Source organism: Acanthochromis polyacanthus, chromosome 3 (genome assembly GCF_021347895.1).
Source record: "Acanthochromis polyacanthus isolate Apoly-LR-REF ecotype Palm Island chromosome 3, KAUST_Apoly_ChrSc, whole genome shotgun sequence".
Lineage (NCBI taxonomy): Eukaryota > Metazoa > Chordata > Actinopteri > Pomacentridae > Acanthochromis > Acanthochromis polyacanthus.
The window spans coordinates 7,547,365-7,669,260 of NC_067115.1; the positions used below are offsets into that span (position 1 = coordinate 7,547,365).

General features: G+C 40.0%; 1 protein-coding gene across 2 annotated transcripts; it reads left to right on the top strand.

The window, feature by feature from the left end:
- Positions 1–24,181: 24,181 nt before the first annotated feature.
- On the top strand, positions 24,182–120,035 carry neurl1aa (neuralized E3 ubiquitin protein ligase 1Aa). Of its 2 annotated transcripts, none has more exons than XM_022211583.2 (6): positions 24,182–24,494; positions 74,870–75,120; positions 76,093–76,414; positions 98,629–99,357; positions 113,954–114,103; positions 117,055–120,035. In XM_022211583.2, the coding sequence occupies exons 1-6, from the start codon at positions 24,413–24,415 to the stop codon at positions 117,294–117,296; spliced, it is 1,776 nt and encodes a 591-aa protein (XP_022067275.1). In that variant the 5' UTR covers positions 24,182–24,412; the 3' UTR covers positions 117,297–120,035. The 2 variants fall into 2 exon arrangements, with proteins under 2 accessions (XP_022067275.1, XP_022067276.2); XM_022211584.2 differs by lacking the exon at positions 24,182–24,494 and adding an exon at positions 57,712–57,934.
- The last annotated feature ends 1,861 nt before the right edge of the window (positions 120,036–121,896 follow it).

Sequence of the window (121,896 nt, forward strand, 5' to 3'; positions counted from 1 at the left end):
TGACCATTTTCTGACATTTAATGAACCAATCGACTGATTAACGTAAAAAGTAACTCACAGATTAATCGACAATGAAAGTAATTGTTTATTTCAGCATTTTACATGCCATTTTGCTGTACCTCAGGATGTCCCACAGGGCCTGAGTGACACTTTGAGGTTCTATAACCAGGACTACAAATGCATGTCTCCCTTTTTACTTTTCATAAATCTGGAGGGAAACTACGACTTCAAATCAAACTTGACAGCTGCAGCTAAGGCTGGACTACAGGTGTGAGTTCAGCATGTTAACATCTGAGGCCAATTACAATTTGTATGAGCTCAATGCAGCTTTAACAAAGGCTATCCTGCTCTGTTTCTTATTTATTTATTTTTAAAAAAAATGCTTTCTCTCTTGTCTGGCACAAAGCGAGATAAGAAATATCAAATTACATCCCCCGATCTTTTCCAAATCAAATTAGATTTCTGGGTGCAGCTATTATACGGCTCCCTGTGCATGGTTCTGCTAATCCAATCACAGAGGTCCGAGATAACATGCACAGAATCCATTGATGTTACACGAGAGCAATTTATGAATGAAGCAATCGAAGAACGGTTCCCTGTTCTATTTAGCAGGAAACGTTTGTGGGGAACATTAACCCAGGAGGGGACTGACGGCGTGTTTTCACAAAGTGTGCAGTTAAACCCAAAGCTGCTGTTCTGGATACCAAGTGAGGTGAAAAATCAATTTTTAATATTTTCTGGGGTACAGCTCCAACACAACTGCTCGTCTGCAAACTGAATAAGGTTATCAGCCGCATATTTTTTCTTTTCATTCAAAGGAGATCAATCTTCCTTATGAAATATGTGTTATTGCTCAGCTGCTCTGGCAACAAAAAAGAAAAAAAGTTGTAGCCACCGTTTCCCTTTTTTTTTTCCACCTCACAGGTGACCGCTGCAGGCAATAAAGAAACAGGAATTAATGCTGCCGAAAGGTGATTGATTAAAGGAGGAAGGCCGGATTAAAATCAATAGCTGCACTGCAAAGTAGAATTTTATTGTTTTAAGTACGCCAACCGACCCGGCTACAGTTCCAGGATTGATTTATCGAGCAGCGTTTTGTGCACCGGAGGCGGATTTTTAAGCAAAAAAGGAAATATTCACAAATGTCGAAGTGTTCCAGTGACTCAGGGAGCCAGTCAGAGGTAAAGAAACTCAGAAAACCATTACTGGGAGGCTGTTTTATGACAGCATCCACTGTGGCAGCTTTGGGTTGTAGGAGATGTTATTCACCAGCCTCAGCAAGACGTCGCTTTAATGACTAGCATCGGAACATGCGGCCAGTTTAAAAGTTCAAACTAAAATGTAGGGTTGTAATCTTATTTCTTTTTTTATTATTGTTTAACTGGAGACTAAAGTGACAGCATAAAAAACAACCAGAACTTTTCACTGTAATGCAACGTGACATAAGCAGGAGGCAGAATGTGAATGAAGTTTGGAAGGAAACTGAAGAGAACATAGAATTTTTGATGCCACATCTGGAGAAACTGGTGCCAAAAAAAAAAAAAAAGCGCAACCTTTTTTTCCCAGCAATGGCTGAATTGAAATTCCTTACAAAGAAAATGGAAATGATAAACTCCCCGACTCCGTGTTAAAAATAGAGGAAGCTCTCTGAAAGCAGCCGTTAGAAAGAGTAACTGGTGTTTTTTTGTGCAACATGATGACACAAGAGGAACTAAAATGGATAGTAAGATGCAGTAAGACTAATATAATAATTAATCAGTGTACTTTGACGATGCTACAGTGCCCATTAGAGGCTGCAGTCATGAGAGATTAATGCACATGCTTTGGGTAGTAAAGCTGCCCGCTGCTGGTGCACTGAACTACAAAGCCTTTTCTGCAGGCTGTCGCTTTGATGAGCGCTGTTTCAAAACTGTTTTACCCCCGTTTCCAACACCGAGATCTCTTCCAGTGAAGGGGAGGATAATTATAAATGGATGCAGGGTCTCTGGATCATCTCTCCTCCCTAACTTTTTGCGGCTGACAGTAGAAACCATGAGACGAGCTGAGGATAACCAATAATCGAGACAAAGCAGAGGCGAATAGCCAGGAGTCGCTGGTGATAAATGGCTGCGTTTAAATCAAGTTGCTTCCTTGCTCATTTTTTTTCTGCCTCATCAACAACACGTGTAAATGTTTTATGTTCAACGCCCTGCACGTTGCAATTTATGGAGCACATCATGAGACCGTATGTTGGCGAGTGGATGGAATTTTAATAGTACGGTCTGCGTGTGTGTGCCGAATAATAAACTAAATTCATAAATCCTACAAACAGTTGCTGCACCTGATAAATGACAAGTCTAATATTTCTTTCCCTCAAAAATGAGGATGAATGTGCAAAACACACATTCAGACAAAGCTCAGGGACAATTCTGCTGTGTATTGCGGTTTTAAATGAAACCAAGTGACATTTTTAGGCGTGCTGTAACTCCAAAGCTTCCAGGACACAGAGCTTTGTTAAAGTCTGTTTTGTAGTATTTTGGAGCCAGATGGAGATTTTCAGCCATATGGATCAAAACTCACAAACCAGAAAGTTTAGCAAAGAACCAAAAAATGAAAAAAAGAATCTATTATGCATCTGCTTTTTGATTGACACAGTCTTCCTGTTCTGCTGCAGAACTGAATCTAGTTTCTTGAAACAAAGGCCTTATGGGTTTGCTGTGAAGTAACTTTAGCTGTGAAATAAAGTATCTTTAGCTATGAGAGTACATCATCGGTCACGTCTTTTTCTAGCTGTTGACAAGCGAACGATGTGGATCTATTTGTCCTGCCCCTGGAGCTTTACATGTCTGGCCTCGTTCATCAGAGGAAAATGCAACACTGCATCTGTTCTCATGTACCATGCTAATAGCCAAAATGTTTACTGTACGTGCATTGGTCTACACTGCAAAAAAAAAACAAAACTGTAAAAATCTGGCAGTAAAGGCGTCATAAAAATAGAGTGGAACATGTTCGAAAACTGAAAATAATGGCAGTAATAGTAAAAAGTAATAATTTCAGCTGATTTAATTGCAGTAAAACTTTGTAATTTTATTGTCACACATTATCACCATGCATAGTTTACAGTTTTTGCCTGCTTTTTTTTAAAAAATTATTTATATGTTTTTTTTCCTACTGTCAATATGTAAATGAGTAGCCTAGCTGACAGGGAGGGAGGCGGGCTAAAAGGTTGTCTATCAAATCACTGCAGCAATTGGGTAGGTATACAACCAATCAGCGTAACGAATAGGCTCCTAGAGCGCCGGAAATCAGAGGATGCAGTAGTTCGGTGAAGCCTTATTTATACAGTCAATGGGTGAAGCTCAAGTATATTACAGACATGTTAACAGAAAGATTATTCAGAGTCGGTGCTAATGGAGCTCAACGACTGTTGTCGTTTTTGTTGTCGACCCTGGCAGAGAATTAAATTCGTTGCCGTGGGTTGTCTAGCGCGGCTCGGCTAGTTGTTTCCAGTTGTTTCTGTCGGAATCGTCGCACCTCTGTCGTCACTTAGTTACGCCCGCCTTCTGACTCTACACTTCACGGTGACTCATCCGCCCAGTTTTAGGAGCATCCAACCTCGAGCCTTATGGAGGGTAACTAGACCCACCCTGGTGGAGAACTAAATTCTAGGCTAGTAAATGAGTACCTTTTCTGTGATTTTACTAGATATATTCTGTTATTAAACACAATAGGGAAAATTTGTCAGTTGCAAAGTAATTAAAAATTTCCTTTCAAATATCCTCATATCTGTAAAATAATTGTATCTTATTTGCTGATTTATATACAATAAAAAATTATGTAATTTTACAGCCAAATGTTGTAAAAGATCAATCTACCATTTGTTGAAATCGACTTTTAAACCAAAAACTATTGATAGATTTGGCTTCTTTTTTTTTTTCTTTTTAGCAACAAACAAGTTATTATTTTTTTCTGTGATTTTACTAGATATCATCCATAGATAAACACAATAGGGAAAATCTGTACGAAAACTGGTAAATAATATTGACTCTGCCAAGAAAGAGGAGCCCCGGCCCTAGGTTATGCGACGATCGATGTTGGTTTGTTTTTCTGTGCGCAACATTCCTCAAAAAAACGGATTTGGATGAAATTTTCAGGGAAGACCAGAAATGACAAGGACCCCCTGATTAGATCTTGGCAGTGATGCAGTTTATAGTCTGGATCCATGGATTTTCTCAAGATTTCAGCTGTCGGAAATCATACAATGACTGAGCTGCCTTGGCGGAGTACTGCACTCTGAGTGCTTTTCTAGTTTATATTTTTACCACCTTAATATACATTCCTTTTCTTTAAAATACTACCAAATATCTGCAAATAATAAAACATTTCTTGCATAAAATATGCTGTAATTTTACAGTCAAATGTTGTAAAAGAATGAACTATTTACAAATACGTGGTATTTAAGAAAATGGGGAAAATGTGTCAAATAACAGTAAGTTGTTTTTAAAAAGAAAATGTTAAAACTGTTCAACTGTTATAGTGTAACTTCAAATATATTAGCACAGCCTACTTTTGGTTGATGTTATCTTATAAAGCCACTATCAGCTTGTAAGTATGGGTGAAAAAATAAAAAATGTCAAGTGCAGTTTAGCAATATCCAAGCATCATTTGCTAATATATACTTTTAAAAGCACCATTTGTATTGCAAATACTCTGTGTATTCAGTTTTTGAGGCTGCCTTTGTGCTAAACTATGGTTACTGTTTGAGTGTTTCTCCATCTTAATCCTGTCCTCATTATTCTTTATTTCTTTTGAGTGCTTTCAGGTACTCACTGCACATGTTCTGCTGTGTTAAAGCAGAAATACAGTGGAATACAGACCAATATAGATCTGGACAGAGTAGTAGAATATTTAGCTGTTACAGTCCCCAGTTTATTGCACTAAAGTTATTTCCCATTAACCAACATCTGTTGCTGAGCTATGTAATAATAAACAAAGGCATTCATTAAGTTGTAGTGTCCACAAATCAAATTAATAGTGACGGAGCATTTGGTCCCGCTGCCCGACTACTTAGCTTTTTATCGGAAACATTATGTGATTTACAAATTAACTGAACTGTCCGCAAGCAAGTAAACTGGTAGCTTTACAGTGCAGGAAAACTACTTCCTAATCCTGCAGAAAACACCACAGAAACACCATCAGAACTGATGAAGTTATTTATTTATGTCCGACTTACAGCAGCTCACAGATCAGAAATTCTTAACCCTCACATATCAGTATTAGCCTCCAAACTCCTGCTATCAGCCAGCCTCTTTTACACTTCATCAGGGTGAATTTGTTTGATCAGACGAGTCAGTCGCTCATTAGATCTGTATTCTGTTACAGGATAGCGTTCTTCCTCTTGTCATGTCAAAAACCGCTCACACAATCCTGAACGTGGCGCAACGCTGCTGCCCGAGCCAATTAAATATGAATGGCCACTCATCTCCTTATACACAACACCGATACAATATTTAGCACACGATCTGTGTCAGGAGTGCTCTTCTTTCCCCTTGCATCTCACATCGAGAGCCTTGAAGAGCAATTAGGGTCCTTTTTTTTCCTCAGGAAGAGGAGCGACGGCTGGGACTTTAAAGAGCTGTGTTTTAGGAGTAGCGATACTCCAGATCAAAGCTCGACTGTCAGAGCCTCTTAGAAACCATTTTTTAGACTCTGGCTTGCGTCTCGTCAATAAAAAGTAGGCCATTGGTCTTTACTTCTACACCAGCTGTATGTCTCTATGTATGTTTCTATATTTGGTGGTTTCAAAGAGGAGCACAGTTTTCCACTCGACCTGCCCAGAAAAACATTCAGTTTTTAAGATGCTTACGACGATTAAACAGCACCCTCATCATTCTTTGTCTTCTACAGATCAGAACAGGGACTTTCTCCCTGATGCAAAGTAGAAATAATAAACTAGGCCAGTGGCTTTTCCAAAGTAGCCAGAGCCTGATGGTCTTCTGTAGATGTTCCTCTGTCGTTGCTTTTGTATTCAGTCTTCATTCGGGTTTATGTTAATCATTTTTCTTATTGAACTTTTGTCCAAATCTTTCCACAGCACACAAGTACTGTCCCATCAACTTTATTATTCCGCTTTTGTGAGTATTTTTTTTTAACTTCTGCGTCTACAAAAAATGAAAACTAATGTAAATTTGGCTGCCATCGCCTCCCAGTGCTCATGCAGCATTTATAGCCCTCCCTGGAAGTCTTTTTATGTAAACATGTTGAGTTACACACACAATGAACTCTTCAATTGTGTCCAACAGCAACTCTTCAAATGGAATTTTCATTTTGGGGTGGATAAAAAACAGTCAAAGCACTGGAGCATCCACATGCCATCACATCACAGCTCTGCACTAAATGTTCTCCCTCTGAGGTTTGAAAGTTTTTAGTGGCATTTAACCAGGTGAATTTTGAAGTAAACAAGCAGCTCCTGGTGCTCCTGACTGTCTGCACCTTTGCCAGAGTTGGAAACTGCAACTCTTCCACAGTTACTGTTTCTTCTCCTGATGGTAGCTGCAGAACCACCTCTTGTAAAGCTAATCCTAACCCAACCCATGAAAAATTGGGAGAAATTGTACCAATCACAGCTCACAGAAAGTCCTCATGCTGAAAGAACGCCTCCTGGTCAATGATAGTTACTACAGGTGATCCTAACGTGCACTACAAACAGCCTTGGTATTTAAATCACATAATAAAAGTCCTCAATGCAAACGTGAAGTATCCCATTGTTTTCATCCCTTTGGTGTGCTTTAAATGATCCCACCAGCTGAGTGGGTTCAACTCAATCAGTTCAACAGCAACCGACTTTTCAAACAAAAATAACCAATCCAAATTAAAAAAAACAAAAAGCTAACAGCGAAAAACAGCGATTCAGACAGATGGAGCCAAGTGTTTAATGTAAAGTATCATTCACTGAGCTGCAGCTTCTGTCCTCCTGTTCCATAAATTGAACTATTTGACTTGATGCACCGCTGTCAATTAGAAGGTCTTTTCATCCTGTAACATTATGAGTCTGTTAGTAACATTTTCTGACATTAGTGCCTCTTGGAAAAACATTTATGCACTAAACTCAACATGAACTAGACAAAAAGCAGCAACAAAACAGCAAAGAAACTGTGAACACGTAGGCAGCAGTCAACATTTATGAAAAGCAAATCAATGTGAAACTGTCAGGTGATGTGGAGTACCACTGTACAAATAATCCATTTAAAATTGTCAAGCAATGCAATTAGCAAATTGCAAAGGCTGCAATTTAGGATAAATTAAATAATGCAATGTGTCTAAACTGGATTTTTCTCTTCGTTCATCATTACTTTATTTGCTTTGCTACCTATTATTTATTTTGTTAGCTTAACACAGTGACAGCATTGTGATCATCATTCTGTTTGATTGTTCTACGCCAAATAAAAAAATAAATACATATTGGAAGCAATTTATGTCTAAGTTTGCATTAGAATATAAAGCACATATGTTGATCATGTCTTGTGGTACTGTATAAAATTACATAGTAAATATTGTACACTAAGTTGAATTTAAATATCGCAAATCAAATTACACTGACAAAAAAATGACAAATATAGCATTCAGTGTTTCAAGAATGAGTCATTTCCAGGATTAATGGCAGCCTTTCATCTGCAGAAATATCTGTTTTCATGCTCTCCATGGCAACGCAGACAAGGAAAAGAGTTTTGCTTTAATGCCAGGAGAACTACAGCCTCCTAAAATGTCGACAATATGCTCTTTTAGCCGTGGATTTCTATTGTTCTGTCTCCTCGTCCTAATGGATCATGGGTAAAGCTTGGTGGTTATTGAAGCATGATTCATGCATGAGAGTGATTCATCATTAATTCACTGTAATGAAGTTTCTGCCATGCACAGTGTTCGTGAAAAAGGAACTTGGTTTTGCTTCTTTGTAAAACTGAAAATAATAATGAACTTGTGTATGAACTGTAGCACTGAGGAATATATAGAAGCAGCTTCTCACAGCTCTCCACATGTCCTGAGAGCTGACATGTGCAGCAGCTACTTTTCATCTGTTTTCCAATATTAATATTAATAATGATAAATCGCAGCTAAATCAAGAACCGTATAAATGTGTCTACAGCAGGCCACTTTAATATTTAAAAGCTGAGATGTTCTTTTTCAGCAAACTAAAATTACAAATAAACAGTCAGACGGACCAATCCAAATTTTTATTCCAGATGTTCGTGACTTCATTCTGACCAGCCAAAGCTGAGGCTGGATACTTTTGAAGGAAAGCAGATGTGATGGATAAGATCACTAGAAAATGCTGTGGAATGGAAAGCAAGGAGTTTGAGGAGAACAAAAGCTTTGTTTAACAGATACTTGTTGTGAAAACTGACCTCAACTCTGGCCTTCATGCTGCTCTGAACACAGAGCTGCACATAATAGATAACACAACCTATTATGTGCACCTATGGTTGTAGCGCCGTTGTTTGTTTGAAAACCAGGGCGTCTCCAACTTTCTGCAGCTTCTGTCGCAACGGCTATCTGCTGCATCATTTTGCCCCTGGTTCAAGATACCTACAATTGCATTTTGACAAGTCATGACTCCGATTCAAGATGTGCACAACGTAATTCTGACGTGTTAAAACTTAATTTCACACTCTACAAAAGGACAACGTAGATATTTTGAATAAAAGGGAATTAAAGACGTCTTGAACTAGAGTTATGGCTAGTTTCGAACTGTAGGTATCTGAACCTGGAATTCCAACTAGTCATAATTCAGCTGCAAATACATGCAGTTCACATCGTGGATGCGTGCAGCTGAGTTTTAGATATCAGTAATGAGAAACCCCGTACTAGTAAATGGTAAAAGAGATGTAAATCCTGGAAAAAAATGGAAAAATGTGAGTATCGAAAATGTTCTTTATGACAGAGAAAAACTGAATTACAGAAATGTGCAGTAAATAGTCAGTCCCGGAAAGCCAGAGTGTAGTTAGCACAATGGAAGATGCTAATGGTAATGTTAGGCGAGCAGGACAAACAGGTACCGATATGAGTTTGTAACCATGGCAACCAAAGTTGAGGACTTTGACAGCTGTAGCCTTAAAATGATTAGGAGATTTTTAAAATATCAAAGCAGGAAAAGGATGAGGCTGAAAATTCAACAAGAAAATCCAAACTAAGAGTTTTACCCTCCTGACATTCAAAGGAGAACTCTGGTCTGAACCCATGTTTGGTCCAGATTTATTGTTTATGTGGAGAACTTTTAAATCCAACTGACTTGCTCACAGACTCACGGAGGCTGCCCTGATAATACAAAACATGTTTGATATTCACAAGTTAAAATCTGGATGATTAAAATTATCAGGCTGCTAGACATTCTAAATTATGAGGCCAACTTCAGCGACCAATAGCAAAACTGAGAGTCAAAATCTTAACACCAGTTCTCGCTAAAGAATAGTTAAACCACACCTCCAAACCAGTTTCTAATCCACATTTGTTAATCATCTGTTTTGTTTTTGTAATTGAAACATATTAGTTGCAGCGACATTTTGCATCAAAATTTCCATTTTATTTCAGCCTGCTTCCCCATTAGAGCCTGTAAGACCCAGTTATCTGAATAATATCTTGTGACGTTGGCATATCTGAGACTAGAGAGAAGAATATTTGTGAAGTTTCACCTTATACAAGTGATGCAACCACAAAGTGATCATAAAAGATGGACATAACTCCAAAACGTCCAGGTCTAAAAAGCAGAAGTGCCTTAGGCCTGCATTCTACCCAACAGCCAGCAGGGGGTGACTCTTCTGATTGCAAAAAGAAGTCAGATTGTATCACAGTCTGAGAAAATGGTCCAACTTCTCACTTGATGTATTATCTCCCGAAAGATTTTGCAAAGAACTTTATGATCTTAGTCACAAGTTTCTAGTCTCCGACAATATGGCATTATGTAGATTTAGTAAAGGATGGTCCCATTTAGAGAAAACCTGACGATAAAACAGGATATGTTTTGGGGCGTGGCTACCTTGTGATTGACAGGTTGCTCCTATATTACCAAGAACAAGATGGTGAAAGCCAAATGCCAAAAGATGCAACCCAAGTGAAAAGCAGAAGCCAAAATTAACACTAAACTCAACAAAAAAAACTGTAGTTTCTGCAAGTTTTATAGGGATTTGGTAGAAATGTGCAGTACAAATAAATGGAAACTGGCCATTTTCAGTGGCCACAAAAGGAGCAATAAGTGGTTTGTGAAGGCTGGTAACTTGTAGTGTCAACTGATCAAAGTCATTTCTGTAGATTCACTCATTTTTATAGTCGTTTTATCTAATCTATTGCCATTTTTGGTGCAATTTTTTTCACCATCTTGATACTTCTGCTACAGGAGTTAAAAAAAAAAAAAAAAAAAAAGTCTTGATCCTGTTACACAGCTCTTGCTAAATCAAAATTTCCAACCAGGGAAACAGCAATCACCGAACAGCACTACAAGAACGCGAGGGAGATGGAGGTTCAGATGTCAGGAACAATAACAAGAAACCTATTTATGGAAAAAGTGGCTGCCATTGAATTTTTTTTAATGGAATTTTTCAGCACTGTGCCATCAACGCTTCCGCCGACCCTGACTTTTTTGGTGGAGAGGCAGAAATCTCACAATCAAGGCAAATCAAACTAAACCGATTGTGTTATTTACCATCACTATAGTTCCATTTGTTTCGTTGGGTGAACTGACCCTTCAACAATAGAATCATCCATGGAGGTGATGCACAGATACAGAATGGGTGCATTTACAAAGGTAATTAAAGTGTACACTTGCGTTACTGAGAAACAGATTTCATTGTGAGCGGCAGGACAACATGAAATTTGACGCATGATGCTTTGCATGAAATAACATGCCAGGTATGTGCTGCTCTCATGCAACGGTTATATCACGGAGCTGCGGGACTTGTGACCTTTACGATGAAACAAGAACGGTCTTCATATGGGCTCAGACGGGAAGAGGTAAATGGAAGTGACAGGCTTATATACCTCACACCACTAACTTCAGCAGCCTGCCGAGCAGCTCATAGCTTATTCAACACGTCTCCTGGGCCGGCTTCTCTGGCAGCCTCGACTTCACTTTGGGGAGTTCTCCGGCTCCGCTCAGACAGGCCGACAGGGAGGGTGTATTGTAGTCAAAACAATTTGCTTTGTGACATTTTGATAACTACTATTTTTCGCGCATGACGAGGAGCGTGCCATTTAATTTAGTGGCAGGATGTGGGCTATGAAGTCTAAAAGTAAGGCTTACGGCGGTGAGAAAAAGCCTATTATTTTTATGTCTTAACAGAAAATGATGAGCAACGAAAACAATACAAAGAATGAGCCGGCCGAAAGAAAAACAGCCGAGAGCAGAAGTAAACCTGAATAAAAGCAAAGCGATCTAAAGCGTGACAGCTGGATTGATCAAAATTAGAGGACAGAGGGGAGACGTAGAATGTGAGAAACAGGAAAAACACCAGCAAGTCTTTGAAAGCAGCCAGAGAGCAACGAACATTCGCTAAGTGCATACAGTGTCAGAAAGCATGAGCATCGGGGTTGTCATCAGAAAATGGGCATTTCGTGTTCTCCCTTCGGTCGCAGTGCAGTGGATGGAGGCTGTTGACCTCCCTGTCAGATCTGGGGCTCCCATCCATCACAGAGAGACGTATTAATGTGGCAGCATGTTTTTAGCTCATCCATCACGACATCAGATAGCCCACACACTGCTCAGGTAAGGACACGGTCTAGTCAAGTCATTCAGACAACTGATTAATCAGACCTTGGCTGACTCTCCTAAAAGGAAATGTTGGTGCTTAGATGCTCATTTGGTCTCAGAGAAGCCGAACTTAAGTGTATTTACTGTATTAATTTTTTGTTAGTCACTACAATACAAGGTTGCTCCGTTTGTTTTAGGTCCTGTGGGTGTTTTAGCCTCTCCTGGAGTTTTTGTTTGCACAGCCTGACCCCACATGTAATGGGGTTATCCAGGACCCGAGGTCGCGATTAATGAGCCACAGTTTGTCTGCTTCTCGGAGGTTCCTGACAGGCAGTTGCCCCTGGAGTGGCCTTAGAGCTCCTCTGCATCCGTGACCTGGAAATCCTCAAAGTTCAGCTGGTGCATGACATTTTTAAGGCTTGTAGTCAGACAGGACATGAAGTTAACACTCCAGAAATGCCAACAAAGGGGTACAGTTAGCCGCAGAAAATCTGACCGGACTAAAAACGACTCTTCAACCGATCGACTGATTGCAAGGGGGAAAAAAATCTATAGATAAACTAAAAGAAGCCATAGTGCACTGACTGTAACTGCTAGCCTTATTAGCCTAAATGACTTACAAATAAATGGTTCCTTTTGGGGGTTTTTCGCATAAATTTGCAATAACTTAATAATCTCAGAAAATACTGAAGTTTGGAAGAATCTCTGAATATTACACCCATTCCATGACTAATTTATTCTTATTTATTTAGCACTTTGAGATTTTATATGTAAAGTGCATTATAAATTCAAGGTATTATATCCACACAACGACCATAGAACACTGCCATGGCATCCAAATATTTTTGCTTGTGAAATAGTTCAGCACCTTCATAAACGACTGGCTCCAGACTTACTATTGTCGTACTGTAATCGTACTTTTCAGCCAATCAATTGGCTGCAGGAAAAAAAATGTGTATGTTTTCTGACTGAGTGCTTTCTACCTGGTAGTGTAACACAAAGTCAACATAGCAAAAAGGTGAATATGGACTATTACTACAACAGGAATGCTTGGGTCCAAAAAAAGCACCATTAGACAAAATTATCTCAAAAAATGCACAAATAGCTAGTATTTGCAGCATGTTAAATCAATTGAAGCTGGTTATTTTCTACTGCCCTTGTAACAACAGAGCAGAGCAGCTGCATTTCTAAGAATATGTCAACTGGTGATCCAGCCCAAGAACTATTGAGAAAAAAACAAGTTTGCTGATATATTTGTTGTCGAGCTGTGATACAATGTCAGGTTTATACTCAGACAAAAGGCAGCCACACTGCTAAATCTCAGTAAACATTGAGTAATATTAAATAAGTTAGACTTTACAGTCTACATTCCTTTGAATAAGTTCAAATTTGTAAAAATTCTGTTGGTGTTCACAGCTAGTCTGTTTCTTCTGCCACCAAAAATAATGGATTAATTCCTGAGGGCTGTTGATGTTGCATCCCCCCCCATCTGTCACAAATCTACATACCTCTTTACTATGTTTTATGAGGATTTGAAAAAAATAAAAGTTGGAAATGGTTGTAAATTTCTTCACTGAGGGATGAAAAAAAAAATTATCATGAAAAGACATGTTTAAGTTGCATCATACTTGTAGCTGTCACCAGGACAAGGCACTTGATATCTGAATATTCTGACCTTCAGCTTTACCGCTCTTTTCCATTTTTTTTTTAAGTCAAGTCAATGGCACTTCCAAACCATCCCTGAATTCTCATTAGTCGCCATGTTCTGAATTTCCAATGTCCACATCCAAGCAGCATTAGATCACAAAACAGCTGTATAGAAGCAGCGAACCAGCTCATAAGCATGAGAAAGAGCACAAACAAGTGTTACCAGGAGGTAAAGTTCAGTTTGTTGCTTTCAGTTGTTTACAGGTGTTTTTCTTCGAGTCTTTAAAAAAACCTTTAGAATCAGGCAGCAGGATAGCTACACTGAAAGACACTATGAAGACATGCAAGATTTTCATTAACTTGCTGAAAAGTGTCACTTTAACTGAAAAATAAGGAACCAAACTATGCGATTTCGCTTGAACTCCCGTAAATTCAGCTATGGTTTTAAGTGTTGATGTGTCACCCCATTTGGCCACCAGTATAAACCATTTCTGAAGGTGCCCTGCTCCAAGTCACCCATGTTTATAGAAGTGCATGGGTGATAGAATAATAGTGGAGCTCGTTGCAGTGAAGAGGTTTTTCCCTTGTGGGTATTTGTTGCTACCTTTTCTGTCCAGCGATGTGACTCTTGTCTTTGTCAGCCCTGCTTTCACTTTTAACTGACACCTGCATAAGGAGGGACAAGGAGGTTTTAAAAGGAGCGAGATAAAGAGCAGTGGATAATAGATTTTACTCGTATTAGGGTTATCGCCCCATTTTCTTTCTCCGTTTTCAAGTGGATTTGCTGGAGGGAGGCGGGTGTCACGGTGGTTGGAGAAAATGTGATCACCTGTTTTTTCCCCCCCTTTTCTGTGTTTCACCGCCTCCCCTGTCTGTCTCCATCTTCTTTACATTTGTTCCTCTCTTATCTCCCCTCTTTCTCCCTTCAATAAATTACTAACTCTGCTTCACGGGATATGACAACAATCCTGCAGCGACATGAAGAGAGCTACTCAGTGGAATCAGGATGCACATCATGCGCGGCCACATCAAAAGCGCGCTACATTGGCATGCTCCTCCACCTCGCAGGAGGCATTAAGGATGCTCGCTTGTGTTGCTTTTCCAGCAGCTGATGCATCTAAATGAAATTAAGTTAAATGGAAGATTTTCCTTGCCCGAGATTAGAAATGATCTCCCGTCTCCCGGCGCTGGAAGAATACATGTGTTGGAGCAGATGTGGTTGTTTTGTGCAAGTCCGTTACATGATGAAGTGTGTCCACGCAGTGCCCCCTTGTGGCTGCATGTGACACCACCCTCATCTGACAAACCACCTATAGACTTGTTTCTATTCAAAGAGGGGGGAAACTGATTTTTTCTACTTAATGTGGGATTGCTCGGGCACGTTTATTACTCCTATTTAAAGGAAAAATGGTGTAAATTTGCCTCCAGTTAGGATGTTCAATTGACTGGATGAATGCAGCGTGGTGTACGTGTGAAATCAATGGAGGTGGGGGTGTTTGGATGAGGGGCTGAGGACACTTAAACTCCAGCAAAGCATGAATCATACCCAGCAGAGCAGTTATTTTAGAGCTCTTCATGAAACAAGAGCAGCCTGTGGACGCAGTCACTCCCAACCAAAAGCGTTTTTTCGCTGCACAATGCCATTGCCTCTGGCTCGAGGAGGAATAACACTAGAGGCCACCTCTCCGAAGAAAAGGTCAAATATCCTTCAGCTCCCGCCTGGCTGAGGGTTAAAGGCGAGGCGATGCCTAAAAAAGCAATAGTGGACTCCCAGGACTGTTTAGTTTCATTCTGCACGGCGAGCAACAGTCTGAAATGAGAGCGCTGTGTTGTCTTTCATGTGCTCAGTGTGAACTCTGTCAGATCTCTCGCTGCTCTCTCTCAGCTTCTCCTATTCATAAAAGTGCACACTCATACGTGCACGCCCGGGGGAAGATGCTCAGCCATGCAGGTGTGTGTTGGCGTTTGAGAGTTTTTACCTTCAGGTCATTCGCTGCTGACATTCCAGAGAGAGACACGCTCGCTAGCCGACAGGATCTGAACACTCCTGCTTGCTTTTTTTTGGGCAATTCAAGATCTGTGAGATGCGTGGGAGGGCTGCAGTACAACACAGGGTGAGACGTCTAAACGGGAGGTTTGTATAACTTGTGTGCAGCATTTCGGGAGAGCGAGGCAAGCAAACAAGATTTAAATGAGGTTTGTGTTACAGTTTTCCACTGTGAGCTCAAATGTCACCGAACACTTCAAGCTATGGCAAAACGCAAATGTCAACAACAACAAAAACTGCGATTGAGAGCAGCCAAATGATGGAGGCAACAGCTGAGCATTTATCACCATCCAAGCCGGCCACACATCCGATTGGGTAAACTTGGCGCGATGGCAGCAGCCAGGAGAAAGGAATCGATGGTGAGATGAAGAAAAAGAGTGAGAAGGATTGGAAGCATGTTTCATCTCGAGTTAGATTCTAATTTCCTCTGGTTACTTTTTATATTGGCCTGTTGCCAAGGGAGACGGTTATCAACTTGGATCTTACACACACACACGTTTTCCAGTTATGAATGAAACAGAAATCCACACATCTACTTGTTCAGACTTGATGGATCCACCTTTGGATGATGCTTTTTCCAGTCCCAAGTCTCGTCTTTGTTGCTGCAGTTCAAATATCTGCGATAACAGCGTTCGACTCTGCAGTGACAATCCATTTATTAAGGCTGATTTATTATGACCCATTTGTAGATCCAAGCGTTTCTTCAGATCCCAACAGCGATCAAGCAGTGAATCATCACTGAGGGTTAAAGAGGACGATTAGTGCAGCAGCTCTGTCAGGTGGGTGCAATCAGAGAAAGAGTCCGGACATCCATGAATAAAAACAGAGCTTCTGGAGACAACATACAGTCTAAGTATTTATAAAATCCAGGATTGTTGTAAGTAAACGAAGATAAACAGCTAAATATCTAGCAACCAGGTCTTGAAGGGTTCATGAAGTTTGGAAACTACAAAGGTTTAGCCAGTAGATGTGCATCAGCACACAAAAAAAAAAAAATCACAGTTCATTACGTGCCTTCAGTATAATTTTTATACAACAACAATCCCAAAATATGAAACTCTTTTTTTCCTACTGATCCCAGAGACAGGATTAGGAGCCCAGACATCTGGAGGAGCTTGAATTAAAGTTTCTGCTATTTTGTGTCTAAAAGAGTCCTCTGAGGTGGTTAAACATTTAATTAGGAAGCCAGCTGAGCAACTCCCTTTGGAGGTTTTCTGGGCTCATCCAACTCGGAGGAGACTCCAGAACTCACTGGAAGGATTATATACCATCTAATCTGAGAACATGTAGGGATCTCCCAGGAGGAGCTGGAAAACATTACTGAGCCTGCTGCCACCGCAACCCAATCCTGAGAGAGTCAAAGAAAGTCCATGACTTGTCTTGGCCTGTCCCAGTCAAAATATGGTCACAGTCAACTTCAGTAAATCCCACACTAGAACCTAAAACGTTTACATTTTTTGTCACACAGATGTCCACTGCAGTAACTGAGTTGAGACTAGAAGCTTCTCTGTGCACAGTCAGCTAGCTAGCTTGTGTCGATGAACGTGAGGTGTTCAGGGTATATCTGTAAATTGCAGCTTCAGAAAACAGACTGGATTAATCTCTCTGCCTCTAAACTGTCTCTACATGCCCATTGTTCATGCTGCACCACCACAAGCAAATTCTCAACAAGTGGGAAACACTATGATTTCACAAAACAACCAACATTATGCATTTATTTGAAGAAGCGCAGCCAAAGCATAGCTGGGAACAGAGCTTTTGTTGTCAGAGCACTGATGCTGCGAAGTGAAACATTATGAAGCAATTAGCTCTTCTGAAGCACTGAGGATTTGGGAAATTATAATAAAAACCAACACTGTTTATAATATAGCCAAAGAAACGCCCCAGATACAGACAATTAAAAAAGGACAAAACATTTATCTGCACCTTCAATCCTGTTTGCAGTCATTTTCATTATTTCCCCAATGATTAAATCCCCTATGTGAAAAGGAACTGACAAAAAAAAACACACTTTAAATATAATATTTAGTATCAAAAGCTGTGGTCAATTTTTGGTGCACTTAAATAAAAACACAGCAGTGCAACCAGTGCTATGAAGTTAGTCTGATGTGTGGGGTATATGCAGCTAAATAGTCCACGGTGTTTATAAGCAGCATGCTGTTCTTTTTCCGTATGCCATATGAAGAGTACAGACGGTTTATCGGACTTTTTATCAAACAGTGACGTGAAAAACAAAAAAAAAAAACCTCTGTAGACTTTAGAGAAGCGTCACAGTTGCAACTAGTACCTTTCGCATTATAAATGAGCAATTCTATTATTTCAAGCATCTTTGACAGATTCATTCAGTCCTCAGTACTCCATGAGTAGAAGTCGAAGCATTCACAAGAAGCCAGTTAGAGGTACCGTCGCTCTACTTCCTGCAGTGCAGAGCTGTGAGTTTTTGACCTTGGAGCCAAATATTAACACTGTGCATATTCACAGAGACCGTTCGTATCATGGATGAAGAAGAACGACTCATCCAGCATCTACCGCACCGTTCGCTCTGGCTCTATACATCCCTGTTGGATGGAAGTCATTACTGTTGCTCTCTGCTGAGTTTATATGCCGAATATGAATGCTGTGCATATTCCAAATTTACATCACAATCTGTTGCACACGAGTTGGCTGCTCAACTTTAAGTTGTCAGAACAGTTTGAGACAATTTATGTCCGACTGAAGTCGTTTGAAAAGCTGCAGGAGGTTTTTGTTTCCTGCTGAGATCTTCAGTACCTCCAACTTTCTACCATAGCAACGAAGAGTAACGTGTCATCACGGCTGAACGAAAGAATAGCGGACAGTCTAAGTTCTACAGACTGTAGTCCTTTAACGTGGAACTCCAAGCAGTTTCTGGGCGTTTCTTTTTTTTTTTGCTCATCACATTTTTTCCTCACTGTGGGCTCATTTTTCACTGCACTATAAAGTCCTGCACTTCTATAGAAACAGAATAACCATGAAGAAGTCAGAAATGCTCAATGTACAGTGTAACAGCCATAACAAAAGAAAAGAAAAAGCAAAAATCTATTTCTTTAATTATTTTTCAAAAAAGGAAAAAAAATGGAATCATCATGTGTAACATTTACCCAAGAGTCCACAAAAACTGGGAAAAATGTGACTTCAGAAGATGTAGACACTTACTGCTCTTACTTTTCTATTGTTTCCATACCTGTCTCCTCGAGTCTGTGTGCAAACACTGCCTGCAGTTCAGCTGAAAAATTCCAGAATTGTTGTCTCATGACTACTAGCTAAATCACCAAGAGCTTCACAGTTGCAGCAAGGAGTGCAAAATGTTTTGTTTAGAGAATCTGATTCAACCAACCACTTTATTTTGGGCTAACTGTTAACTAAGACATAAAATAAAGTCATTTTGATTAAATACTATGATTCTAGGCTTAAATTTGGTTAGCTCCTTCCACATTCAGAGGAATCTGTGCGATACCCGAGTTTCCACATGTGAAGGAATCAGAACAAGATCAGCCTGCAAATTCATACGACTTCTTTATTAATTTTCTTCTTCTTATGTTCCCTGCACACATTTTCATCATCTCCCTTTGCTGCTGCTTCTTTTCCTATTTCAACAGCAAATCACAGATGAGTAGAAAATCTAATAATTCATTTTGTTTTTACAGTTGCTGGCGAATAAATTGTTATTTTGGCAAGTTTTTAAAAAACTAACATGTCTTTCACATCTACACGCAGGTTTTGGGGTTGGGAGATTTGAGATAAAATTTCTGATTTTAGGTTTTACAAATCAAATGGATTCAGCTATGCCTTGATAGAAACAGAAATGTCCCATTAAGGCAGAGCCTGAAAGTTGCCTCCCTCCTGTTTAACCCTGTCAGTGTGTCCACAGTGTCTATCAGGGTGTTTGGCCTCTGGGTCTTACTTGTTCACCTTCATTGCTGGTTGCTCTGGTTTCTTCCTCCTGTCGGGCCTCTTCTTATCACCATCCAGACCTCCTCCTCTTTCGTTTCTCCAGAGATCTAGCACACCTGCAGGTCCGGCTCGAGCTGAATTTGGAAACACCAAAGAGCAAAAGGATAAAAAAGCTGTTATATATACTGGCGATGTCCAGCAGGACCGAACCCTGCTGGCAAGCTCTTCCTCATCAAAGCAGATCACGGTTTATCTGTGCCGGTGTTCAGCAGTTACTCATGTCCAAAGTAGCATTTCCCTTATTGATTTGCTTAGCAGAAAGCCCAGTGGCGCTTTTCTTTATCTGCTTACTTTAAAAAGACAATAAAAGCAAGGTAAGAGGTTCTGTAGGGCAGAAAATGTGGTTCTCTGCACGCCCGATTCAGAACATGCAGTCTTGATGCCTACGTTCTGAAAATATAAAAGGCTTTCAATCATTTTCTACCACGAACTTGCCGAATCTCAGACAACTTCCTGCATTCTCCATTCACCTTACTCTTTACTGACTCTCACTGGGAGGTGACGACCTTCAGAATAAAAGAGAAACTCTCACTTGAATTGATGTCAAGATGCAGAAATTTCAAAAAATTTGGAGTTTAGAATTAAAAATAACCAGACCTTATCTTTGATCTGAATTTTTTTCTGTTTTTGATTTTATCTTTATTTTATTTATGCAGAGTCATTTGATATTATTCATTTGACAGTTTTTCCTCCCTCTGTGCTGGTATACCTTAACATTATTCTCATACCTGTCCTGCCAAGTACACAACATGTTCTGACAACATGAAGACAAAAGTGTGGAATAAAGGAGACAATATATCTGATCCATTTAAACAACTAAAAACCTGTTACTTGTGAGTCCAAAAATGTTATGCAAGTGCAACATTACACCTGAGATGAACTCTTCAGTCTCTCCACAGGCATCAGTCGTCAACCGTGTATAACTATGGATGCATCAAGGTGAGATTTCACTGATTAGTTTGCAGTAGAGCTGGTTGGAAGGCAGGTTTAAGCAGGCTATATTATGGTGATCAGACTACTTTTGTCATTGCACAAAGAGCTCAGACATGATCCTGTAGTTCAGCATCTAATGAGAGGTGCAAATGCAGCAGTAAAGAGCATTATATACAGTATCTTAGAGTCAAAGCAGAATTAACATGGATAGAGTAGTATGAACACACTGAGGGGTCATTCCACAAATCAAGGACATTTGGGACTCAAAATTTTTGAAAAATAAACCTTCTTTTCACAATTTTCTGCTACATATTCACCAATAATAGGTAATGAACTATCAAAGGCTGGATTGGCTCAGCTTTCACATCAACGTGTAAGGCGAGCAAGCGAGAGGACAAACTTATGTAAAAAAGAAAAAAAAGAAAAGAAAAAGACAAAGAAATCGTCTTCTCCTGATAATATACATAACAGGGTTGCATGAGGTAGAGTGAGACATTCAATCAAGGCTGACAATGTTATGAAAATATGAACAGTATTTTTTTCATTTCATACAAGAGAACTGCATTTTATTCACAAGCTTTTACTTGCTCCGTTTTAAGAGATTATTCTCCAGTCGGAAATATCTTTCCATTACCTGAACAAAACATTTTTTTCCATTAATTTTTGATTGTATGGGGTTGCAGTCAGGTAACCATGACTTCTGTCTGCAGCAGGACTGTCTAAATCAGGAGTGCATGGCCTTGAATATCGCCCCCCAAAAACACACCGGAATACCTCACATGTAAGTGAACACTAACACACTGGAAACACAAACTGCTCCAACACATGGGTAACGTTAGCTACGTTAGCCATATTGTGCTAACAGGGCAGGTATCTTAATGAAAAAGTGGTTCCATTAAATTACACACAAACATCGTCTTGGTTGTTGAACGGGATCAGTGAATTGAGGACCGACACGCAGACAGAAAAAAACTAAAGCTAATACAAAAAAACAAAACAGTCTACAAAGATCAAATGCATGTGGAGCTGGCAAGAATTAACCCAAAAATCCAAAATATTAACAAAGCATGTCATACATTGAAGCAAGAAATCAAGGAAATGCTTAAAATGTACAAACCAGAGGCAGGAAGTCAAACAGGAGGGAGGCAAACAGGACAATCTTGCAAGGAGAGCATTTAAACACTGAGACTGATTGACACAGGTGAAACCAACCAGGCTGATTAAAGGGGAGACGTAAAAGCACAAGCGACATGTGAGGAAAGGCCATTTCAAAATAAAACAGGAAGTAACAGAGGAGAGACATGAAACCTACACAAAGACAAACAGAAAAAAGGAAAACAGACGGAATGAGTCATAAAACGAAAACCCAAATCCATGATCAGTTGCTTAAGTTTCATTTATTCCAAATTTTTCCACCAAACTCCTCAATCTCCATCACTTTAGTTGGTCCCTCTCTTCTGCTCTGGTAAATCAGTCATTACTGGTAGAAGTAAAACACATTGTGCCACAGGAACCAGATTTAAAACTCTAATATACTCTGAAACGAAAAGAGATTTAAGTGCAGTTGAGAGGTTTAGTTGGGATTATATGAGCTTGTATTTAACAGACATTAGTAAATGTACACACAGTAGCTTTAAATCTACAAAAACATTGCATCTGCATGTGAGGGTCTTGCTTTGGTCACGCTTCTTGACCACTAAAAAGAAAAAAAATCAGTTTCTTCTTCAAACAGAAACTCCAAAAACACAGTCCTATGGCACAGCTTCAGATTTTATTATTTTCACAGATTTCTTATTTTCCAAGTCACACTTATTAGGAAAACCTTGACTGAGAGAAAGATGATTCACCAAAGAAAGGGAAAAAACTGACTGATCTACAGAGAAATCATTGCTTTTTAAATGAGAATCAGCTGGAGCCAGAATAGCAGCAGCGGGTTGAACTTTATAAGGTTCTTTCACTCGAACTTCAGCCTCCAGTTGAGGTTCATCACCACAAAAAAGTTTGTCAGAATCAGTTTATATTTAAAAAAAAATACATTGCATTCCATAGTCTTATCTGTGTTTGTGTAAATCATAATCTGAAAATACCTCAGACTCTGCATAAGTATAATAATTCAGTGAATGTATCTGTGTTACTCCACCACAGATGAGTCGATACCTCAGTGGAAGCAGCCTGCGGCGAAGCGTCTTCATGTCTACGCTGCTGTGTGTTTTACAGCCCAAGAAAAGCATCAGAACGACATTCAAAAGCAATAAGAAGCAGATTAAACTCAACAGAGAGAGAGAAGAGATAGAAATGAATAACTCCATGACTGCAGGTGAACCTATTTCACTTCCTGAACCAAATCTTTACAAAGGAACTGACTCAGGAGCAGCTGAGGAAGCAGCAGCAGCTTTAAAGCTTCATGCTGATTGTGTTTCAGTAACAATTTTAATTACACCGATTTAAACGGAAGCTTCAGGGTTTCTGGCACGTTCAGACAAAAGCATGATTCCTCTGAGACGTCTTTTCATAATCTTTTTGCGCTGGAAGATAAAATACAGTCTTAAAGCTCTGAATTATAAACTGATAAGACGGAATAAGATTAAGATCAATTAGGACGTAAGAAAACTGGTGTTAACTTAGTTGTAGCTACATTTTAAGCTGTACATGCAGTTATGTGACAATTTTCACATCATTTAGATTTTACTGACTTTAAAAAATGAAGAAATATATATTTTAAAATATGTTCATTCAGTTTTTGTCTGAATAAGGATTTGATTTTGATTATTTCCGGTTTGTGTATTAAATAATTTTATGGGGAAATCTTTAAATAAAAACATATAAACAGAGATAAACTAGAAAATATGGAATTTAACTGATATACACGCTTTTGAATGTTTATAATAATAGCAAAAATAATTCATGAGTTTGATCAGTTGTGAGTTCTAAAACATGTAGGGATAAAATTACATGGTGGAAAGTAATTAAGTACATTTACTCAAATACTAAATTTAAGGACAATTTTCAGCTGCTTTTCTTGAGTATCTATCTTTTCTGCTACTTACTTATATTTCTCCTCCACTACATATATTTGCTAATCTTGCAGATTTAGCATAATATTACAAAATGCAACAAATAAATCAAATTTGATATTAGCATAAAACTTTAATAATTCCGGAGAATAAATTTTAAAGCAGCAGCTATAAATCAACACGAACACATTCAGGCATTCATAATTCCAAAGTCATAATATAGTTTACTCTCCAGAATAAGTACATTTACTTTTAGTACTTTAAGCCTATTTTGATGCTAACACTTTATTATTATTATTGTTTTACCTACAACTGAAGGCATGACCTCTATGTGTAATAGAGCACTTCTACACTGTGGTTTTGCTACTTTTTCTGGCAAATGTGAGTATTTTTTCTGACTCCACCTGCTTTAAATGTGAGATTGAAATTGTGACTTTAAATCCAACCATCTTTGACTTCTGTTTGTTTTGTGGTTTGTTGTTGATTTACACTAGATGGCAGCTTCACACAGTTCATGCGTCTTGATGAAGCGCTCATTTTTTACATGTGTGTTTTGCACTTGTTTGAACATGATGCTCGCTCGGTGGGCTGCAGGTGGTCCAGGATCAGCTCACACTTGCAGCTGCTGGAAGGTAGCTAGGCCCCAAAACACCTGCTTTTCCCTACTTTTGTACTCTGATTTCTGTTTATTTTCAATATTATGGCAGGAATTTCACATTTTAAACCCGAATTTTGAAAGAAAACTGCAGCAAAGAAGATATTTTTGAGAAAATACAAATGTAAAACTTTTTTTTTTTAATTGATTGATTGACTTATTTTTTACTTAGTTTATAATCAAACTGGGTGATGAAGTGATGCCGGCTGTTCTGCATCCCGCTGCAGAGGATTATTCATCCGTCAAATTTCGCTGATGAAAAGCCAAAAGCTCCAGTGAGGACCAGTAAGCGCGTCTCCAAACACTTGAGCGGCAGCAGGACGCAATCTGGAGCGAAGAACGCGTTAAAGGAGTTCATCCATCTGTGGCGAGTAGCCGTCAGTCATCGGCGCATCCCAGCGGCGGTGAGCTGCTGTCAGCGTCCCGTCATGGGCAACAATGTGTCGGGTATCTCGACGCTGCAGAAGGGGCAACAGCAAGGCTTCCGCCGGTTCCGAAACTCCCACAAAGGTCAGTAACCAAACACCAATCGCACCGTGCGGAAAATGCGTAATTTGACACCAAATGATGCCGCAGTTGACGCGTCTCGAAGTGGAAGTGGAGCAGAAGTGAGCGCAGAGTTTGGGTGCACTTTGTGGCGGTGGTGTTGCTGCTGCTGGTCCAGGATCAGCGGGCCGGTGGTGCTGAAGAACAGCTCCCGGCTCAGGCTGCAGGAGGCGGCCTGCTGCTGCTGCTGTCCCGGTCCAGGAGGGTCTAACAGTCGGTGCAGGGAGGATGTGTGGAGGCTGAGCTCTCATCAAAATACAAACAAATGCTCATAAAAGCAGAATTTACGACAGGATGGAAAGTTTGTTGAACTGCAATGAACTTGTCTCACAGGTTTGTGGGGATAATATGCATTGTCCTCTCTCAAGCAAAGAAACTGAACCTAAAATAACATTGTAGCTCAATTCAGGTATTAGAATACATCAGGATGATTTGACAATATTAATAATATAACACTGGCTGGGACCTTTTAGCTAAATTTGAATCTTTAAATAGTTTATTTTGTGCCAAATTTCTACACCTTTATATTTATTATGTGGCTTTACTGCCTTGTTGATCTTCACATTTAAAATCACATTCACACAAATTTGCCAAAAGGCTCATTTTCACTGGCAGTGGCTTCGCTTGATGCTGTTCAGAAACCAAAGTTAATAATTAGAGCAAAAATATGTACAAACGTTAAATGACAATCAATTAGGAGCATATACAGTACAGATTTAAGCAAGTGCAGTTCATAAAATAGGTTCAAATAAACATATATTTAAACATACTTACAAAAATAGTGTGTCTGTATAAAGTTCTCATATTTGAGGTTTCTCGCCTGAATGAAATGTTTAGATTTCAACTTTTTATAAGTCAACAGATCAGTCAACTGGTAATTAAGAATTTCAGTCTGTTTTCAAGCAAAAATAGAGAAACTGTGCAAAATGTTCACCTTGTCCAGGTGACCCAGCCCCTCTGCTTCTACCACTGCCACTGACTCAGTGTATCACGTTAATGCACAGCTGTGAAAACTGGATTATCATTATTATTATTTTGCACATTTCGAGTTGTTTACATTACATACTGTGCTATCCTGCACGTTCTAAGGTGAATGTTGGAACATTTATGAGCAATGAACACACCGAGACCCAAAGACGAAGAATCCGCTCAGATGGGGCGCCTGAAGTTCTGGTGTGTGTATTTGGACCCAGTGTCTGGAATAAAGCTGAACTGAATTTCTCCTCAACTCACTGTTGGTTTGACGTGTAACACTTGCTGTTTATTTCACCTTCTCTGATATGTTAGTGTTTCACTGTCATGCACCAAAACACCAAGTCAAATTCCTCATGTGAAAACCAGCTTGAAATGCTCGGAGTCTGATATTATGAATCACTCCCTCTGGGTTTGTGGTGACTTGTTGCCCTCGTATGTGTAGATGAGATCTAATTCTATCTATCTGACATCGATCTCTGTATCTCGGTCATGACTGATTGGAACACAGAGCATGAGATAGACAGATAGATTGTTGCAGTACCAGCAGTAATGTAGGCTTTGTACTGGACTGTCGTGGTGAAACGTGAGCTAAACTGGAAGACAAACTCTATATTTAACAGTTGGTCTACATTCCTATGATCATCTTTGGTCAGAAGCTGGAGAGACCAAAAATGTGAGATTTAAACTGCTGAACTGAGTTTTCGCTATAAAATATCAGGATTTTGTAACTTTTTTGGACTATGTGAAGAGCTTGAATGTTTAGAGAATTTTTACTTCTTCATGGTAAAATCCTCCAGCTGTGAGGTTCAACATCTGACTAGTATAAATCCTGGATGTCTTCTTCTGGAGGTTTTCCTGACAACTCTGTAGAGACCCTGTGGAGACCCTTCCGGACTTCCGGAAGGTTAAATCTGCTCAGATAATGTTCACTGTTCATTTATTTGTCATTTGGGACCCAAAACTAAGCTCTGTAAAATATTTTGGCTAAATTTAGACATTTTATATGCTCTCAGACCAGCAAATTTTTGTAACTTCACCCTCTTAGCTGGGAAAGCTTTTTAAAGTTTCATTAGCTCTAGAAATATACACAGACCTGAAATGCGAAGACAGTAAATTATTTCCAGCAGCCTTTGGTCAACGTTTCACCAACTTCTGAGGCCTCAAACAGCAGTAGAATTTAATGTGTGGTAAATCTGATAAGTCAGATTTCCAGTTCTTCGCTACGTTGACATGTTAAAACAATGACATGGACTAATGCATGGGACCAAATAATAAAGAAGTATCTTGTCTGGGAACACTTCAGGATCTCCCAGGAGGAACTGGAAAACATTTCCCTCTAGGAGGCGGTCTGGACGATTCAGCCTGTTGCTAAGAAATGGAGGAATGGATGGATGAAAAATATTAAAATTATAATGGACTATTTGTCAGACAAAACATTTGAAGACATCACTTTGGGGCCCTCAGAAGTTGTGACTGATCTGTTGAGTTTCTGGTGAGATGAGTCCGAGTCCATATTTCTTTCTTTTTAAAAACAAACAAACAAAAAAAACCTTGCATTGCCGGGGCTGGAATCACAACTTTTTCTGCAGGATTTTCCACCACTGAATCAGATTTTTGACCACTGCTGCTACTATAAAATCTGTATTTTTAGAGTAGCCGATAGGAACAACACCACATCTACAAAAACAACTGTGACAAGGTCTTCTATCTTCGAGAACAGATCCAGGAGGAGGTGTAGAGGTCTAGTTTCATCTCAAACTACTTGAATTGCAGGATGTTGACAGGTTTTAATGGATGTGTTGACACTAAAAAATGACTGCCTACCTCCGCTTTAACAGTTGAGCTGCACACTTCACTTTGGAAACAGCAACCGACAAACACACTCAAGTTTAAGGATGTACTTTAAGGAGATTATTTAAATTTCTTTTTGGATGTCAGCTACAAAACTGACCTTGCAGTGAAACTCTTTCCAGATTTTGAAAGTCAGCACTGAAGATGATGCTCACAGCCTCCGTTTGCGAGACAACACTCTTCCTGAGTTTTCTTTAAGAGTTGTGCAGGTCAGTTAGCTTCAACTTGACCATACTGAAAAAAGATGCTGAGAAATGGATTCTTGTCACAGCTTGCAGATGTTGTTTCCGGCACCGATGTTAATTAGGATTGCTTTGTTTCATGGTTTATACACAGACGAGGAAAAATAATGAAGTGAGACAGGTGTTTGTAAGCCCAAAGCTCAAGTAAAAGTAACAAAATCCGTCAGTTTCAACAACAAAGAGTGCTTTGTGCAGCCAAACTTATTATTCCTCTAAAGCTCCATCCATGACCCTCATGTGGAACACGATCACGTAAAGTGCACAACAGCAACATGTGGACCACAGAGGTGAGTTTAAATAATCAGCACAAGTGCACAGTTTGGCCTTTCACATCGTCCCCCTACGTCTCTCTCGGCGGCTATTTTCACACCGCTTGAACACAAGAACAAGTCAATCAGACGAGGGGAGGCGAGGCGGCGCATGAGAGACCATTATTCAACCCGGTTGCCTTGACGACCACCCATAACATGTGCAACAGTTCCCATGGTGATGGTTTCCAGAGTGCGTTATCAGTGGGAGATGGCGGCCGATTGGGACGAGGAGCAGGACGACGTCACTCTGAGATGAAAGGACGGAGGAGTGTTTGTTTATCTGCTCTGTATCCTGGTTTATTAGGGTTTGGACGCAGCGCCGTGATTGGCCGGATGCAGAACAGGGATATCTGCAGGCCAAAGCTCGACACTCAATCATAGAGGAAGCCAATAACCTTCTTCCCTCCACAACTCACTCCTCAAAGTTCAGACGTATGTTGGTTTGTTGTCAGCTGGATGAACATTCTCCTCACAGCGCTGCTGCTGACAGAACCATCTTCGTCTTACATAAACCTCACAAATATATGCAAATACTTTCTGTTAGGTTTTTCACTTCACTGCAGTGCTGGTACATATTTAGGTTTCTCTTTCAATAAATACAATCTTTAGAGCCTAAGAAGGAAATGAGCTGATTAGTGAGCTGGCAGGAAAAAAAAGTTTAACAATCAAATAATTACTCAGAAGAACATCTGTCGCTTTGCTTTGTCATATATTGTAGTAGATTTTGGGTTTGTGTGTCTCTGTGGTGGTTTTATGTTTGCTTGCAGGTGTTTTGTATCTTCTTGTGTTTTGTTGTGGTGGTTTGTTTCTCTTTCTAGTAATTTCTGTGTGTTTGTAGTCTTTTTTGTGTCTCCATGGACAAAGTTTGTGTCTCATTTCAAGGTCATTTTGCTTCTCTTTATAGTAATTCTGTGTCTGTTTGCGGATGTTTTGCGTGTCCTTAGTTTTTTTTTAATCTCTTGGTAGGTGTTTTATGTCTTTATGGTCATTTTGTGTCTTTGGTCGCTGACTTTTGGTTAAACAAAACAGAACATTTCAAGATGTCGTTTTAGGGCCCTGAAGATTTTTTTTCATTAATTTTCAGTATTGGAAGTAGTTATCACTTGTTGTTTTTTAATCAATATACTAAAGAAACCTTTTATATAAGGTTTGTGTCCTGTGCTGAAGCATCATTATTCTAATTAGTTTCATTTTATTTTGTTGTTTAAGTTTTGTTTTTGCTCATTGATCTGATTAATTTTAGGCACCAAAAGTACTTGGTGAAGTTTAGGAAAAGATCATGGTTTAGCAGCAAACATTTGGCTACAAATCCATTGTCTCTAATTCTGATTTTGTGTGTTTAAACGTGGTGGCAAGGAGTCCCGACAAAACTGCAACATGTGGCGACTTGTGAGTTAAACCGGGCTCACTAGACTGCACTGAGTTCAAAAACATCATATAGTTTAGATTTTCCTGTAATACTTTTTCTCCACATTGAAACAAATGTCTGAATTTCAAATAAAATGTAGGAACATTGTTCTAGTTAATTTCAGTTTGTCTTTTACACATGAGCACCAATCGGATGTCATTAAGTGTCACATAAGTCGTTGTCATAGTACCCATTGCTAGCTAAATCCCCACAATGTAATCTACTTCCCAGGAGGAACTACTCCTCTGGTCACTAGTTTTAAACAGTGAGAGGCTCCACTTGGTGGATCAGCAGATACTACAGCTAATCTACAATAGATTTTCCGACATGGTTGCAGAGAACACAGGATTTTTCCTGCCTTTTGACGTTTGTGGAGCCTCAGTACACCATACCATCTAACACTACATTTCAGACAGTGTCCTACCAGAGCTTTAGAACAAGGGTTCTGACCACCTACGTAAGATTAAGAAACAGCTTAGATGCAGAAACGCTATTTTTTCCCCTACTGCATTGCTGAGCTGCTTGGCTGTCAAGCATGTACACTGGATTCATTTTAGTAACTTTCACGTACTTGAAGTATCAGGTTGGGACTTGGGATTTACACAAATTAAATATTAAATAACTCAGATTAGACTGGGAGCAAAAGAAAAAGGACCGTGTGTGTCTGAGGATGTAAGAGCAGAGTGGTAGTGGGATAGCTTTTAGACAAAATTAATTCTTTGGGATGCTGTGTCACATGCATGGAAACATGATGTTGACATAATGCTGAGAAATATGATGTAGGCTGTATACTTACATGTAAACAGACAAGAAAAAAACAAATAGACGTGGAGAAAGGAGATGCAGTGTGATAATATGTGTGTGTGTGAATTTGTGTGCGTCTCCCTGGAAATACAGAGCGCTCAACAAAGAGATGAAGGGAATGCAAATGCACCACCGAACAAGATGTAGAGTAATTCCTCATGAGTAAATAACAGTTTAGTTCCAGGCCATTTCCCCTTCTCCGTCTTTTTTAGACACAAAATCACCTCGCTGAAAAAGTCACGCTGGAGCGAGGTCATAAATATCTCATATCTACAAATTTACTCATCCTTGTTCAGAGTGAATGGACAAGAGTTAATTTTTTGAACATCTATCCAACCTGTCTTCCTCAAGGACAGACACACTGAGCAAACCGGCCTCTTTTAAATCTTCGTAACACCAAGAGGTCAGAGTTGTGCAGTTGCTCTTCATCCTGATCAACTCGCGGCATCAATGACAGGACAGAAAATGCATTTGTGGAAAGTGTTTTACCGGCCTCTGTGGTTTGCTTCATTGAGTTGTGACACAGCTCATTTAGACGGCGAGCGAGGAGCTAAACAGCCAGTCGGAGCTGTACATCATCGCTTTTTCATTAGCGAGATTCCACTACATGATATTACTGCAAGGGCACCACAAGGGCACGCTGATAGCTACTACTCACTCTGATACACAGTCTTGTAGGTAAACAGAAGGCTGGTTCACATAGTGACAGCAGAAGCTACTATAATCTCAAACCAAAGATAAAGTTGCTTTTTTATTGTATATAATTTCCCTCAAAAGGCTTTTTATCACTGGACTGTCAGAGCTGGAGGATGTTTTTAGATACTTTACTTAAGCCTTAAAACTACACTGTAAAAAATGCAATATATCAAGGAAAATTGCCAGCACCTACCAGCAAAATGTACAACAGATATCAAAAGAAAAAGTTCTAATTTTTCCATAAAAAGGTCCATGTCAGTGTTATTCTTTTATAACTGAGCTGTGTTCAGGTTGTCCACTCACTACCTGATCCACTCTCCATGTGACTTCTTCCTCTTACCCAACATGATACCCAAAGCTGAAGAGTTTTAAACACAGTTTGGGAGATTCAGCTAATGGCAGATGATGCTTGATATGTTTACACAACAGGGCTTCCAGGGAGTGTCACAAGTGTTGCATGAGCACAGGGAGCAGAGTATGACTGCACAGGGAGACTACCTGGATGGGGCTGATGGCCAAATTTGAATGCTTGATAGTTTTTGCTTTTAATAGGCACAGTCTCTCAACTTTTTTAATCGCTTCTGCAAAAAGCATGACAGTTTGGGTGATTTTAAAGTTTTTTTTTTTTTTTTTATAATACTAAGGAAAGGTATTCTGGCCATGCCAACCTGGAGGATAGAGAGTGTCACAATGATGAGTGGAGAAAGGAGCACCGGGAGCAAGACGGATGGCTGAGTGAGGGAGGACATCAAGCCTGTTAAGGGCACACTTGTTGTTCATAGTGATGTCATAGTGCGTAGTCCAGAGGAGTGAACAATATGAACACAGGCTGTGATGTTTTTGCACTAATGTTGCTGTTGCATTAATATGCATGCTGTATTTTATTGCTAAAGAAATTCATGGTTGAGCTGATTTTACATTCTTTCAATACTGTTGGGTAGCATATTTGTCCCAAAAAAAGCATCGTATTCAAGAAGATCATCATGTCTGTAGCGCTGCTGCCCTGTGAGACTCACATATCTCTAAAAAAAAAAGTCAGCATTTCACAGGCTCAGAAAAACAACCCTGTTTTCAGCTTTGTGGCATTTTCAAGCTAATCCAAGAGGGCTTATAAATAGTGAATAGTAGAATCTTTTCAACCCGTAAAGAACCTTTTAATCCTTTAGTTTATCACAAACATTCAAAACACCACATTTGGGAAATGTGTTTTTCTCAGGGGGAGAAGGGTATGAAAAATTGTATTCTGTAAAGTAACTAAAGCCGTCGGACAAATGTAGTGGAGCAAAAAGTACACTATATGCTTCTGAGATGTAGTAAAGTAGGAGTATAAGGCCGTATCAAATGGAAAATACTCAAGTGAAATACCTCCAGTTTGTACTTTAGTACAGTCCTTGAGAAAATGTACTTAATAACATCCCTCAGTACTCAGACTTTCAAGATTCATCAGTCTGAAATGTAAGTCTGGAAATGTGGGTGACAAACTGTTGCACGTGTTCTGTCTCCAGCCTATTTTCCCTCATGACTCATTTCCACATATAGCTCAGTTACTATAGTGACAGGGCTCAGGTGGACAAGATTTTCTGTTTTCCCCAGCATTCTAGCAGAAATATAAATTGTAGCTTGTGACGTTAGTGCACACACAGAGAGAATGAATCAAATGGCTGCATGTGACTTGTACTAATGAAAGGAACTGAGGTGAAGCAGGTGAGGTGGAAATTAATATCACAGAGAACCTGTCATGTTCATCTGACCTCTGCAGCCTGGTGAAGAAAGCTCAGAAATCATTGCACTTTTAAAGGAAACATAAGTAAAGAACATTACAGACTGGTGACAGAAAGGCTCTGCATCATCTAGCAAACATCAGCGATATTGCCAACTTTCCCCAAATCAGCCCTCTCAGACTTTCTGCTTCTACCGCAGTGTAAGATTCATCAGCTTAGACTGCAACATTAACCAAATGTTGCACCAAAACAACAACAAATGGTAGCTACTGGATGAAACTGCAGTTCAGGGTAAAAAATTAAACAATGGAGGCTTGGCATGTTAGCCTACATGAAGAATTTTATGTTGTTGATGGCAATGTTAGGGACATGGCTGCTACTGGATGAGGGCAACAAAAAGTCAGAAAAACTGATGCTAATCCTTTCACGGTAAAATACACATTAAATACACTGAAGCCAAAAAAAGTTCACAGAAGGCATCAGAGGAAAGATTACAGTCTGAAAATATGTCATGAACATGCATCAGCAGTGTTTGTGTAATGACTCACACTGCAGATTTTAAGATTTGTTCTTTGTGATCATAATCTAGGCTGATTTTGTTACTTGTTTTTTGTATCTGATTTGATTATGCATGAAATTCATTACTACTTAGCCCTGATGCACTGTCATTTCTTGTGATTTTCTGGCTGTACTTGTGTTGTGTCTGATTGTGTGTTTGCCTGATTAGTGAGTGTGTCATGATCCGTGTTTGAAAAGAAATGAAAGTCAGTTAAAAAGCTTCATATTTTCCTCTTTTGGCCTCACTTTGTGAAGTGGGCTACATAAAAGTTTAGATGTTTGTGTTAAAGAGAAGCTAGAAAAGTAGATTATAACTCTTAGTTTCTTGAGGACATCAAAATGTTTGTGTGCAAAAGGAAACTCTTAGTCATGTGAACTTGGGGCCTAATCAGAACTACGTGCATTTACTCTTTGGGGAGGGGTCATTAAATGAAATTAGGCTGTGTTTGCTTTGAAATTAGGGCACTGTAGACCATATTTCAAGTTCTGAGCAGCTGAACAGAGTCATAAGACACTAATAATATACCCGAGGAAATATTCAGGAAACATTTTCTAGACTCTCGCTGTCGATGTGACCTCTCAGTTTTCTTTTTTTTCTGATGGTTGACCTCACTTATGTAACGTGGCACCAACGGTACAGCTGCCTGCCCGCAGTGTTTTTCAACATCCTTAACACCTGCCGAAATAGGAAACAGAAATACAGAGGTGATACAAGCACAGTGTCACTCCTGGGAGGACTGGAGCTCCTCAGGCACTATAATGCTGCATTCACACTTTGTAAACAGAAAAAAAAAAGCAGCCCAGACAGTTGCCTGCGCTAGATGAGCTCATCAGGATAGACGATGTGTCATACTTATATAAGACAACGTGAAGGCGAGGAGCTATCAGAAGATTGTTATTAATGCATTTTGAATAGCTTTGGAGCGCCTCGCTGATCATGATGCATTGTTGTGCTCTTGAAAACACACCACCCTGTTCTGTTACAGCGTCATGTATCGTCAGAAATACTCAATGAAATTGATAAAATGTTGCATTTTTTTATTCCTAAAATGGTAAAACTATGACAAATGTATTCATGTTACGGCTTTAGCTTCTTGCTCCGGTGACAATATTTGTCTTCCTTGCCTTCGCAGCAGGGCACATTGTTAATCACAAGTATTGTAACTGTCACACGAGCGCACAAATGCATCTACTTCCCGTTGTAAAGATGGGAATATTGCCTGCTTGTGTGCACAGTGACAGATGCATGTTTTAATGGTGGGAGCGAGCAGCCTGCGCTGTGTACTCAGCAGATTGGAAGCGGAATAATTAAGTCTGCTTGAATCATGATCATGTGTCTTTTATAAATGTACAGTGAGTTCTGTTAAACCTTGGTGAATCATGGGAGTGTTTTTCTGATGCAGGAAACCGTATGTTAAATTTAGGGCAGTGAGTCATTCTTTACAGTCTTTAATATTATGTGTGTGTATGTGTGTGTGGGTGTGCTTGAATGGCTGCTGGGCATTGTTCATGCAAAAATCTGGATGGAGGCAACTTCACAGGGGTCAGCGGTCGTGTTTTGGATTCAGATTTTCCAAGGACACATTTTCTGCATTCTGGGCTTCAGGTGCAGCGGTGAAGTTTTGTGGGAATGAAGCCATGAAAGTTTGACTCTAGGATTGTGCTCTGAACCAAATGGAGCGGGATCATTTATGACTTTTTTCCTGCATCTTGCCAGTGAAGCTGTTTTTCAAAGTTAATAATGAACCAGAGTTGGCACTAAAAGGTTTTGTCCAGGCAACCTTCGTAAGTGGGAAGCTGCCTTTAGGTTCAACATAAAGTGGAAGCATATCTAAAAAAGTGTCCAGTATGCACATTTATTACTTTTATTTTGACAATTCTGACACCGTGTGCTGATTTAGTTTTAATCTTTTGATGCAAATGCATGAGAGTTTTAGTCAAATTATTTAAGTTTACATCAATAAGTCCAGACATTAAAACCACCTGCAGAAGGCCTGGATTCACCTGTTCAAAGAATTCAAAGAATAGTCAACAAGACCAGGGTTTAATACCCAGGTTCAGGTCATTATAGCTGATCAGGAAAACAGAATCAACAACTGGCCACCCAGATATAATAAAAAGGTATCAGCAGTACAAAGACAAAATCAAAAGAACCGCTCACAATAAATCATCCTGATCCATTTTTAGGCTTTACGTTGTGATCAGTGATTGATAGTCATCAGCCACTTCTATCTCACTGGTAAAGTTGCACATTTCTTTGAGCTACAACATCAAAACCACCAAACTAATACTGTGTAGCTCCTCCTTGTGACACAAAAACAACTCTGATTGGTTGAGGCCTGGACTCTGCAGCTCTCAAGGTGTTCTGTGGTATCAAGCACCAAGCTGGTAGCAGCAGATCCTTCAATCCTGTAAGTTGAGAGGTAGGAGAGGTTTGTAGAACATCCCACAGATGCTTGATCGGATTGAGATCTGGAGATTATGGAGGCCGAGTCAACACCTTTTGCTCTTTGCCATGTTCCTCAAACCATCTCCTGAACAGTGTTTGCAGTGTAGCAGGGAGCATTATGGGGAAACAAGCTGCCATGAAGGGGTAGATGTGGTCAGCAGGAATGGTTAGGCATCAAAGTAACATCCATACTGAATGCAGGACTCAAGGTTTCCCATCAGAGCATCATCTAGAGAAATATGTTGTCCCCGCTGGGTTAACTAAACCAGGTAAGTTAACCACTTTGATTCATCAGAGCAGGCTGTCTTCTTCAATTTCTCCATGGTCCAATTCTCAGTTTGTAGGAGTTGTGAGTGGTAGAAAGGAGTCAGCATGGACACTCTGACACAACAAGCTGAGATGTTCTGTCTGTTCTGACATACACTACCAGTCAAAGGTTTGGACACACCTTCTCATTCAATGATTTTTATTACTAATATTGAAGACATCAAAACTATGAAAGAATACATATAGAATTATGTTGTAAACGAAAAAGTAATAATCTTCAGCATTAATCTACAATATAGAAAATAATACAAATAAACCAAAACCATTGAATGAAAAGGTGTGTCCAAACTTCTGACTGATGGTGCATTTCTATCGCAACAGCATTAAGGCTTGTGCTACAGTAGGTCATCTGTGGAACAGGGGCAGCCTTCACTCTATACAAGCATGGATCAACCTTGGGGGTCCACAATCCTGTCTCCGGTTCACTGGCTGTCCATCCTTGGACCACCTCTGGTAACCACTATATACAATGAACACCCCATAGAGATGCTGTTCTGGAGAAGACCTGATCATTATCGAGCAGCTAAAGTTTGTCAAAGTCTCTCCATTTTTTTCTGGTTCCAACATATCAGCTTCAAGGACTGACTGTTCACTTCCTACCTCATACATACACCTCTTTAACAGGTGCTGTTGCACCAAAAAAAAATCTGTATTACTCATTTCTCCTGTCTGTGGTTTTAGTGTTGTGCCTGACATCATGCATAGGAGAAGGAAACACTGATGATATGGCTTGTTTTTGTTCTATGGCCTGCTGGTAGGTTAATCAGTCTCTGTTGATTGTAGTGTATATTCTATTCTTATACTGGGATCTTTGAATATTTCTGTTCTTCTTGTCTGCCTTTTTAGTTTTTAGGAGTGAAATACTGCATTTACAAGCTAGAAAGACTGAAAGTTCTATCAAATCATATGCAGATGCAGAAAGGCTGAAAACAGCCATGTTGACAATCTGCTAGTATTCTTGTGTGGCACTGATAATGGCCGAATTCTTGTTAGATCAAATCTTGTAACTCAAACAAGATTGAATGAAATAGAACATAAAGGAATTTCGTGGTGAGCCACTCTGCAGAGTTGAAGCTGTTGTGGTTGGAAAATGAACTGACTTGAGGCCAATACCTTGTCCTAATGTGACCTAAAGTAAAATGACACACAAAAAAGAGACGCCTTGTTTTTCTTTCTAACCAGACCTCCGAGCAAACAGCTTTTCTCCATGGCACCGGATCAAAAGAAGCATATCAGTCACACAAATGGTTTTGATTGCACAATGAAAAAAAGAGAAGATGTTGGAATGGGAGTTCTAAATGTGGAAGTAAATGTTGGCAGAATCACAAGTCAATCAGCATGTAAAGTGATGCTTTGTGTTTTTGCTGCATGTTGGTATTGAGAACACTGAGGAGGTGATTATTTTCAAATTAAAAAAACTTCATTTAAAATTAATTTGGCATGTTGATGCATGCAGGAAAACAGTACAATGCAATACAGAAAACGCCAGTGTAATACAGTAAAAACAACAACTGACACAATGTTTGCAGCAGCTATTTACATTGTGTGCAAATGCAATTAAGTTAGACTTCCTCTGAGCTATTTGTTAACTCCATGAGAAGAGCAAAGGAATCTGGTATTGGATCACCACATATTCACCTCAGATGGCTTTGTGTTTTTGCATGGAAACAAACATTTGGCTTGATGGAAGGTTTTAGCTAAACTTACCTAATGATATGGAGAGACTTAGCTTAACTCTTAAATGGCTTCCGTCTGTAAAAACTACAAAATCTGGAAAAAGGGCTCAGTGATTTCTGAAAGTTTTGATCAATTCATAGTGCAGTTTGGAATTTATTGAAATTATCAAAACATGACTTTTATTTCAATTGTGGCCACAATTTCTACTAGAAGTAATAATTGACAATTTGTGGGCTGGTCACTAGTAATCATAGTCTAGCTACTAATAATACTAGGCTACAAACTAGTATTCCTTAGCTAGACGCTCGTATTCCTATGATAGTCACTAGCAAGGCTAGAAAATAGTCTTACTATGCTGGTATCACTTGACTTGAAACTTGCAATTCAAGGCTAGTTGCTAACATTCCTATTCTATGAACTAGTATTGCCTAGTCACCAGTATCCTTAGGCTAAATACTGGCATTGCTAGGTCAGTTACTGTCCTAGGCTAGTTACTAGTATCCGTAGGGTAGAAACTGGCATTCATTGGCTAGTAGTCACTAGCATCCCTAGGATAGCGGCTACCATTCTGAGACTGATCATCAGTATTTCAAGGGTAGTTGCTAGTATTCCTCACACAATCTCTATTATTGCTGGGCTAGCAGCTGCAACTTAGATAAGTTCTTTGTATCCCTTGGCTGGAACTTAGCATTTATGTTTGCCAGTTTGCCACTAGCATCCCTGGGGGTAGCCACTGGCACTTCCAAGGTTTGTTATTTGTCTCTCTAAGCTAGAAACTAGCATCAATAGATTAGCAAGTACCATTCCTATGATAGTCACTTGTATATCACGGCTAGATACCAGAATTCCTACGCTTGTGACTAGCATATCTAGGCTAGCTACAACCATTCCAAGGTCAGTGGCTTGTATCACAAAGCTAGATAAGCAACAACTATTCTAATAGTAGCTCCTAATATGCCTAGGCTTGTCCACAATATTCCTGAGCTGGAAGCTAGCATTACTTGGCTAGTGTCCCTAAGCTAGATACTAGATTTCAGATGCTAATCACTAAGCATTCCTAGGCTGTGCACTAATACCCCTAGATTAGAATCTGAGGTGAGGTGCATATTGTCTTTTTCAGATAAAAATCTAAAGTAAATGGGTAAATTGATATAATGTAAGAAAGGAACCACACATCACTTAATATCAAGACATAAAAAACACTACACAACAGTTTGCATGTTGTAAGCCTTTTCCTTGTCTGTCTTACATGTATTTTTTAAAATGTTTAGCCATATGCAGGTAGACTGCAATTTTATATATCAGGCTTCACAACTGGACTTTGAATAAATGAGACAGTACAACTCTCAGTAGTCTTATTTTTGGTGAACCGCTGCACCACATCCAGCAAGCTATAAAAATGTGGTGCTTTCATGGAAGCATTTTATGTTTCACTTCACAGGATTTAAAACTTCAGAGGCAAGGGGCTGTGTTGTTGTTGTTGTTGTTGTTTTCAAAGGTAGGCATGAAAGTAAGACCCAAGTTGTAATAAACTGCCGTTATCCTTTAATGTCGCTCTATTCATGTAATGATTACATATTTGGATGGCTGAGGTGGCTGTTCCCCAACTTTTTCTCTCCTTATGGAGTTACTGAGTACACACAGTGGGCTGTTTGGTCCTATATCACAGAAGGATGCCATTAAAACACATCTGTCATTGTGCATAAAAGCAGGTAATGTTCCCATCTTTATGGAGGGAAGTCAACACATTTTTGTGCTTGAACAACAGTTACAAGGCGTATGACTATAAAAGTAATTGTATCCTGGTTGGAGTGCAGGTGAGAAAATCCCCAGAATGGCACCAAAAGCTATAAATCAACTATAAATAACTCAAATGAATACATCTTTAGTGTTATTGGTGTGTGAATGGTGCGATGGAAGCACTCTAGTCCACTGATGGCAGCATTACAAATAAGTACTCATATGAGATGTGAATACATTCCAGTCGAATCTGAAGTCGACTAGACGTTGCCTCTCATCCCCTCTAAAAGCATGAGCTACCACTCAAACACACAGAGATAGTTTTATAGACGCTCACAAGAGGGATCTCCCTGCAGTTGGCTGCTCTGCAGAGCTGCTGTAGTGTATCTGATGGGATAATCTGCACGTTGTGCTACGGCCCATGTGAGGAAGGGATTACATATTTATTCAGGGAGTTTTCATCCAGCCTTTGCCATCTGTCACCAGCAGTGCGGCCATGGGACATTAACAAGAGCTTTATAGTGGATTGATAGGATGAGAGTGGGTGTGACAGAGATTGTGCATGAGCGAGAGAAATGGGGAAGTGAAGAATGGGACAGTAAGTCTGCTTGAGAAATATCCCAGAATCCAGCTGTAAACTGTTAAAGCATAAAACCACCTCCACTTTCACAAGCGCCAAAAATCCCCCCTGACATCTGCTGTGGAGTTAAAAATAGTTACATGAAAAAGTTAGGTGAGGTCCAGCAGCAGTGTTACGACTTTTCCCATGCTCTGTGATGGGAAAGGGAGGTCTCTTCCGAGATCCTCTTTTTAGTCCCAGGGTGATTAAGAGCCAACTCAGCACTGAAGTCATAATCCACGTCCCTGTCGTGGACATTACAGCTGCTGCTTGATGGGTACCCTGGTTCACTTGGATGCCCTGCCAACCTGCAGGAGAGGTCGGAAGTACAGAACAAGTGAAATCATATATGGCAGCAGAAGGAAGGCTTTCAGTCATTGGAAATATAACCCAAAATAAAATCAATCTATTTAAATTATTGCCTTCTTTTGTTACCTTTTGATAGGCTGGTTTTCACCGATACTTACATGGTCCACCATTCTGTGTCCCATTCAGATTTTAAAAGACAAGCCCCAATCCAATCCAAGTCCAAATCCAATGCCATTTTCCTGGATATTACACACTTTAAATACATTACAGTTCTAAAAATCTGTTCAGTAAACACACTGAAGTAGGACACAGTAGTGTTAGAGTATAGGGTGTACTGTGAATCCACATGTTCCAAACGACAGAGAAAACCTGTTTTCTCTACATGAATGTTAGAAAATATATTGTAGATTACCTGTAGCCTTTTACTGTTTAATACTATAGACCAGAGGAGGCGTCACTCAGACGGCAGACGGCAGTTCATAGAGCATTGTGTGAGTTTAGCTAGCAACAAGCACCATGACAAAGTCTTCTGTGACAGTTAATGACATCCAGCATGAGCTCACATATTAAAATAAAAGCTTATGGTGATGGTAAAGCTGTGCAGCTAATGTAACAAAGCCAATTTATCTGGTGAATTGGCAAGCAGAGAGCATTGTGGCACTGTTGCTTATCCAGCAACAGGCACCATGAGAAAGATGTCTGTGATACTTAATGACCCCTGGCCATATGTCTAAGACAAACTCGGATAGAGTAGGTCAGTATTTCTATATCCCAGCAGCACGTGTTTCAGATCTGTCTTTGACTCCTGCAAAGTCAGCACATAACAAAAGCTGACTGTGTAAAATTTGCTGTAATTGCCATTCAGTTATTGATTGGTAATGCTGCCAGTTGTTGATTTTACAAAAAAATCCTGTAAGAACTGCATTCCTAGCATCCTGCTGCAACCTGTGCTCTCCTTTTACAACACTTGTATAAGAGCAGATCTAAACAATCAGATGATCTGAGCTTGTTTGTGCCTATAACAATTAGTCAAAAGATGCCTTCATCATCCCCCACACATCTCTAAATTTTAACCATGCACATGGATTGGCAATGAGTAATATTCTTACAAAGGACTGAAAGCAGACAATGACTCAGTGGATTTTTTGCAGGTTTGGGACAGCACAACAAGCTCTAAGCACAGTCTTAAGGCCAAAACAGGCTGGTTCATTGACCTGTTGTAGCTGTCTGCTGCCACTTGGGGGCTTGTCAAAAATAAGTGGAACAACTGAAAAGCTGCTTTTGTTGTGCTGTCGGCAGTCCTTCTGATTTTGCTTCTGCCTTGGAACAGGCAGAAGTCGTAGTGCAGTGAAAGCGAGTCCTGTTGTCTCAGCAGCCACATACAGTGCTTATAAACACATTGTTTATCGTGCAGAACCAATGCTTTCAATCGCAAAGCATTCGCCTTTCCATAGTCTCTGCACTGGCTGAATTCTCAAGATCCTTCACTCTGCAGACAGACACCAATGTAGAACCATGAATCTCCCTTCATAAGTTTGGTATTGTAAACATATAAGTGACCATTTGTATATGTACTCATCCAGCAGACTCACATCTATTTGGCCTGTTGTTTCTAGCAACTTGGCAATTAAAACTCCAATTTTCTGTCTTTTTTTCTGTGTTGGTCTCCATCAGCTCCTCAGGGAAATATCTGGCTCTTCAGTTCTATGCTCCAATACGTTTGAAAGGCAGCTGCTTACTCGCTGTCTGTCTGCCACTTTATGTCATGTACAGGAGTTTGTGCACTGAAAACAACTGCATTTGAGAGCAAAACTTTGAAAATTAGTGAGTCTGAATGAAACACAAGTGGCAAGTATATTAAAACAATGAATGGAAATATGTTCAAATGCTCTGTTAGAAAGGTAGACGATGTGGAAAGTCAGGTAATATTTTTTGGACAGTAACGGACACCTTTGACATTACACCCTGTCATTTTATCCATTGTTTATACATGTGTCAGCCACAATAATAAAACCACTGATTGGCGATGTGGATATTGATTATCCTGTTAGTAGGTGGGATATATTTAAGGCAACAGATCAACAGTCAATTCTTGAAATTGATGCTGGAAGCAGGAAAAACGTACAGCGTAAAAATCTGAGCAACTTTGACAAACTATCAGAATTACTTCTGTGAAAATATCATGATAAAGGTCAAAGTATGACTCTTTCATGAGAAGTTTGAAGCTTCTCCTCCTTTTTAGAGTTGCAAGGGCTCTGTTAAAACATAACTGAAAACACAGTTTAATGGTAAAATCACGTCATTTTGTGGAAACTTGGTTGCCTGGAGTTGGATTGAGGAACATGACCAAGAGTTGAAGGGGTTGACTTAGCCTCTGAATCTGGAGTCTTGGATTTATCTGATTCTTGCTTGATTTGGTACAGCTAATTTGATTTTGGCTTGTAGTTTTGTGGTTGCTAATCATCTATGATGACCTGATTTATCAAACCTGATTCTCGTGTTTTTTTTTTGTTTTTTTTTGCTGTTTAGCTTCTGGAACGGAGGGTTCAATTCAGGGCCTGTGTCACAATATTACCAAGTATCATACATATATACCAAGGACAGATTTTAGTCTTTCAGCTGACTTTTGTGGTTAGTTTAATTGCAAATCGTGCAACACTCCGTTTATTGATTTCATTTCCTTCTTTTCAACACAGAACATTTTTACGTCCACACAAACAGTCAATATTTTTCACATGCTTCACACCCACAGACACATTTGTCTGAAGTGTTTCCTCTTTTTATACTCCTTAGCATATTCTCCTACCACTACAAAGCCTTCATCACAACAGCGAGAGTCCCACAAACATCCTTTCAGAGGCAGCAGGCTCATTTCCATCACTGGTTTTCTGTTATGATGACTCTAAATGTACAGTTACTGTCCAAAAAAACTTTTACTCTAATTGACTTTCAATAAATAACTTTTCCTAATCTCTTTAATTAGATTTTCAGTTGTGACTAAAATGTGTCTCTCTCTGCAAAACTCTCTGTTCTTCAGCACCTCCAGCTCCAGCACAGGATTATCTCATATTTTTACAAACTGTTTTAAATGCTGCCAGTCGCACCCTTACTCTATTTTGAAGGTGTAACAGCTTCAGCAGTCTAATGCATGACGTTGTGAAGGCTACAGGCGCACCAACTTCAACCAAATCTTTATTCAGGATTTCTCAAACAACCTACTTTGTGTAGCTCAACTGGGTCAAACTGTGACATCTGGATATGGACACGTAAAAAGCCCTCCAGGCTATGTACAATTCATCCATTTATACATTTTTCAGTTTTTTCTTAGTTTTATGCCTCTTTGTAGTTATTTAGTGTCTATTTATATAGGTTTTGCTTCACTTTGTAGCCATTTAGCATCTCTGTCTCTGCTGTCATTTTTGCATCTCTCTAGTTGTTTTGTCTCTTTGTACTTCGTCTTCATTTCTTTTTAGTTATTTTGCATATCTTTGTAAACTTTTATGTCTCCATTTCAACTTTGTCTTTTTTGTAGTTGCTTTACGTCTCTTGGTGATATTTTTGCACCTTTCTGCAGTAAATTTGTTACTTTGTAGTTCTTTTACATTTCTTTTAAGATGTTTCATTTCTCTGCATTTGTTACGCTTCCCTTTGCATTACTTTTTAGAAATGTTGCGTTTCCAAATAAGCTGTTAGCTGCATCTCCCTGTGGTCATTGTGTGTCCCTTTTTAGTCTTTCGCATCTCATATTCGCTGGGTTGCATCTCCCTGTGGGTATTTTTGATCTAACTGATTGCACTTCTTCTGTTTGTGGTTGTTTTGTGTTTTTGCGGTCCATTTGTCACATATTCAAGTAGCTGCTCTTAGTACCTAATACTACTGGCATTTGCTGCTGGTTGACCTAAAGCATGACTCGGGGGTGCGACTTGGTTTCTTCTACAGAAAAGCTGCAGAAGGGCAGTGAGGAAATGGAAAGCAGATAATCTAATGTGTCTTATGACTGTCCTAGAAAAAATCTGATTAAATACCACAAGGAACTGCAAAAACAGAGCAGCCCTCTGGCAATCTGTGCTGGTATATCTTTGCTTGATCTCAATGAAATTAAACAGCATCTCTTAAAAAGTTACTGTTATGCAAAGTGCAATATCAACCACTGAGGCAGAACAGCGTCTCTGATCAATTTTAGCCGAGGTTGAGTGGTGTTTGTGTTACATCATCTGTTCTTGTTGTCTTCCTGTTGATTCTGTAAATCCTGCTATTCTTGCTGCGGCACTGGTTGGATTTCAGGAAGCAGCCCTGGAGTTAAAGATATCCTGTTTGTGTTGCTGTACATCATGGACACAGTTTAGTATTCTGTATGTGCTTCCTTCAGGCTGCATCACTCAGAAACACAAGGTCCCCTTTCATTGCCGCACTGAAATGACATTATGTCTCTGAAGCCTAAGTGAAATTACATGCGGTATGCAAGCACATTTAGGTGATGACTCAGACCAAAACTATGCTAATTTTCTTACAGATTCCTGCAGTCCTAAGCTACACACTGAAAGTTAGAGTTGCAGCAGATTTATGGGGCAGTTGAGCCTCCTAGTTACTGTGATGCTTGTGCGTTATTCAGAAAAACCACTACACTTTTATGGAGGGAGATGTTGCAGAACATTTTTATGTGATTGTAATTTTTCTATAAATTTTTAGCATCATAAATGAGGCCTCATGGGCCCATATCAACTTTCTGAACCCCCAAACCGACAAGCAGGTTTGAAATGAAGCAAGTTAGGATGTAAGCCTGTTGTCTTGAAAATAAATAAATAAAACATCAAAATGAAACAATACTGTCAGGTTTTTAACTTTCTGTTTCTGAATATTTCAGCAAAATCACTTTAACAGGCATGTCTTGTTTAAAAAAATGTCAAAAATAAACTGCCTACTCTGACCAGATTCTGTTAAAAAACACTGCACTCCTTGGCCACTCTAGAACATTCACCTTGTTGTCTTTAACCCTTTGATGCACAACATGGACCAAGAGATACACATTTTCCATTGAATATGGGTCACTTTTGACCAATGTGCATCAAACGGTTAAACCATTTCTGTGTAGCTTTAGCCGTTTGCTTCAGCTCATTGTATGGGCAGAAAACAATTCTCCCAAGTGGCAATCTTCTTGCAGACCGCATCAGTTCATCCTGCAGGATTTCCTTACAGTTTGCCATTTTCATTTTGGCCTCTACCTTCACAAGCCTTCCAAGACCTGCTGCCGAGAAGTATCCACACATCATGATGCTGCCACTGCCGTGCTTCAAGGTGGGATGTGTGTTTGTGATGATGTTCAGTGTTTGGTGTACACCAAACGAAGCATCTAGTCTGATAGTTATAAAGCTCTACTTTGGTCTTTTCAGAATAAAGAATCTTCTTGAAGGACACTTGGGGTCTCCCACATGACTTCTGGTGAAGTCTGGTTGAGATACTTTATGAGTTTTCTCAGCAGTGGTTTTCTCAGCAGTGGTTTTCTCTTCACTTCTCTTTCTCTGTCACTCAGTCTCCCATACTTCTTGACTTGTGAAGAACAGGCAACAGCTGTATGCACAGTCTCTCTCATCTCAACTGCTGAAGGTTGTAACTCCTTCAGAGGAGTCATAAGTGTCTTGGTGGCCTCCCTCACTAGTCACTTTCTAAGACTGTCACTCAGTTTTAGAAGATCACCTGCTCTATGTAGATTTAAACATGTGCAAGATTACTTCCATTTCTAGATATATTCAGTGATTTGAAAATTGTCTTGTGTCATCCTCGGACTTATATTTTTCAACAATCTTTTTCAGAGTTTCTTGAGATGTTCTTTTTGTCAGTTGTAGTTATATCCAGGAGTACTGATTCACCACTGACTGGACCATCCAGATAGATGTATGTTTGTACTATAATCACTGAGACACATTTACTGCAATCTCGATTTTAATAACTGTTACTTCTAACACCATCTGGTCATACCTGTGTTGAGTTACATGAGTCACTTTCAAAGCAGTAAATTCTTTGGTAAACACTTATTTAAAATTTTAGATTTTAATTAACAGACATTACCTTCAGAAATTGTAGAAATCCTCATAGATGTCTTATTTTTTTTTGGTAAATTACTGTCAAAGGAGTTGTGTATTAATCCTTCACAGGCCATATTTTAAAACAGGCATGCTGAAACACATCAAACTCCCTCCTTCTCATGACTTCTTGATTCTTCTGTATCCCGAAGCTCCCAGATCTCATTTGAATCCTGTGACTCCTCTTTCCCTCCAGTTCTTTAGAGAAAAGCACAAGACATCTTCATGTGTTTTTCTGTCTTTGGCTTGAAAGAAAGTGATTCTCAGGTCTGAGCTGTGGGAACAAGAGGAATACATGCCCTAAAAAAAAGAGTACCTCAATCTACTTATCGCGTTTGTTCCCAAATGAGAGGAAGAACAGATTAGCCCCAGGTAATATCTCGGCGTCCTCTCCTGTGTCTAATTAAAAGGCTATCGTTTTAGTGAGTACATATAAAGCAGTGATTGAGGTGATTTTCATTCGGAGCTGTGCCAGCTCTATGGGACGGTCACAACACTTTCAAGAACCCCATTTTCTTTTGATCTCATTTCAGTTCAGCTGAGCTCCTCGAGGATCAAAACGCAGCATTAAAACCTGGAGAGAGGCGACGAATACAGGTTGTAAATGTGATAAATGAGAGGAATGATAAAGCTGGAGCCGCATAAATGGATAAAAGAAAGCTCTGGTAATCCGTCTCAGTGTCTGGAAGTATCCTTTTGCCAAACGTGACATGAGCCAGTGTGTCAAGACGGATATAGTGTGCTGATTCACAGAAGGTTCGGTTTGGAAACCACTAAACCAGCAGGGCCACTGATTGATGGCGCCGAAAATCCATGCAAACGCATTCATATGTTTCCTCATGCACCAGCTGTCCTGTATTAATCTAATGTAATGAACAATAAACACCCCATCATGATGGGAATTGCAATTTAAAAGTCTCAGTGATCTGTTCTCGGACGAATTACAACCACATGTACTCCTGCCTGTAAGGGAGCAGAGAGCTACAGGAAACAATGAGTTTCCTCATAAAATCTCAGCTTTTCTTCGTTTTCGGACACATGTTTTCAGCTCCAGAGGTGGCATGAATTGTTTTGCCAGTCTAAAATGTCCCAACTAGTATTGACATTAATTTAGCTCAGCATAGCAAAGAGACTGGAAACAGTCTGTTAAGCAGTAAGAAAATCCACTTACCAGCACCTCATCTAATTACCATTGTCATATCTCGTTTGTTTAATCCGTACAATGCAATAGTCTGGCACGTAAAGCCTACAGTAAAACCACAATGTGTTGCTTTTACTCTCTGGCTTTTGTTTGGATTAGACAGGATACAACATGTTTACCAGATTCGACGTCCCAAGATTGACATTAAGAAGTGGATTTTCAAAAACTTCTTATGACCGACTGACTCCACTTCAGAAGCAGTCATGACTTCCTTTCGGTCTCATCTCTAAATCAGGTCACGCCTGTCTTCTGCAGACATATAAAAGGTTGTCCATGTCTTAATCTCGACTGTTGCAGTGCACTTCGATCCAATACCAGCAGGTGAAGCACCCAGAGACTTCAGCTGATACAAAACACTGCTGACAAGTGGGAGAAGAAGTGACATTACATGAATCCTTTCATCTCGTCATTGGCTAATTGTGAAAGTAATTACCGCCTGGCAAAACTGCGTTTGCCGGAAGGTATTGTTTTCACCGGCATGGTCTTGCTTGCTTGCTTGCTTGCGTGTTTGTCTGTAACACTTTGATTTCCGCGCGATAACTTCATAAAATATTGATGTAGCCTCACCATATTTGGTACACAGGTGTACCATAATAAGACACAGGTCAAGTTCACATTTGGTGACCGTGACCTCATTTTCAAGGTCACAGGGGTCATCTTTGTCGCCGGGTGGTCCAAGTTTGGTAAAACTTCTAGTTTTACTGATTATTTTTAAAACTTTGAATGTTTGGTTCCTGTCACTACCTGTGATCTGCTAACTCCCTTTGAGCCTGATCATAGCTGGAGATCCTCTGCTCAGTTCCCTCGACTGTAGGACTCACTGCTGGAGATCTCAAACGGACAAAATCTTTATCATCTCACTTTTTTATTTTAACTTTCTCAGATCAGTTTTTGGTAATTATAAGTCAACATATTGTAATTGTCAGTGGTATAGTTTTTTTCCTGGAACTTTATAACAGGTGAACAGCTTTTGCATTTACTACATGACAATACTGGCTCAGTGGCTCGCTAAATTGTTAGACTTGGTGGCTTCTTGATGCCCGACACCATGTCCATTTGCTGCAGCCTAACAGTGATGTTCTTGCAACTTACACCCAGTGTTATCACTTGAATGGAAATAATTTGGTGTACACAACTTCCCATGTGGCGATCACAAGCTCATGTGTTCCAGTTGAGGACAACATATCTAAGACAAAGCCAGGATAAGAGAAGGCTGAATTCTCTAAATGCAAAACAACTGTGCTTCATCACTTTACTTTTTTTGTCCTTAAGCAATATACACTGGTTGATTCTTTGCTTTGACTTTCCTTGCACTGGCAACAAAATGATGCACCATCTGAAAAACCCACATCAACAACAGCCTAGATAACTTTTCTTTGTGAATTTGAAGCTGTCACATGATTATGTAGCCTAGTCCTCAGGCTTTGGATCATTATGTAAGAGAATTTCCATCTGTGGTCTTTGAGGTCAACCTTAGAGGTCAAGGAGACATAAAACCCATTTTTTTCCTTTTATTATTCAACTGTAATCTTGGCGTTTTCAACTACAGAGAAAATATAGTACTGTGTGTATGTCATGCAACATACTCTGTATTAAGTTACCAGCGGCATTGATAATTCAAATACTTTGATAGCCGCAGCGATGCCCCACTGAAAGCCATCACTCCTCACCAGCACATTTTGCAGCAGCGTATCAGACTGAGTATTTTCAGATCCTCGGCACCACAGACAATAAGGCGTTTCATTGCAACAACGCAGCCCAAGGCCGAGCTGCTCTGAGAGATATTAAAGCAGAGTGACAGATCTAATTATCACCTCCCCACTTCTTCTGCTCCAACTCTGATGAAAAGTACTACATTACACCAGACATCCTATGCCCTCAAACTAACTTTCACCTTTGCTAATAACTAAGAGTGTAGTTATCTGGAATACCTGCTGAGGGCATGTCTCAGAATAGACAGAAGGAGATTTGCAATAAGGCAGGATTTATGAAAGTAGGAGACCGTCATTATTCCAGTGCTCACTGCAGTGAATGCGCAAATGCCCTCTACCCACCATCTCTCACCTTTACCCCCTTTTCTTTATTCTCATTTTCACTTACATAGTGATCGAAAGTCACTTCTTACAAAAAGATTTACAGCTCAGTGATGTTTCCTGTCCTCTTTCTTCATCTCATTCTGTTCCTGGATTCATCTGAGGTTACACTTATATTGAATGTTCCTACTCTACTACATTTACCTGATAGATTTATGTTGCAAAGAATTTTTAAAAAATGATAATTAGGCTAGGTGGGCTGCACAGTGGTGTGGTGGTTAGCACTTTCACCTTTCATGTAAACAACAAGCAAACTTCTAAATATGAAACTTTGATATGAAGAGATGAACTTTCTATGGTTTAATCAGTGGTCTGAAATGGACTTTAAATATTGAGCCGTAGCCTCCTAAGACTTGACGGCCACATATGTGGACATCATTGTATTTTTTCAAAAAGAGCGCATTGTTAATAATAATAACAATAGTAGTATTAATAACAACAATTATCATCTTAATAATAAGAATAATAATAACAATATACATAAAATTTAAATAGAATATAAATAGAATAATAACCAGATATTAGATGTTATCCAGTTATTATAATTACTGGTTACTGCTCATCACAAAAAACTGGAAGAAATTTAAAATGCAAGCAAAACCACAGCTCAGGTCTTAGGAGGTTAGAGATGGTAACATTCTGATTTTGTTGCTGGTAGACAGAGCTTGGCTAGCTCTGACTCCTTTTTCTAGCCTTCATGCTGAGCAAACTACTTTTATTTTTGCAGATTCTTCAATGAGACATAATGAGATGTGTCGATTAATGTGGCTGTGGTTTATTTTTGGCACATTTTTTGATGAAATTTGGTGATTGTAAGCTTAAATTTGGTTAATTTTCCAAACAGAACTGCACATCACACGTGATTATTTCAAGGACTGTTTGAAAAAAAATGTTCCCTTCCACGTCCTTCATCTCGTCTCCTTTTGGGATCGGTCTGAGGTTGTACTCATATTGAACCTTGCTATGAGGCTCCAGAGAATAAACTGAATGGGAGTTTTTGTTTTCACACACGTGCCGAGACGCACTCTCAGACAATACCGACTGCAGTAGACCCACTCTGCTGACCTCCCCACCACTCGGCATCTGCTGCCAGATTTCCTTTCACTCCTGTATAAATCAGTGAGAAAGGCCCCACTCTGCTGCTGGGTCGGTTTAGTCGTCTTTGTCTTCGGTGAAGCTCATGTTCACCAACACTGTGCTTCAATGAACTAATGGGCCGTGCATGTGTGTGTGTTTGTGTGTGTGTTCTTACGTATGCATCGCTGTAAGACTCGCTGTAATTCCTATCGAGCAGTGGTTGTCGTGGAAACCTCGGTGAGGTCTGGTCTCCAGCTGCTGTCAGAAAGTGAAGCATGCTGGGACATGTGGTGATGGGAGGGGGAGGGAGGAGGGGAGGGGGAGGGAGGGGGAGGGAGGGGGGGGGGGGGGTTAATCATCAGCCACCATGTCGGATCTGCAGCCACATGATGGCTGACGGCTGCCAGTTCTGAAACCATGAACACTAATTTCTCTGCAGAGAGAAAACGTGTCAACGATGTGAAAGTCAAAAATTATTAGAAATTTACATGTATTTCATCTTTAGCCGTGGTTTTACTGTGTTTTAAGGGATGATGGGTATCTGTGGGTGTGAGAAAACCACACGCCAGCGATTAGAAACAGTCATTATCACAGTTTATTGTCAGTTTTTAAAAATCCTGATATGCAAAAGCAAGAAAGAATGGACATGAATATGAACTAACTGCCAACATTTTAGCCACTAAATATACATCCATTCAGAGTGCAGCAAACAGAGAAGCACATGAATCAAACTGAATACATTTTCGCTGTTTGGAAGAATTTCAAGTTTCCAACAGTCCTTGAAATAATCATGTGTGATGTGTGGCCCTGTTGAGAAAATTAACCAAATACAAGCTTACAATCGTGATATTTTATTAATATATTGTCTCTTTTTTTAAAAAATTGCCCAAAATAAACATTTGCTTCAACCAGATTCTGCGAAAAACAAAAAAATTCTGAACTGCCCTGTGTAATAATGAAGCCATTTGTGACTCAGCTACAACTAACAATGACATGACAAAAATTCTGCAACTTTTCATCTGAACTGCAGGTTTTGTCTAGACAGACTAGACAGGATGCAGGTATGCGAGAAGAAAGAAAAACGCAAATGGGAAATGTCTATAGTATGCAGAAACATGTTTTTTTCTCAGTGTTTGCAACACTTGTGTGAAAATGTTGTACAAGAGCAAAAAAACAGAGAATTAAAACAGTCCTACTTCTCCACACAGATTTTTAAGGTGCCCAACCAAACAGGTTCTTCAGCATCTTGTGGAACTTGCCACAGTTTTTCTGAGGATTAAGAGGATTCATATATTTCCAATCTGGTCTGCTTGGTTTTTTCTCCTCTGCATTGCTGTTATTTAGATTCTTTGATATATTTGGTTTGTCCTGCTTGGTTTAGTCCCACATTGTATTTTAATATCAGCTTTGTCCATCAAATAAATAAATAAAGGTATTATTATTATTATTATTACTATTATTATTCAGTGAGGGTCAGAGCATCTGTTGTATGACTCAAAGTGTTTTCAACAACCACATCCTGTGGACACTAAGCACAACAGAGATGGAGGAAATGGCAATAAAATGTCACTAGTCCTTCAAATGCAATAACAAAACAAGCTGAACATGAGAGTTTTCTGATCTGATCAACACTGAAACAGCTTAACTTCCTAAATTACAACAAACAGCAGAGCGATTTCTGACTAGCAACCTTTACCGTTAGGGTTTGGACTAAAACTAGCAGATAAAGTCAAGGAGAGACGGTGATTATGGTTAGAAGAAGATTAAAGGTGGAGGAAGGGTCATTGTTGACTGTAGTAAACTGTGCACTCATACTATATTAACAGACAGAAACAACACAAAACCACAGAAAATGAGGCAAAACAACAAAACTGAGACACAAAACACCAAAAGAGCGAGGCACAAAACCAAAGCAGTCTGACACAAACAAGACACAAAACGATATGATCTGCCAAAACTGAGACACAATGATAAAAACAAGACACAAAGCAGCACAAATTAGACAAAAAACAAAACATCATGAAATAAAAGAGACCCAAAGCGACAACAAATGACACACTACTATAAAAATGTAGACAAAATGACAATGAGACACAACACAGCAACAATTAAGACACAAAATTCCAAAAAAAAGACAAAAATAACATAACTGAGACACAAAACAACATCAACAAGACACGAAATGACAAAAAATAACTATGCACCAAACAAGCCAGTACAAAAAAAAAAACTACAGACCAACATAAACAAGACACAAAATGAACCAAACGAGATAAAATGACAAAACTGAGACACAAACGACAAAAACGAGACACAAAATGACAAAAACAAGGCACAAATTGAGATGAACTGCGACACATGAGACAAAATTACAACAAACAACACAACTGGCTCTCCTGTAACGCCATCTGAACCACATTATCTCACTAACTTATGTAATGCAGCTTCATGCAGAGACTCTTAGAGATGCAGCCGGTAACATGCAGACAGCTGCAGGCCAAAGGAGGCTTTTCTTGTTCAGAGGTTAAGGACCTGCGTTAATAAAACAGGAACCCAGAGCTACTGTACAAAGGAAGGATGTTCCAGCGATGCATTCAGCACCAGGAAGTGCACTTTTCTTCAGGCCTTTTCCTCTGCTGTGGATCTGCGACATTACTGATCTTTCTTCCTGAAACCCGCCTGGCCAGTTTCCAGTCGCCGCTGACAAAAAGCCGTAATACCTCCGAGCGATGAAGTCATTCTCCAGGGAGACGTTTAAGACTCGTCTGCTTTATTTTTATTGCTCAATTTGGTTGGATTTTAGTGAGTCAACGGCAAGACATCATCTCCAACTTCTCTAAATGAAATGCAGCAGGTTTCTGTCCCACTAATCTGAATTATAAGTGCTGACAAATGCAATCAGGAGGCTCGTTCAGTGCAGGGAACTGTTTCGAAAGTCCTTTGGCTTCTTTAAATTTCAGATTTTTACGATTGTCTGCGGAGGTGATACACGAAACCAAATGTGGTCTTCGGCTGCAATGTGCTCGCCATGTGTGCGTCCTCAGCGTCTCATTTAGCCGACTAAACCTTGAGGTTGTGGTCCTGATTTCATTTGGATCAACATCCCAGGCGAGCTGCAGTATTTGTTATGGTTACATGGTGGTAATCATTAAAGACGATGGAGACGTGTAAATATTATTACCTGCGGGATTCTGTGGCTAATCTTTTCAGCATAAACAACGATGAACAGCATTCTGCAGACAGTGGTTTTACACTCATTGAGCCTTGCTGCCCAAAAGGATGATGTTTCTAAATTATTTGAAACTGCATTTTAACAACTTTAGTTCCTCTCTTTTCTTGATAAAATTCGCAAACAATATTTCATTTTCTGACATCAGTGATGTGTCTTTTATGAACAAACAGGACATTTTAAGGAGCTGAACATGATACAAAATGTGACTTTTAATGTGTACATTCATGTTTAATCATGACCTCTAATGCGTTTACTCGAGTACAGTATTTCTGCACACCTTTTAGGTATCTGTAACCAACTTCTTACTCTACAATATTTTCCTGATAGCTGTAGTTACTTTTGAGATTAATTTTTTCACAGGCAAAAGATCATATTTGTGCAATTTAACTGCTAAGATTTGTGTATTTGTGCCTAAATGTATTACTACTTCAGGATGGTACGTGTTTTCAAGGGGAAAGAAAACTAATATGTAACTTACATGCAAACTTATATGTTTTTCATTGTTTACGAGTTTAACTTCAAATAATGAGTTTTAGACATGCTAATAGGCTGATTTTGTTACTGGCGGACAGGGCGTGTCTATTTTCCTGTCTTTCTAGCCTTTGTGCTAAGTTAAGCTAAGCTAAGCTAACCCAACTGGCTGAAGCCATATATTTAACCTCCTAAGAATCAACCTATTGTTTGAAATTTCCACCCGAAAAGCAAGATTGTGAGCTCAAACAATTGTGGACTCAACGGACACTTACACCAAATCAAAACTGTAACTTAAGGAGTAAATAGAAGACTTCTAACACCGAGTCACTGACACAGAGCGTGTCGTCAAATAAATGTCAAGCAAATGTGAAGTGAACTTTTGAAATGTGGCTTGGATTTTTTTTTAAAAATTTGTTTCCATTAACCACTAGGCTGCGATTTATAGTCAGAAGTTGGTGCTTTAGTTACGTTACATTACGCTACATTACGTTAACAGCAATAAAAAATAGAAGCAAACAATACCTGTTGTTCGCCAATCACTTGAAACAAGCAAAACTTTGACATATACAAAACAAAAATAAAGACAAATGCTCATTTGCCAATTTTTTTTTTTTTGAAAAATTGCATAGAAACAATACAAAAAAAGCATTTATTCTTAAATGTCAGCTGGTATCTGGCATGTTTCATGCTTGTTAAAAAGAAAGATGCAGCTGATCATTAACGTGGTCACTGTCTGAGCTTATCTGAAGTGGAAACATAAAAAAATAAAACACCTCAAGTGAGCATAAAGACTTTTGTGCAAAATTGCAGAAGTCTTATCAAATTTTGCCATTTTTTGAGATATTTCAAAAAGCACATGAAAGTATGTTATGGAAATTACACAAAGTAACTAACAAAGTTGTGGACAAATCAGATACACATTGGCTGTTAAAGAAACAAATAAAAAAAAAAACCCAAACAGGTTAGTTTTCCCATATTTTGCCATTTTCATTCAACTTTCTTTGTGAAATACTCCAAAATGCACATAAAAGTATGTCATAGAAATGTGGCTAAATCATCAGTTACTGAATCTGTCCTAAACTTTTTCAGCAGAAACTTAATGCACAGAAACAAAACACAACAATGCTGCAACCGTCTTTAAAAATGGTGGCAGGTTGTGTTTGAATAACTGGTTCTTCTGTATTCTGATTTTGCATTCCACCTCATAAACTTGGTTCCATAATTTCATACGTCTCGTTTAACTCGTCCTCTGTTATATCAGTGCTTGCAGCTCGGTGTGTGAGGGCTGTGAGGTCACAGCAGATATGTGATGACAGCTCTAGTCACTGGTCCGATGCTGGAGGCCCAAAGCTCAGCGGGAAGCACAGAGGTGAAACTCTGAGTGCTGAGAGTCAAGAATGTGAACACTGGCTCTCTGAGGATCTGGGTCCAGACTTAGCCTCACACTGTATCCGTTTTTATTTTTACACATTAGTGCAGAAAGATATACTGTGTTTATTTCGTCTATGAATTTGATAACTAAACCCGCGTCATTAAAAAAGTAAACAGGGATTGCAGCTCAGATGGAAGACACTGCAGGTGACTAATAAATATTGGCATGAAACTTCCACAGTTTTTACTTACACTAACACAGCCGTGTTTGGTAAATGCATGTTTAAATATGCTAAATACTTAAACTAGCCAAATTTGCATCCATTTCCAGAAGATAAATGTTCTTGTATACTTTAATTTTGTTGATATATTAAAGCTTTTTACAGAGGGGGTTTTGTTTTTGTTTTTGAATCACCATAAATCACAAAATAACGCAACAAATCAAAAGCCAGAAAATATAATTATTTACCATGTTTTGAGGAATAAAATGTTCTGTAAATCAGACTATGACTGATGTCAGACCAAGCCCCTCTGTAACAACATTCAGAATATACTTTGCAAACTTTGAGCTAGTGAAGTGCAGATTTCTGGTTCAGTGACTGAGAAAAAAACTTAATCTGAAACAAGAAAAGCACTCAGAGCACAGTGCTCCACCAAGGCTGCTCAGACGTTAAATCATTTCTGACAGATGAGTCCCAATAAGTCCACAGCGGTTGATTTGTAGTTGGACCACAGTCATGTGATCATCAGCAGGCAGCTGATGTAGTGTTCACTTGTTGTCATAGTTACAGTAACGCTATCTCGCAATGATACAGAAATCTTTAATAATTCTGTGGATCCAGACTATAAACCACATCACTGCCAAAATCTGATCACATGGTCCTTGTGACATTTATGACCTTCCCTGAAAATTTCATTCAAATCCATTAGTCCGTTTTTTGGTAATGTTGTGAACGGACAGACTAACAGACAGACAAACGTACGCCAATCATCACATAACTCTGCCACGTTCCCTGGTGGAGTAAAATCAGCTGTTGAAGATATATAGATTTGTAAATTCCACACATTCTTATAGTAGATTTTAGCCAGTAGGTAACACCATGCCACTCCCCCAGTTCATTAATAAGCCCATTGTTTGGGGTTTTTTATTTGAAGTTTTTTGAAACATTATGTATATGTTTTTTTCAGCATTAAATGTAACTATTTTACAGATATATGGTATAATTTTAAAGAACAACTATGAAAATCAAGGATTAATAAATAAAAATAATTTTTAATAATTACTTTACAGCTGTTCTTTGCTTTGCTAAATTACAGAAGTAAAAAGTGTTTTAAAAAGAATACAATGTAGAACTAAAAAATGGTAAATAATGTCAGATTTCTAAGTTACAAATTGTTGGCATTTGAATTAATTATAGATAATAATTAGTAAAGTTGCAGACTGTAAAAACAAAGGACTATAAAAAAAACGTTGACTGTAGAAAAAAAGTAAACAAAAACTGAAAATAACGTCCATATAAAAAAATCTGTACAGAACTATGGCATAATTTGAAAGAAACATTATTTCCATGTGAGGCTAAAAAAAAAAAAAGGTCATGTGAAAAATCTGTATTCCCGCAAATATATTTTTTGCTGAAATGCGCAGACAGAAAATTAATTTTACCAAAAACACATTACTTTATATTCAGTTTTTGAAGATTACAGCATTATTTATTTAATTTTATTTATTTTTTTGTCTTTACACTACAAGAAGGCACGTTGTGAGAGCAAACATGTTTGAAAACAGACCAGAGCACGTTTCTTCCTGTGTAGTGTGTCGCCTTAATATTTCATCCCCCTCCGTCTCCTGTGGCCCATAAATAGCGGCTGTGTGCGGCAGTGACAGCGTTAACAGTCTCCACCTTCTATGTAAATGCCACGGTGAGCGAGTGAACGGACGCTCGGTGAATGAGGGGGCGGGGTGGCGGCGGCGGCGGCGGAGATGTGCGTCTGTGCGCTCACAGAGAGGAGGAGGAGAGGAGGAGGAGGAGGTGTGTGTTTCCAGCGTCTCTGCATCTATTCGGTGGACGCTACCTTCGGATGCAGCCATGTCACGAGCACCGGGAGCATCACAGTAACCCACGGACACGGTAACGGACGGCGAAGGAGCGCAGCGATGGGCGGACAGATAACGAGAAATGCCTTTTACGGTAAGGAGTGTTTCTGTCTTTTTGTTGTTTTTTTTTAGGGGGGCGTTATTGTTCATTCACAGCCGCCTGGTGTGTGCGCCCCCGTGCAGGCGATGGATCCAGGTACCGAGTCCGTTCTCCGGTCACTCTTACGTCACTCCGATGATTAGAATAAAGGTCCGCTGCGTCTGCCGGTGACCGGTCACACCTCCTCCGGTCCGGACTGGAGTTTTACGCGGCTCGGGATGGGAAGTTGTGGGGTTTCCCTCATTATCAAACTCACAGCTGCTCCAGCGGATCCATGCTTATTGATTATTGATTGGGTTGTCCCGGTTGCTGACTGGGAGCTCGGAGCTTCACCCACTTCCAGGATGGTTTGCGGCTACATGAGGCTGCCTGGATGGAAACCACAGCTGATTGTGAGCAGGCGGCCACAGCTGAGCAGCTCCCAGAGGCCTTTCAGGCAGCTAATAAACAGCACAAGTGGCTTCTGTGGAGGTTCAGGGGCTCAGACGTGTTCCAGCTTCAGGCTCATATCAATACTGGTTTAGATTTATAACAATGAGCAAGGAAGTACAGCATCTCCCTGGACACTCTTAAACCGAAACATAATAAGAAAGTAGCACAGCGAGGCTTTGAGTTCATTCCAAGTGGCAGCAGAATGATTATTAGCACGTTAGTTACATTTACATGTAGCTATAGATTTTCAGCAGGATGACAAATTAAAGGAAAAACCATTGTTAGGTTGTTTGGGGCCATAATAGTTTCATTCATAATAGTTTGGGTCCATGTGACCCCCCAGAAGTAAACACTGCAAATCAGTGCAAGTTTTTGTGAGTGATCACCTCTATTATCTAATTATTGATTATTTTCAATGACCCATTTTGAATAAAGACCTGAAAAAAAGGTTTATTTTGAATTTAACCACTTTAGTCTGTTTGTCACATCTTAAGGTAAACATCATGCAAAACACAAAAATAAATAAGTTTACACACATAAATACATAAGGACAAAGGAATGATCTCACCCTCATGCATTGCAAATAAAGATCAAGGTTCTAAGTAGCTGGCCTTGGGATGCACATTTTGGATTGTTATCTTGACCCAGATATAGCAACCTTAACAATCAATTATTAAATGATTAATAATACAATATGAGTATAGTGGGGATATTGTGGTCATATTCAAGAGACATGTCACTGGGATAAACACTGTCCTAGTCTGTTGTGAAATGTGAAATACATAAATTCAGACCAAGAGCACATTAACTGTCACAAAAAGTCTTTGTCATGGTGCCCGCTACTAGCTAAACTCCCACAATGCTCTCTGCTTGCCAACATAAAGGTCCAAGTGACGCCTCCTCTGGTTGCTACAGTATTAAACTGTAAGAGGTTCCACCTGTTTCTGCAGCTAATAGACAACAGATGTTCACTTTATCCCTCATCATTTCATATATTTTTAATCAGTTAATAATCAATTAACTATTAAACATTTACATCCTAGCCTGACCTAAACCGGGTAGTACCGGATTGGGACCCAGTACTCAACGCCCTTATGTCAAGTCCTTCAGATACAGGATCGTGAGATCCCAAGAGTAACTGCTGGGATTTCATGGCAGTTTACATCTGATGCATTTGTGTAAAACATACTGCGACTCACTGCGATTGCCAGAGCTTCTATCGTTGGTACCGCTATTGTTTTATCACCCAGGTCTAATTTATCCGGTTACTAAACATTTATATCCTGGTGGGACTGGCTGAAAATGTTGTCAGTCATGTGCTATGGCCTCTATACCATCATCAAAACAGCAAATGAGGGATTATCTTTTAGAAAAACAGTTTCCATAACGACTATGAAGTTCACCAACTTGGAGTATCAGTGTCAAGGTGCACTGAAGCTGTTCTGATGGTGGTTCAAGAACTTTATGTCGCTTTTTTTATTTCATTTGCCACCTGTGGGTTTGTACGTGAAGCTGTGGGAGTTAATCTGTGTCCGTGCTCCTGTAGCCTCGCCTGCTTTTGACCACCTGATCGTTCTAATTAAAGCCCTAAGATTAATCCAATTACTTAAAGAGGGACAGACTAAGACAGCAGGAAGAGCTCCTTTTCTCTGGGATCAAGGTCAAACACTTCACAAAGTTTGTTTTTGTTCAGTGTGTGTTCCAAATACGTCTTAGCGGATGTAACTGTTGTCTCAGAGTGCAAGTATTAGCATTAATCTATTAAAGTGCAGTTGTACAATTATTGCATACCAAAAACAGACAGTGATAATCATAGAATTGTGTATTTTTACGAACACAATTTTGCAAAAGTACAGGTATTCTGGATAACTGCCATTGTTTGACATCTTTTTTTGTAAAGATTTTTAGATTTTACTACAAACACTATCTTCTAAAATTAGCATTTAAAAAGAAAGAAAAAAGACGTTGCATTTGTGGAATTAAAGGGTTCATTTGCTATATCAGTTGTTAGATTTGAAAATAGTTAATTGTATTTGTGAGGCTTTGTGCTGTTAAACGATGTACGACTTAATTCAGAAATATTCCAGTGACATTCAGAATACAGCAGCAGGACTTTCACCAGATCAGTATGTGGACTGGTTAACTAGCTTTAGCACAGAGTAGCGATGGCAAACATTGTTGTGTTGTAGGTCTGTGATTTTCTGCAGTTTTCTCGGACGTGCCCTGGGTAGAATGGGACATGGTTGCGTTTAAGAGGTTGTTTCCCTTCACTGTTGCTGTTTGTTCCGCGCTGTATTTGCATGTGCAGTAGCTTCATCCTGTTCTGTACTGTGTTTTTGTCTGGACCATCTCAGTCTCATAGGCAGCTCCTTTTTGTTTATTACTGTTAATCACGTTCGCTGTTCTTTTCCCACATAGTTCAGCTACATCAGTTAAAACAGCTAGCTATTAGGTCAGAGGCTGCTGCGAGCTACGTCTGTATTTAGGTAAACACAGACAAACATGGCGAACAAACGCTGACAGCGACCGGTCGTTTGTGAGTAAGTTTGATGCAATACAGGCAGCTTCAGAGCATGATCTGACTGCAATGTGAAAGAATTATTGTATTGAATATAGCTACATGAATGCCGATTATTTGATTTGTTAGATTAATGCAGAGTGATGTCAACAAACTGACCCTAGAACAGGGCTGCAACCAACAGTTATTTTCATTGTGGATTAATCTGCTGATTATTTTTAATTGATCAGTTGTTTGGTCTTGAAAATGTCAAAAAAAATTGTAAACAAAATTTTGATGACGTCCTGAAATGTTTTATTTTGTCCACAACCCAAAGATGCTCAGATTACCGTCACAGAGGAGGAAAGAAACCAGAAATTATTCACATTTAAGAAGCTGCCATCACAGACTTTCCCCAAATTACACAAATTGATTTATTATCGTAAAAATACTTGGTGATTGATTTACCAATTGACAACTAATTCATTGATCATTGCAGCCTAGCTTAAAATCATAATCCATAACGCTGTCTGTGCGATGACCACTGCTGACTTACATTTGGAGAGATTTAGTCAGTGAATCTCAATGGGAGTAGGAGAGGGTTGAACCAAGTTTAACATTAAAGCCCAACTGTTGCCATGACGACGCACATCCATTGATAGAAAGCATCTGATTTCTTCAACTGCAGAAGCTAAATTTATAGAAACAGACAATTGTATCTGAACCTTTCTACTGATGCTTTCTCCAGATCCTGCAGCTCTTTAGGGGAAAAAGTGACGACTAAATCTCACTAAACTGAAATCCATTAAGCGGAAAACCGCTGCTGCTTCTTTATGTGTTCTTTCTGCTCGCACGCAGGTTTGAAAAGACTCGCAGGCGGATGGATTATGCTTTCTAAAATTGCACCTCTGCAGGCTGGCTGTTGTTCTCCGGCGTGAAGCAGCAGAGCACATCCAAACACTGTTTTGCGGAGTCGGTTGCATAATTGAGTCTGCCGAGTGTGTGGGAGCTCCACTTGTGTGCTCCCGATTGACTGAAAGTGGGCCAGTGTCTGAGGCTGATTCGAGGCAACGTCTGGCTTCGTTCGAACTGAACTGGATTCAGATGCAAAGTTAATATTGGAACTGTAGAGAGCTGTCACATAGCAAACGAAAGATTTGTGTCTCAGTAAAATCACAGGATACGCCTCGGCTTACTGACAGCAGAATAAAGGCTAAAAAAACGTCCTTTTACTTCTGAGTGTCTATTGTCTTTGTATGTCTGGGGCCTCGACAGACAGCTTTTATCAATCAATTAATCCATCAGACTTTATTTATCCAGCACTTTTCATAAAAATGAAATGCAACATAAAGTGCTTTACCGATAAAAGGAATATAAAACACCAATGAACACTAATAAAACAATATAAAACAACCCCCCACCACAAAATTATGTTGTAAATGCATCACCCCCATCCTCAAACAGCTTCACTGGCTCCCGGTTCAATACCTTATCCATTTCAAACTCCTCCTCCTCACGTACAAGTCCCTCCATAACCTGGCCCCTTCTTACCTCTCTGACCTCCTCCAACAACACCGACCCTCCCGTAACCTTCACTCTGCAGACTCAAACCTCCTGACGCCCATCATCCGTACCAAGCACTGGACTTTGGGGGACCAAGCCTTCGCAGCCGCTGCCCCCCCAACTCTGGAATTCTCTTCCACCACCCATCAGGAACTCTCTAAAAACCCACTTGTTTGATCTGGCTTTTGCTTATTTTTTTTCCTTCTCTTAATCTTTCTGGCTGTTTATCTTGTCAAGCGTCTTTGAGTTACCAAAAAAGCGCTATATAAATTCGATGTATTATTATTATTATAAATGCAGGACTCTAAAGAACTGGGATTGAGGAACTGAGGAAAAGCTAAACTAAATGCAATGAGGATACACCAGATGAGGCCAAATTAAAAATACAATGTAGATAAATACATAGATAAATATTATTAAAATATTTAAAATAAAAAATAAACAAAAATACAAGTTTAAATTCATATAAAGAGAATAAGAAAACAATCTTTAAAAATGAAGCAATGAGTGATACGTTGAATACACTAAAATATGTGAATGAGAGAATAAAAAGCGAAATCAAATCAAATAAAAGAACAACATAGATAGATAGATAGATAGATAGATAGATAGATAGATAGATAGATAGATAGATAGATAGATAGATAGATAGATAGATAGATAGATAGATAGATAGATAGATAGATAGATAGATAGATAGATAGATAGATAGATAGATAGATAGATAGAAGGGCAAACTAAAGGTGAAAATTCATAAAAACAGAATCGAAAAATCATTTTAAAAAAGAAGAGAAGTAATAAACACATAGATTAAAATATGCAAATAAGTGAATAAATAGAGAAGTCAATACATCTAATTAGCTCGAAGTAAAGGTATAAATATATAAATATCAATCTACAATTTAAATATATTGATTAACATGTAAAAGACAAAACAGATAATTACATTTATAAATATAGAACAAGAAAATAATTTTTAAATATTACATAATAATCAATACACTGAATAGACTAAAAGATGGAAATAAGTGAATAAACAGAGAAATCAATAAATAAAATCCATCAAATTAATTAAATAATTCAAAAACCTGACTGAAAATTCAAGCCTTATGCAATATCTATTTTCTGCACATACTAGAATATGTGCTAGATTGTTATTTGTCTACCTACAGACAAATCTCTGCAATACGGATACTTCTGTCGGTATTTCTATACATGAAAGAATCTGCAACACCACTGAAAATGTGTAATACTGATATTTCTAGATCTAGTACTTATTTAGTGTATATATTTTGGTGGATTTTTGATATTCCTTAAATGTTTGTGCTATCATCTTTCCTGCTGTGGCAAACCACATTCTCCACTGTGGGATTAATAAAGGCTTATCTTATCTTAGATCTTGAGTTTGCCTTTAAAAAAAAAAAATCAGGCCTGTCTGTTGCTATGAAGTGACAGAAACACATGTCTCAGGATGCAATTGTTGCTTCTTCTAACTTCGGGGGCAACAGTCTGTCACCTACATCCCCAAACCGGCTACAGAAACCACACATATACACGTGTGTGCAACCAAAACATGTAAAATTATGCCCCTAATGCTCATCCTCCGGGCAGGTCACCTTCAAGGTGGCACCCACATAATGACTTCCAGTCGGTGCTGAATAGCATCTTGCCTGCTTTCAGTCAATACTCGCTGCATATCATTACGCCTCCCCACCAGCCTGCTCTATTTGGCTGCCAGAGAAGCATCGGCGAGCTGCATTGTGCTGCACAATTATTATTTATTGATCACTGTTGTATAATCCTGCTCGTGGAGGGAAGGCGGTAACAGACCACAGAGGGTGATGTCAGCCGTCATCATCTGTCTCATCTTTCAGTGCCAGGTCATCTCGGCGTGAATTATTGATAGTGAGGCGCCTCTACAGTGGGGCAGGGCACCGGACTGTTTTTATTTTGGTAGCAAACATGCAGCGATATACCGTGGAGGTCAGACAGTAGAGCTTTCAACAATCGATTACTTCTTTTTACTCATGACACAAGCACTCACTTGTGAGCCACTTGCCCTCGAGTTACATAGTGATAAAGTTAGTCCTGTTTGTTAGTCAAAGCAGGAAGAGTATAGGCAACAATCTGCAGTAACTGCTCTAGAGTCAGATAAGTATGATGTTAGCTTGGTAGTGGCTGCCTTTATTTATCTCGGTGGGTGACGGTAGAAGGTTTGAGTGCAGCTCAATACTTTTAGCATGTTTTTATTTAATTAATAGTCATCGATATTTCCTTTTTGGTAAAATTTGAATGTGAAAAATCTGCAGGAGCTGGCGAGTTTTACTTAATAATTGTAATAATTTAAGAAAGTACTGCAGTATCTCTTTTAAAATTAGAAACAGAGCAGCAGAGCAGTGACTCACATTATAGTGTTACATATTGTTTAAACCAAGAGAGACATCATGAGAGGCTACAGTAGCCAGTGTCCATTCATGATCAGCCTTATTTCTTTATGCTGGTGATGATACCTCATTCAATATTTGGACTGCTTTGAATTTAAATTTTCTGCCGTCAACCAAAGAAAATGTTCATCGACAGAATAGTACCTGCTCTTAAATGAACTGACTGGTCATGGAAAAAAAAGAAATCTGCATACTATCTGTAGGTGAACGAACATGAATAAATGAATTCCAAACCAACTTAAAAATCAAGTATTTGCAGCGCATTAAATCATTTGACTCTAGTTACTTGTTTGGACAGGTTCTGTTACGAAACCACTACTAAACTTAACATACTGAAATATGCCAATTCTGAATTAGTGATGCTAGCTTACAGTGTGTACATGATCTGCCATTTTAGTTGTTGAGCTCTGACATACAAACTGCTGTTTGCAAAGTTTACACATTTGAGCAAAATGCCACACCAATGAATTCTCTGACATATAGCAGCATTTCCACAATATATTTTCATGTACATTTTCAAGCATCTGAAAGAACACCCAAACATTTTTAATGCTGACTGTTTTGAACATGAATGAATATGCTTCATGGGAGATAGAAAGACATAAACAAATTTGTTTTTCCCACCAAGTTCTGATGTTGCTAACCATTTCTTTAAGTATTTTCTTCTCCAGACAGCTTTAAACATGGTTGATACCAGCTGACGAGAAATATTAATCACAACTTTCCCAATTAAAAACAAATCTCAAAGACTTCTTTCCATTTTTTGCTCAGAGATAGACAAAAGTTTTGTTTGTTTCTGACTTCTTCTACTCTGTTTATTACAGCCATGATCTTCTGCTGACACCATGCAGTCTGGTTTATTTGCTTCAAAGCAGTTTGCTTTTTTTAGTTTTAAAAGTTCATTTTAAATTTGTTTGACAATGATACTGAAACACTCCTCCTGACATAGTTTGGAGCTGACTCAAAGTAAACATTCAGGAAATGCAGGAGAAGTTAGACCTAGCAGTCAGTTCAAAGTTGTAACATGTGGGGTTGTTGCTGCTATTTTAAACTATTCATTCTGGAAGGCACTTATTATGGCACTTTAGTCCTTATGAAAGTAACACTAGATATTGTCTGACCAATGAGAATTTGCTTGGGTAAGAGAACATTGATCAACCAGTTGACACTTGAAACAGCAGCTGTAATAAAAAATAGGGACAGGAGGCTGAATGGAGATTACTGCAACTGCTCGAGTTGCTGTACCAGATTTACAGAAACAACAATCCTTTAATTTGAGTGAAAAAGTAAAATGAAAACAACACTTGCTCGTTTCTGGTTGGGCAAGACCATGTCAGCCTGATAATGAAACTATTACAGTGCATCAGTGAAAAAAGCAGCCATCAAACATCCTATCTGAGCCAATCTGGAGCGAATAGTTTCCAATGACAGGATCATCTGAAGCTGCTCTAACATTATGGAAGCCCCCCCAGCCCATGCAGCATTACTCATCTATCACTACACCAACACATCCATCATGATGTTGCCTAGCAGCACATGAGGCCCTCCGGTTGCCACCAACACAATGACTGATGAGTCTGCAGCGAGCTCCTGCTACCTGTCCTCAGGTAGAGCAGCAGCTACAGTTACTATCATCTCCTATTGGGTTTCACACATTCTGCCTGGATCCGTGTAGCATCTGTCACACATGTGAAGACTGTCAGAGAGGAAACACAATACCCTGTGAACAACGCTGGAAAAGTTGCAGCGCGAGAGCTGTAGCAGCGTCCTCACTGAGCTGCGTTTTTAAGCCTAAACGATAATGCGTGTGATTAATCGACGCTATTATCCCGTGATTCATTTCACAGTTGGTGTTACATCAGGCTGAAATGCCATTTTGTCATGAGTCAGTGGGACTGAATACATCATCCAGACGCTGCTATGTAAACATCATTAAGAAGTTGTTTGTCATTGCCCTGCAGACTTGTTGGTGGAGTTGTAAATGACACTGTCAGAGGAGCTACACACAGAAAAGTCAAATAAAGAGCAACTGCAGGAAGAGTTTGCACTGTTTTGAAAAAGACGCAGCACATACTTTTATCTTTTCAGAGATGGGCATGTTTGCAGCTATTCCTCAATTTGCATTAACCCTCTAAACTCAAAGCAGTTTCTGGACATTTGTTTCCTCCTGACATATTTTTGCTCACTGTGGGCTCATTTTTCACCACAATATAAAGTCCTTTCAAGTACCCACAGGTGTTACCACATCTAGACAAAATAGAGGTTAAATATATTATAGGTAATACATTTTTATGACCTTTACAAACTCAGCATTTTTCTCTGTATTCTGCATTTCAGCTGTAAAAAAAATTTCACCATGATGAATGTATCTTCCAACAGAGACAGTGACACAGTTTGCAAATGCAAACATGTGAGAATGTGTTACTGAACGTCACCTCCTGCACTGTTCTGCATGTCTTCTTATTCCCATGTTCCCAAATGGCTCATGAGTTGGTGGCGTTTGTGTTGTTCGTGCTCGTGTTTTTCTCTCCAGTCTCCAAGGATGAGCGCTAAGCTGGGCTTTACATAGCAACAAGTGCAGGGAGTGGGTTGGCATGTGGGCTACCTGCACCTCATAAGCACCAACAGGCTGAATGCAACAGACTCATCATGTTTCCACGGTGCTAAAGTTAGGCATAATGGAGGGGATGTGGGTCAAGGGTATCTGCAAGGTTTGTTTTATTGTTCCTTAGAGACGCACAGCAGAGAAAGGACTCATCCCATGCAGTTAATACAACATGCTGCACCTATGTCAATGTGAACCTCCATATCGGTTAGCTTTAAAAGCTTTTACAGTTGAAACAAGGAAATGATTTCCCTACCAAACGGTGAGCAAATATTTGAGTCGTTTCTCCTCCCGCCCATAAAATCCTATTTGCACAGTAAAACCACTTAGCTGACATTTGGTGAGCGACGACCACACAAGATAATAATAAAAAAAATAAATTAAAACACGCTGCTAACCTCTTCCTCGCCATCGCCAACCAAATGGAATAGTGAGAGATTAGCCACACAGAGCTGTTCGCTGGGCTATGACAGGTATTAGCTGCACACAAGCCTGCGTATTGTGATGAGGGATTGGGGCTCTGTGTTGTTATTAGTGGGATAAAGACCTCTACACTCCAGGGCAGACTAATACAAGCTTCACCCCTCTGTTTGTTCATAATAAGACATCCTTGACCTTTAGCTGAATGGCTCCTGTGAGGCTGTTAAAACTGTCTTTTCCCAGATAACACGAGCATAAAGCTGTGTGCACAAACAGAGGTTTATAAGAGGTAGCTCATCGAGGGGTCACATCTGAAGACATGAACGTACTCCAGGATTTGTGTTGCCGAGGTAATTGGAGGGCTGAGATGGGCTCCAGGCTGTTTGGTCTGTCTGATAGCTTCAATCTACAACAACCACTGAATCTTAACCAAGAGCTGCTAAGTGCGCAGATTGTTTTCCCACCCTGAAGACAATTTTTGCACAAATTTTCACAAAGTCAGGCTCATATTTTGCTGTCAGAAACTCCAAGGCCATGTTCAGACTGTCAGCTTGAGGCGAAACAGCAAATGGAGCAGGAATCGACTAACTGTTAGTTCTAATATTCAGCATTTTTCAAATGATCGGTGTCTGTAGTCGCTCTGTTTTCTAGAGCAGCGTACCGTAACAGCCAATCAACACTGCAGGATAAATGTTGAAAAGTTCAACAGTTTCTGTCACATTTCAAATGCGATATGAAGTCTTGCACCTCTATGGAAACAGCACAACCATGACGAGAACGAGAGAGAGCTCAGAAATGTCTTCTGCACAGTGTGACAGTTATAGTGTCATAAATTATAGAAAATGAAAAAATGTAAAGTGAGATTTCTTTTATTATTTATGTTTAAAATATTGGGGGATACATTTTCCAAGTTCCAATATGTGCTACCAATACTGGGAAAAAAAGATGGCTTCACATGCTCTAAATATTTGACTACTTGTTTAATTTGCTTCTACACTTGCCTTGTCTCTTTTCTGTAAAAACAGCCTGCAGTTCAGCCGACTGTTCTTGTCATGGGACTGTTATTCACACTTCAGTCACTAAATGGCTTCTTGGTTGCACTGAGTAATGAAGAATTGTTTTGTTTTTGACAGAATCCGGCTATGACAAATGTTTCATATTTGGCAAATCCTTAAATGACACATGTAGAATACAGTCATTTTGATGATTTATTACAATTTTCACCTAATGTTTTTTTTTTTTTGACTGTTTAGGTTGATACAATGGATGCACAAAATATATTCATAGGCTGTCAGAAAGTTTAAAATCTGTTCATTTTTAATGTTTGTACAGTTTCTGGCTCCCATAAATGGTATGATTATGGTGATTTTTAAGGCAAATCTTGAAAGTCGAAAGTCACACATGATTAGGTTGCAGACTGTTGGAAAGTTGAAAATCTGATGATTTGATGGATTTTGGGGTTCAGAGACTTAATTAAACAAATTAAAACATAAATGCGCAACAGTATTTACATGAAGTTTAGCTTTAGAGTTTGTGTAGTCTAAATTCTGATCACAAGATTTTTATAACTACTGTAAATGTGAATCCTGTCTAAATAATACTCGTTCCCAGCCGCCTTGATAGCTAATTGACGCCATTGACCCTGAAGAACCGTAATGGTTGACAACTAATATGGAGTGATGTTGGTTTTGACGTGTTGCTTCAGGTCACCTGAGAGGAGATAAAAGGCAAACTAGGAAATTTTGCTTTGACTGTAGGTAGGAGGTGAAGACCAAACAGCTGTGCAGTTATTTCACAGCAATAATATCCTCGTTCTTTTCAACATTTCTGAGTGGATTTAGCAAATAACTCTCAAACTGGTTTATGTTCCTGCAAGGCAGCTGTGGCCTTTATGTGGATTTTTCTCTCAATTAAATTCAGAGTAGACAAAACAATAAAGACTGAACATATCTATTGATCGGCCACCAGTGGCAGGGATGCAAGTTTAAAACAACATCACATTTTTATATGGGTGAAACAGACATGTTGCTGTTGTTTGTTGATATGTATTGCAAGTTCTCTGCTGCTGTATATTTCAATCTTTTGTCACTCCTGTCTGTCTGGTCTGTGATTGTATTTTATATTTTAGGGACTGCAGATACAGATTCACTTGAAGCTATTATCTGGTATAAATTATCTGGTATTATCTGCTATAAATTTAGGGTACTGTCCATTTTAAATGTAAAAATTAAAAAAAGAACACACATCCAGTGCACATTAGCCACATTAGCATTAACTTGGGCTCTAATCACTGTTCTTTCAGCTCTGCTTCAGTCTCCATCAGCTTTATATTTGTACACCTGCAACACACTAACTTTTAGCACAAGACCAAAGATGAGGCATTCACTCATTCACTGCATAATATAAACCAAGACTGTTTTGTGATAATACGAGCGTTTATGCTTGTGTATTACATATTTTGGTCATGTATTTTTGGATGTTGATGACAGAAAGCCAGATTGAATGCTTATAATAGTTTCTGGGTGACTGAAGTTGTATTCTTAATGGGATCAACCATGGACATTGTAATCTCCCTTTTCTACACAAGTGAACTTGTCATAGTGAGAATGGTCAAAAGCAGGGCTGCATTAATGAAAATTCTTTACACCAAAGTTTCATTGTAATTACATATAGCATGGTTGTGTTTGGTCCTGATTGCAAAGACAAAAATAGAAGGAAAATTGCAACTGGCAAAGAGAAGAGACAGGCCTGAGAAAACCATAGAAAGCGTCCAAAGTTTAGGATCATTCAATCAGCCAACAGAGCAATCCGACACACACTAACGTTAGCTTTAAATCAATTGGAGTTGAGATGAAGGACAGTAAAGTCCAAAATCAAGCAACATACTGATGGCTAAGCTAACTGGTTTTAGCTGCCTCTTTGTGGAGCTGTGTTGCCTGTCAGAGCAACCAAAGCTGATCTAGCTTCCAGCAAAAAAATACAATTAGAAGGCGGATTTGTCTGACAAACTGCTTAACTAGTTTGCCTTGAATGTCATTCAGTCCGGTCTAATGCTATCAACTCACCGTCTAACCGGCTAACTGCTACTTTCCAGTATTTAGTCACAGGTGTTGTGACACTTTTTTTTGTCTTCATAGAGGATATTTAGGCAGCCTGTCATTCAGAAGGTAAAAAAAAAACAAAAAAAACTGCTATGTTTGAACTCTGTACAGGACTATGAATAAGTATGAAGATCTGCAATTTAAGCAGTAAAATCTTACATTTTTCTATAAAGCGACAAATTATTTCTTCATTTTAAAATGACTGTCTCATTTATGTCACTATTGTACTTTCAATGGAATAATCAGTTTAGTACTTGATTACTAAAAGCTGTAGTCTGAGTCAAAAACATCCCAAAACATTTCAAGACACTTAAATGCAACTTCATCCACTGTAGCTGCTCAGTATTTGACCCACTTGTCAGTGTATGAATCACCATATCCATTCAATGATCTGAAAATACCTGTAGAACCCATTAAAATGTGTTGTTAGTGGACAAGTAGAGCATGAAAAGAAAGAAGTGAATGTTTTCTTGCTCCGTAAACTGATATTCCACTTTCTTTGAAGGGGCTCGGGTTGCAAAAGGCCAGAATCTAAGACTATAAATATCATTTTGTTGTGTCTGAGTAAACAAAAGGCATCTGTCGTGTCCTCGCTGATGGCCGCAGAGTGAAAGAGTGAGCTGATCAAGACCTTTAGATACGAGTGGGTTGCTAAGGAACATGAATTCACACGTTAGCCTGTTTCCCTGTACAGCAGCTGCGCCTCTTTAGACACCACTAATGCATTCAGCTCAATCTGCCTCGGACCACGTGCCCCACATTCAACAACTGCCCCTCTGTGGTGCTGCCTAAGACAAAAGGCCCCGGCGATGCTCTTAGGTTTGGGGCCGGACTGAATGCTAGACACGCTTACAGGGTGTAAAACTGGAAGGGGTCATTACCAGATAAACACAAAGAAAGAGCGAGCACAAAGCGAGCTGTTTTCTGGGTCTTATCAGGACTCCACAGGACATCTGCTGCTGCTTTCATCTGCTCGGGGTCCGTTAAAATCAAACAGTCGTCTGTGATTACGATAGTGGGTATAGAGAGAGTCCAAAGCGCCATAAAATGAATATTAACTATAATTTTACTTTGACATTTTCAATTACAGCCGTGTTCCTGTAAGGAGGCCCCTGCCATTGGTTGGAATGAAATTTCAGCACTCTCTTAAAGACTATAATACATCTTACATTTAATCTTGCTGATTGATGCTCTACATTTTCGTATTCCCATAGATAGGTAGGCCAAACATTTGGTGTTGAAATATTTCCTGCACAGGCGATGAACTGAGGAAAAAAAAAGAAAATCGACTAACTGAGACATTCAGGGCAAAGTGTGAGTTTTTGCTGATGTTTATGCTGATGATTCTTTCTCCAAGCCTTGAAGAGATGGGATTTCTGTTCTAGCCAGAAAATCATACGAGGAGAAATCAATCAAAGAGCAGACAGACACCAATTTCTCGACTGACAGTAGCCCGAATAGTCCATAATGCAACACAGCTGCGAGACACAAAGTGCTTTGAGTCGGGAATAGACCTCTCAACTCACAATCACAGCTGAATTATTGCTTTCCGAGCCTACAGGTAAAATTTTGCTGGATACAAATGGTCAGGTGGGAAATTGTGGATCACAAACTGACAAGTTGAGGGCAAGTGGGTACATCGAAAAGGTTAATGCCTCTTCGCCACAAAATACTAGAATGTTCAAATACAAATACAGACATGTCTGGAAATCATTTAGCATACGAACACTGTTTTCTATGCTGCTGCAGGCAACCAAAGAAACTCTTAGTGGATTGAAATCATAGCTACTCTTTAACTAGTTGATTGGTCAAATGGAAAAACTGCAAGTTATCTCTTGATTGACTAAATATTCCACAGAGCACTGAGTGACTCTACCTCTGTGTCCTACTAGCAGAAAAGAACATAAAAAATATGGTATTTGCAGCATATTAAATCATTATAACCTGGTTATTATCTAATTAAGTGAACAGACTGGGAGCAGAGCAGCTGGACCCAGTCATATGATTTCTAAAATCGTATCAACTGGTGATCCACCACAAAAACTATTAAGAAATAAAATGCAGACAAGTTAGCTGCTGTTTTTAGATGATCTACGAGTTGGTTATTGAGCTGCAATGCACAAACTACTGCTTGCAATGGTTACAACTTTTTGTCCATTTGTTTGAACACAGTGCAGTGACACTAATGACTTCTTTTATATAGAGTCAGTTTTGGGACCAACTCCAAGCAACTAATAAAACAAACAGGTATTCTTAGCTTGTTATAAACCTTAGTTTTGCATTAGCATGAGACTCAGATAGCTAGCTAAATTAAGCAGGTTCCAGACACCTTTTTTTTGTAACTTGATGTTGTAAAGTTCATCAACATGACTTGCATAGTTAGCAGTTAGTGAGCAGGGAGTCTGCAAAAGTCAAACATCTTGAAATATTCTGATGTGTTTGCACCCAGAGCCTCAAGGTTTAAACAAGAAGGTCATTGGAAACTCATGACACAGACAAGTTATCCCATAGTTTTTAAATGTTCTACCATGTTAGTTGTTGACCCTTGATATCGAAAATGCTCTTTACAAATTGTTATCAATCTGTTGGAACAAAATGCAGCCACACCAATAACTTCTTTGATGTCATGTCAGTCAGTTTGGAGCTAAGTCCAAGTAAATGCTCAGTAAATAAGTCAGATCTAGCAATCTGCAAAACTGTAAAAACCAAGGGGGTGCCACAAATGTTGATGTTCATTTCAGTTCAATTTTGTTTTTATAATACCAGTTCACAAGATACGTCATCTCATAGCACTTTACATAGTAAAGCAGAAGAAGATACAAATTTACATATATAAAACAGAGAACCTAACAAATCTCAGGTTCTATTTGGCTTCCCTAGTGAACAAGCACATGTAGCGTTGTGGTGATGTAGCACTTTTCTCTATGTGAAAGTGACACCAGAGACCAACCAATGAGAATTTAGTCACATGAGAGCCAACCAAATGACCAGACGGCCTGGACACTAGGACATTAATGGATTTTTTTTTTCTAACTTGAAGAATTCTTTCTTGAAGCCAAACACACTTTAGTCCAGCTGCAGAATACTAATTTAGTCATTTTAATCAGAGCAGCTTGCAGCTCTGGAAAATTTGTGCAATTTGCTCCAGTACATGTTGTTTCTAGTAGCTGCTCAAGTGCTGCGGTCATACCCCTCTCAGTCACTCTCAGCCAGACTCCATTCAGACACTCCTACTGCCCATGCATTTAATTATCAAGTCAGTCAAGCCTTCCCCTGCAAGTCTTCCTCACTCTTGGCAGGCAGCCACTGAGCTGCTGGGCTTTGGGTGGAAGCACAAAACAGAGTGTGATATGTGGTATTTAGGAACTTTTGATGGAGTTATTTGGTTGGTTAGTATGTAATGAGCTTGAAGACTCTTAATCTAATTGTTAATCTGGACATAAAATGCATATGTAGTTTGCTGAAGTTGCCAGAACTTGACTTGATGTTGACTATGAAATTGCATCCACTGGGTTCCAAAATGGCTGTTTGTTTGTTAGAAGCTCATTTTGTAAATGCCTGAAGAGCATAATTTCCATCTTGGACATGTGTTGCTGTCTTGTCCTGCATTTTCGTTTCACCCTGCTGGGCCCAAAACCATTATTTCTAATGGGGTCATTACTCCAGTGCTCACAAATAATAAACAAATGCAGGAACTCTGTAATCCAAGACATTATCTGATGTCACTTTCTGTGATGCAAATTTGTAATAAAAACATAAGATACTGATTACAGCGACTAAACCTAACCTCCTGCTCCTGATTAAGACAGCTCGCTTCACATTGAAACTCATCTGTTTCTGTCTGTTCTGATCTGCTCTTTGCCTCAGACTCCCTTGGTGGTCCGTTCCCGTCCACGTCACATCGATGTCATCACAAACCCAAGAGGTGCCTGCCCATCCAGTGCGGCAGCGTCGGCGGGCCTTTTCCCATGAGTCCACTTCTTTTCCATCCAAATGCCAAGGGATCCCAGATTGTCATGGACCTCGCACAGAAGACGGTCAAGAGGCAGGCCAGCTTCTGCAACGCCATCACATTCAGCAACAGGCCCATAGCGCTGTATGAGCAAGTCCGCCTCAAGGTAATTTTTTGACAGCGTGCAGCACTTGAGCTATTAAAAATCTGTGCGGTTTTAAACTGTCAAAAGTATTGTGATGTTTTCATCTTAGGCTTACTCTTAAAATGTCGATGTAGACTCAACTGTGCTGTTTGTGTAGAAAGAAAAATGATGCAGAGTCAGTTTTTTGCAAGTTAGTCATACACGTCACCGAATACCCCACACCTGACCATCTTATATTTGACAGATTTTTCTTTTAAAGTAGTGAATATTGATTGAGTTGACCATGTGTAAAATTTAGGGTAACCCTAGTTTTGAGTTCAACATTCTTAAAGATTTTTCTTTTAGTCCAGTAACAATATTAAATAATGCTTCAAGTTGGGGCTACTGTTGGAGTGGTTTCACATCATACCTGCTCTCGATTGCCCTCATATTAGCCATGAATGCAAATATGTAATTTAGGTAATTTTTTTCTCATAAAGTATGCCTCTGACTGGCACCATACTCTATTTGGTGCCAATCACAGGAAAAAAATCTGCCTCTTAGGGTGAAAAATAAAGGTTTTGTGGTTGGTGGAATATCAGAGTAGACAAAAAGTGGCCATTTTTGACTGAATTTGTACAAACATATAACTGGTTTGTATTATTCTATCATTAAAGACCTGATGTATCAGTGAGCCTGCAAAACGTCAGGACTCTAGCTGCATTATTTTGTCAAGTTATGGCACTTCAAACATTGCTCCACAGATTGGTACAAAGAAAACGATGCAAAAATGTACATGACCCACCCCTATTTAAAATGTTTTAACTCATAAAGTTACAACACAAGTGACCAAAAATTGTACACGTTCTACTTAATAATATAAGTATGCACAGAAAAAAAGACTGACAAATATGACATAGTCTGACATGAGCTCTGTCTAAATTGTAGTGAACTGAGGTGGAATGACCCAAGTGGTTATGTTAAAAATGCTGCATGTGGTTGTGTTTTCCACAGATTACTAAAAAGCAGTGCTGCTGGAGTGGGGCTCTGCGCCTGGGCTTCACCTCCAAAGACCCCTCAAGGATAAACCCAGACAACCTGCCCAAGTACGCCTGCCCCGACCTGGTGTCCCAGAGTGGCTTCTGGGCCAAGGCGCTGCCCGAAGAGTTCGCTAATGAAGGCAACGTCATCGCCTTCTGGGTTGACAAGAAAGGCAGAGTGTTTTACCGCATCAATGAGTCCAGTCCCATGCTGTTCTTCAGCGGCGTCCGCACAGCTGAGCCCCTCTGGGCCCTCATTGATGTTTACGGTCTGACCCGCGGAGTGCAGCTGCTCGGTAAGAAGCATATGGGGGTGAACCTGAATTACTAAACAAGCCACTTAAGGGCGCTATAAAGGCACCACATTAACCACAGAGATTAATTTAAACTTAACATTAACTAAAATTAAAAGAGTTGCAGAAATAGTATGCATTAGCACATGTTGCCTGAGCCACTTCTTGGAAGGGTGCTGGTAGTTCTTGGCAACTTCATAGTAGTGTTGCCAACTTAATGACTTTCTCGCTAAATCTAGCGACTTTTCAAAGCTCCGAGCGACTTTTTTTGTCAAAAGTGACTAGCGACAAATCTAGCGACTTTTTCTGCTGTTTTGGCGACTCTGACAGGAAAACTCGGCACATTCTGCAGTTACTGTCCTCAACAAGCAGCAGGTGCTGCTGTGAGCTTCTCCCCCTCCCAGAGCAGAGGCTGTCAGTCCAGTAACCCCGCAGCAGTCCTAGTGAGGGGAGGGAGAGACCCACATCACTCCGCGGCCAGACGACAGATGAATCGCGCTTGCGCAGTCACTACAGATCCCATCCAGACTTACGGAGCCATATAAACGAAAATGTTTCTTCACTGTCATGCTAAAATAAACCACAGCATTTAGCCTCTAGTACAAGAACATATTTTGGGTATTTTATATTCACTCTTTGGTCTATTCCACAACGTTATTCCTCTCTCCTACAACGTTGATAACAATTACATGCAAACTGGGAAATATGCAAATTAGGCGATGACGCCATTTAGCGACTTCTAGCGACTTTTAGGACAGCCAACAGCGACTTTCCTTACTGAGGAGTTGAAAACATTGCTTCATAGTAGTGACAGTACTGGAAGTCACCACTTAAGAAGAGTCAGACTTGCTGTTTTACTCTTTTTCTAGTCTGTCTGCTAAGCTAAGCTAACTAGAGGCTGCTTGTTGTTGGTGGTGATGGTGTTCATACAAGTCATCTATTTCTCCACTAGAAGGCGGGAAAGTGTATTTATAAAAGATTGAAACACATCTTTCAAGGTAACTTGTACATCTTGCAACTTAATGTTGAGCAAACTGAACAAAGCTAACAGCTGCTCTGCATTAAATGGTGATGAATGTAGCAAGCTAGGCTACACCAACGTGAAACAAGAAGCTATAGTTTTTAATTTTAGTCATTTGCAACCTCCTGATGGTGAAAAACATCTAGGTAATTGCTAGTTAGCTGTTGACAAGCTGCTTGCTGGTGTTTGCAGAATGTGCAAAGTATTATTATGCAGTGTATATATATATATATATATATATATATATATATATATATATATATAAAATATGTCCAAGTTTGGCATTTGTGTTTGCTGTGCTTGTTGCTTCAGAAATGCTCAAGAAGATGTAGCTTGTGGATGCCATCGAGATAGGCATAGGTTCTATTTCAACACTGGAGAAATCCACTAAATCTGTGGCTCCCACTCTGCGTCATCAAAAAACAGCTTCACTGTTGGAAAGCTATGTGATTGAGAATAGCACTGTTAGCGCCATGCTAATATACCATGAAATGCAGTTCAGTTATAAACAGCACTGCTTATAATGGTGCTGCTGAACAACAACAATGAGACCCCCTCTTTGTCTTTTCTTTGTTCTGTTTGTTTTGTGTTGAGGCAAATAATTTCTGAGTTTTGTCAGGTGACTGTCACTGTTCTCCCAGTGGAATTGCATGCTACATATGATTGGTTCAAGGAACAATGGAAAGCTAAAAATCTGATAGTTTTTGTGCTTTTACCATTTCTGGCTCTTATAAATAGTGTAACGTTTGCATTTTCTTAACAAGGTAAGATGCCTTTCAAACCAGTCATGCAGTTTTTGGGTATTAAGGGTTAATATCTTTAACATTTTAAGTGATGCTATGCAAACATGGTCCATATGCTTAAATTAGTTTACATTCAATTAAATTTTAGCCAAACTCAGTTACAAAAGAAGAAAGGAATCTCTTCTGAGAAGGTTAATCCAGTGCAGATACTTCCAGTAAAACTGCATCCAACTACCAAAACTCTTTTCAAGTTGTTTCTTCAAATAGTCTGGCACCATCTTTTATCAAAGCGCCCACAGCTGAGATCATTTTTCCTTTTGTCGCTATTTTGTCTTCACTGGGGATTTTTCAAAGTCAGGAGGTGTTAAGATATTTTTAGATGACCTCCCAGTTCACTGCTTTCACTTTCCACATTACTGCAGTTGACAAAGCAGATTTTCTTTCTTTCCTGCTGTTTACAGTAAACAGCTCTTTGTGGAGGTTACCCCTCTGTCCTGCTGTAGACTAAAGCCTTCCACGAAGCAATGGAACAACCACGGACAATGCCTATCTATATCTGACCAATATTTGGCCCCCGTGTTTACCCAAAAGCACTGGAAGAAGGGGGGCTGGGGGCAGTCATGCTATTGTGCATTATCAAGGTATGCTAGGTAGCTTAGCACACATACCACGCAGACATAGCACAGGATAGAATAGCCGTGGCTTTGATGTGAGAGAATGTATACACATTCTTCTTTTCGCTGGAGATTCAGTGCTGCCGTCCCCTCTGCTGCTGTAAAAATAGACCCGGGGTCACATGTCCCATAGATAGCACATTTGATTGTAATTGTGCACTGTGCTGATTGACACTGGTGTCTCCAGGCTGGCGGGGGCAGACGGTTGAGCATTGAGGGAATCCATATTCTTTGTCTTCTTGTCCGTGTGGCACTCAGGGTTCGTTATTTTAAATCTTGATGCCACGTTCAGCATCTGTCCTGATGAATTACTGTTTGTAGATATGCGAGAGCCTTTATTTGATGACGCAGAAAATACTTCAAATATCAAAGAGCACCAACCCAGTGATTGCTCTGATCCGAGAGATGTGTGACCTCTTTGAAACGTTGCTTCGAGCGCTGCTGTAATCAAAAACCGAGTTTTTCTTTGCCCTACTGAAGTCATTTCTATTGTCTTTTTTTTTTTTACAGTCAGGCCATATGCAGGGCTTCCTACAGCGCAGGGACTCCTGTTCCTCAGGGGTCCCACTTAGTGACATCTGTCCCCACAAACAGGGGCCTGTGCAGAGGGCTGGAACGCCAGCGAAGGTCGAGATAGAAATGCATCACACAGACCAGAAGCAGCCCTTTGTGATGCTGAATGGCCACTTGTGTCGGCTCTGTGTGTGACGTTTCTATCCGTGAACCTTTCCACTATTCTCAGATAAGCCCTCGGGCTCTCACATACGAGCCCTTTTTCCTCGCTTTCACTCCTTATTTCACGTGGCATCTGAGGAGCTGTTGTGTTTTTTTTCCTGCCTTGTGTTCTCAATGAAACTCACAGCTTGTGAGACAACAGATACAGAAACAGAAGAGGTAGAAAGACAACATTTTCCCTCTAAATCTTTCAATGACTACATTTTGCTTTAACTGCTGATGAAAATGACTGTGAAAATTGCGGGCTTTTTCTTCTTTAAGCCCTGTTTTACTTTAATTTGGATGCTTTATCAAATTTTCATTGAAAATCTACAATTCTGCCTGATCTGCAGCTCTATTCTCTGTGCCCACGATGACCAAATTTCCACTCCAGAATCAATAAGATTTATATTCTCTCCATTTGAGTGTTTCCCAGCAGTGAATGAGATTATTCATTGTGCCTCCCTGGAAATACTATAATCCTCGCTACATAAAGATTGAATTAAAATTCTATGGTGGATTAAGTTTCTCGCTCAGACATTTTGTAGAGGTTCTGTAGGCACTGTAGCCATTTTCATATTGTAAATTAGCTTGAGGGGGGCTCTGCTAGTGTCTCCTTTTCAGATGAGCCATTCTACCGATCTCTATAACACTTTATATGCTTCTTCTTCCAGCTGTTTTATTACGTTGCATATTGACTGTTAACCATTTTATTCACCGGCTGCCATACGTTCACTCTACTGCTTGTCAGTGTAAGTTTGAAGGTTGTGTTTGTGTGTTTTTTTCACTGTGACTGCTGTAATTGTTCAAGACAAATGGTTATATGAGTGCAAGGCAAGTGCCAGTTATTTGTCCAGCTAGCTTTGGTTCATCCATCTCGTGTTTCTCTACCTGCAAGCTGTTCTGGTCGCTGTTCTTCCTCATTGTCATTCAGGTGTCTCTCCAGTGAGTTTCTCATCTTGTGAATGGACTCCAACTCCACCATCTTGGACTGCAGCTGGGCACAGCAGTTCTCTGCAAGATTGAGGTCCTCTCCAACCAGAACCTGCAGCAAAAGAAGAACACCATCACCAGCTGCAGTCCAAGTTTGTGGATTTGGACCTTGCTGTGTGACCAGAGATTCACTAGAGGCAGGTGAAAGACCCCCTCACTGGAGGAACATCTCGAAAGCATGAAAGCTTCCAGATGTTTTTGGACCCCTTAAGAGCATGCCACTAGGTAGGATGTAGGTTTTAGGTATAAGCCTGCATTTGGCCTCATGGTTCAGTTTCCTCCTCCTCTTCCACTGTCTTCATGTTATTGGTTTCAAAATCCACGTCCTACAACCTCTAGGCAGCGACCTACAGCACTGATTTTTGCTGAGGATTTAGTTTGTGCACGAAGGCTGCCATGCCAGTGTTTTTTTGGTGAATTTTATACCATTTTAAAAACTACTTGCATGTGATTCTTCCACCAAAACAAGTTCCTCTATACTGCTTTGAGAGGACTCTTCTGGTGTTTATTTTACTTAACTTCGTCCAAGACGACTGCAGCGGTTTAAAGAAATACAAACAAGCCAAAGTGTTTTTTTTTTAACCAAATAGCAGTATCCCATGTAGGACAATGGTCTGACTAAAAATTAGCCACAAGACAAAAAAGAAAACATACAGGCTACACCTTCCTACAACAGACACTTTCTACACCTGATTGAATCTACACTTTGACTGGACTGCTGGTGGATTATAAACCTGCCGACTTATTAGGAAGCTTTCTCCTATATCTTATTTTACATCAACAACAGTTAGTTTGAATATTTTGTGGTACTTTCCAGAAATAGCAAATCCCACAGGTTACCCTAGACCTCAACTTCTTGCAAATGGCGATCGGGTAGTAAGATGCTACGTTTCTCAAAATGCAGCACAGTGCTACCCGTATGCATTGCATGGCTGATTACAGAGACAAAGATGAGGAAATGTGGAACTGACAGATGCTGTGAACATGCACCTTATCAGATTTTGTAAATGGAAGACTACGTGGTGGATCAAGAATGGTGACTAGTAGGCAACATGCTGAAAGAAGCGCCCACTCTCAGTCCAAGCTTTATGGATAAAATCAGATCAAAAACAGGATACAGAGAATTGTGAGTTGGGGTTTTATCTTTAAGCTAAAGTGACATATCCAGGCAACCATACTCACAACTAACCCCGTGATCACAATCTGTAAGGAGAATTTGGCGACAGATCTCCTGGCCATAACGTCCATCCTTCTTATCAACAAAGACAAAATGAACTTGGATGTTATGCATCAAAAGTGGGACTAAAAGATGACATGACAGGCATGATTTGGTTGTTTTGTCCACACGGACCATCTTTAAACACCTTAAACTTGCATTACTTGATTTGCTTGGCCAGCTGAGGACAGCAGAAACCAGCTGTAGGTACAACACTGACATATCACCTATAAGGAACAACATTTATCTGTATTCATGTTTGTAAATGCATTTGACATTTGATGTCATTTTAACAGTTTCTGGTCTCAGCAAAATCCAGAAAAATGACTCTTTTCCTGCATAACACTTATATTGAGCTAATAATATGGGGCTGATTTTCTTCGGTCTCCTGAGAAGTTCAACAAGACAAGAAAACCAGCATAATTCCCCATGGGTTCATCCAAAAGACAAGGCTCTTCTATTTGACCTGTTCTCAATGTAAAAACATTTGTCACTGCAGCTTTAATCAGTTGGAATTCTGGGAATTCCTGAAGCAGCTGAAACCCTGTTTCACCCCCTCTCACATACAATCTGATCCATTGTTAACATAAAAAATATTGATTGTAGTCACTGTAATTTTAAAAAGCTCCTCAGGGCACATTCAGAGCAACGTACACACGTGGACAAAATTGTTGGTACCCCTCAGTTAAAGAAGGAAAAACCCACAATTCTCACTGAAATCACTTGAAACTCACAAAAGTAACAATAAATAAAAATTTATTGAAAATTAAATAATCAAAAACAGCCATTACTTTTGAATTGTTGATTAACATAATTATTTAAAAAAACAAACTAATGAAACAGGCCTGGACAAAAATGATGGTACCTCTATAAAAGATTGAAAACTATTTGACCAGAGTGACATGATTAACTCAGGTGTGTCATTTAATTGACATCACAGGTGTTTCCAAACTCATAATCAGTCAGTCTGCCTATTTAAAGGGAGACAAGTAGTCACCCTGCTGTTTGGTGAAAAGGTGTGTACCACACTGAACATGGACAACAGAAAGCGAAGGAGAGAATTGTCCCAGGACATTCGAAAAAAAATTATAGACAAACATCTTAAAGGTAAAGGCTATAAGACCATCTCTAAACAGCTTGAAGTTCCTGTGACAACAGTGGCTCATATTATTCAGAAGTTCAAGACCCACGGGACAGTAGCCAACCTCCCTGGACGTGACCGCAAGAGGAAAATTGATGACAAATTGAAGAGACAGATCGTTCGAATTGTATCCAAAGAGCCCAGAGCAACCTCCAAAGAAATTAAAGGTGAACTCCAAGGCCAAGGTACATCAGTGTCAGATCGCACCATTCGTCGTTGTTTGAGCCAAAGTGGACTTCATGGGAGACGACCAAGGAGGACACCACTGCTGAAAAAAACTCATAAAAAAGCCAGACTGGAATTTGCAAAAATGCATGTTGACAAGCCACAAAGCTTCTGGGAGAATGTCCTTTGGACAGATGAGACCAAACCGGAGCTTTTTGGTAAGGCACATCAACTCTATGTTCATAGACTCAAAAACCAAGCATACGAAGAAAAGAACACTGTCCCTACGGTGAAACATGGAGGAGGCTCAGTAATGTTTTGGGGCTGCTTTGCTGCATCTGGCACAGGGTGTCTTGAAAGTGTGCAAGGTACAATGAAATCTGAAGACTATCAAGGCATTCTGGAGAGAAATGTGCTGCCTAGTGTCAGAAAGCTTGGTCTCAGTCGCAGGTCATGGGTCTTCCAACAGGACAACGATCCAAAACACACAGCCAAAAACACCCAAGAATGGCTGAGAGAAAAGCGTTGGACTATTCTAAAGTGGCCTTCTATGAGCCCAGATCTGAATCCCATTGAACATATGTGGAAGGAGCTGAAACATGCCATTTGGAGAAGACACCCATCAAACCTGAGACAACTGGAGCTGTTTGCTCATGAGGAGTGGGCCAAAATACCTGTTGACAGCTGCAGAACGCTCATTGACAAATACAGAAATCGTTTAATTGCAGTGATTGCCTCAAAAGGTTGTGCAACAAAATATTAAGTTATGGGTACCATCATTTTTGTCCAGCCCTATTTCATTAGTTTGTTTTTTTTAATAATTATGTTAATCAACAATTCAAAAGTGATGGCTGATTTTGATTATTTAATTTTCAATAAATTTTTATTTATTGTTACTTTTGTGAGTTTCAAGTGATTTCAGTGAGAATTGTGGGTTTTTCCTTCTTTAACTGAGGGGTACCAACAATTTTGTCCACGTGTGTATCATATGTGACTTGTGATTTATCATCTGTTCGCCGTTCCGAGAGCCAATCTGAGGTCAGTGCAGGAACAGAGGGGCGAAGGATGACCCTGGGTGACATTCGGAACGCCTTTGAAGTAAAAAGATTGAAATAGGAGCCGTATCAAGCGATAATCCGCCCGGCAGGAATCACCACAGGGATACATCATATGTGACAGAATCACGAGGAAGGGCAGGGCTGTTTTAGTGCTTTCACACCTCTGCAAGCATGATGACAGCAATTTAAGAATTCCCCTTCCCACGTTCCCACCTGCTGATGAAGTTGAGGCGTAAATACAATGTCAGAAAACCTGCAGCAACTCCACACACAAACATGCATGCAAATCATGCACAGGAATACACACGTGCAACATGCACATATTAGATTTTTTTGCAGTATTTATATTTTTGCTGCAGAGAAAAGGTGTCAGATAGGGTGATTTCCCTGCCTAAGGAAACAGGTGATTGACTGTACCTGGCCTTGAAGTGAACAAATACAATATTGTGGAGGTTTTGCAGGATAATCTCTTGGACAGGCTGAAGCTGTCCCCATAGGTTTGAAATCCAACAAGCCACAAAGGTTGTTTAATATATAGCGATGTCCCAGTTCTTGAGGTTAGCTGTCACTCTTATATGTGCACACACACACGCGTGCACACAGCAGGACTTTACTTGACATTGGGAAGGGAAGGCTGAGTAACTGAGTAATTCCAGCTGTTGTGAAGCCAGAAGGACTCAGATTGTATGAGTCAGTCACAGTGGAGCTTTAATCAAGAGGGGCCCTCTGTGGGACTTCCCTGAAGGACGGGAGAATGAAGTCTGATTGCAAAGCCTTGAGGCTGCTAACACCTCCCGAAGCAGGCTGACTCAGAGCAGCAGTCGGCCAATCTAGCTGTCACACCGAAGAAGCAAAGCAGTTAATTTAGTTCATACAAAACACAGTGTGTCCTGGAGGAGGAGAGGCCATCCAGGAAAGCTGCAGTTACACTAAAGAGCCAGCAGTGTTTTGAGAAATCATCTTCAGGTGATAGATTGAATTACACGATAGCGCCTGACCATCGGGAAGAAAAGCGGTCACTCTTTTTACCAAATCAACCAGAAATCATCTCCCCATCCGTTATGCAACCGCACATTGTTTGTTTTTGCAAACAGAATCACTAGAAATATGCCTTTGTGTAAAGATGACAGATGTGGGCTTAGGTGAAAAAGAAAACTAATCCTGGAAGTGCTTCGGCGAGAGTAAAACAATGTGTGAAGGTTTGATGGATGAAGGCGCGGCAGGCCCGGCTCTTTGTTTACGTCTTTCACAAGATGTGTCAGAGGAGCTAGCTTATCTGTGACAGCGCGTCAGCTCCGGAGGCCGGGTCGGCCCGTCTGAACCTTTCACAACATGTCAGCGCCGGCGACGCTAAAGTGAAGGATGCCATCTCTGATAGAAACGCCATCCCTCGTCCGCTCTCGTGTTGCGTTCCAGCTGGTAATGCAGGTGGACGAGCAGCTCCTATGCATGGATGAGAAACGCTGATAAGATTTTTCCGAGGTGTCAAAACAAAATGCAAGCCTTGTCTGGCACCATTTAGCGCGACATGTGCTGCAGTCTGACACTTTCAGGATAACAATACTGAGTACAGAAAGCAGGCAAAATTTGTGATTTTCAAACCCTATCATGTACTTCTAAGAAGTAGTATTCAATGAAATGCTCCCTTTACAAACACTTACTCAGACTTCATCAGAACCAGCTGTTCATTAACATATTCATGAGTATTGAATGAAGGTTGGATTAAGCCACTTTGGTGTTGCCTCGTATTTAAATGTGGTGGAAAGTGCTGTGGTTTTCAGACTTTCATAATATTGCTGGCTTCTTCTCTCAGTAAAGTGCTGGCTTTTTGTCATTCAGACCTGCGGTGTCTTGTTTATGGAATCACAGTGGAGCAATTAAATAAAAATGGAGCACTAGGTTTTGCATAACTACAGTCAGTCAAAGAAAATCTTGGTTGAATGAAATCAAACCGACTCTTAAATGATCAGTTGGTGAAGAGACGTTACAGTGCTTTTTAGCTGCAGCCTTGTTAGCTTAGATGAATTCTAAATCAACATAAAAAGCTAGCCTGAGCAGCATATTTAATCATTTGAACCTAATCATTTTCTACTGAAATGACAATAACACGCACCTGACCATATTTGTAGGATTTCTAGAACAAGAACTGGTGGATTGTTTGGCTGATTTGCTCTTATCTGACAAAAATCCTATTGATGAGCAAATCTCTGGTGTTACAGTTGTAAGGAGATAAGTGCTTCATCAACAGTCTTCCTGGATGAATCAGTTATTTTGGGTGGCAGAAGGAACAGACTACCTGTTGTCACATCTTTGAACTGGACTAACCTAACTGAGACAACTAGGTCTAACTTCCCTGCGTAGTACATAATGATCTGGCTGAACCACTGTCATTCTGCCATAAAGGAAAAAAAATGCTCTGGCTTTTTGTATTTCTTTAAACCAATTAGAGTATCATGGGCGGAGCTATGCAATGGATGCAGCTGCAAAATCGTGATGCTGGAATTGTCTTGGTGGAACATTTGCATGCAGGGAGACGACAACTGTGATTGAAATGGTTAATTTAACTTTTACACTGATTTAGAGTTAATTTAGATGAATAAAGCCACAGGTAGTGTGAAATTGATGCATTGAGTTCATTTGCAGATAGCATGCAGATTTATTTGTCCTCTGCGACCAATCAATTGGTGTTCGACCAACACTTTCTTTAGTTGATTGTGGCCCTAATAACTACAGCACACTGACCTGTGATTAACTCTTTAGTAGAGCAGTAACAGGATGTACAGCTGTTAATCCACCTGCATTCAGTTCAGGCTTGTGCCTCAAATTGAAAGTGAAAGCAAACTGTTGCGAGGTCCAACTCAGTAAGGCTGCTTAATGAGTTTAACATCAACTAGGTTACTTATTAAGACAACAGGCCGATGTTGAAACCAGACTGCTAGGTTACAAAGGGCTTTAAAATGAAAAGTGGGCTGAGAAAAGAGCAGAATGTGTGCGAATAAAGCAGAATCAAGAGGAACGTGTTCTTTTGCTAGGGGCTGCAAAGAGACTAATTGCCACAAAAAAAACTGTTTGCATATCTAATGACAGAGTTTAACGCACAAAGGGATGAGATGAGACAAACTTAAAACAAAGCCCTAATTATAAAAGTCCAAAAGTCTTCAGAGAAACACACGCTTTTAAAGACACTTTAGGAAAGAGCAGGTTTAAACACAAAGACGATATTAAAAAAGTTGTGAAACTCAAACTCTTCTGTTTTGTTTTTTTTGCTCGCTGGCTGTGCTTCGACTCCTTCTCCTCTGACATAAAGGCATCTGGAATGACAGGAGTCTGTTAGTTGGCTGTGTTATTCAGCACACAGGAAAGCAGGCGAGGGTTCCCAAACTTCTGGGAGAAACCATCTGCTTTCAGTGAAATCATGATTTGATTTTTGCGAGCACTTGACTGGCACCGCTGTTTGACTTGGCAGGACTCGGCCTCTCGGTTAATAGCAGCACTTACGGATCCCGGCGCTTCACACAGGCCCTCCAATAAAAACATACAGAGCAGGAAAGATGGCGTAAATCTGACTTCTTCTGCGCTCATTTAGGAAATGTAGTGTTGCAAAAACCTCAAGACATCAAGCAAAGCAAATTTAGCGATGCTGTGTTTCTTGGCTTAAGTCTTGCTGCACATAATTTACGACGGTTGCTGGAGAGAGAGCTCAAAAGGCTACAAAGAGTAAACTGAATTTGTATGATTTGGCATTTGGAATCAGTTTTAAATGACTGTACTTTGGCGGAGTGTTCCTGTCCTCTAATTTCAAACTTTATCAGCAGTTACAGATAACTTTAAATAGGGGTAAAACAGAGGTAACTAAACTTATGTGGAGTTTTTCCTTGCCTGTGTTTCTACTTTTCCTTATGATTTCACCCACAGTTCAAAGCACGATCTTCTGTTTAGCTCTGCATTGTCAGGGGAATCAACACCATATTTACTTTTAGACTGAGACAGAATGACAATAGGAGTCACGGTGGGTCATGAATGTTCCTTTATGGCACAGCTGTAGCAGGCGGATGCCCATCAGCGTGCCAGATCACAAATTATATTCTGAAATTAGGCAGCCTTGGTGGTCACGCACTTTGATTATACTTCTATTTCAAGGGTAATCCCAATTTATTACAGCTTTTTTGTTGCTTTGATCATCATTCGTATTGACAATGACTAGACTGTACCGAGTTAAGACGTGAAATCAGGGAAGATATGAATTAAAAATGAATCTTAATGGGCAACAAAGACAAGTTTTATTCAGACAAACAAAAAGAAATCAACCTAAACAGGATGACTTCCTACTTCATCCTCTTGTTGACCATGTAAATTTCAGTTACGCTCACTTCTACATCCAAATAGAGACATGTAGATTGCATGACTCATCACTTAATTAATTTGTTGATTTAAATTTAATTAATCTGCCACTGTTTTGGTAATTGAATGTTAATTTCAGTGATTATTCAACCAAACACACCCAAAATTCTTAGGTTCCAGCTTCTAAAATGTGACAATTAGCTGTTTTTCTTTGGCATGTGCAATGGTGAATTAGATGTCTTGAGCTCTTTGACCAGCAAGTACAATTTTCTGCGAGGTAAAGTTACTAAAGAGCAATTTAAAAGCTTTGGTTCCTTGTAATAAAAGCCTATCTGACGGCAAGTCGTTGAAAACAATCTAAATGTAGCAAACTCTTACACTGATAGATTTTTTTTGCCTGGCTTTTCTAAAGTGGCTATTAGAGGTTTTACTGCTGACCATCCACTGCTTAGCTTCCCTGTTGGTCCCCATTTAAACTGAGAAGGTAACTACTATCTATAATATACTGACTATAGGTAAGTACCTCATACAACACTACTGAAAACAGATTAAAATACAATGACACATACTTTATGTTTTGTCTTATTAGACAGTTTGCCAAAAGAAAGAAGAAACTACAAAGCCATGACTGACTCAACTATGACCAATGAAGTCATGATCCGGCTGAACTATATTGTTTCCACAGAGACGACACGAGAGGTTTGAGAGGGAAATAAAACACGAGCAATAAAGCAAATGTAGCATGGCTCAAAAACAGTAAACAGAGGAGCAAGTTGTTGGAAGATACATTCAGCCTGGTGAAACATCTTTCTACAGCTGATGTGCAGAGCAGAGTGAAATACGACGTGTGGCAAGATTGTAAAAATGTAAGACGGAAAATATGTGTAGCCTGTGGTTTTCGTGATTTATGGCATTCTTACTGTCTCAAACTGCATAGAAGCAATTTCTGAGTTCTCTGTACTTGTAGCCATCGTTGAGGGTTTTATGACTTTATACTACAGTGAAGAATGAGCACATAGTGAGGAAATATGTGACAGGAGCAATAAATAAGCAAACTTTGTGGAGTTCAGAGGGTTAAAAAAACAAATAAATCACAAAATGCAGTAACTATACTGGTACCAGCATATCAGATACAGTGCCTTGTGAAAGTATTCGGCTCCCTTGAACTTTTCAACCTTTCGCCACATTTCAGGCTTCAAACATAAAGATATAAAATTTTAATTTTTTGTCAAGAATCAACAACAAGTGGGACACAATCGTGAAGTGGAACGAAATTTATTGGATATTTTAAACTTTTTTAACAAATAAAAACCTGAAAAGTGGGGCGTGCAATATTATTCGGCCCCCTTGCATTAATACTTTGTAGCGCCACCTTTTGCTTCAATTACAGCTGCAAGTCGCTTGGGGTATGTCTCTATCAGTTTTGCACATCGAGAGACTGAAATTCTTGCCCATTCTTCCTTGCAAAACAGCTCGAGCTCAGTGAGGTTGGATGGAGAGCGTTTGTGAACAGCAGTCTTCAGCTCTGCCCACAGATTCTCGATTGGATTCAGGTCTGGACTTTGACTTGGCCATTCTAACACCTGGATACGTTTATTTGTGAACCATTCCATTGTAGATTTGGCTTTATGTTTTGGATCATTGTCCTGTTGGAAGATAAATCTCCGTCCCAGTCTCAGGTCTTTTGCAGACTCCAACAGGTTTTCTTCCAGAATGCTCCTGTATTTGGCTCCATTCATCTTCCCATCAATTTTAACCATCTTCCCTGTCCCTGCTGAAGAAAAGCAGGCCCAAACCATGAGGCTGCCACCACCATGTTTGACAGTGGGGATGGTGTGTTCAGGGTGATGAGCTGTGCTGCTTTTACGCCAAACATATCGTTTTGCATTGTGGCCAAAAAGTTCGATTTTGGTTTCATCTGACCAGAGCACCTTCTTCCACATGTTTGGTGTGTCTCCCAGGTGGCTTGTGACAAACTTCAAACGAGACTTTTTATGGATATCTTTGAGAAATGGCTTTCTTCTTGCCACTCTTCCATAAAGGCCAGATTTGTGCAGTGTACGACTGATTGTTGTCCTATGGACAGACTCTCTCACCTCAGCTGTCGATCTCTGCAGTTCATCCAGAGTGGTCATGGGCCTCTTGGCTGCATCTCTGATCAGTCTTCTCCTTGTTCGAGGTGAAAGTTTAGAGGGACGGCCGGGTCTTGGTAGATTTGCAGTGGTCTGATACTCCTTCCATTTCAATATGATTGCTTGCACAGTGCTCCTTGAGATGTTTAAAGCTTGGGAAATCTTTTTATATCCAAATCCGGCTTTAAACTTCTCCACAACAGTATCTCGGACCTGCCTGGTGTGTTCCTTGGTCTTCATGATGCTCTCTGCACTTTAAACAGAACCCTGAGACTATCACAGAGCAGGTGCATTTATACGGAGACTTGATTACACACAGGTGGATTCTATTTATCATCATCAGTCATTTAGGACAACATTGGATCATTCAGAGATCCTCACTGAACTTCTGGAGTGAGTTTGCTGCACTGAAAGTAAAGGGGCCGAATAATATTGCACGCCCCACTTTTCAGTTTTTTATTTCTTAAAAAAGTATAAAATATCCAATAAATTTCATTCCACTTCACGATTGTGTCCCAATTGTTGTTGATTCTTGACAAAAAATTAAAATTTTATATCTTTATGTTTGAAGCCTGAAATGTGGCGAAAGGTTGAAAAGTTCAAGGGGGCCGAATACTTTCGCAAGGCACTGTAATTATGCTTATTAACTCTGTCAAGATGTGATTCCTCAACTCTCATCGCTTCATTTAATTCTAGGTTTTGGTATTTGTGTGCCACTTGCCCCCACACGTCCACCTCTAATGAAAAATTTCTGGATGCGTTCGTGTTGAGAAAAGAGAGCGTCAGCCTGCTCCCAGAAATAAACAATTAGCCCTCCTCCATGCTTGAGTGCAAGAATAAAACCGGGGAGCTTTAATATAAGAACCTTATGATGTAGGTTATTAGCGGCGAGGTCCTGGCGTGCTGATTGGCAGAGGAGGTGCGGCACATGCTGAATTCTGCCGATGACCTCAGGGACAGGGCTTTTTGTGACTTACCACGCGTTTTGCCTGGCTCTTTGTTACGGCCATGTGTCGCCCTGGGAGCACGCTGCTCTTTCCAAAAGCCCCGAGTTCAAAGCCGTGCAGCCCGATCAGGGACTGGGGGATTGGGCCGGTGCCAGGGAATAAAGAACATCCCAAACATCTAGCACAAAGACCCCTCTGACTCCATCCCTCCCCTCTGCTATCCCCCTCCTCTCTTGGCTGTTTTACATCTCGGCCATTTCTTAATCGATGCTGAGCTCTCTCTGTCTCTCTCTCTCTCCCTCTCTCTCTCTCTCTCTTGGCCTCAAAGGCTTCATGCTTTTATCAGTTCACAGCAAAAAGCTCCCCGGATATCTATCTCTACCTTCTGCCTTCTTAGCTCATCCCAGCTGAGCAGTTGGCTTTTTAATTTTGTTTTTTTCACATCTACAGATACTCTCCTCGTGTCGCTCTTTTTCTCCAGCTCTCTCCTCACCTCTGCTGACATCAGATGAAACCCTCCAGAGACCGTTGGATAAAAGATAAGCTCTGTGAGATAGATTGTGTGCGTGAGAGAGAGTAAATCCGCCACCTCCACCCTCCCAACTGGCAAACACTGGCTCAAACCCCTGGCACGTTCCGCCTGCTCGGGCCTCGCAAAGCCACTAAGCCACCCTCTGCCTCCATCCACCTCCCCATGCACGGCATTAGCTAACGTGCTTTGCGGCTATTCCCTAATCAAAAACATTTACAGCATGAGCCAAAAGCCTGTGTGGGCCAAAATAGACACACTGCCATTCCCCTCCCTCTCCCCCTTCATACTCCATCCTACTCATTCGCTGTTGTATTTGTGGCGGATTAGCTCAACAGGTGCCTAATTATTCTAATCAAAAAACGCTCCGAGGAGGGGGGGGGGGGGGGGGGAAGCCAAATGGGTTTCAGTTTTTAAAAGCTGACCTAGAACTCTCCCCTCTGCATGAATTATTAAATGGTTCAGCCCAACAGGTGCTACATTAAGGTTGAAATTCAATTCAAAAAGTGAAGAATCAGGCGATGAATCCCCCCTTCCAGGCTCGTAGTGTCAGCAGCTGCATCTTCCCCATTACAGTGTCGCACAAACAGCTTTCAAAGTGTTAAATTCTGGCCAGTGAGAGTGAGCATCTGCGAGTGCTGGATCTGAAAGGAGCCAATGGGACAAAGAGATTGTATCGGCTAAAAAACGCAGGTGCACCACGATTAGCGGGCAGCAGCTGGTCAGGTCACAAACGGACGCACAAACACACACTTTTTACAAATAAATGTTCTGCAGGCCTTTCAGTCCCCTCTCCGAGCATCACAGCGGCGCCTTGCCAGCCTTTGATGAATAAAAAAGGCATAAAAAAGGAAGAAGAAGAAGAATTCGTGGCACACAAGGCAGTGTGGGTTTGAAATTACAGCCCTTTGAAAAGTGAGAGAGGGAGACGATGTAAAGAGGAATGTAAACCCTCTGGAAAGCTTTTTGAAACCTTTTTTAGAGGAATCGATTTACTGAGTGTGCACATGGGTTTGTGTTCACGTATCCTGAGTTGGAGTGACACGCAGGGAGAATAAATCCAGTATTGTCACATTCATCGCTTGCCGAATTTACCTCTTTCTCCATCCGCCATCATCCGGTCCTCATATCCCACAGGCCTCACCACTGTCTCATCATAATCCAATTTAGGAGGGAGCAATGGGCAGCGGAAAGATGGTCGTCTCTGCAACACAAACACATAATTTCATTTGGGAGTGCCACTCGAATCAGCTGATAATTCAGAGCGATCGACACAGTTTGTGGCCTTTCCTGATCATCTGAGTGCTAAATCTGAAGCACATTTCATGAACAGATTTCAGTCCGTGTGCTGTCTTAAACTTGAACAGGATGTTTTGTTTCTTACAAACAATGTGCTCCTTCAAGTTCAAGATAAATGTTTGTCCTCTTAAAGAAAAGGACAATTTTAACTTTCTGAACCTCAAAGCCTGGCAATGGGATGAAAAAGCAATGCTTTTTTTTTTTTTTTTTTTAAAAAGTAGAAACTGTAAAAACAAAAAAAGACAGTGACAACGTTGTAACTAATATTGTGTGATTCTGCAGGGAGAACTTAATTCAAGTTTACAATTGTGATATTTCATCAAAATCACTTTATTCCACACTTCTCTGAAACAAAAACACCAAAAAATTAATAGTTTGCAGCACCTCTGAGCAACTCAGAAGTCATGGCTCACTCAGCTACGGCCAACAGTCACGTGACACAAATTCTGTAATAATTAGACTGAACTGCAGGCTGTCTTTCTACAGAGCAGAGAGAACGCAAGTATAGGACAACTTATTGAGACTGACAAGTAAATAAAACACACTGGATCAATAAAATAAAATGCAACATGATTTGAAAACATACAGAGGTGAAAGCTGTTGGAAGATACAATCAGCATGGTGAAACATCTTTCCACAGTTGATGTAGGAGTACAGTGAAAAACATTCAGTTTATAGAGGTTGTAAAAATGGAAATACTTAATTATCCATAGCATGTGGAGAAGCCACCTTTTTTGTACTCATAACATCTGTTCATGTTGATTAATTTTTTCCAATTCTTTTAAAAATTAATACTCCAGGAAATTGAATTATAATTTTTTCTTCTTTAAGGATTTATGGTGTTATAAATGTCTCATCCTGCACTAAAAGATATGTTTAAGTTCTCTCTCCTTCTAGCCATAGTTGTGTTGTTTCCATCAGGGTGCAAGACTTTATATTAGAGTGAAAAATGAGCCCACAGTGAGTAAAAAAATGACAAGACTGATCTTCAGAGGGTTAACAGCCACATGTTGTCAAGGTCTGATGAGGTGTTCATGAAGGCTGAGAGTCCATCAGCGAAGGAAACAGTCGATGAAATTCGAGCCGGCGTGCTCGCCATCTTCCGCTCGCCTTGGGGACTCGCTGCTAACTGCTGCACGCTTGTGAGCAGGGAGGTGTTCAATGGTTGATTAGCAGTCTCTGGGAGTCGCCCTGTGCACCAGAGGCACTGTCCTCTCCATTTTATGCCTCTCTGAGAAATCAATTAGCACAATTACAGGGCCTTAGTCCCATTAAACATTAATCACAGAGGCGCCGGGTTAGCAGCTAACATTAATTGACGGCTGACATGACTTTGAGGGAGATGCTATATCATCTCGGCTTTACAGTGAACAAGGACTCATCAGATGGCATTTCAGTGATGATGCAGAAAATCAGACGCGTCACTCCCACGGGATCAAACGCTGCGAAGCCGCTGTCGTCTCCACTTCACTTTAACACAGTCGCAGCGTGATGCCGGATGTCAGCCGCTGTCTTTGAAGAACACTGAGGGATTCCCTTAGGTTAAATTCACAGAGGTGGTTTTAGTTAAGATGCGGAGATGGAAGTTGGATCCTGGAATGAGAACTGAAATGAAACTCCAACTGAGCTGTAAAGTCAGAGGATTTTCACAGTCCCTGCTGCACATTTTTCTCTCTGTAACGTCCTCATCAATGTTTCTTGGCATAGAAACAATAAAATTTCCCAAAATATGCAACTATACTATAGATTTATGTCACAGACTCTGAGTCAATGCTAAGACCCAGTGCAAATACAAAATGCTTTGTTGTTCCATTTGCTAACACAACTCTGTGCCAAAGTTGCAGAATTAGTCCAAAAATGAACTGATTTAAATCATGATAATTTTAAGCTTATTGATTAGATGTTGGACTGAAATGCGTCTTGGGAGTTATAATTAATGTGAGTCTTTCCACAATGATCAGGCATAAAGTTATGACTAACTGCCTGTGTTGGTCCCCCCTTTTGATGGCAAAACAGCCCTGATCCATCGAGGCATGGACTCCACTAGATCCCTGAAGTGTGCTGTGGTATCTGGCACCAAGATGCTAGCAGCAGATCCTTTTTGTCCTGGAAGTTGCGAGGTGGGGCCTCCATGGATTGGATTTGTTTCAGACACCCCACAGTTGCTGGACTGGATTGAGATCTGAGGAATTTGGAGACCAAGTCAACACCTCAAACTTGTAGTTGTGCTCCTCAAACCAAACTAAAAGAGGCCCGAGTCATCAGGGAATACCATTTCCATGAACAATGCTTAGGTAGGTGGCATGTCTCAAATAACATCCACATGGATGGCAAAACCCAAAGGTTTCACAGAAAAACAGTGCCCAAAGCATCACACTGCCTCTGCCGGCTTGCTTCCTTCCCATAGTGCATCCTGGTGCCATGTGTTGCCCGGGAAACGAACCCAGCCAGCCACGTGATGGATAAGAAAACATGGTTAATCAGACCAGGCCACCTTCTTCCATTGCTCTGTGGTCCAGTTTTGATCCTCATGTGTCCATTGTTGCCACTTTGATCATATTTTTTTTACTGTATTTAAAAGAGCTATCTATCTATCTATCTGTGTATATATATATATATATAAAGAATTTTCCAAGTTTTGTTTAATTACAGAAAAATAAAAAGTTTAAGTTTTCAAAAAATATATCTTTTAATGTATTAAATAAATTATAAAACTGTACATATTGTCCACATTAAAAATCTGGACTTTTACGAGCAGTAGTGTTTTTTATAATGTATGATTGTATAATTATTCTGTTTTACGGTGTTAATAATCAGCTAAAAATATTATTATTGTACAGATATTTTCTGGTATCAACCACTAATTCAACCGTTTTGACAAAACACTGACATTTTTTACCCACTCTCACAGATTTTCATTTTCTTTAACTGAATTTTTTAGAGTATATATAAGGTGTCATTAATTGTATTTATTGTTATTAACTGTATTTTGCACTAAATGTTGGTTCATTTTAAACATAATCACAAGCATTTTGCTGTACACAGTGGACAAACAGGTACTTCGAAAGCAAAGAAAACAGCGGAATGAAATTTCTATCGTGTATTTCATACTCGGCCAGCTGTGATTCTGATTTTAGCAACAAAAACATGTTAAAGCTGTATCAGGAAACCATACAACAATCATGTCAGACGGGTTGTTTCTTCAGGCCCGTCACGAATCTGCCTTCTGTTGGCTCGTGTCTCTTTCAGCTGTTTGTCAGCATCATCAGAGACTCGGCTGCTCTGTTGTCAGTGCTGCAGCTTACAGTTAGCGGTCGGTCCCACAGCCCTGGTAATTGAGGCTAAGAGGTTTATCTGGAGTCAGGCCTCTCAGGTCCTGGTCTGATAGAGGAGCCTGGAGCTGACCAGGCCTGGAGAGACTCTCCAGAGACAGTCAGCGGCTGTTTTTCATCCTCTATCCTCCCCCATCTCTGACTGAGGAGGGTCTCGGTATCTTCTTAACCTCTCATGTGGGTGGGGAAGACGAGGTCACAACCTTTTACTTCTCTGTCTACCTCCTCTGCCTTTCACTCCTACAGTCTAAATAAATAAACTAATAAAAAGTCAACTAAAAAGTAACTATTGACTGCTATGGGTACTGTAAAGCGTCTTGAGACAATTTGACCTGTAATTGGCGCTATATATAAAAAAAAACTGAATTGAACTGAAATTTTACTGATTTTTAAGATAAGATAAGATAGACTTTATTGATCTCACAAAGGAGAAATTTACTGTTACAGGGCTCTTAGGAACAAAAAAAAAAAGACAGAAAATAACTAGGAAAATTACAGAAAAAGGGATTAATTTACAAGTCAGTTTACAAGTTAACTGTAAAAAAACAAACCAAAATTGTAAATGATGCCCATGACATCATTAATCCGTGTTTTTATAAATTGTAGTTTAGTACTTTACAATGTATGACTGTGAACTTATACTGTTTAACTGCATTTAAAGCAGAAAAAAATATTATTTTACATTTATACATTTTCAAACTGTACTTCATGATTTTTTCCCCCCCAGTTTTGGTATATTTCAGATAATAAAGTAAAATCTCGTAAAATCACAGAAAGAAATACAAGTTTTTACAGTATATTTATAAATGCTAATATGTTATTTCAGTGTATAAACATAAGTTTACAGCTTTACTGTTTTTAAATCAGCAAAATATTATTATTTTAAAAATGTTTGGTGTTATTTTCACAGTTTTAACTGTAATTGTTAAAAAACTACTGACTGTTATTTATATTTATATAAGTTTTTGGACTTTTGTTAAATTACAGAAACAAGTAAAAAGTAAAAAAAGTAAAAAAATATTTATTTTTTAGTAGATTTAATTCATTATTTTACAGTGTTTGACTACAAAAATGTATACTTTACTGTATCTAAATTGGCAAAAAATTTGCAATATTTTACAATGATCTCTTGTCATTCTCACCATTTTTATAGTTTCTGAGATTCACAGTCCAATATTTTTTATGTATTTTTTTTGGCAATAGGTCCCAGATTTTCACCACATCTTTACTTGTTGTTTTTTACAGTATACAAATACACATGAGCTCACAAAGCTAGATGTAGGTCTCTCTGAGGCTAATTTTACCCCAACCACTAGCCTAAGAGGGGGGAGTTAAGAGAGAGGGCACATTAAGAGGTGTTATTTTAAGCAGCTGTGTCGAGGCGGAGGATGTAAGCAACCTGAGGGCAGCTTATCAGCCCTGTGTGTATTTGTACGCATGTGACTGCTACTCCTGCCATTGGAAACATGTATTGGGGGATATTAATGGCTCTCTGTAGAGTGATACTGTACTACGCATGCACACACAAATATACACACATATTAAATTGTATTCCAGGAAAGTAATTTGTTCCTTGTTAACTGACACCATGCAGCTGTATATTGTGTAAAACCGGATGATTCAGCTCAGTGCAGATGGAGGAGCAACTGGCTGCTTTTTTAAAATTTCTTTATCTTTAAACACACTTGCCATTGCCACAGTAATTAGAGCTACCCCACGCTGCATGCAACAGAAATTAAATTGCTCTCTTTGTTATCATCATCTTGTTGTCAGACTCGTTGCAGATTCAGCCCTTCTCAGAACAGTCGGGAATTCAGCTGACTGCAAACTTTATCGCCGCGGGCAAGCCGCTAATCAAAGCAAAACACAGCGCGACCATTTCTAACTGCTGCTTTCTGCTTCCTCTCTCCAGACAGTGAGATTGTTCCTCCAGATTGCCTCCGCCCACGCTCCTTCACCACGGTTCGCTCCTCGTCCCTGCGCCGTGAGGCCGACGACTCCCGCCTATCCGTCAGCCTGTGTGACCTCAACCTGCAGCAGGAGGACGGAGGCTCTGCCCACAGCCACGCCCACCGCCACGCCCTCCACCTGGCCTCGGCCTCGTCCTCCTCCACCTGCCCCATCCCGCAGAACTCCCTCAACTCCCAGCAGTCCTCGCTGCTGCCGTCCGCCCTGGAGAGCGACCTCCACTTCCACCAGCTGCGCGGCGCCCACATCAAGACGCTGGACGAGCAGACGGTGGCGAGGTCCGAGCACGCCCGGGAAGAGCGCACACTGGTGTTCACCAACAGGCCGCTGCGCACCGGAGAGACCGTCTTCATCAAAGTCACCAAGTCCAGCCCGGCGCGCTCCGGCTCGCTGTCCTACGGCGTGACGTCCTGCGACCCGGCCGTGCTGCGCCCCAGCGACCTGCCCTACAACCCCGAAGCCCTGGTGGACAGGAAGGAGTTCTGGGCGGTGTGTCGGGTGCCGACGCCCCTGCAGAGCAGCGACATCCTGGGCTTCTTGGTCAACCAGGAGGGGGAGGTCATCCTCAGCCACAACGGCACCAACGTGGGCATGCAGGTGTGTGTGGACAACTCACGCCCTCTCTGGATGTTCTTTGGCCTGCACGGAGCCGTGACGCAGCTGAGGATTCTGGGTAAGTCCGAACCACGTGAACACACATTAGGTTACTGCACTTCAGCCGCTGACTTTCAGTCTGCGAAATAGGCCATAAAATACCATTCTCCACTTGTTATAAAGATCAGCTCCCATTCGCTAGACTTCCCCTGCTTGGTAAACACCAACATCTTTTAAACCACATTCAGAACAAGCATGTGGACGTTAAATTGCAAGATATTTATCATAAATTTATATATTCCGTTATTAGCTTATTTATCAACATCAGTGTATATACAAACTGGTAGGTAACAAAAAAAAACCCCACTGACTCGTCTATATATTTTGGCCACAAAATCAAAACAGCAACAAAACAAATCTCTACAGGTTTCATAGAAAACAACTGGACATCTAGATGTTTTATCTCTAATCATACAGTTCTCAGGACTGAGAGAGCCTCTTTAACAAGAGGTGAAAAATCTTCAAAAACAACAAGGAAAAGTCCAGTGGCTTTCTACTGACATCCTTTGAATTACCATGACCTGAGTGACTGAGAAACTATACAGACAGCAACATAAAAACAAATGTAAGAGATCTTGATGGATATATTTTAAAAATGACAGCATCAGACAGTATCAGCCAGGACCGTAGTTTTCAAGCTAAAGTACGCTGTCAGACTTAAAGAGCTTATATTATGCTTATTTACAGAACATGTTTACATGCATCATTTCTCTTTTGGTGCAGTATCTCTGTCAGACAAGACCCATTTTAGCTCCTGTCTGTCTGTAAGGCCCCCTTCCTCAAAAATCCAATCTGCTCTGATTAGTGAACTCCCTTTGTTGTGGACTTGGTAAATTTGTAGCTCTCTTACAAGCATAATAAAGCAGCTATAACTGAAGGAAAGGAGAAAAACCTATGGAGCATCATAGTAGCTCTTGAAGAAAACTTCTGAAGAATCAAAGAAGACATAACAGTTTTAAAGTGTTTTTTTTTTTTTTTTTGGAAAATAAACTCATAAACGTGCGCTTCTGTGGGCTGTATTCGTTGCATTCCATCCCTAAACACAGCATCACTACAGGCACCAAAAAGCACAGTACACCAAACGTGAATCAGCGTTTATATACATCTGGCAAAAAAGAACAAAGAAAAAACAAAACTGTGATGCTGAGTCAAACAGCACACATCACTGGTTGTAAGAGAACACTGTAATTCTGCTGTTGTTCTGCAGTTTATCCCACCACTGTGCAGAGTCATTGTTGCTCCAACAACTTTCCACAGTCGTAAAATGCGATTTCACAGCATCACAAACGGCTGTGCTGCGTTTCCTAACTAATCTACAATGAAACAGGATTTTCTGGACTGTACTTCATGCTGTCAGTGACACCTGGAGCAGGACCCTCAGCGTCTCTTTGATCATTTCAGTGCACACAGACTGACAAACACAGCTGCCACACAGCGCTTATGGATAATATCAATAACAACTAGAATACCATAGGTTTTGTACCTTTTCCGCATCTGTCAGCAGGTTATAAACATGTATAAGCTAATAATGTAATTATGGACAGATACAAGTGTAGCAACTGCATAAATGAATATATCTCATCATGAATTTTTCAAAATATGTCTTTATAGGAGGAGTTATAATTATCGGAACACTTAAAATGTGCTTATATCTGCATATAACTTCAATACAGAGGGTTATAAGCCATTTATTAAGTGTTTTGATTAGTGATGTGCATGAGTACTCAAATTATTAAACCTACCCTCACTAGTTAGTGCGAAAAGTACAGGTTATTTAAACTAATTTGTCATAATGTTGAACACTGATTAAATGTTAGTCTAAGATGTTGCAATGGTCATGTTAGCTGTGAAAGGAGAAGAAACAACATTTCTTAAAACCAGAACAGTTTGGTTGTTTTTTTAATTGAGAAAAAGAAAAAATAAGGGTGTATGTAGGCTGTTAGAATAAGCCGGCATGCAACTACACATATTCAGAGCAAGCAAGCGGACTAACCTGCAAAATACTCAGCATAAATGGTATTGTTCAACTTTAATCTAATTAATTGTTGTCATGTACTGTAGGATGATGGTCACAAGCACGACACAAAGCACCACGCATTTTAGAGGCATTGAAACTATGATTTCGTTATTAAAAGAAAGTGACTACCCATTTAAAATGAATTCTAAATACATGCAATATTTTTGGACAAGGTTTAGCTTTAACTTTAGCCTTAATATTCATCTGACTTTTTTTTTTCACTTCAAGATTAGTCAGCTAGTCTAAATTTAAATTTCAGTTGGGGAACTAGTTGTTGAGCTTCCGTAAAAATCTACCGGACTTCTGCTTTTTAGTTCTTCGCAGCATTTCAAATCTCATCCAAAAGGCTTCTTCAGTGCAGTTGCTTCCTCTTTAAGATGGTAGGATTACCATGATACTAGACAGATGCAGTTGATAGGAACATTACTAGTTTCTATACTGTTTATGAATGCAGGGATTCACACAGGTCAAGGGATAAAGAACTAATCCTCAGGCTGGTGATGGATTTAACAGCCACTTAATACTTTCTAACTGCATTGTATTTCACTAGAACTTGAACTCGTGTTTTATTTGCATCCTGTATGTGTCCTAAGTAATGAGCAGCCTGTGTTCTCTGACTGCACACTTCATCTTGTGAACAATCCTGCTCTAAAGACTAACTGATGGTGGAAATAACCATCCCCTCAGCTCGGTGATGTGTCCCGGGTCAAGAACTTACAGATCAGTATATTGATCTTCATTTGGCTGTGTGAGAGCTCTGTGCTTTAATTCACTTTCTCCCTGGGGTTGAAATCTATTTGTGTTAAGCGTTGAGCGCTCTGACAGTTGGCCATTACAATTACGATCGTGGCCAAAGGGGTCAAGAGTCGGGGTGAGCACTCTGCTGCTTTGTTTGTCACAATATTTACAGATGTCCTGCAGCAGGAAGCTTCTCTACACATTCATGGCATTAGTGGAGAAAAGTAGATGCACAGTCACGACCTGGGGGAAGATGAAAAACAGGAAGCGAATGAGCAGAGGTGGAAATGAGAGTGCGAGCGGCAGGGCTGTGACCTGAAGGCAGCAGGAGAGACATGATGTCTCAGCAGGGTGGACACTTTGCCTGGCAGCGGTGTGCCGGGACACCTGAGGTTTGTTTACCCTTTTCTAAACGCCGATAATGACAGGGAGGCAGCAGAGGTGTGGGGCAGGTCCGGACCCGGCACTTCATCAGCCCTGCCAAGCACATTGCCTTCCTGCAAGATGTGGCAGCTGTGGGAGGAAGGGTTGTACAAACGTACAAGACAGGCTGCCTTTATGAATGCAAGTCTGAATGATATTTGTTCCCACACCTGCCAGCTGTATCGTATTTAAGCAAATTGGCACAACCAGCCATTCTGAGAAATCCTCTGCTTTAAACATTGTACAGTTAGAGTGGTGTTTGACGGTAAAAAGGCAACATCTTTGTCAGCTGTATAATGCAGGTCGACGCACGCAGCAGTAAAAGCTGTCTTCTATTAAGAGGAATAACAACCGAAAAGCACAAGCCTTTCAAAGGTGTCACAAGTGTTTGTCTGTGGAGGAAGAGGCACCTATAAATATATCCTGCTTTTCTTCAGTGACAGCAGCGGAAAAAGGAAGCAGAGGCGGTTGGAAGGGAGCAACCTTCACTTTAACTCAAGGCAGACACACGAATATAAGTCCCCGTAAACCCTCCCTCTCCGTTTTTACTCTCCTCTTTGCATGCTAAACTCTGGCCCGATGCTGTCCTCCATTAGCTTGACCCAGTTAACATCAACCATGACAGCTACGTCGATACGAATCACAGCGAGCTTCGATAAAGCTCTGATGTGCAGACAGAGAATATCAGCGATCAATCCAACACGAGCCAGGGGAGCAGAAATTCTTTCCGGTGATTTTGGGGTTGGCAGTCGCGCTCGTGTTTTCCATTGCAAACAAATTACCGTTACTTTACCGTAAAATTACACTTTGGCTCGGAAAACGTACACAACAGACCACCTGGTTTTCTCTCTATGTGCGTTTCAAATAATCGAAAACAGAAAAGCCTCAGAGGAACATCCAAACAGGAACCGCAGAACAATGAAACAGGTCCGCCACACGCCTCCTTATCGGGGTTAATCTAGGAATTCCCGCTGAGGTGCGAATCATCTTTCCCGTCCAGTTGCTTTGAGTTAGGGAGCCGTCTTATCTCGACGCTCTGCCTCCTGATGTGTTGACTGGAGGAGCAGTTTATTCTGCAGTATGGCTGAATTCAAAGCTTCTCGCCCGAGTCAAGGATGTGTCCCAGTGAGCGAGATAAACCAGTCACCACTTCAAACAAAGCATGAAGTAATGGGACTTTCTAATAGGAACATCCTACTCAAACAAATACATGGGGCTATCTCAGGTCACTGTGGATGAAATACATGCTGAGGAAATGATCCTATTCAAGTTTGTTATTACTGTTTTAAATCTATCTGAAGAAATGTACTTTTAACAGTGTACATGCATCAATACGGGCCTCACTGTCAGGATATTTACACAGAGTATGCCGTACTGTGATAATTAAAGCTGCCCACTGGGATCCTCTTGTAAACAGAGTTATGCTTACAATCACTTTGTGCACATCCTTGAGGCCGTGGAGTTTTTCCTGCCACATGTTGGCGAGAGTTTCTGAATCGTGCTCGCTTGCAGTCTTTGTTGGTGCAATGCTACACTTCTTCCAGTGACTGTCCAACAATGAAACAACATAAAGCAGCGTCAGGAAACTGTTCTGTCTCCCTTGTGTGCCTGCATAAGTGCAAATGCATCCACAAGCTTGGGATGTAGATATCAGAGACCTGTGACCAAAACCTGTACAAAGAGAGAATTACAGATTGGATATATAGATAGATACTTTATAGGGTCAAAGTACCTATGTTTCTTGAGGTGGTTCTTTGACTTTTTTTTTTTTTAAATGAAGATTTAATGCACTTCATTGAAGAGGACAACACCTATTGCGACTAAGTTCTGGTGAACAACAACCTCCAAAGACTAGTCAGCTCTGCTTTTTGTCATTTTCCATCTGTGGACAGCATAAAACACAGCTCAAAGCAGCTGACACGAAGGACAAAAAAACACTGAAAATAGTTTGTGTAGATTTCTCTGCATATTCCACTTACAGAAACCCAAAGTTCTGGTTGTTTCTTCTTTGAGCTTTTTCTTTTCTGGCAGTTGAGAAATAATTGTTTCTGTCTTTTACTGTCCTGTTTCTGATGTAAAGCATTTAATAGAAACAGGCCAAATTCGCATTTTCTTAAAAATATTTTGTCCATTTTTTGCAAAAATTTTAAAGTTTGCTTAACATTCGCTTTACAATTATATTGTCTTGGGCTAGAAGGACTTAAATTATATATATTAAAAAAAATCTAATTACATGTGTGAGTGTCCATTCTGATGTTTTTTTGTACAAAACCGAAAAGATCAAACTTGCAAGGTTCATCTCAATCTTATAAAAGTCAGGTTAAATAAGTTCAACACTACAAGGACTTTATACTCGCGCATTAGTGTTTCCAAGCTAAGAAAACTTATTTGCACTCTTTTCAGGTGCTAAACAACAAATTTGCACATTTATTTCACCTCATATCTGCTGAAAAAACAGAACAAACAGCCCAATTAACCAAATGATCACTTCCTAATTATGGACTAATGACAACACCTGTGCAGTACGATTATAGATATGCGGCATCATCACATAGAAAGTTATAGTTGCACAGCCTCCTCAATAACAGTGCTACACTCCCAGCCTGTTGTTCTGCAGACTGTCAGCCTGTCACATCTCCATTCAGTGTCCTCCACTGATACCATTTCGTAATACAGCTGAATCCACAGGATACTAGTAATAGTTCTCATTTATTTACATTAGTTGTCAGACAACTGATCAAGTATGAAATTGTGCTTTAATTGTAGCTCGTAAAGTCTGCATGTTAACCCGAAGTCAATCTGAAACTGCTGCTACTGAATCCTTATTTTGGAACTGCAGCGTCTGAAAAATGACTCGGCTTAGCTCTGCTGTGCCCGATTAGCGTTTAAACTGCATAGCCACAGAGAAAGTTAGAGGCAATCAAAGGTTTGTCTGTTTAACATTACCGGCTTACATCATCATTTTGTCAAAACATTGCTGGTGTTTTAAGATTTATGCACTCTGGAGGCCATTTTGAAAAAGCTCTATTTTCAGAGGAGGAAAATGTCGCTTTAGTCTGGAAGGAGAGCTGAAACAGAAATAAAAGCTTTTCCAGCCTAATGTGGACTTATTGTCCTGGGAAGCTGATGGATAGGAGTTTCATTTGCATTTGCTGTTTTAACAGATATGATTTTGTTAAATTACAGATATCTAGTCAAATCACAGGAGAAAAAAATATTAATAAAAATAGGACAAAACTGTATAGAATTTATTTACTGTAATCATGAAATTACATTATTTTCACATGCATTTAAATCAGCATACTGTTAGCATGTTACGCTACTACACATTAATTCATTCATACAACTAGTACTGTTAACATGCTTGCCTTAAACATTACCATTAGCTTAGCATTGTTAGCAGTGTACTAAGGTTGGCAGAGTATGTTAATATAAAGGGATGTGTTTACCAAAGCAATTTTCCAGACGCCAGGGTGTTTTTTTTTTATTTCAATTGGAGTGCAGCTTATTTACATTATGCTAAAGATGCTAATAGAATGATGAGATGCTGTGCTTTTTTTTTTTTTTTTTGGTTGCCAAGAGTTGAAATATGTGCAGTTGTGGGTAAAATGCTGCACTAGCCACCGTCACTTTTTACCATCCAATTACAGTGAAGGAGGGGCAAGACAAATACGATACCGACCAGCTGTCCAAATGCAGCTCTTGAACCCATGTTTCATCGCCCACTAAATCTCATGAACCCACAGAGATCTGCAGGTCCGTCCTCTCTCTCTACATACTTCAGCCTTCCCTTCATTCAGAACAAGTACTCTACCTTCTGTGACATTTTCACATTCACTACACCAACACCCCTAAATCCCATTAACACCGCTGACCTCGCTAAAGCCAAAACCCACACCGTGTGCCACTGCTTCCCTCTGACATACACACAAAGGTGACAGAATCTGTGTTTTCTAAGCTCCTCATGCAGATATGTGTCACCTGCAGTTTTACCCGGCGGGATACATCAACCCAAACTGTGTTTTTCTACTGTCCAACACGTCCTATTAGTGTGATTCTGTCAGAGGGAGCTGAGGACAGGCCGGCTGGCAGCTGAACTTCCACAGAGACATGCTGAGGGGACCTCGGGCCTCGTGGCGTGGAAATAGGACACCCATGCAGTGACCCACTTCACATGTATTATAGATTCCATTAAAATGTCAACGCGCTCATGCTCGAGCGAAGCATCTCACCACCCACATCCTCATGTAGTGCAGCTGCCATCTCCTCCTCGTCTCTTCTTCTGTCGTCTGAGCTGCTCTTCTCTCCGAGACATTTCGAACCATTTTTGTGCTCCCCTCCTCTTTGTTCTTACCCCTCCACCACCACAATTATTGCACATGTATCCCTGCAGCAACATCTGACACACAAACATACTGACATTCACTGAACTACATGCACACAAAAAGGCATGTTCACCAGTTATATCTGTGCTAAAGTATAAAGGGCCACATTCTCTTGCATGATTTCCTGAGTTTGTGAACCCATTATTCTATTCTGTTCTTGTTTTAGCAACTTATTTTATTTTGGTGTCACATTGTAATTATATCTTACTGTTTTTCTATTTTTTAGGTCCTGCATTTCTTACGTTATGTCATTTTGTTTTTTTTCTAAGCAACATCTGATGCAACAGTATTTCATTTTAGCAAAAATTCAGACTCTCTGAATCAGAATCAGTTGTAGTACCGAGTAAGTTTTCCCATATGAAGTGAAAGCTGACAAGTTTTGAAGAGGAATAGAACATTACAAAAGCAAGTGTTACAAGTCAAATAAACAGCCTGGAATTATAAAGGTAATAAAAAGTATTAAACATATTTACAGTGTGCAGGAATATGCAAATTTTTTACCTAAGAATGTGCAAGATTAATTAGTATGTAATGAAAACGACCAATATGCAATTGGATCTCTGTCTATGGTGGAGGGTCATCTAATAAAATAGCCTGTACAGCGCAATATTACTAATATAACAACACAACTTCTCTTTCACTGACACTTTTTAACAGATAAATACTGTATTTGCTATGACTTTATCTTCAATTGTGGTGTTTTAGTGTCTTTCTAGGATACTTTACATTATGTTGCAAGTGGAAAAACATGCAGAGGAGTTCCCTGAGAACGCCTGAAGGGTTTCTTCTTGGATAAATCTCCATATTTGTAGCTAAAGAGGCAGAAAAGCAGAATACTTCATCTAGATTCTAACAGCAGTACGATGATTCTGTTTAGAGAGATTTTCCTGACAAGTTGGAACTGTTAAAGTGAGAAAGATGTAATTAATTTTACACTCCTTGAAAACAGCAGCGCGCCATGTTTCACACCTCAGCTGCTGATTTCTGTTATTGCTTGTTTTATTATTTGTCAGTGCAGCAGTTTGTGAGAGGTTTGCCTTTTCTGCTGCCGCAGGCCAAGCGAAGAAATTTAAAAAACAAGTCACTGCTAATGATCATTTCTATTCAGGGCCGTTTTCTAAACCTTCAAGAACAGTTTCGCAGTGAGTTGCTTTTCTTTTCGACCCTGCATCTTTCCGGGCACGCACAGGTACATGCATTCATACATATGTATGGATGCTTAAACTCTCCCTGCTACACCTGATGTTGAGATAAACAACTCAGGGATGTACGACTGTGTCCTCCCTCCAAAATAGCTCTTTTGTCTCTTAAGATAATATCTCCACCGCAGGCAAAAAGAGACTATTAACATTTTATGCAGCAGGGTAAGCCATGACCTTAAACTACTATCTACTGAGCTGCTTTCCTCTCATCTGATCTGAACACACCAACACTAAAAAACATCATATGCTAAGTGCGCATTTGTCCTGATGGCACCTCAGAACGAGAGCTTCTCTGCAATTACACCAAGGACCACCCATTTCAAAGTGGTTTGTGTTTGAGGATAGTGTTTCACCAATGTAATGTTCATGTAAACTGTTCTCATGGGTCCTTTCTGTTGCTTTCCTTTGTACAGCCTATAAACAGAGCTGCATATATTCCTGTTTAACCCTTCAGGCTGGGAAAACGGAGAAAAATCAGTTTCTGTTGAAGCAGAATCTGATACTTAATCCCTCTTCCCCTACCCCACCCACGGGCACCGTCACATGCCCAGCATTCCTCCCGCGCTTTAAAGGAAAAGGGATCCCTCCGTAGATGTGCTCATATGTGCTAAAGACGGACAGACGGACAGACTGGTGCATGATTGGATGGATGACTGGTGGGGAGCAGCAGAGATGTGGCCACAGACAGGCAGTCCGACTCTCACAGCTGTTCACACTGGTCGGTTTAATCTAGCGGTGAGCAGGCGAGGATCAGGGCCGGGCACAACAGATCCAGCCTCAGCTGCCCTGGATGGGATGTGGCCGCCTGCCGGGGAGGGAGGGGGGGGATTAACAGGCAGGGACGGACAGAGGGAGGGAAGGAGTGTGGGAGGTGGAAAGAAAGAGGATTCAATTCCACAGGGGAAGCTGCAGGGTGAACAGACTGCAGTAATCCGATGAAAGGTGAAACATGTCGAGCGACAGTTTGATTCACACTTTGGCCACGTAGTCGCTGAGGTGTTCTGGGTCTCCTCAGCGTGTTTCACATGAAGGTCGAGCAGAAACTGTGTCCAACTTTTTATATCTAACAGTCATTTTACACAGAGGCTTCCCAGATGTGTAGATGTGAGAAAGTAGTCTTGATTTGAACTTTTTCATACATTTTATAACCCTAAGCCAGCATTTTGTATGAGTACAAACAAGACCAACATCCAGAGGACTTTTGTCCCAAAGTGTGCTCCATTACTCCAGTTGGATTTTTTTATTAGAACAAACTATGTACTTTAGCGAGAGGGTGTTAGAAAAGTTAGATGATAAATCTGTCTAAATCTGACCTCGTCCATTTGAAGCATAAGATAAGATAAGATAAGATAGACTTTATTAATCTCACAAAGGAGAAATTTAACATGCTGAATTCTGTATTATGAACAATGCATAAGACTACCATTAACATAAATACTCTCTTTACAAACTATAGATATTGTACTATTTACATTGTTACAAAATGTACAAACTCTTCATCACTCCACTCTGCATAGCAAGTCTAGAAAGAAACTCCTTTTTTAAGTCATGAGTGCTTATCAATCAACAACGTTTTATTTTTATCTCAGTCTCTGTAATTTCTTTCCACACTTGTCTCCTCTCTGCGGAAACACAGCCTGCAGTTCATCTGAAAACTCTGGATTTTTATCATGTGACTGTGGGTCTCTCAAGGCTTCTCGGTTGTGCTGTTGCAACAACAGTTTATTTAGGTGAACTTTTAAATGAGACACGTAGAATAAAAACATTCCAAGCTTAGATTTAGTCCATTTTCCCACACATCACGTGATACATTCAAGGACTGTTGGAAAGCTGAAAATCCAACAGTTCTTCCTGCTTTTACAGTTTCTGGTTGAAAAATTACGTCATTTTGCTGATTTTCTAAAGATAACACGCCTTTCCAATGTACAAGCAGGTTTTAGTCAAAATAATCATGATTATCATATTATAAGCTTCTGATACTTAGCTTTAAGTATGGAAACACTAATGCATGTGTTTTGTATTCCCATATAGTGTTTGCTATATTTAAATGAAAACTATGATATTTGGGGTTTATTCTTCATAGACATGTCCATCAGTTTCTTTTGATTCAGTAACACAGTATTCACTAAAGTCTAAAAAAAGGAGCCTAACAGGTGCAGAAAGCATACAATATACAGTTAGACAAAACACATACAGGTTAGTGCATTTCATTTGAAAGAGAGAAACAACCCACTACCAGAAGTCCATCCATCCATCCATCCATCCATCCATCCATTCTCTGTACACCGCTTTATCCTCACTAGGGTCGCAGGGGGTGCTGGAGTCTATCCCAGCTGACTCGGGCGAAGGCAGGGGACACCCTGGACAGGTCACCAGTCTGTCACAGGGCTACTACCAGAAGTGTACATTGGAAATATTTACCAGAACACTGGGCCTCATTTCCTAAATCAACTTTGAACTCTAGGCTTTACCTCCACATGCTTTCAAACTGTATGATTTAAGTCCACATCCAGTTGAACTACTGCTCAAGGCAACTTTCTTTACAGCCGTGAAGCCATGTTGACAGATAGCCATGAAAGTTTAAAATTCGCTTTTGAAGTCAGGCAGGTTCGAGAGACTAAATTATGTGCTTGCTTGTCATTTCGTGGTTTGCTTACTCTAAGTACAGTACATTCTTATGCTTTAGGCTGCCGTCTTGTACCTCCACCTGGATGAAATATGTCCCAGAGGGTTGACTATCTCACGCAGCCTGTCTGGATAAGGAGTGTGACTCCCCGAGGACCTCCCCGCCTAAAAATGTTTTCACTCCTGCTGCTCCTGCTGTTACATCATGTTACACACTGTATATACAGTGCACGCGTACATTCTTGGTGGCACCAGAGGGCTTGGGAGCACCGGGGCAACCCCTGGTATGCAAACAAAAGAGATTCTTTTTCCTAAGCCCCCACCCACCCCCAAAATGCCACATCAAACAGATCTGAACAAACCAGCTATGGTGCAGTTTATGACCCAGCTCTTATGGGACACTATCATTAAATCCCAATGACCCACTATTGGCTTGGCCCGAAAGTGAGGTAGTTGTGTGTATGATGGCTCTGTCTGGGCATCAGTGGGATTGATCAGGCTGCCGGTGCAGAGGGCAGCAGAGGGATGTGCCCTGGCAGACCGCTGGGACATGCATTAGTGCAGAGCTGTCATCATGATGTTACTGGTCAGTGCTGACGGTGGCTCTGCCACACCAGATGACTCCGGTCAAACATTTATTCCTGTCAGCTTTCCAGGAGAACAGACTCACCATGAGCTGCTCTTCACCACAGAGGAGTGATGCTTTCAGGAATAAAATAAAAATCTGGTCCTGGACCGCTAAATATGTAATATGCATGCAGCCACTGATTTCAGATGCAGTTGTTTACGTTTTTTTGACAGCAAGCTTCAGGGGAGATAATTAAAGGACTCTGTATTTACATTGAGAAGCAGCTAAGCATTTGATGGGAATTCTTGAAGATGATTACGTGCACGCTCTGCAAGACAGCTAATCTGCATCTTAATTTGTTGAGTACTTTAGTGTCTGTGTATTACCTGTAATGGCAAACTGTTAGTATTACTACTGCGGCGACTGCGGTTCAAGTAGTAGAACGGGCTGTCTACTTATTGCAAGGTTAGCAGTTCAATTACCAGCCTCTCCACATGACAAAGTGTCCCTGGGCAAGACACCAAAAGCAGAAAGCAATTTCAGAACCAGTCAGGTAGAAAAAAAATGCACAAGTGCAAGCCATTTACTATTTTACTGACATTATTTTAAATGACCGAGCATCTAATCTTGAGAATTTTATTCTCAGATAAAGATTTTGATATTGTTGTTGTTTTGTTTTGTGGCCACTTGGGGGCAGAGCAACAATCTGAAAACACAACATTTAACAAACTAGACAGCCCTCAGTAGAGGGCAGAACCACGCCCTCTACTGGCGAAAAACCCTGTCCTCCCTATACAAATGATGTAATATGTATCAATTTTGATCATCGTACGTATCTCCCTTCCTACTTGATCTGCTGACCCGTAACTCCACAACTGAACAGGGGACCTTAGACTGATCTTCAGTGCCAAGTTTGATTATCCTGACTTCAGCACTTGCAGAGATATTGGAACAGACATAGCCACATACATACATACATACATACATGCATACATACTTACATACTTACCCAGCCAACCAGATACCGCACCGAATGCAGTAACCCCGCTGACGTTCGTCAGGCGTGGTTAATTATCCCAAAATAAAGCAGCTATAGCCAATATGTAAGCAAACAGCTGCTTTATTATACAACTGACTTGGAGCAACACTACCATTCATTTGGACAGTGGTAGAAAGTAACTACACATACTTTGCAAAAGTTCTGTTACACGGTTTCATGATCTTTAGAGACGTTTACATGTCGGAGTGAAAAATTCCATTAAATAAACTGAAAGTTCTACCTTATAGGCAGGTGTCCATAATACAGTTACACATTAAATCAGTGTTTTCCAGCCATTTTCGCTTCATCCGTAAATCACTGAGTAGTTGGACTCACATTTCAGATGTCGTTGAGTTGCAAACAGCTCCACCAAATAGTGGTTTTTCCCTCTAAACTTCTCACATTGCTCCATTTCAATAACATCCTATCCAAATCCAATATCTCAGCAAAAATCAAAGATTAGAGAAAAACAGACTGAACAGATTGAAAACAGATTTGTGAATCAAAACTTTTTTCTTCTTTCCTCTCACATGAATCATCTGATGAGCCCTCTGATTTATCTGCTGTCTCTGTATATACAACTTGAGCATGAAGTAATTCAAACTTGCAGCAGCTATAAACAGTAACATCCTGCTGACACACTTGTGCTTCCATATTAATAATCTGATGATAGCACAGAATAATATATCAGAGAGACAAAACTGCACTTTTCCTTTAATACTTTAGACAAATTTTGCTGCTATGTACTTTACTTCTTCACGCAGGACATTTCTGTACTCATCCAAGTGCTTCTTCTACCACATTTTTTGGAGTGACGTGTCTGTTTTTGGTGTGCGTCACTTGCTTGAGGGAAATATTTAGCTTATTTGGTGCTAAATGTTTCACTTCTTGTTAGCTAATTGGCCTGTTAGCTTGTGCTTGAAAGGCATCGTAACAACGTAATTTGTTTCCAAATAAAACCAAACAGAGGTAAAAAATCCATGGTAGCAATTCTCCGAGTCTGGCACAACAAGACCTCATGTACACGCCTTTAATCTATTCTCAAGATAAAACTACAAATATAGCTCAGCTTTAAAGTCATGTGTTCGGCAGTGTTTTCGAATCCAGCTTGTCGTGTCAATCAGGCAGCATCTACCAGCCTGTCCTGTCTTTCTTGGCATCGCTGGCATTCCAACATGTGTTCCCTAAACTTGTACTTGGAATTCCCATTTGTTTCTTCCCGCCGCCATGAAAAGACAGGCAAGAATGAAAGACACCCACTCTGTTTCAAAATAACTCTCTCCCAAAAAAAGAGAGAATGACGATGAGTATGTGCGCACTTCTGAAATGACTCACAAATTGGAGTGCTCGCTTTCACTCTGATTTCATGACTGCAAATGTAATGCCTGAAGAGCGAGGAAGAAGTTAATCCTGCTCTCTACTGTAGAGCGAAGATGAAACAAAAGAAAAGAAAAAAACAGTAAGGTGGAAAAAAGAACACCCGACCTATTTGCTGCGACGTCTTCTGCTCTTTTATCTCAACACTTGAGCCACTAAAAGCCTACTTTTTACACGCTACATTTGCTGTAACTGGTAATTTATCTAACCCACCCCCTCCGGCTGTTTCTTCTCCTACTAGGCTCCACTCATCTTGGGGACCCAAGGGCCACGTCGAACCCCAGCTCGCCCTCCTCCTCACCACACACCCCCAGCGCCTTGGGTAGCGGCAGCTCGGATCCAGTCCTGAACGGAGGCCTGTGCTCGGCCGCTTACTGCAGCTCTGCGGGCGGTAGGTTCACCCAAATAGAGTTCTGCTGCTTCAGATGCACACAATCACTCACCCCACAGGGGACTGGGAGGAAGCCATTAGAGGATAGTGAGCAGATGTCATCCTGCAGTAGTTGGGAACAATGGCCAGCACTTCATAGTCCCAGTGCTGCTGCAGCTGGATGTAGGCATCTGTTGTTATGTCACACTGTTACATAAATGTGACTGATACAGTGTCTCTCTGAGATATTCCAAGACGTAAAGCTGAAAGAAAACTCCTTTTTTCTGCCCAGCAGTCACACTTGGTTGCTTTTTGAGTTTTTGTCATTCATTCACGTCCTTTTTATGCTAGCCAGCTTCTTGTTGGGTACAAGCAGGAATTTTACATCTTAAATGTACCGAATTGCGCAATTTTTATTTAAGTTTCTGTGGTGAAAAATAAGTTGTCAGGCTTTTAAAAATCAACACACAGTTTCAAGTTGAATCTGTCTTTTCCAACTGTTTTGGTCTCTTCGATAAATCTGTGTTTTGTCTGATGTACATTACACATGGCTTCATTTCAATAAAATCTAATTTAATCCAATATCTCAGCAAATAAAAAATGGTGAAAAATAGGTTGTAAATACTCTGATTGGATCTTCGTGCAAAAACACATGAAGTGAGATTAGTGCTGGACGATATGCAAACAGAAATTACCACGATAAAATTTTTAAATTCAGTTGATATAGATTATTTTTGACTATTTTTAATGATCCACTTTTAAGAAGAGTTAAAAATATTTTGAATTTAACCACTTTTGTGTATTTTTCAAGGCATACAGTTAATTTTAATGTTGGCACAGAAACGAAAAACACACAAAAATACACATAAATGAACGTAAATAAGGGGAAAGGAATTCTCTCACATTGATGTGCATGAAGTAAAGACCAAGTGAAACCCAAAAGACACACTGAATGGTCTCCATGTACTCCCCAGTGTCATGTGCATGAGTTGTTTGAATGATGGAGGGTGAGGAGGCTTCATTAACAAGGGAAAGAAAAGCCAAGTAAAATAAAAGAAGAAGGGCAGGAGCACGCTTAGGGTTTGTTCATGCAACTGAATTTAGTGTCTTGACTTGGACTTTTCATTATGTGCTTTGTAGTGACATACACACGTGGACAAAATTGTTGGTACCCCTCAGTTAAAGAAGGAAAAACCCACAATTCTCACTGAAATCACTTGAAACTCACAAAAGTAACAATAAATAAAAATTTATTGAAAATTAAATAATCAAAATCAGCCATCACTTTTGAATTGCTGATTAACATAATTATTTAAAAAAACAAACTAATGAAATAGGGCTGGACAAAAATGATGGTACCCATAACTTAATATTTTGTTGCACAACCTTTTGAGGCAATCACTGCAATTAAATGATTTCTGTATTTGTCAATGAGCGTTCTGTAGCTGTCAACGGGTATTTTGGCCCACTCCTCATGAGCAAACAGCTCCAGTTGTCTCAGGTTTGATGGGTGTCTTCTCCAAATGGCATGTTTCAGCTCCTTCCACATATGTTCAATGGGATTCAGATCTGGGCTCATAGAAGGCCACTTTAGAATAGTCCAACGCTTTTCTCTCAGCCATTCTTGGGTGTTTTTGCCTGTGTGTTTTGGATCGTTGTCCTGTTGGAAGACCCATGACCTGCGACTGAGACCAAGCTTTCTGACACTAGGCAGCACATTTCTCTCCAGAATGCCTTGATAGTCTTCAGATTTCATCGTACCTTGCACACTTTCAAGACACCCTGTGCCAGATGCAGCAAAGCAGCCCCAAAACATTACTGAGCCTCCTCCATGTTTCACCGTAGGGACAGTATTCTTTTCTTCGTATGCTTGGTTTTTGAGTCTATGAACATAGAGTTGATGTGCCTTACCAAAAAGCTCCAGTTTGGTCTCATCTGTCCAAAGGACATTCTCCCAGAAGCTTTGTGGCTTGTCAACATGCATTTTTGCAAATTCCAGTCTGGCTTTTTTATGAGTTTTTTTCAGCAGTGGTGTCCTCCTTGGTCGTCTCCCATGAAGTCCACTTTGGCTCAAACAACGACGAATGGTGCGATCTGACACTGATGTACCTTGGCCTTGGAGTTCACCTTTAATTTCTTTGGAGGTTGCTCTGGGCTCTTTGGATACAATTCGAACGATCCGTCTCTTCAATTTGTCATCAATTTTCCTCTTGCGGCCACATCCAGGGAGGTTGGCTACTGTCCCGTGGGTCTTGAACTTCTGAATAATATGAGCCACTGTTGTCACAGGAACTTCAAGCTGTTTAGAGATGGTCTTATAGCCTTTACCTTTAAGATGTTTGTCTATAATTTTTTTTCGGATGTCCTGGGACAATTCTCTCCTTCGCTTTCTGTTGTCCATGTTCAGTGTGGTACACACCTTTTCACCAAACAGCAGGGTGACTACTTGTCTCCCTTTAAATAGGCAGACTGACTGATTATGAGTTTGGAAACACCTGTGATGTCAATTAAATGACACACCTGAGTTAATCATGTCACTCAGGTCAAATAGTTTTCAATCTTTTATAGAGGTACCATCATTTTTGTCCAGCCCTATTTCATTAGTTTGTTTTTTTAAATAATTATGTTAATCAACAATTCAAAAGTAATGGCTGTTTTTGATTATTTAATTTTCAATAAATTTTTATTTATTGTTACTTTTGTGAGTTTCAAGTGATTTCAGTGAGAATTGTGGGTTTTTCCTTCTTTAACTGAGGGGTACCAACAATTTTGTCCACGTGTGTACATCTGTTTAAGTGAAAAAAAGTCTTAAATTCTCTTTGTCTATAAAACTTTCTTATTGTTATTGATAAGATGTCTTTTATCGGTATAGACCACTTTATCGTCCAGGTCTCCATCAGGATATCAATTATTTGAGTGCCTCACTTTTCCATGTAAACCTTTTAATGCGTTCTTGCTTGTTTGGTCCACAGGAACAACCCCTAACTCACCGGTTAGCCTCCCCAAGTCCCCTACGTTCCCTTCAGGCCGTGGGCCGTGGTCCGACGAGTGCTCGATTTGCTATGAGAACACGGTGGACACGGTCATCTACGCCTGTGGACACATGTGTCTGTGCTACACCTGCGGCCTCAAACTCAAGAAGATGTCCAACGCCTGCTGTCCTATTTGCAGGAGGCAGATCAAAGACATTATCAAGACCTACCGCAGTACGTAAGGGAACGTGGGAGCGAATGGACGGCCTCCCTAAGATCAGCTAAACCCCAGAGTTGAGGAAAGAAATGTTGAAGATCAGGGAACTCAAACTCTGGTACTTTGATTTTCATACTGATATTGTTGAATGGCTCTGTCATGTGACCTTTTCAAAAGCCGGTACCTCTTCATTGCGAAGGTCTCTTTCTCTTTCCCTGCGGAGGCAGGGCTTGAAGTGGCTCTCTCCCGGTATTATGAAAGACTTTGAAGGAGGAAGGAAAAACTGAAGTGATTCTCTTTCATTCGTTGAGCCATGCTGAAAGATTTAGGGACAGTCGCCGAAGCTGCTGAGTCACTTTGGGGCTGAATGTCTCCATAACTGCTCTGTTAGAGGACGACTGAAGCTCTGAAATATGCCGTCAACAAGATTTGTGACTTTAAAAAAACCACACCGGCAGCAAGTAATCATCTCAGTACGTCACAACTTGTGTCTGTGTGTTACTGAGACTCAGAAAAGAGATGCTCAAGTGATGGATCTCTGTTATTGTTGTGGTGATTATCAGTGAGTGATGTGTTTAGAGACGCAAGGTGGTGCTGAGTATTTTAAAGTAGGATTGTAACACCTCTTGTACTCATATAACCTAATGTACCTTTATGGTAGTTCTATTGCAAATGTCAGTGGTAGCTATGTTGTTGTGCTAGCTAGCTGCTTGCTCTGCAATGTGGTATGTTGCACTGAAATCAGCATCGTCCTCTCAGAAATGCCCCAGAGAGGATACAGACACTCATTGGTTAAAAACACGACCTGCATCCGACAGACTCAGCAGCTCTGAAATCTTGAAAGGAAACAGAGTGTAAAACAAAACAAAAATTTGGATACTTCTCAGGGCCGGCAATCGTTTTTGTAAGAACTATTTTCCCAATCTCTACCTACATAACCTAATACACTGTGAGCGCTCATGACGAATTGACGAGTCCTCAAAAATAGCTCCCATAACAACATAAAGTCAAAGGATTGTTGCCATGGTATCAGCTTCCTGCCTTAACAACACAGAAGGTTCATTTGCGGATGTATCATGTTCTGTGTTTTTCCAAAAAAAAAAAAAAACTCAGATTAATTACCAAATATGCTGTAGTGTGGCACCGACTGTCACAAAATATTCACTCAGAGGACAAAAAGCACACAAATTCAGATGCTATTTTTATAATCCATTACATTTCCAATATTTAATCTTTGTGATGGGACTTTCACCAGCAGCAGAGATCCTTTACAGAAACGGGCAGGGGTATTAAAAAAAGAATAAAAAATCAAAAACTCAGATTTTGAATATTTGTATGATTCCTATCCCCTTATTTCACTATAAAATGTCTTCATACACCCTCCTGCAAATATAACCTGTACATACAAGTCCAAGAGAAGCCATAGCTTATATTACAGGACACCACAGCAGGCTGAGAGGCTGTATTTTTTAAAAATCCTCATTTTGTAGATAATCAACGAACGAGGCTCAAACCTATGCTGCTACGGTATTTGCCAGCTGACGGTGATGTTTCACACGTCCCTCCTCCCACATTACAGTTTGATTACGCTACTGCTTGAAGTGTTAATTCACATTTGAATGTTAACTTATGTATTTAGAGAGATTTTTATCAGTGTGTTTGAACTGAAAAAACTGAAAAAAAAAAGTTTTGTGTTTTTTTTTTTTAAAAGCTTGTTTGAATTAATTTCATGCTTCTAAGATTTTTGTTTTTCTTCTTTATCCAACCCATGAGAATCTAAATTTTGTTTTGTAATAGTGAGAGCATGGAGGGTTTCTTGTACCTCGCAGCAAAGAGATATTGCAGTACACAATCGAACCTAACTGCTTTGGGGTGCAAGACAGAAACCCTTCTTACAATCCGTGAATTTCTGATGGTCTTTCTTTTTTTCTGTAATCTATCTTCTTGTGTTTTCGCTCACATTAGGGAACCCTGCAACCGACTCCTGATTTATAGCTCTTATTATTATATAAAAGTCACTTTATGAAGCTACTGATTGTAACCTTGTAAGTGTTTAGGCCAGCGTTGCTCTCTGAGATTCAACGATGGCACGTTATATTTTGTGAAGACACTCCGACCAAATCCAACAATCATTAAATTAATTTTTTTAATACATTATATAAATGTAATTCCCATCAATTCTTTTAATTTTTGGACCACATCAATTCATAAATACAATTTTAATCTGTAAATTATTTTTTACACACCTTTTAATGAGACGGCCTGAAGCTATTTTTATTTTCTTTATCCAGAATGCTCCACAGGCTCCTTGAATGTTACTGATCCTGTAATGTATTATTTATTTGTCCACATTTATGTGTGGCCTAATTCCTCCAAACCTGCTTTTTAATTGTGCGTTAGCATTCTTCTACATGATGCAGTTCCTCTGTGTCTGGCTGATCACGCAACAGCACATTTAGACTTTCTTTCTGTAAATCTTTTTGTCGTGCATGAGTTTTCTGTTCACCCAGCGTGAACATTGGGACCAACGGGAGAAGGGCATCTGAGCGGAACGCTGTTAGTGTTCGTGTAGACTGAAACCAGTGGCTAGAAAAACTATATAGCGCTCTGTTTGGCCATTATTGTGACACAGCAGCTGAAGTACTTTGCAAACCTTTATTTTCTTTCTTTTTATTTGAGGCAGCAAGCGTTTGTTTGTGAGCTCTGTTCAGTGTGAGTCGGATGATTGTGGTTAATAAACTTTCCAGATGTGTTTGAGCAAAAATTGTTTGCTTCATCATTGAAAGAACACATGATACCACAACATTTTCTTCCAGAGAAAGACTTAAGGGCCAAGCAGTTCTAACAACACATTTTCTCATGTTTGAAATTAAGTCTCTTTGACAGAGTTGTGTACCTTAATAAAGCAGAAATTTATCTTTCAGTTCTCTTTACAATATTGCTTGGCTAACATGTTAGAAAACAGTTACACATTTCTGTTAGTTATGTATCACTTATTTCTATTTTATATTAGGTTAGCTGATGATTTAATTCAATGGATTCTGTGCTGAATTTAAACAGCATAATCATTAACATGGTGACAAAGTTGTCATTAAAATAATAATATGCTCATCTTGACATGCTAACAGTAAACATTTACTGCTACAGTGGTGTTGCTATGCTAATATTACCATGCTAGCAATAAACTGCTGCTGTTAAAGTAGCGCTAACATGCTCATATTTGCAGGCTACAAGTAAACTGTTACTGTTGTAGTGGTGCTTACATGCTAACAGTAAAACTGCTACTGTTAGAGGTTCTACCAAACTAATATCAACATGCCTAATAGTACACTTTTACTGTTATAGAAGAGTTACTGTGCTAATAGTGTTATTCTAACAATAAACTGTTGTTCAATGTAATTCAATTAAATTTTATTAATATAGCGCAGATTCACAACATGTAGTCTCACAGCGCTTACCACAGTAAGGTACGGACCTCGCAAATTATGAACAGAAAACGACATCGATGCGATGGTGGGAAGGAACGAAAAAAAAATCCTCAAATAGGGAGCAGGAAAAAAACCTCAGACAGAACCGGGCTCAGGGAAGGCAGCCATCTGCCTCAACCAGTTGGGTGTTGTAGTGACGGCCGGTTATTGTGTTAAAGTTGTGTTAACATGCTAACAGTAAATATTTACTGTTAGCATGGCGTTACCATGCAAATATTAACATGTAAACAGTAAAACAGTTCCAGTTAAGAGACAGTTAATATGCTAGTGCTAATGTTTTAGCAAACAGTGGCCTGTTTACACAGCTATTAGACAACATGAACATTCATTTCAATCCATTTTCTGGTCACCATCATACTATATGCATATTAAAGTCCACTATTCACTTTGTTCGTGCTGCTCGGGAATATATTGGCTATTAAGCTGCTAAACCCTCCTCTTGGTTCTAAATGAGCAAGATGGTAACTTTGTATTCATAGGTATCTCAGAGTGACTACTGAAGCTGGAAGGCAGTTTAATGAGAGTGAGGTGGGTGAGCCAAAACAGTGAGCTGCAGACTATGTAGAACCAACTACCAAATAAGCTAAAAGAGGCTTTAAAAAACTGTTGCAGAGCTGCAACAATGTGATCGTTGTTATCTTTGGGTTTGTGACTGAGTGAAGCCTTTCGTAATTAACTGATTAATTCAGAACATGACATTAAGATACAGATTAGTACAACTTTAGAAAGTCTCAACATTACCAATAGAGCATGTGCAATGACTGTGTGTAAACTTACACAGTAACACGAGAGGCCAGCAGGTTATTTCTTCCACTTTCTTAAATGTGCAATGCAACAATTGGAGACACAAATGTCTCCACAAATGTTCTGAAGGAATTCTGTTCAACAATGAACAAGCTAAAACTACAAATTAATAAATGCACACTGGCTTTGTGCAACAAGAGTATTGATATAGTTTTTTCTTTTCCAGCAAAAATTGAATTAGCACACATTTCCTCAATTGCTACTTCAAATACACACGTTAAGTCATTTCACAAGTCAGTTAAGTGCCACTTAGCAAACTATTGTAGCTAGCAGGGTGCTCCTGACATTAAACAGTTCAAAACATGAAAACAAAAAGCAGAAGTTCCATGACAG

Bases quoted from the DNA above. Each gene is read 5' to 3' on its own strand.
- neurl1aa (XM_022211584.2), top strand. From the start codon at position 57,727: ATGTGCGTCTGTGCGCTCACAGAGAGGAGGAGGAGAGGAGGAGGAGGA. The intron at 57,935-74,869 runs GTAAGGAGTGTT...TCTTTGCCTCAG, and splicing joins AACGAGAAATGCCTTTTACG to ACTCCCTTGGTGGTCCGTTC. The intron at 99,358-113,953 runs GTAAGTCCGAAC...TTCTCCTACTAG, and splicing joins GACGCAGCTGAGGATTCTGG to GCTCCACTCATCTTGGGGAC.